This window comes from Telopea speciosissima, chromosome 7, assembly GCF_018873765.1.
Source record: "Telopea speciosissima isolate NSW1024214 ecotype Mountain lineage chromosome 7, Tspe_v1, whole genome shotgun sequence".
Taxonomy (NCBI): domain Eukaryota; kingdom Viridiplantae; phylum Streptophyta; class Magnoliopsida; order Proteales; family Proteaceae; genus Telopea; species Telopea speciosissima.
In genome coordinates this window covers 34023953-34168131 of record NC_057922.1, presented here as the reverse complement: position 1 = coordinate 34168131, position 144179 = coordinate 34023953, and the positions used below count along the sequence as shown (strand labels likewise).

Sequence of the window (144179 nt, the reverse complement as noted above, 5' to 3'; positions counted from 1 at the left end):
ACCTTCCTACAATATGCCTTTACTGATTTTGAATTTAATAAAATAGTCATGTGTGAAACGGCTAAAGAGATTTGGGATACACTTATTATGGTTTCATATGAAGGAACTTCACAAGTAAAGGAATCCAAAATTGATAAACTTGTGCATGAGTATGAATTATTTAAAATGTTAGAAAATGAGAGTATTTCAAGCATGTTTTTGCGTTTTACTAACATCACCAACAAGTTGAAAGACTTAGGCAAAACATACACCAAGTCCGAAAATATAAGGAAGATTCTCAGGTCATTTCCCCCTAAGTGGAGACCAAAAGTTACAGTAATAAAGGAAGCAAAGGATCTTGACAAAGTGAGCCTGGATGAATTGCTTGGATCTCTACTCACTCACGAAGTCGAGTTAAATGAGGACGAAAGATAGTCATAAATAAAATAACGAAGAAGAAGACAATAGCTCTCAAAACCACTAATGTATCTGATGAAGAGAGCAATGAAGAAGAGGACGTCACATTCTCAGAAAAAGAAATGTCACTCATCACAAAGAAATTTCAGAAATTCCTCAAAAAGAAAGGAGAAAAATATTTCAACAAGGGATAAGCAAGTAAAGGTAAGAATCATACTAAAGACAAACCTCTTCCTTCTAAGAAAGATATTGTTTGCTATGAGTGTAGAAATCCTGGCCACTTTAGAACTGAGTGTCCAAAAGGACAAGATAAGAAGAAAGCGTATATCGCTGAAATTTCATGGGACTCAAGTGAAGAAGAAGTAGTGGAAGATTCTGATGAAGAAGTCACAAATCTAGCTCTCATGGCAACAGAAGATGACATTGAGGTAAGTTCAGCCTATCTTACTTCTAAATCTAAATATAGTGCTTCAATTGAAAAATAGATACGGATGACATTGATGAAAACAATATTAAAAAGAGATTTGAAACTCTCTATGAGGCAAGCCGCAAACTTGAAGCTTCAAACTCCTTTTTAGAAAAAGAAGTGATAGAGCTAAATAATAAAATAGATGACCTACCCATTTACATTGCCCAACTTGAAAGAGAAAAAGAGGAATTGACGTCGGCCTTGCTTACCTTCACCAAGGGACAAAAATCATTGGATACTCTTCTTGGTACACCTCAAAAATCACCACAAGACAAGGAAGGATTAGGCTATAATGGGAGAATTCCATATCATGCCAAAGGTACATAGAAGAGGGAAGAACACATCAATGTCAAATATCAATTTCTCATGCTCCCTCTTCAAGAAATCAAGGGTACAAAAATCAAAAGTATAGAAATCAACGGTATCATGCATTTCAATACACTTCTCAAAGAAGGAATAGACCTTAAAGGGACTACATACCCCAAAGATCTCAAAGGCCCCAAAGGCCTCAAAGATCCCAAAGACAATTTCATAGACCTCAAGCTCCATACACAATGGAAAGAAGCTATAGACCTCAACCAAACCATAAGCCATATATGAAGTATAACTCATATAGACCTTATGACCATCAAAGATTCCAAAGAGGCAGAAGGACTCAAGACTCCTTTGATTGGTAAATATCATAAAGGCAAAAAAGGGCACCATCTCCATTCGATATTTGTGACCCTAGGTACCAACGACCCAAGAACTATGTTGTAGACACAAACTATGGTTTAAACAAGGACCATAAATATAAGAAAGTTTGGGTACCCAAGAAATCTCTTAATTTTAATAATGATGGACCCATGAGATTATGGGGACCAATGCATGTGTAAACTTTATTTTGTAGGTATGCTTGAAGAGCAAAGGCCAAGTAGAATGATATATCGACAGTGGATGCTCCAAGCATATGACGGCAAATACGAAGCTATTTACAAAGTTGAGAAAATATGATGGAGGATGGGTGACCTTTGGAGATAATGGCAAAGAAAAGATAATTGGCATTGGAAACATCAATATAGGAGGTACTACCATCTCAAACGTCTATCTGGTAAACAAACTTGCCTACAACCTACTAAGTGTAAGTCAACTATGTAGTGTTGGATATAAAGTAAGTTTTGATGTTTCACATTGTCTAATTATGGATACAAATAGCAAAGTAGTATTGAAAGGAACTAGAAATAACAACATATATACTTGGATCATTGATGAAGATAGTTCTAGCAATACTTGCTTAGTTTTCTATGAAGATTCAAGTGTTTGGCATAGAAAACTTGGGCATATAAATATCAAATTGATTCAATTAATAGCTTCCAAGGATCTTGTCTGAAACTTACCAAAACTAAAGTTTGACAAGAATCATTTTTGTGATGCATGCCAAAAGGGGTAAACAAGTTAAAGTTTCTCACAAATCTAAGAATATTGTTTCAACTACTAGACCACTTGAACTTCTCCATTTGGATCTTTTTGGTTCTATCCCTACTCTAAGCTTAAGTGAAAAAGTATACACTTTTGTCATTGTTGATGATTACTGTAGATATACTTGGAATTCTTTACTTAGACATAAAAATGAGGCTTTCAATGAATTTTCAAAATTTTGTAAGAAAATCCAAAACCAAAAGGGCTATTTGGTCACTACGATAAGAAGTGATCATGATGGTGAGTTTGACAACTCAAACCAATTTGAGAAATATTGTGATGATGAAGGCATCACCCATAATTTTTCTGCTCCTAGAACCCTCTAATCTAATGGGGTTGTTAAAAGGAAAAATAGATCTCTTCAAGAGACTGCCCGAACTATGCTAAATGAATATTTTCTACCTAAATATTTTTGGGCTGAAGCTATAAATACTGCATGTTATGTTTTAAATCGTGTTTTGATTAAAAAAATCTTATCTAAAACTCCTTAGGAATTATATTTTAATAAGAAACCTAAAATTGATTATTTTCAAATTTTTGGTTGTAAATGCTTCATTTTAAATATTAAAAACTCCAAAGGAAAATTTGATGAAAAGTTAGATGAAGATATTTTTTTTGGGTACTCTAACAATAACTGTGCCTATAGAGTATTCAACAAAAATACCTTAGTAGTAGAGGAATATATGAACATTAGATTTGACATTTCTCCTCCCAAAAAAAAATACAAACCCTTAGTTGATGATGATGAGGATGTCATTTCCGAAATCTCAAAAAGAGTTGAGACCAATTCTCTAAAAGAAGATGAAGATTCCCATGTAGAAGCATCTAAAGAAAAGTCATTGGAGCTTCCTAAAGAAGTTAGACCACTAAGAAATCACCCATTAGAACAAGTTATTGGTGACTTAGAATCAGGTGTTCAAACTAGGTCTAAATTTCAAAACACTTGTAATTATGCTGCATTTTTGTCCATAGTAGAACCTAAGAAGATAAAAGAAGCTTTATTGGATAATGATTGGATTTTGGCCATGCAAGAAGAACTCCATCAATTTGAAAGAAATGATGTTTGGGAGCTTGTGCCAAAACCCAAAAATAAATCCATAATTGGAACAAAATGGGTGTTCAGAAATAAATTAGATGAAAATGGTATTGTAGTAAGAAATAAGGCTAGACTAGTGGCTCAAGGATACAATCAGCAAGAGGGAATTGATTTTGATGAAACATATGCTCCTGTTGCTAGATTAGAAGCCATTAGAATGCTTCTTGCATTTGCCTGTCATAAAAAACTTTAAACTTTTTCAAATGGATATAAAAAGTGCTTTCTTGAATGGTTTCATTGAAGAAGTATATATCTCTCAACCTCCAGGCTTTGAAAGCTCTTCTCACCCTGGTCATGTTTTTAGATTAAAGAAAGCTTTATATGAACTTAAACAGGCACCAAGAGCATGGTATGACAGGTTAAAGACATCTTGATTGAAAATGCATATATCATTGGTAAGATGGACACTATACTATTTGTTAAGCGTAAAAGTTCAAAATTAATTATAGTACAAATATATGTAGATGATATTATATTTGGTGCTACTGATAAATCTTTATGCATTGAATTTAGTAATTGCATGAAAAGTGAGTTTGAAATGAGTTTAATGGGTGAACTCAACTTTTTTTTAGGTCTTCAAATCAAACAAACTGAAAATGGGATTTTTATCAATCAATCAATCAAAATATATCAAAAAGTTGCTAAAGAAATTTGATATTAACTCCCAAAAGGTCTCTAACACTCCCATGAGTACCTCAATAACTCTCTCAAAAGATGAGAATGAAACCCCAGTTGATCCTACTCGTTATCGAGGTATGATTGGAAGCTTGTTATACTTAACTACAAGCAGGCCAGATATCATGTTTAGTGTTTGTGCATGTGCTAGATTTCAAGCTAGTCCTATGCAATCACATTTAAGTGCAGTTAAAAGAATTTTTAAATATTTAAAAGGAACCATCAATATAGGGTTATGGTATCCAATGCACAATGATTTTGAATTACTTAGCTTTTCTGATGCTGACTTTGCTGGTTATCATATTGATCGCAAGAGCACAAGTAGTACTTGCCACTTTCTTGGATCGTGTCTCGTTTCTTGGTTCAACAAGAAGCAAAACTGTGTGGCACTCTCAACTACCGAAGAAGAATATATTGCAGTTGGCAGTTGTTGTGCCTAAATCCTTTGGATGCGTCAGACTCTTCAAGACTATGGACTCCAATTCAACCCTTCCAAAATTTTCTGTAACAGCACTAGTGCCATCAATCTGAGTAAAAATCATATTCTTCACACAAGAGCAAAACATATAGATGTTCACTATCATTTTCTTCGAGACACTATCCAAAAGGGTGAAGTTGTCTTCGAACATATGGAGACTGAAAAGCAAGTCGCTGACATCTTCACCAAACCACTTTTCGAAGAACGATTTTGCACTCTTCGACGGGAATTAGGTATGTGTAGTCCATTTGATTGAGTTACATTTCTTGAACTTGCCCAAATAGATCTTACTATCAAATTCTAGGGCTGACCGACCTAAAATCCAAGTTTTAGGTCATCCGATCAATCGGATGGTCGAAACCGGTCGATCGGATCGCAGACAGAATGGTTTTTAAACCAAGTCCGTGGGTCATTTGGTTCATTTCTTTTTGCACAAAACCCTTCTCTCTTCTATCCAAAAACCCTCTCTTGAGTTCCTAGGGCAAAATCTTACAAAACCCTTGAAGATTCTTGCTCGTTTGGTGATCCAATCTCATCTTCACCATTAAATCTCTTAGTTTTCTCTTCTTCTCTTCCCAAAATCTCTTCAAAATCCTATTTCTCCAAAACCCTTGTTCTCAATGGATTCCAAAGGAGAATCCTCAAAGAAGAGAAAGACGGTTACTTCAAAGAAGGATGCATATGATGAAACTTTGTTCATCTCAAAGGAGGCTTCCATTTGGTGGAAGCAATGTCAACTCAAGAAACTTATTAGGGAGAGATTTGTAAGTGTCACTGAACTCAATAACATTCTCCCTAGTAAAATCAATACCTTCTTTGAGATGTTGGGTTGGGATTCCATTCTTTATCCCCAAGAGAAAGCCTACACTAGGCTTGTGCAACTTTTCTATTGCAATCTACAGGTTGTTGGTGTTGAAGATGACTATGCCATCACCTCCCTGGTTAAGGGCAAACACATCTCCTTTGACACTGTGGAACTGACCCAAATAATTGGAGTAGATGACTCTGGAGAACGCAAATATCTCCGTACCAAAACCTCTCCATAAGGGTTTATGAATGTTGATGAGGTTTATGGTGCAATTTTCAAGAACTATATGGGGGAAACCAAGGGTCTTACAGCTATTCACCTTGGAGACATTCTTAGAGTAGTAAATCTGATTTTAACCTACAATATCCTCCCTCTTGGCAGGCATAGAGATGCTGTTACTCGCTTCCAAGCCTATCTTATTTGGTGCATTGCCAATACTCATAAAATGTGTCTTCCCTATGTGATTATGAAAACAATGGAGTTGGCTGCTGAGAGAAACTCCAAGGCTAGCCTCCCTTATAGTCGTCTCTTGACTATTATCTTCAAGCATTTTGAAGTGGATCTCACTGATGAGATTCCCTCCACAAATCCCACCGCCATTGATACTTCCACTTTGAAGAAAATGACCATTCCTACCAGTGCTTCTGATACTCCTCCTCCTCCTGGTGATGGTGAGGATGAAGAATATGTGACAAGGGCTGAATTTGCTACTTACCAAGAGAAGCTTGACTCTCGCCTCCAGGGTTTTGATGATCAGTTCACTGCACTTCGTGGAGACAACAAGGAAATCATGGCTCAGCTTCAGAGAATCACTTAGCATTTCCACATTTCTACCCCTCCTGTAAATGATTAGTGCTTTTTACTTATGTTTTCTTTTAAAAAACATTTGGGTTGTAATATTTGAACAACTGCTTTGCTTTTAGTATGGGTCTTAAACTCCTGCACATTTCTAGGGGGAGAGTGTTTTGGACTATTGCCTTGCTTTACTTTTATAACTATTAGATGCAATTATTTCTTTATTATATGACTCTATATTGCAGGGGGAGCCTTCTCTACTCCTTTTTGTTGTTGACAAAGGGGGAGAAGACATTATGATTTGGATATGATTATGATGCATGATTACATGACTGTTACTGCTATATATTACTACCAAATCATATGTTTGTCATCATCAAAAAGAGAGAGATTGTTGGAGAATTCTAACCCTACCTCCATAAGTGTTTTGATGATAACAAACATATTAGACATGGTCTTGTATGTGTCTTTATGTCAACAGGCCAATAAGTCATAAAAATAGAAGACACAAAGTAAGAAGGCACAAAAGCAGGACAATCAAGACAAACCATTGAAGTTTGAGACCTAGAAGACATGACAAAGCCTAACAAGTAAAGAAGATCTCAAAAGGATCTTTTGAAGGTTGAAGAATGTCACATGAAGAAAGAAAGACAAGATGCTCGTGTGCACATACTTAGACACTTACACTGCATGCTTGTAATAGCATTTGCATAAAATTAATGAAATAAGCATGTGTATCATTTAGGGACCTTAGGAGGAACCCCCTGTGACCTTAGAATATGTTGGAAAAAATCCTGGACCAATCCCCACAGACATACTTTCAAAATTAAGCTAAGACAGTGATCCGATCGATCGGACATCGACTGGATGCTCCTTCAGCCTTCAAACGACTAGTTTTTAACGGCTAGTTTTTTCAACGGCTATGATCCGATCGACTGGATCAATCTTCAGGTCGACCGGATTGGTGAAAAATAGATCCGTTAGAGCAAATTTTGCACACGTTCTAAAGGCCATTAATGAGCCTATAAATAGAGAACATGTCAGACCTTTTCACCTGTCTACTATAGTCCAAAATCCAACTTTTGAGAAAGGTGAAAAGTGAATTATTGCTCTCATTATTGAAGTCTACTTGTCCACATCTACATCAATCAAGGTTTGACTTCAAAGCTTAAAGGACCTTCACATGCTTACACTCTAAGGAATAAGTCTTAAAGAAGGTCTCCATTGTATAAGCATTCATTTGCATCATTTGGCACTTGTAAGGAGTACACATCACACTCCTTGCCTAGGTAATCTTTACCTTCAATCTTTTTTGTAATTAGTTTATGCTTTTAAGATTATAAAACATTTTTGCATTAGCCTAGACTGTACTTAGGTTTTGCAAGGATCCTCTTATCCTTAAAAGATTCGGATTCTCTTATCCTTAAAAGATTGGGATCCGTTTGTCCCGTAGAAGAAGATTGTAAATGTGTTCTTCCCACCTACTATACTGAAAGGAAGTAACTAATGAATTCTCTCAAGGTTGAGAGGAGTGGACATAGGCTAAGTTTAGCCGAACCACTATAAACTTTGTGTGTCCCTCATTTATGTAATTTCTCTCTTTCTATCTTGTTTAAATTCAAGAAAATTTAAAAAGGACAAAAATTCACTAGTGATAACCTATTCACCCCCCTCTAGGTTATCCAACAGTTATAAATTCCAGACTTGTTTGGAGTCTTTTAGAAAGAGTCCTAGTTAGTACAGGTTATTACCATTAAATTACAGCTTGCACATGGGAGTTTCCTTGTTTATTTTTACTTTCCTAAGTTGGTCATGATTAAGTTAGACTTTCCTAAACTGATCATGATTGGGTTCTTACACTTTTTATAAATAAGTTGCAAGGATATACAACCCCCACAATTTGATGAATGAATAAATAAGTTGCAAGGATATACAACCCTACTTGTGAAATGTGGAAATTTGATACTTATGCATGTTATGATAGTACATGTAAATTCATCTAGAGGGGGGTGAATAGGTGAAGCTAGTGGAAATAGTGCAAAAATAAAACAATTGATAAAACAAAATAAATAAATTACGAAAGTAACACAATCATTTTATAGTGGTTCGGCCAATTATGCCTACGTCCACTCCTCTCACCTTAGAGAGAATTTCACTAAAAAGAATCTTGAGAATGAGCAAGAGAACTCGTACAACTCTTGATTAGGAGCAAGAGGACTCACACCACCAACTACTCTTGATTTCGAGCAAGAGGACTCACAACATATAATAAAGAGAACTTTACTAAGTAGGATTACCTCAACCTTAGTGAATGTGTAGTTAACTTTCACTTTACAGCTTCAATGCTAAGTGAATATAATTAGCTAGAGAGGGAAGTGAACTTGAATGCTTTGATGAATGAATGCTTTAACACTTTGAATGTTCAAGTTCGAATGCCTTTGCGATGCTTTTGATTAGTCTTAATTGATTGTGATTAGTCCAAATGAGCTTACCTATTTATAGGCAAAGGTGCTCAAAGCATCTAAGGTTCATTGCCATTTTAGGATATAATTCTATCCTAATCCGGTATGCCGGATCATGGAATCTATCCATTGTCAAACGGCTAACAACAAACATATTGCAATTCGGTATGCTGGATCTGATTCGGTATGCCGGATTCTCAATTCGGTATGCCGGATCAGATGTAGCACATTTCGATTGCTCTTTGTGAGCAAACCCTGAGATTGCAAATAAACAGGTCAAGATGGATTCGGTATGCCGGATTAGGATTCAGTATGCCGGATCAGCTGATTTTGCTGAAAATGGCTAAGTCCATGTTTGGACAAGTGTGGGGCCATTAGCTTAGGTTAGGTCCATGTAAAAACACCTCCTAAGGTCACTCTACATGTATGCATGCGTGAGTGTATGCATTACAAATGGACTTAAACTTTAACTACATCTTAATACAAAAAACATTGAACACAAGCTTATAAAAACTCTTGTATTTGAGATGCTTGATCATGGTCTTTGAACATAGTCCTTCTCTCAGTATTTTTCTTCACACCATACTTTGATACTTTATCTAGGTTCAATAATGTTGTGAAAGCTCCCCCTTACTTGATGCTTATTTCTTGTAAGGTCTCCATACAGTAAAACACAAGTTAGTTCGACTAACTTATTTGTTATCATCAAAATCATATAAGGTGATGTGTAGATTTTACCCCAACAGTACATATGAACAAACTCCCCATCAAATGAATAGATGTTGAAGGAAATGTATTTGTCAGGTTTTGAACCTAAACCTGAACTGGTAGCTAGCATTATGTCCGTATGTGGCCAAACTGGAGATTTCAGATCTGGGAAAGAAATCCATGCTCGTCTTATCCTTAGTGGATGTATGGCATCATCTATTTTCCTATCCACATCTCTTGTAGACATGTATTCGAGGTGTTTCAACTTGGAAGCAACTTTTCATGTATTTAACCAGATGAAGGAAAGGAATGAGGTTTCTTGGACAACCATGATCAAAGGCTGCACCAAAATCCCCACTGAAACATTTGACCTTAAGAACTAGTGCCCAGAGTTTTTTTATTTTTTTTCCCCTCTGAATTTGAATGCTCCCACCAAAAATATTGAATTGATTCCAATTGCTTACAAACTTTTTTGGGGGAGAGAAAACTAGACATTGTGTGAGTTGGTATGGAACTAAGGACAAATTTGACAGACATGTGAACAATGGGTTGAAAGGAGTAAGAACTTATCCATGAAAGGAAAAGAGATATCCCTAGGTATTTAGCCAATGGATCAAATTCATTGATACTTAGGTGGTGGATGAAAGAAGATCTCAAATGTAAAAAACTATTTTTGCTAAAGAACATACCACTTAAAAATTCTGTAACATATTACTTTGTGTCTGCGGTTAAGTGATGCTCTCTGTTTCTGTGTTATTGAAGGCTAATCAGTCCGAATTTTTTTTTTTTTTTTGTAAATCGATTCTCTCTGGTTTTGCAAAGAATAGGTTTAGAGGGAAGAGTGATTTATAGGGGAGATGGGTTTGGGGTTGCAGGGGGTTTTTTTTTTCTTTTTTTAAATGATTCTATCTGAGTTTGCAGGAGAAGAGAGAGGGGAAGAGAGAGAGGAAGAGAGAGTTGAGGAAGAAGACGTGAGATGGGTTTGGGGTTGCATGGGTGGTATTTTTTTTGTAGGTTTTTTTTTTTAATGATTCTATTTGAGTTTGCAGAGAACAGGTTTATAGGGGAAGAGAGAGAGGAAGAGAGTGTTGAGGAAGAAGATGTGAGATGGGTTTGGGGTTGCAAGGGTGTTTTTTTTTTCTTTTTTTAAATGATTCTATCTGAGAGGGTGGAAGAGAGAGTTGAGGAAGAAGATGTGAGATGGGTTTGGGGTTGCAGGGGTGGTTTTTTTTTTTTTTTAATCATTCTATCTGAGTTATAGTACTTAGGTTTGCAGGGGAAGAGAGAGGGGAGGAAGAAGACGTGTGATGGGTTTGGGGTTGCAGAGGTGGTTTTTTTTTTTAAATGATTCTATCTGAGTTTGCAGAGAATAGGTTTGCAGGGGAAGAGAGGGGAAGAGAGAGAGCAAACATCCATAGGAAGGAAACATTAAAGAAGAATAGCAAGGTTCTGTTGGATGCTTTATACTCGGGTTATGGTGTGCGTGGCAGCGATCTCTTGATCCAGGGAACTAGGAAAGGTGTAGTTCTTCCTATTTTGTCATTGCTAGTATTGAGGTGAGAGTGTTGTTGTTATTGTAAATCCACCTTATTATTTGGTGAGCTATTTTGTAATCTAAGAGTAGGGTATTTGGTTATTTCTCCTGATGCTTTGGTAACCTCTAGTATTGTCTAGAGAGAAGAATTGTAACCCCATTATTATTTGCATAGTGAAAGTTCTACCTGGATGGGGTCCCGTGGTTTTTCCCTTTTGCCTTGGAAGGGTTTTCCACGTTAAAATCGGTGTGTGTTTTTGTGGTTTGGATTGATTTGTTTTGTTGTGTTATTACTCTACACATATTTGGTTATCGTTGTGGATCTCCATTAACTTGCACACAGGTGGTAAATGGGTTGTTTTACCCAACAGCTTTAGGAGTAGGACAAAGATGTCCTCATTCGAATTTTAATCTGATCATGTTCAATGAAGGCCATTGGCTGCAACTCTGGAATGGAGCACAATGGTGAATGTATGGGAATTGACTGGCCTTGCAAACTCCTAATGTCTCTAAATTAAAATGTTTCTAATTCCAATGAATCATACTCTGTGTAACTTTCAATTTCTAGAATCTCAATACTTTGAATCACTGTTTGATCAGCATTGCTGATTTATGCAATTTTAGCAAAAAAACCCATGTAGGTATTTTTGGTGGCAATTCATACTTAATAAATGCTTATGCTTCAAGTGTACTGGTTAAATAACCATTGACAGGTGTTTTAAAAGAATAATTCACTCATGTAGTCCTTTAGTTAACTTAAGAGAAAAATGGAAATTAAGAAATATAGAACTAAAACTAAGATAAATTGTTTTATAAATCTACCCCCACGAGAGGCCACATAATGAAATTAATCATCATAAATTTCAAAACAGGGGACAGGAAAACGCATCTAACTCCTTGAGTTGAGATTCTTTGAAATGGCAATGGAAGAAATAATCAGCCTAGCTCTTTTCCCATTATCTCTTCCTTGTATTCAGCCCTAGAAATTTTAGTCTACCCCAGGCAAGTTTTCAAGATTTAACCAACATATAGAAACAAATCTAGTATCCTATCAAGCAAATCCAATTAGGTAGAGAAAGCAAAGAATCTCCATTAGAGCATATGGAGAACATAGGTTTTTCTAGTGTCATTTAAAATATAATTTTACGAATCCCATTTTTCTCTTAAGTTATACACCATTTTTTAAGCAAACTTAGAGGGGAGGGGGATGATATTTTCCCTAATGTTAACAAAGGGGTTTCTTTTATTGCTATGATTCATTTCCATTTGAGGAAATATAGTCCCTGATATATTGAATACTTAGAGGGGGTGTCCGTGAAAATTTTCCTTTCTATTTTGGTAGGTGCTGTCATATCTTCTAGCTCATAAGGTGCAGTACTTGTTGAGGGCTAATATCTTGTATTCTATACTTTATACCCGCACCCGGATCATAATTAATTTTTATTTTTCCCGTGACGTGTGGTTATCAACGCCCGCGTCTTGGTGAGCTGTTCTCACCGGTGGTCAAACTCGATTACAAATTATTGACTATGATACGGGCTTACCATTGACACCCCATGGCAAAGGAAATAGTAAGTTCTAGCCCTTAATTTTATTTATTTACCCTTTTCCTCGATGCCCTCGAAGTGCGGGTCAAGATTTAGACCGCCGAGCTATTTTAGTTGAGTTGGGAATATTCTATTTGTGGGTCCCACTTATTTAAGGGAGCGTGTGATGGGCTTATAATCCCATGGTGGATGGACCCATCCCCAAGTGGGTTCTTTTCTATTTGAAACCCATGGGCAAACCCATTTAGTTAAGAGGCCTATTCAACTTGAGGGCCCATTTGACTCTATTTGACCCAAAGATAGGTTAACCCATTCCTTTACCCTAAATAAGACCATGGGTCAACCCATTAAGCCCTCTTGACCCATTTAACTTAAACTATCCATTTGGCCTAATGACCCATTTATCTTGGATCCACCCATTTAGCTATTTGACCCATTTAACTTAAAGGACCCAAGCCCATTTTCTATAAATAAGACAAAGGGGGGAGAAGCATTCATTTTCATTTCTTCTCCCATCTAACCTAAATCGTGGAGGAGAGAAAGAGGAGAGAAAGGAGAAAGAAGAAAGAAGAAAGAAGGAAAGAAGAAAGAAGGAAGGAGAAAAGGAGAAGGAGGAATGGAAAAGCTTGGTTGAAGGCTTGGAACCTCACCTTGTGGAGCCCTCACGTGGAGTTTTTCTACATTGGGGAAGGTAAGCCATTGAAACCCACATCTCTTCATCTATTTTGAGTTTTGAGGTTTGGGAAATGGGAGAGATTCGACCTAGGGTTCTCTTGGAACCTCTAAACCTAGACTATGGTGGAGTTATTTCACTCCATTACAAGCCCTAAGCCTAAGTAATCTCTTTCCATTTAAGAAATTTAAGGTTTCTACCCTATTATGTCCTAATTTAGGTTCTCTTTGTTTTTCCTCTTAAATCCATGGGATTACATGGACCTAATGAGGTCTTAGAACCCTAATGGACCTAGGAGGAAGCTTTCTTGAAGCCTCCCTACCTTTAAACCCCTTGGAAAATGAATTCATAGTGAGAAACCTTTCAATTTTCGATTCTAACGGTATGTGGTTTTACATGTGGTTTCAGACACGAGAAACCACACCCGCAACCACCCTTGCGAGACCTTCCTAAGCCCCCGGTTAGCTAGGATTTACATGTGGTTTCGCACTGCAAGAAACCACCCCGAAATTACCTTCCGAGAAGGCCCCTGTGAAGCTCGGATTTACACTCGGTTTAGTTTTCAAACCACATCCGCAACCGACCTTGACTAAAGCGTCCCGAACCCCTGGTTTCCTAGGATTTACACTCGGTTTCGTTTTGAAACCACATCTCAGCAACCGACCTTGACTAAAACTGTCACCGAACCCCTGGTTTCCTAGGATTTACATGTGGTTGCGAGAATTTGGGCATGAAACCACTCCTGCAACCACTTTGTTTCGAAACCTTATACTTAAGTGATTATGGGAGACCTTTTGGGGATCCTTTCCTTCGCTCGTTTAACCTTATTTCACTCTTTGTTTAGGTTAATATATTCATCTTGTGGCTTATTGCTTGATCGAGACGACAAATCGATAATCTTGGTGCTTGGCGTATACGTTGTGAGTGGGTTTGGTTGGTTGGGCTTGTTATTATTATTGCATTATATATTATGTAATCATTATAATTAATAAGCATGTTTGCGCATATTGCATACTTTTATATATAATTGTTATAATGTTGATTGGTAATGTTGTACCTTGATGGGTCTCGGTCTAACCCCGAACACTATATACATTTATGAAGAAATTATGTTGAATGTCATGTTGAAGTGGTCTTCGGGGGGGGGGGGGGGGGGGGTGGGGGGGGGGGGGGGGGGGGGGGGGGGGGGGGGGGGGGGGGGGGGGGGGGGGGGGGGGGGGGGGGGGGGGGGGGGGGGGGGGGGGGGGGGAGGTAGGTGGAAAATTTACTTAACATATGCATGCATCATTGGACTATGTGAATTGTGTGTTTGTGCATCCCCATCCCCTCAGCTCAGTGGAGAGCTAACCCCCTCGTGTACACAATTTTTAGATTATGATGCAGTACGGAGGAGGAGAATTCTGTTAGAGGAACATGGCAACGGGTGTCCTTGTGACGATTGCGCCCTTTGAGAATTCTAGGGACTTGTTCCCCTTTTGTTTATTTTAGGGCGTAGGCCCATGTATAAACATTCTTTGCTATACCCTTGTTGATCATTATTAGATGGTAATGAAAAATGGATTAACTACGTATTTATCATCTAGGCTTTGATCATCTTGTAACTATTGATTTTATACGCTTCCTCAAAACTATTGATCTTTTGGAATGTAATATTTTCCTTTCCGCACTCGATATTATATTGTTTTAATATTAGTTATGATCGTGTGCGTTGGGACACTGTGTCGGTGATCTGGCGGCTTAGTAGGATGACACGCGTCGTCCTAGTCACCCCTTATAATGTATTGTATCCCTTGTTGGGATGGGGGCGTGACATATACTTTGGGTTGTGGGTGTGAAAGGGGTATTATTGGTATTATTGTACATTAGTTGCGTATTTTATTTTTTCTCTTTTTCTCAAGGGCAGTGTGGTCCTTTTGGGTTGTTCTTTAATTCTTGCTTTCTTGCTTTTGAGTGGTCCAGTTGTCAAAACTTGTTGATTAAGATATGTATTGTGCTGCTCTACAACTTCTCTTCTTTCTTTTTCTATCTCTGCAACTTTTTCAAAACTTGTTGATTAAGATATGTAATGTGCTGCTCTGCAACTTCTCAACTTTTTCAAAACTTGTTGATCTTAAATATGTACTATACTGCTCTGCAACTTCTCTTCTTTCTCTTTATATCTCAGTAACTTTTTCTTCTTTCTCTTTTGATCAAACTCTAAAACTACAAAGCATTACAGAAGCAACAGAGGCTTAGGCTCTTTTATTTATTGCAAACAGTCAATTACAAAGCATCTACTGGTTTCTTCTTTTTCTACTTTTCATTCAAAACAACATCTCCTATTGTCATAAGCAGCTTGGGTTTTTAGCTTTTTTCTCTGAAATGTATGTTTAGCTTCTTTATTGCTGGCCTATTGTTGAAGTTACAGTACTACAGAAATAGATCCTGTGATGAAGATATAGTTTTTGCCTCTTGATAGCTGTCCTATTTCTACATTGCTCTTATTATTATTAAAATTATGGTTGCTCTAGATGACAAAAATCAGACCATTAGTATTCGGCTGAATGGAAACAACTACTCCTATTGGTCCTTTATAATGGAAAATTTCCTACTTGGTAGAGGCAGATTGGGCTATGGAACGGGTTCTACTGAAAAACCATCTGATTCTAAGAAGGACACCTATGATGCTGAAATAAGTAAATGGGAAATGAAAAATACAAAGATAATGTACTATAACACCAATAATACCCCTTTCACAGTGGGCTGCCTCCAAGGGGCTGAACCACGTAGATCCTTTCATTGTTTGTTTGATTGCTTTGTCCGTTTGTTTTATTTTGTTTTTTGCATTGTGTATATGTTTCCATTTCTACAGTAATCTTGTTTCTATTACTTATGCTAGTTGTTTATTATGTGTTAGTTGTGGATTATTTCTCCCACCATTTAAAGAATTTATTATTTTTTGTCTGTCATACTAACACCTATGAATTCTCCCTGCTTGAATCACAGGGAGTTCCTGTGTTTGCTTGCAATAGCAAGACTTAGGTTACACATTCTGAGGAAAAAACCTTGCCCCACTCGCTTTAGTCTAAGAAAGAAAAAAGCACCTAATCTTGTGCTTGTTACAGCCTTACGAAGATGGCGTATTGAAGAGCGCGAGAGAGCTGCCTCGTCTTGCTTTGGAAGGTCATAGAGCTCTACCTTCTCCACCTGCTACACCTGCTCCACCTGCAACAACAGCTCTACCTGCTCCACCTTCTCCACCTGCTCCACCAGATGTAGCATTTCCACCACCAGCACCACCAACCTATAGTGCTGGTACTTTTGATGATCCAATCCTGGTAGACAACATACCAGACACTTGCATTGTCTTGTCATTAGATGATGAAGAAGATGAGGAAGATAATGTTTTTGAAGAAGAGTGTGATGAAGAGGAAGGTCCAGAGGAAGATCTAAATGAAGAAGATCCAGAGGAAGATGTAGAAGAGGATCCTGAAGAAGAGTATGATCCAACAGATGATGAGGAAGAGGAAGAGACATATTGAAGAATGTTTCATAGTTTTTTGTGGGTTTTTTTTTATTTGGCAATGAATTAGTGTGGATTAGTTTTTTTTTTTTTTTGTTTCCACATTGATTTTTGGACAGTTTTTAGGTATTTTTTTTTATTTTGGGTAAAATGTTTGTATTTATGGTCATCCTAGATCATTATGATATGGACTTATGTATGATGTATCCGAGTCAATCGGATGTTCCTTGCTCTTTTGGTTGTAAATAGTTTCTGGCTTATGTGGACATGAGTTAATATCATTATGTATTGGAGGATGGAAAGTCTGAAAAAAGTGTAATTAAGACTGTTTATAAATATGGGGTTTATTGCTATGATTTTTTGTGTTTGAATGAATAGTAAAAAAATACTTTGGAGTTTATAGTGTTTGAACTTTGAAGGTTCAAGGCTTGAAGTCATCTCTCTCTCTTTCTTTCTTTCTTCTTTTGTGAGTTTAGAAAAGACAAAATTTACAAATAGTGGGTGTGTTACTACTTTCTACTTAACAAAATTTGCAAGCATGGGGTATGATCTAAGCCATCAATATTTAATAATAGTGGGGTTTGGTTCTCTATCCTTGGCCTTCCTTTTGTCTTAATGAGTAATGGCCAATAACCCAATAAACCCTATTAATCCAGTTAACCATCAAACCCAATAAACCCAATAAACCCAATAAACCATAAATCCAATAACCTAATAACCCAATAACCCAATAAACCCAACAACTCAATAAACCCAATAATCCAATAACCCAATCAACCATAGGGGTGTCAATTCTAGGCCCGGCCCGACGGAACCCGCTCGGTTAAAGCCCGGCCCAATTACTAAACGTGTTGGGCTTAAGCCCGACATGTTTAATAATCGGGCGGTCCCGGTGTGGGATCCTAGCCCGTCGGGCGTCCGACCGGACCGATCGATTCCAGGCCCGACCTAGACCACCCTATTGCAGCCCGACCCAGCCCGACCCTTTAACTTATAAACTTCCCCTCCCTTCCCTCCAAATTTTATTTTTTTTGTTTGTTTTTTTGTTGGTCTTTGACATTTATTGGTTAGATTTAGATACACTTAACGTAGGTGAGATGAGGCTTAGTTTTAGTTTTTAGATCTTACTTTGTTAGATGTGCTTCTATTTGGTGTTGTGTTGCTATTTTTTTATTACCCTCTACTTAGTTTGTTAGAAGTGTTTCTATTCGGTGTTGTGCTGCTATTATTTTTCCCTCTACTTACTTTGTTAGATGTGCTTCTATTCGGTGTTCTGCTGCTATTTTAGTTGGGATAAGTTTTATTTGATTTTGAGTTGAGGTGTACAGTGAGTGCCCAACGGTATGATGGTTTGAACTTAAAATTCTGGTTGCATGTCAATTAGTAAGCCCACACCGTTTAGAGACCGTTTAGAGTTAAATGGCTTATTAGCCCGTTTTAGACCCGGTTTAGGCCCGTTTAGCCAGAATAAGGCTGTCCCGATTAAAGACCGAAATGAAACCGTACCATGCCCGCCCAAGGCAAGCCCAAATGCCTAAACGGTCGGACACGGTGCAGCCTATAAAATTGGTGAGGCCCGACTAGGCCCGATCGAGACCAACCGAGCCCGACCGGTTGATACCCCTAATCAACCATATAAACCATAAAATTATAAAACCAATAACCCAATAACCCAATAAACCCAATAAACTCAATAAACCCAATAACCCAATAACCCAATAACCCAATAACCCAATAAACCAAATAAACTCAATAAACCCAATAACCTAATAACCAATCAACCATAGACCCTCAAACCCAATAACCCAATAAACCCAAAGTAAAAATATCTTTGTTAAGAGGACAAGGTAAAAATGTCTTTGTTAAGAGCTCTAGCCACGTCTGGAGGAGAGGCAGATCCATGTTCCTTTGCCGCAAGAAATCTTGAGGTTTACAAAGTACACGATAAGGCACGCTAAGCAAACGACATTCCATGTTGATTTTGTTGGGCATACATGATGATAGACACCAAACTTTGTTTGACATTAAAGTTGCAACCTTACATGAAATCTCATTCCTATGACACTATTTTGATGTCAAGTTTATGCTTTGAATGTCAAACTGAGTAAAAATCAACGTCGAATTTTGAGGTTTTTTCTACAAATATAAATTTTTTTATTTTCGGGATTTATCTCATTATCAAGGAAAAAGGATCACCCTTGGAGGCCTAGAACTCGTCTTGGTTCATTCCTTGACACTGAAACCCCCCCTTAACATGATAAACCATGTATTTAACTTCAATTAATTGGCCAAGGATTTTTAGCCCCTTCAGCTGGACACTCTTTTAATTATGTACCAAGTTTTATTATAATCATGCTTTGATATACTTCAAAAATTAAAGTTGAGAAATTAGGGCAATCGAAAAATAGAAAGACAAGAACCCAATAAGATGGAGTAGAAATTTAATTATGTACCAACCAAAAATTAAAGTGATATAGTAAATAAAGCCAACAAAGACATTTTTATAGTTCATACCCTAAAACTGTATTTCTGTCACACTGCTTATACAACCGTCCTGTGTCATGACAAGACAACAATCCACCAGAAAACCTAAATATGAATTTATCAACCAACCACTACACAGAAAACCTAAAGTATATCTTTGTAATAGGGGATTGGGGCTTCAAGATGACAAAAAACCAAAAAATCCATTACTCATCGTGGTATCATCAACTACCTCAAACCAGCTTTTCGAATCCACCTGCCCCAAAAATACCTGGTGGAGATAAATAGGCACAGTAATTAGTAAGGCACACAAAATTCAATTCCAAGAACAACTCTAAAAACTATCATTTGATCATTCCCATGGATATCAAAATCTAACTATCTTATGTCAGATAGAAACATGTGCATGCAAAATTGAAATTCATGCCTTCCTAGTATGACTGCATATTCCTTACATGTGGATAATGCAGCAATAAGATGTCTTGCAAGAAAACAAAAATCAAATTCCGAGAACAACATCAGCATGCACTCAAATGAGGAAGACAGCAGCAACAACATCCTTGGCCGTGGGTGTAGTTTAAGCCTGCAAATGGCAACTCCAGTACTTGTAGTATTCCAGTAATAGTAACAGCACAAGGGTATTACAACAAGGGATTGGGAACTACATCAGCTAGGGTTTTGTCCAATCCAATAGCATTTCACAGGTAAAACAGTATTAACAAACATATATAAATGAAGAATTTGTCACTATATAAAATTTAAAAAAATTAGGGAAAATTACTTGGACACCCCCTGTACTATGGCCAATTTGCTTACGATTACCAACGTTTGAAACGATACCCTAATGGTTTTTAAAACAGCAGCCATGGCTGCCGATTTTTTTTTTTTTTTTTGGTTGTAGGAGAAAGAAGAAGAAGAAGAAGAAGAAGAAGAAGAAGAAGAAGAGGAGGAAGAGGGGGTAAAATCTGTCACTTCAGTACCCTTTAAGGGTAGTTTACGCATTACAGAAAAATTAACCGATGACATCATCACTACACTAACGGACATGACCTACTTGAAAGAAATGATATACTGCAGGGGGTGTTCAAGTAATTGTTTCAAATGTTGGGGAGACTAAGCAAAATGACCATAGTACAAGGGGTGTCCAAGTAATTTTCCCTAAAAATTATAAGAAAAGCACAACTATAATAAACTGAAACCAAATATAAATTACAAAATTTGGAGTACGACTCACCCTTATCCTAACAAAAAATGGTTGAATGACAAAACTGTCACAAAAGAGTAGCAGGTTCTGCATGACAAACAAGGGTTTAGTGAATAAAGAGGTGTTGTGTTACCAAAATATTAAGAACAGGTCTTAATATAACCTAGATGTTTTACCATTCAAATCTATTTGCTCCGATCGATTTCTGCCTTTTGTATTATCCCGTGCTCTCTCTATTTGCAAGGATAGTTTACTACATTGTGTATTAACCCCCAATGTTTTTATTTGTGAAGAGAAGTTGCTGACTTTTGTATGATCGTCTGTAATCCCCAATGTGTTAACCTAACAATAAGATTTATAAGAAACTCATAAATATAAATACAACTTGTAATTGATATACCAAGACAAGGAAAAGAATTACCATAGGACAATTTTGAATGTTGTGGCCTGTACCGCCACAAGAAGAACAATGGTAACCCCTTCGTTAGTGACTGTTTCAATGCCAGCAACCATACGTTGTAAATTCGGTCTCCCCCTTGTTATCGATCTACATAAGGGTTGATTACTCTTTGTTGGACTACAGTTGAAGGTTCCGGATTACAACTCGAACTAGGCAATTTGATTGCAATCTCTGGAGTTGCAGTAACCCTTCATTCAATATTTTTAAAGCAACATCAAACCGCTCTTCAAAAAGAGATCCTTCTCTTACAAATTTATTGGCAAGATCTTGTAAAAGCCATATTGGTTGTTGTGGCTGTCCTTGAGATGATCTTGACAAAGTTACAGATGTGGTGTTACTAAATTGGGCCGCTTTGATCCATCTATGCATGATATACCTATCTGGAATGTGGGATTTATCTGTTATCACATATATCTTAAGTATATGTCTGCACAGTATACCTTGCTTATTGAACAAGTTGCATCCATAAATTGTGATATCAGTCTGATGATTATCCAATACATATTGGACATCATTCTCTCGAACCCCATCCAAATGAAAGACCTTATACATCTTCTCTATAATTTTATCATCACATTGATTCGCTTGAAGACCAAAACAAGTGAACCACTCTTTGGAGAAAAACTTGAACACCTTTTTAGTATAAACATTAACGGCTTGTTGCTCAATTCTGTGACCAGTAGCACAAGAAGGAGATGAGGTGATGCAGATAACATCTTTCTTGGTTTTTTTTTCTCTTCTTCTGTTCATAGCCTCTTCAAATTGAGTAACAAATTCATTAAGAGGTGTTGTTGATGTGAAGAAGCCCTTAAAATACATGTTCATCGACTCTCCCCTCTGTGTCGTACTCATTCCAGCAAAAAAGGTGTTACGAAAGTAACAAGGCACCCAATGTTGATGTATCCTGAACTGCTTCTTTAGCCATCGATGATCTTGTAAATTAAATCTGTTTACTATGCTCTCCCAACACTCTTCAAATTCAATTGGTGTATTAGAACCATAAACACAACTCCTATAAATTGCGTTTAAATCAGGATATTTCCTGTACAGTGCTCTCATATGTTGTATCCTATGTTTCTCCAGATGCCATCCACATAGCTAATGCACAGTCAATGAAAACACAAGCTTGATTGCTCTCATTATTCCTGTCTTGATCTGTAAATATTGCTTTAGGCTGCATATTTTTCATCGTTCAAAGCCATGTCCTAAATGGCCATATAAATGATTCCTTTGTCTCATCAGCTATTAGTCCATAACCAAAAAGCGTACACTGCATGTGGTGATTAACACCTGTAAAAGGAGCAAATGAGAACTTATATTTATTTTTTTTATATGTCGTATCAAAGATAATTACGTCACCAAAAGTCTTGTATTGTTCCCGTGCTCTACTATCAACCCAAAAGACTCCAATCAATTGGTGGTCTCCATTGACACGGACATCATAAAAAAACCTTGCATCTGATGCCATTTTACGCTCCAAATAGTTAATTGTTTGTTGACAGTCTACCCTTATGCAATTTCTTCGATTTGCCCTAAGTATAGTCATACAAAATTCATCATTAATACCAACAAACTTCTCACCACCAGCAAAATCTTTTACAACTCTCATTATATGTGCTTGTCTTATGCCACACTTATGCAGTCATTGTACAAGGTCAACTGTACTTTTATGCCTTTTCTGATGTGATCTAAGTCTGAAAGACTCATTCCTGTTCACCAATGTATGGTTGTGCTCCTTTTCAAATTTATCCACCACCCACACCCCATTAGTACTCTTGATCTTCAATAAAGCCCCACAGTGAGTTTTCTTTGTCACCCGTTGCTGATAATCCACCTTTCTCCGTTTGTCTTTTATTTTCTCACCCTGATTTGAACAGATATAGTATCTTGCAACTACGTGTTTATCTACCTTTGACCGATCCACCCTGTATTTTCAAACAGAAAACCCTATCTCCTTGACATAACTGTTATAATGTTGATATGCCTCATCATCAGTCGGAAATACCATGCCAATAGTAGGTTCCAAGTCATTAACATTGGTAATCATTACTAGGAGATTCTCTTCCCCATCTAAACTCAAATCCACAGCTTGTTCCTCATCACCATTTTCTCCTTCTGAATTATTCTAGTCATCATCAGCATCTCTACTAACATCATGACCCACTGCATTTACTGTATTTTCACTATCAATAAGATACTCATCATTTAACACATCACTTGACCCAGTTTCATTTTCCTAATCAATAAAAGCATTGTATGGATCCGCTAAATCATTGAATTCCATTATCACCCAATATTGTAGACCCCTGCAACAGTCTTACCATGTGTAGGAACACGAGGAGAACAAAACTAAATTAGGACAAAGTGTATTTAAATAATGAACATAGTATCACATAATTCAGCCAAATAGTCATTTGTAATATATGATATTACATAACTTCTGCTAATATAAAAAATGCTATCATGCATGTCCACATGTGATCCAAAAATAGTATTTCAGGATTCCACGTGTGATCCAAAAACAGTATTTCAGGATCCAAAACTTTGTGGGCCCAACGTTGTTGCCATTGACATTTCTAGAACTCCACAAAATTTTAACCACTCTATATCCCTTAATATTCTCTCCGTTTATCTCTTCTCCCTCCCATCTCCTTCAAGGAGAACCTCTGCTCCTCTCTCTCTCTCTCTCCATCCATAGATTTTGGTCCAACCCAAAACCTTAAAAGCATTAGAACATAAACTAGATTTGCAATCAGCCCTGCATTTTTTAAAATAAGTAGGCAACAAGAAAAACCAGCATGGAAATAACAACAACCAACAAAATCTGAGTGTACCAATTTCCTTGTTGGGAAGATACATTGTCCTGTGAGTTCAAAGACCAAACATACATATAAAGACGTAGATAGAACGGTAAAAGTAAACATCTCAACAAAACAATGTCATCAACACTGAAGGTTGTCCAATATATTTCCATAATCAGTATCTCTCTTCTATCAACTACTGTCACTCTCAAGTTCAAGTTACTCCAATATCAAGCTCATAGTTGTCTGTGGCAAATAACACATATCAATAGCAATTTGATTTGGTGTGCTTGAGGTTTATCTAATCTCATTAGGCTTTTTTTTTTAAAACTTTTCTTGGTTGTTCAAGCAGCTATCTTTATCTTATCTTGATTCCTCTGTTTCTGTTCCAATTATTTTCTATTTCACTTTGATCAAAATCATTATCCCATCAAAGATTCCATAACTGATTGAGAAAGCTAACCCTACTCTACGAATCATTTGAATCAGTCAGATCCAGCAGCTTTAATCCATGTCTCGGCCACTGGAGAAAAATCAAAACACCATGCTCTTAAGTACTAACCTATTTCTTCCTAAGAATTACCTCATGTCTAAAGAGAATTTTATTACCAATGCCCAACTAAGGTAGAAATCTATAGGGATTAGTTTTCAGTTTTCACCCTTTTCCAATCTGACCCAATCATGTATCTCCCAAGACCAAGAGAACCATTTGACATGGCTTAGCAAGAGAATAAAAAAAAGGTGGGAGGATCGGATGAGAGTGCAAAGGAGAAGCAAACAAGCAAACATAAAGGTCCAAAGCCAGTTTTCAAGTTTTACAAATAAGAGCACAAGAGGGAAACAAAAGATAACAAAAGGGCCCCTAACCACTATAAAGCTCTAATCCTGATGAATATATTAGGCATATTGGAAAGCCATAAAGTCAAGTTGCCAAGACAGTCAGTCCTCAGAAGATATTTAAGAACATATCCTATTTTGTAAGGTTTACACACTTGTGTCACCTTCAGAAGTCTGAATAATTGCAGGCATAGCATTTTCATGGTCTCCTCTGACTTAGTTCATCAGAAGTTTTACGACATTATTAACACCAATAAGCTGGAGAAAAGAAGGATATTAAGATCAATTAGATTCAAGAATTAAGGTCTAGATTTCTAAACTGTGTAAAATTTAATGCCCGAAGAAGAAAACAAAGAAAGAAGCCAATATTGCATTTTACAAACATATAAGCCCCACTAAGAGAAAAGAGAAAGGGAACAATTGTTTATAAAAATACAAAAATAACAATTCAGGCCCACTTTGGTCATTTACAAACTTGGGTTTCCAGGCATTTTGCACAATTGGAAACCCCCAGGTGGTTTTCCTCTTGTTTCCTAAGATTGAGTTGTTTATTAGGATAAAGTAAACGGGCAATGCAAAATGAGATCTGATTTCCTATCGTTTACCAAAGAAGTTGCAAGCCAAAGAAAAGAAAAGAAACAAATAAACTATGTATTGTCCTACTCAATAACATGAAATTTGAGGTTAGGGTAGGTTCCATGTCCTACAATTCAATGTACAATGTCCTACAATTCAATGTACAAAAGATTTCCTGGACATGAAACAATATTCAATGGTTGCTATTCGGGCTGCTTTAAACCTCCACCATGGTGGAGTCCGGGACTACTGTATATGTTCTCTCTCTTCAAGGTGTGGTTTTTGGAAAGCCCTATCTGCTGCCCCCCTCTTTAAATTTCTGAGTTAGGAAATGTAACTTTTGAGGACATTACAGCTCTGCATGGAGGTAAAATTTTTTTTTTTATCTCTTATCTTGAGAATCAGATAATACAAAAAAAGTCAATTAAAGCCAGTTCAGTTGAAGGAGGGTTTAATACATACAAAGGTCAATTAAAACCGGTTCGATTAAAGCTTTAATTTCCCTCTTTATATCTCCTATCTGCTGCCCCCCCCCCCCCCATCTTTAATGTTTGGCAGGACTATTGTTTACAAAGGTCAATTAAAGCCAGCTCAGTTGAAGGAGGGTTTCAATGGTTGCTATTCGGCCATAATTTCTATATGATTCAGAACTTAGATGGTAGAGGTAAAGAAAATTACCCGGAGTGGAGGATTGGGAAAAGAGAATAATGACAAATCTAGGCAAATCCCGCTGCTAAAAACGTAGGTCACCCTATCTTCTCTGTTCTATTAACCCAAGATGGCTAAAATTTGGCACCAAAAAACCTTAAAACAAAAATAATTAAATACTAAAACAACAAAAAAAAAAAAAAAAGAGGAAAAGAGAGTGTAATACATACAAAGAGAGAAAGAGAACGCCGATGAGACTCGAACCAAAGGGAAAAACAGAGGGAAAGAGAGTGTAATACATACAAATAGGCGATTCCTGCTATTGATAACCGGTGAGAATCGAACCAAAGGGAGAACGCCGGTGAGGACTTCTGTCTCGTTTTACGGTTTTTTGTTAGATTTTGGTACAAGGGTGTTTTTGGAACTCGAATTCAATAAAGGTACAAGGGTGTTTTTGGAAGCCGAATAAGTCATAACCGGTAACCTTAGGATATTGTAGATATTAACCGGCAGTAAGAGGTCGTAGCCAATTTCCCATAACCGGCACTAGGAGGTCATAACAGGTTTCCATTAAATTGTACAGTCAACCAACTTAACGGTTCAGATTTCCTTCAAAATAATTTGATGGCTCAGATTTACCCATCGCGTTTAGTGGTGCGTTTAACGAAAATGCCTATCGCACCGCTACGACCCACTCAAAAAAAATTTTAAAAAATTTGAATTTGAGGAGAGAGATAGACTAATATATCAATCATTATGTCATCATGACACAATGATTGATTAATGTGTTTATCTCTCTTTAAATTCAAGAAAAAAGTTGTTTTTAAAAAAAAATAAAAAATAAAAAAATTTCTTTCTATCCATTTCTTGCCAACCAAACATAGCCTAAAGTCAATGATCAGCCCGAACACGGATTTGGATCTTCTTCGAGATGGGGTTGAGCGGCCATCATGCTATGCCATGCTCACATGCCATCATGTGGATTTTATACCAATCCAATGATTGGTAAACAGCAATTTAGAATTGAACTCGTCTACCAATCATTGGATTAATATAAAATCCACGTGGCGGCCTGTGGGTTGAACACAACACGATGACCGCTCAACCCCAGTCCGATCCAAATCCCTTAGACACAGTACGTACACCAGTGTACATGGATCGAACTGGCCCAACCGGAACTGGTGACCTCCATGTTATCGTTTGTATACGGCGCCTAAGAAACTGCCACGTGTATTAGCGAATAAAGGGGGATTTGATTTGATTCTACTCCAACAGAGTCGGATCACTTTCCAGCTCTGTCAGCTTATTATATCTATTTACGTAGCGATCTTAATCCAAATATCCAATCCCTAGTTCCCTACTACGTCAATCCGGGGTAATTTCGTCAATTCGTCATGAAACGTAAATAATTGGTCTACAGGTCTGGTCTAAAGTCTAACTTCTTCTTCTTTAACTCTGTTCAACTCTTTCCTTTCGCATGTAATGAAGGGTGGTGGTGGTTGGAGAAGAAAGAAGCAAGCCAGCGGAAGTGTTTTGACGGGCCGTTTTCGCTTTATCTGGTAACGATTTATGATCGCCAGGGAATCAAGAAACATATAATCGCGGCGATCTCACTGGAGAGTCTGCGATTTCGATCTGTACGTGTATACTTCTTTTTTTCCCAGTATTTTTCTTCTGCAATCTCATCACTTCGACCCGTTTCCCCCTAAATTGATACAAGCAATTTGGTTGTGGCAGAAATTTTGACTAATATTTTAGTTAATTCATTGGTTTGACGTTATGGATTATCAATTTTGATCTCGAATGTTTCTCACCCCCCCTCCCCCTAATCTTTTTTTTTTTCTTTGGATTGGAGTTGGGGAGGTTTGATGTTCGGATTCTGAATCAAGTGAAATTAATGAAAAAAATTACGGAGAGTAAAGAGCAGGAGATGTTTTAAGACTTAATCTGTTTTATTTAATTTTATTTTCATTAAGGGGTTTTTCATTATGCAAAGGGTTGCAGGTCATGGGACATTTCCGGTGGTTAAAGGCGGCAGTTTTATTATCTCTACTTGCAGTTTCTGGTGGGAAAGGTAATGTCCAGTCTTTTTACTTCCGATTGACCTGATTTCCGTGGTGGGTTTTTATTTATTTATTTTTATGTATAACAAAATATAAGTAATATAAAAATAGATGGATAACATCCAGAATTTTAAAACCCTAGATTTCATCTTTTTGTTTTCTTGTTGAGCCAGTGATCCTGCTTAAGTTTCAACCGTACCGTGTAATGAATTCTAGCATCTTGATTTGCAAAGTTACGCGTTTTCATTAAATGCTTGGTCTAGTCCTTAATTTTGAATTTGGCTTTATCATTTAATGGCTTTTATGCTCTGTCTAACCTCCTATGCCTTCCAGTTTCAGCATGTTTCTGGCAATTATTCTGATCATTGCTTGGCACAATGGACAGCATGCTCACTTGCTAGTCAGTAAAAAAAAATTGTAACATCGCTTACTTTTTTTGCATTTAAACAGTCAGGATTATCCATAAGCATTTTTTAACCTGTCCATTTTTGTGTTACAAGGCTTAAATGGGATAAGACAAAAAAATCAAGTTGTTCAAGTGGCAGCCAAAATTTTTTTTTAGTTGGACCTGTAGCCTGTAACTAGTATTAAATTGTGTGTGTGAGGGGGGGGGGGGGGGGAGAGGGGAGGGGAGGTTTAGACCTCCTATTTCCAAGACATTGCAATATTTCATATTACTTTTGACATGTTCAAAACCTCTTACTGACAAGTTAAGGATTGAAAAGTTATATAGAACACAGGGCTTTCTTTCTTTTTTGTTTTTGAAGGTTTCCTGATTTTTTTTTTCCCATTATAGAGCTTACAGCCAATAACAAGGACCATTTACCTATCTACAATCGTACTCTCGCAAAGATATTAGTGGAGTATGCTTCTGCGGTAAGCTTTTGAGTTGCACTCAATCCTTAAGTTTATATTGGTTTCCACTGCTAGTTGTACTTGATTCTTCCTGTTTGATTAAAGTAAAAGTAGTTCACTGTCCTGTAAGATGCATTAGTTTATTGGTAAATTATCATGCTGTGTATGATTTTGTTAGCCCACTTAGTTGGTTCTAGCTATCACCCTCTCAAGGAATTCAGGACATTCTGTAACCCGTAGAAATTAATAGATATGTGCCTTATTTTGTAGGTGTACATGTCAGACTTGACTGAACTTTTCACTTGGACATGCTCAAGATGTAATGATATGACAAAGGTACTCAGCTATGTGCTCTTGGGAGCTTACTTTTGTTTTCTTGATTAGATTGTTGTGGGAGTTTGGAGGTATTGTCCTCACTGCTCAGGCAAAGGTTAAGTCTTCTTTTATGTTGAAGCAGGGATTTGAAATTATAGAGCTGATTGTAGATGTCCAACACTGCTTACAGGTGCGTTCACATATTTTATAGGGCAGTAAAATGTATCTCCGTGTTGCAATGCTATCTTTTAAGGATTTTCTTCTGCTCCCCCCCCTAAGCTCTGATATCAAGGTAAACCTTTTATGCAGGCATTTGTTGGGGTGGCACAGGATCTTAATGCCATTGTTATTGCATTTAGGGGCACACAGGAACACAGGTATTATTGTTGTCTGGCCAGCTTATTTTTTTGTTGTTCCTAGCACATACCAATTCAATGTAGTTGACGCCTATATAATTAGGTGGCACAGCTGACTATATAATAGATTGGCTATTTTTTGCTTGTCCCTTCTCTCATTTGAGAGGAGGGTAAGGATTTGGGAAGAAGGATTAGCATTACCTCTTGTTGCATTCTTTGTCTTGGTTGGAGTTGTTTGGACATGTCCATGGCAAATCACATGTAGGTTATCTGATTGTCTTGGTCTCCTGTCCAGGCTCTGTTAGGAAGACGTACGGCTCTGTATTGAGTTGAGCAACTTTTTTTTTTTTTTGTGGGGGGGGGGGGGGGGGAGGAGTTGAGAGAGAGAGATCTGTTTGTTTGTCCTTGTATGTATATTTATTTATGAAAAGTTCTATTGATGCCTAGGGTATGAGTGTAAGATTTGAGAAAGAATAACCAGTTTGCAAGGAAAAGGAATGGTAAACTAGGTATAGTTATAAAGACTTTCTTGTCGACCTTCCTATAGCCAATGATTACATGTTATCCTTTATCTCTTCTTATCTGATAATTTATTTTTTTCCTGTGACAGTTGTTCAACATGGAGAGTTTAAACCTTTAAATTTAATGAGTTATAACAATGAAACATTTACATAAGGTTATGTTTCTTGTGAAAGAGGTATTGCTGTAAAGAATCTTTTGTATGAGCTTGCCATAAGCAATTGTTTGATATTACCTTGATCTCTTCCCATAAGAGACTTCCCTGTCTGGCACTTTTTTTTTTTTTTTACGTTATAACCAATGAAATTTGTATTACAAGTAGTCCAAGGTGGAGAACCTTATAAAAATGGTCTACCAGTTTGGAATTTCAGAACTTTTGACCAATCATATTGGTCAGAACTTAACATTTATTGAAACCCATTTGTTATTTATTAGCTGTGGGAGAAGTGGTGGGAAAAGATTTGCATGAAATGGGGTTGGCAACAAGTGTGGGTTTCAATAGAGTTGAATGGCGAAACTGGATCCATGTAGTTGATTCCATTTAGTTGGGATAAGGCTTAGTTGAATTGTGGGGTACAATTTGCTGGGCAGCGATGGGATGTGTGTGTATGGGGGGGGATTCGTTGGTTTTCCTTAAAACTGGACAGGTTAGAAGTAATTCAGTTGAGTTTATTATGAAATTCAGCTTTTCTAATGCTGTTTTCTTTCTGTTCTTTTTTCCCAAACTGAAGAATTTATGGATTGACTTCATTTTTGCATCCTTCGTTTTTACAGCTTGCAGAATTGGGTTGAGGATCTTTTTTGGAAGCAGCTTGATCTAGACTACCCAGGCATGCCTGATGCAATGGTACATACTGTGAATTATGTTGTGGATTAGACAAACATTAAGGCATGGATACACGTATTTAAGATAAATCCTTTAAGTGTGAATTTCTTAATTTCATGCTATAATTGCTGGATTCAGGTGCACCATGGATTTTATTCTGCATATCATAACACAACTATGCGCCCAGGGGTTCTTGATGCTGTTAAAAAGGCCAAGCAGTTGTATGGTGACATTGACATCATGGTGACAGGGCATTCAATGGGAGGGGCTATGGCTTCCTTCTGTGCACTTGATCTTGCAGTAAGTATAATTTAACTTTTATTTAGTGCTCTAAAGAAATTCTTTTAGAAATGTACTTGCATATATTATGGCTTTCTTTCTGCCTAATGTGCCAACGCCCAACTTTTTTTCCGTCTATTTTAATCACAAAGGACACCTATATATTCCTAAAATGGATAAACCGTATAAGATACATATAAATGAAATTAAGAAATAGATATGACTTTGGAGGTCATAAACTGGAAGGGAGAGATAAATTGGCGGTCATAAACCAGAAAGGAGTGACAAACTTGCCACAATAGTAAAAGGATTTTAGAAAACAGTTTATAAGCGAGAGAAAAAGGAATTGCATACATGGAGTTATACCTAGGGACAGTGAAGGATGTTTTGAGAACTTCCACATGTATAGGATAGAAATAAGAGAAAATTAATATGGATTAGTAGAGAGGGTTCAGATAAATTTGGTTCTTTCAGTATAGTTTGACATGATTTAAGAAGAGAAGGTGTTGCAAATTGGAAGGTGGGAAAGAAGAGAATAAGTAGAGAAGAGAGAGAAGAAAGGAAAGATAGATTGTTGAAAGAGAAAGCAAGCACACAACTTGCTTTTCAAAAACAAAACAACTTTTATTCCATCATTCCAAAACATGGGTGAGGTTTAGTCTCTTACATGTATTTATAAAACAGAAAAAAAAACACATAAAATAGAAGTCTAACTAACCTAAGCATCCTACTTGACTCAAACAATTAAATAATAAAAGAATGGGAAAAGGAACACTAACCGTTGCTGTGTGTGGGCGTGTGTACCTGCGCCCAGACACAGCCCGGCGTGAAAAGACTGCCGCACTCCTGGACCTTTCCACCTTTCCAGGGGGGTGCAGCGGTCTTTTCGCACCGGTCTGTTTCTTGGCGCAGGTACACACCCACACACAGCACCGGTTAGCGTTCTTTCTCCCTAAAAGAAATAACATCTTAAATAGATAAAGAACCCCTTGCATACGTAAATCCTTTAAAAAGAGTTTTAAGCTAACTCAAAACTAACCTTATCTCCTCCATACTAAGTAATGTAGTTCTAGATAAGGTAAAGCCCTACTAGAAGCCAATTAAACCAGGACCAATAACAAGGAACTAAGGGGCTGTTGGTTCTGCAGTTTCAGTTGGACAGAATTGCAGTTTTAGGTCAAATCTAGGGTTTAGGTTAGGATAATGGAAGGGGGGCCTAGGGGGTATGGCTAGGCCGGTTTATAGGACTCTAATAATGTAGGTATTATAGAGTTTTAAGTGTTTTGAAAATTCTGTAAAACTGGGCAGTAATTCAGGATCGGCTATGGGTTTTGGGGAAATTAATGAAGGATGAGGGGATTAGGGTTTTGATGGACATATATGGCTGAGCAGCAAGATCTAGAGTTTAATGGAATTCAAGCAAAAATAAGGGGGAATCAATTGGGGAAGGGAGTAGAGGATTAGAAGAAGAAATTAATGAACAAGTTGCAGCAGAAATCCATTAGCTGCAGCTTGGACAGAAGTGAAGGATAGAACCACCTTCGAATTGGGATCCTCCTGGCCGTCACGGCGCAAGGAGTCGATCAGATTCCACCATTCCCTTTCCACTTTGATAGAACCATAAGGATGCACACTCACAAGGAGCACAGGAGCAGCAACAATGGTAGCCAACAAGCAAAAGCTTTTTTCATTAATCAAATTTGTATTCAAGGCTTTGCCCCCTTACAACCTTATATAAAAGACTCAAAAATAGATTTCTATTCTAAAAAGGAAAGGCCTAACCCAATCCTTAACCTATTAGGTAACTTAAACTAACTAGGAAACTAAAATACTAAAAGAAATAGACTCAAAACCTGGCTGGACTTATACAATCCTAATCCTGCCCAACTTACATCACATGACCACTTAAGTTGTCACATGACCACAGCTGGACTTATAGAATCCTAATCCAGCCCAACTTACATCACATGACCACTTAAGTTGTCACATGACCACTTAAACAGGTCACATGATCACTTAAGTGATCACATGACCAGTAATTACATAAAAATCAAAACTAAGGAATTAAAACAGCTAATCCCGTATGCAACCTAATTACCCATATTTTAGGCCCATAAAAGTGGCCTATTACATAGAAAACCCATGGGATCAAAGGCCCAACATACGTATAACCCAACCCTAGACTTATTTCTAAAGAAATAAGCCCATTTCGGCGATGAATCTGCATCACTAAGTCCCACAAATAGGATAACTTTATCTAACAAGATTACTTCTTAACTGATAGCTAAAGGGACCCACTACTAATACTTATTACCTGATTAAAATATTAATTTCGTGTACCTCCCTTTGGACTTAAAATTTGGGCCTTATAATTGAGAGCCAATTACAAATGAAAACACTTAAAGCAAAATCCCATAACCATATACTATCAAAACAGGCCCAAAATAAAAGATCAAACCACATCCAATGATGGTGATCATGCTCCTACATTGAAGGAAATCTTGGAGAGAAAAAGATTTATGAGGATAGAGTTAGATAGAGTGTGAGCTAGGTTTGAGGGGGGGGGGGGATGCGTGAGATTGATTGCTTACACATGAGGCTTGAAGTAAAAATGAATCCATTATATAACCTCTCAGGTCCACATATCTGCGGCCTATGCTAACCTAATATATCATCTAAAATTAAATGGAGAAAAAGGAAATCTAAATGAGAGATATTAAAAAAGTTTATTACAAATAGGGGATTGAAATATGGCTGGGCCCCATTAATATATCAGATGAAATTAAGAAGTCACGAGTTCAAGTCTCCTTGGGGCCTATCTATCCAAAAAAAAAACAAAAAAACATATACACATGGAGATGTTGATTACTTATTTTTGGATTTGGTTATAAGTTTATTGTTGAAATTGCTGAAAGCCCCCAAAAACATCCACGTCACATATGCGCTTTACAATTTTGTTGATAAACCCAATGAATTCTAAGAATAGCTGTCCCCTAATGATCACTTTGTCTCGAGTGTGTTTGACCGTTGAAAACTGTACAATACTGAATTGGATCTTTATGATGTTGCTTTTATTTGCATCATCTCTTTTGAGGCATGAAGATTTCCAACTCTTTTGAAAATCTTGCCATCCCAAATCTGCAGGACTCATTTTGTGGTTAAACAAAAAAAGAAAAAAAGAAATTCAGAAAGTGCATGAAATATTCCATGCTCATAGGTAAAATTATGGTTTGAACATTACATATATGGGGAGATTTGAATGCCCATGGCATCCTTAGTTGCCCCTGTCTAATTTGTGGATGCAATTTAATTCGCTACTAGTTGCATCTTGAGTTTCAAATTGGCCAACAGAAGTTCTCTTTAATTAGTTAAACCTTCCCTGATTTTTTTCTATCTTCCTTCTGCTGTTGAATGTTTTTATTCTTTGATGAACCTTTTGTTCCTCCTTTTTTTTTTTTTGTCTCTTTTTGATTTAGTTTCTTTGGTGTTAATCATGTAGCTCCCGTTTTTGTAGATCACACTGAAGGATTTTTTTTTTTCTCCTTCTATAACTGTGTGCCAGGTTAATCATGGAGCCCGCAGTGTCCAGCTTATGACATTTGGACAGCCCCGTGTTGGCAATTCAGTTTTTGTGTCTTACTTTAGCAAACAAGTACCAAATACGATTCGTATCACAAATGATCATGATATTGTGCCACATTTGCCTCCATACTATTCTCATTTCCCAAAGAAGACATACAGACACTTCCCAACAGAGGTACAGTCTACTAAGAATATTATGTCTATATCCTTGCAGGTCGCGATCAACTTCTGCTGATGAAACTATAATGAACCATGTAGATCCATCAGTAAACTATTTGCTCTGGGATTTATTTCTATAATCAAATCTTTGTTTTTTTATAGATATTTCTATTGTCAAATCTTGAACCTCTTGAAACTTGTTATGTCCATCCCCCCACCCCCTCTCTGGGTTTTTCTCATTGGATCTTAGTGACCAATGTTGACATGATGACAAGGTGGGATTACAAAGATCCTTCATGTAAAAGAGCTAGATGGGCCCCAAGCTGAATAGTGGGTTCTGAGTTCCTGTACCCACACGTTCATTCCCCCTCGCTTACACGCCACCTTTAAAAGAAAGAAAAACATAACCACATATGTTATTTGATTGACATCAAGCACAGTTTTCTAGAATTCCAGTTATAATGTAGTGCTTGCTTGAAAAATTGCCGCATTCTTGGAAGGCAAATGGAATTGTATTGGTGTCTGATATAACATAGAGAAGCATACAACTGTTGGAACCATCATAAAATTTATTCAATGTCCAATGTTTCCTTTCTCTAATTCTAGGTGTGGATCTACAATATTGGACTTAGCAGTCTGGTTTACACAGTTGAGAAGGTCTGTGATGGTTCTGGTGAAGATCCAAATTGTAGCAGGTATCATTTCTTTCTAATGTACCTAATTTTGTCGACAAACCTTGTGCCGTCTCTGAATTTTGTTGGTTATGTGCAGATCTGTGTCGGGCAACAGCATCTCAGACCACCTGGCTTACTTTGGGGTTGAATTACGGGCTGAAACTTGGGGTTCATGCAGAATGGTAATGGATTCCTATACGTTGAGCTATGGTAAAACAGATCTCAATGGAAACATAATCTTGTCGAGAAATCCTGCTTTGTCAGTGTTAAAAAACTAAATACACAAACAGATGTTTTGTAACTTCTTTGGGGATAAGAGGATGATTTGCCTTCAAGAATGGCTGTGAGATCTGTCAGGCTTGGATTTCATTACAGGGCAGAAGGGGAGTTCAGAGGAGATCCTTGCAATGAGGATTATGTACATCTTTACCATTTGATGTAATGCAGACTCGTGGAGTTCTATTGGGATGCTGTTGTAGATGTCTCAATGAAGCTTCAGTTTAATTTTCAAGATCACGAAATGTATGTTATTATTATTAGGGAAGCAGTTCTCTATGAGGGATTGCAGGAGCCACACGCACGCAGCAGCCAATGAGAGCGCACATGCTGGCATCTTGGGGGCGGGATTTCTGCTTTTTCATGGGGGAAGAACATTTTCCTTATTAAAACATACAATGTGTATAGTTTTTTTGTTTTTTGGATACAACAATGTGTATAGTTATGTCCTGTAAATAGGTGCTGGAGGCTGTAAGACTGTAGGGGATGATTGTAGAAGATATCTTGTACTTTTCTTCTTATTTGGATGATTGTCAGTTCTAGTATATTTCAAGGGTGACAAATGTTGTTGCAGAGACCCTTGCTAAGAGGAGGGCCCAATCCATTACGGATAGGATTGTTTGACCCAAATTCCAATGATTGTGGAAGTCGGTAGAAGTGTAGTCCATATTGCTCAATTGACTATCTTTCTATCAAAAAAAAATAGAATGACTGTAGGGGATGATTATGTCGGTATCATATCCGTATTGGTGTCGACAGGGACGTACAGATGTTGATACATACTGTTGGTATAATAATTGAAACCAAACCAATTTACAAACCACTAATAGTCCATTAAAAAGACCCGTTGAAACCCAAAACCAACCAAACCAAATCGCGCTTTAACGGTTCAGCTTCAGTTTAAACTGATATATGTATGAAAATTGATTCCAACCGAATCAACCGTTTGACAAGCCAATAGGGGAGCTTTACGATACCGGATCGTTCTAGTACAGGCGTATAAGTAAAGCAAAGGAGGTTGGTGGGACACATATTCTAGGTGTGCGTGCTTTGGGAAAATGGAGCCCACCACCCCTCACTTGGAAAAAAAGATGTTGTGAATTACTAGATGATGCTTCTTCCTTAAGAATCATGGATTAAATAATTGGAATCTGGATAGGTCGAATTGGTGGATTCGGATCGGAATTGGTAAACTGATTTCGATTCTGGCAGATCTGACTCAGTTAATCTCTTCTCAAAATCTAGGGTTGAGACATTTTGGCTGATTCCTCATCAATCCTCAAATCAAAATCGATTGGGATTAATTTAGATTCTTATTTTTTTTGAATGAGGTGATGCCGTGGTGGGGGAGGGATTCAAGACTAGATGAGGAACAGAATGTATCAAACTAGAAACCTTTGAGGGATAGAGTCTACTGCATTAGCCTCAAGCCAATTGCGTTAGTAGCTATCCCAATGGATTTGGATTCAATCATTGTTAAGAATAATAGTCAATAAGTGAACAATTGGAGTATGAGTTACTTGATGATCCTCATACTACTCTGGTAGTTTAGTTCATGTTTAGATGTGAGTCTAGGATTTAATCAAAATTGAATGGACAAGCATCTCACTTGGTGGAATCCACAGCCATGATTCTAGGGATCTAACAAGGGAATAAAGTAGATTTTTGGAATCAACCAAGGTTGATTAGCAAAAGGTGATCTATCTATGACTGCATGCCCAATTTTGGTGTCCAATTCTTGGACGAAATTACCTGTGGGTGAGGGAGTTTTGAATGCACATCTAGCTGCCATGTGATAGAGATTAGCTCTTAATCCATGGGATCTGACCTTGTGATTGGGTTAACAAAATACAATGTATTTTGGATCTTCTACAATAGATGAAAAGATTCTCTCTTTCACTCTAGGTCAAGGAAAACTTTCGCACAATACATGTTAGGAGCGAATTTCTCTAAACCTATGGTGAGGAAGGAATTTTCACATCCATTTTCCATTGATCCGATCGAATTACATTGGGAATGGTAATTTCAACTTTGTCAATTGGGGTGGGATTGTCGCGATGATCCAAGAATTGATCCAAAAATTCAATCATATGGTCATGTCACCTGTGGGATGAGATTTCTCTTCTCCACAGGTGAATGGAAACTTCTTATTAGTCCTATACATTATTATAAGAAATGAAATTTAAAAAGAATTATAGAACTTAATGGTGAAGTAGAACTTTTGTAACCAAGCTCATTTGGTCAGAATAGGGTTTGATTGAGTTGAGTTTCATTCATCTAAGATCACGGTTTTATTGCACGGTATCGGAACAGGTATCAGCGATCCTTAAAACTGATATGATATCGATACGGTATCGGTCTGGATCGACTGTATCGGATACAAATGCCCCTGAATTTTCTTACAAACTGAATTTTTTGACTATTTTACCCCTTGTCCGTAATGTACTATCGATACAGTATCGATATGATATCGTTAACGATGACTAGTAAAACTGATACATATCGCCCGACACAAATGATACGATACCGATACTTAGAACCATGTCTAATAAGTCTATTTGGTGGTAGCATCCCAAGTAATAGCCATAATAAATATTCTCATGGGGTTTCTTTATTTTGTCAGTCTAGTTGGATTTATTATTTTATTAAATTCTATGGATAGATGTTGTTAGGTTTCAACAGATCGACGTTTCTATATATAAAGGCAAAAGTTTTGTTGTTTTTTCTCGGTGTTTTGTCCTTTTCACAATGGATGGAAGAGAATCCAGCTCTGTCGGTAACAACGGTGGCTGATATTGTAAATTAAATTTCATAAATTTTTTTGGTAAACAAATTAATACATAATTGGTCTATCATTATTCCCACTATATTCTATTATGAGAAACGTCTGAAAGGTAGGCATGAGATGACAAATCGTTATTCCATTTAATTCGTTGTCCCTTCCAATTTTCCAATTCCTCATGTGAGGGTGAAAATGACCACTTTATCCCCTGTCTGAAAACACTGCTCAAGGTGGGATCCACTACCCCCTATTAGAGGAATTGAAGGAATTGGAGGTGCCCTCAAATTGGAGGTGATAATTATTCTGAGATGACTGCATATCCCCATGAAAGACAAAAATCCTGCTTTTGCTAATGTTTTCGTATAGGTTCACATTGGCCCCCGCACTAGCGCAGAACCACAATGCTTTTTAGGGAACCTTCTCCCATAAATAAATAAGGATTAAGTTTTCCTTCAGTTTGAAAACACAGAATTGAGATTTGGATTGATCTTGGCCTCTAGATCTTAATCGACTGAGATAAAGGAATTAGAATGAATAGTTGCCAATTCTACATTGGACCAACGATTCATCTAGTTTTTAAATCCTTGATACAGAAGGTTTTCTTTTTTTGGACAAAGTTTTCCTCCACCCATAGAGGACGATTCCCCCATCATCCTAGGATTCACAAACCCCTCCTAGGGTATGTTCCAAAATACTCTCCCAATACCCATTCCCGCCCTCTCCCGCTCCTCGGTGAATGGGATCCCATTCACTGTGGGTGGAGGGAAACTTGTTCCTTTCTTTTTGTAGGAAAAAAAAGGAAGAAGTTGTGAAGTGAAGAACTTGGGAAAGAGATAGAGTCGAGATGTCTCTAATGGGGACTCTACGATGCCTAAGTCAGAATTTCATGCAACAACAATAATTTGTGTTTGTAATTGAAAGAGCAGTTGGTCAAGAAAACATTAAAGATTAGGGATCCTTTATCTTGTGCGGATCTTTCCTATTTATAGGATGAAGGGTTTGAAGGGTGATATAACCCTAATCCCAATGGTGGTAAGAAACCATCTTTGTCCTCATTGGGAAATCTCTTTATGAAGAGTTCCAAGTTTGTAGTGTAACAAAGGATTCAAGTCCAAAACAAGGTTTTAGTAATCGGTATTGATTTGTATCAATCAAGTTTATCGTTTATCAGTATTTTCTTCAAAAAATTAGTTTTGGTCTGATCTGTTACCATGTGTCAATCAGCCATTGGTGACACATGTTGGTCATTCATTAGTATTTACCATGTGTTGATCAACCATTGGTGACACGTGTCGATCACCCCCATTGGTGGGTTGATTTTATGTATATCACACAACACCATGAATGTGTGAAAGAGAGAGAGAGAGAGAGAGGTAGAGAAACTCTGACATAATAGCGTGAAAGTGGGGGTTGCTTCACTGCTCATGGGGTCCTATAAGGAGACCATGGAAGTGGGACCCACTGTCATGTAAAATTGGATACATTGGAATTACCGATGAGGAGATCTGAAATCTGAATGGTTCCTGTGAGCTTAGTTTTCATTCATGGGCCGTCGATTTAGTATTGTTGCAGCCGCTCAAAGTCTCAGACTACGGCGCTGCTCCACTTTTGTTTTTTAAAGATTTCTCCGTCTCTCGGAGAGATCTTTGGATAACAGCAAACCCCAACTTGCCTGCTTTCAACCAATCACTCTGTTTCTCTCCCCCAAGTCCCATGCCCTGTTGTCTCTCTCAATCTCTCTCTCTCTTCGCCTGCAACTTTATTATTTTATCTAAAGGATAGAAGCATATAAATGCAGGTTGTCTGCTCATTATAGCGTCTTTATCTCTCTCTTTTGGTTTTCTGTTTCGGCCTTTCGGGCATTTCATCAAACATCTTTCCAAATCAGGAAACTTTGGCTTCCTTCATTTTTCTGTGCCCTAATTTTGCTGTTCAATGGAAGGTGCTGTCAATGACCGTCTCGAATTCGGGAAAATGGGATACGGGTTTCTCTCTCTCTCTCTCTCTCTCTCTCTCTCTCTCGATTCCCTCTTGCTGTTTTGTTGATCTAATCTATTGGGTGTTCGTTCGTTTCAGATGCAAGCATTACCAGAGGAGATGCAAAATTCGAGCTCCCTGCTGCAACGAGATCTTCGCTTGCCGTCACTGCCACAACGAGGCTATGGTATGAGACTTTCTTTAATTACTTCCGTTATCCTATGAAATTTCTTCATCTTCTTCAAATTCATTATCTATGTGCTTTTTTTGGTTGCACCAGAGCACCCTCAGCAACCCCCTTGATCGGCATGATCTTGTTAGGCAGAATGTTCAGCAAGTAATTTCAACCGCTTATTCCGTATCTATTCAAATCTTCCCCCCTTCCTAATTCCTTGGTTTTCTTGGCGTTTTTTTTTATTTTAAAAAATCATATTGAATTCTAGCTAGAGCTGATGAAGAATAGTGTTTAAATTGACGTTTCAGGTCGTTTGTGCGGTTTGTGATACTGAGCAGAAGGTGAGGTGCTGGTGCATTTGGGCTTATATTTTATTTCTATGTTTCTAATTCTCTATTTCTCTGACATCACAAGTTGGTTTTTTGGATATGCTTACATCTCAGATTTCTCGGGTCTGTTCGAACTGTGGTGTCAATATGGGTGAATACTTCTGTGAAGTCTGCAAGTTCTACGATGATGATGTGAGATATTTAATGCTGGCTAGCTTTCTATTGTTTCTTTTGTTTCAATGCCTTAGCTTGATATCACTAGTCCAGAACTCCTGGTAGTTATATGTTCTGATAATTGATGTTTCCTCTTGTTGCAGACTAGCAAAGGGCAGTTTCATTGTGTTGACTGTGGGATTTGCAGGTGGGCAACTAGTCCATAACCAATTATCTTAGGTTTCTAATTTTTCATTACTGTTACCCTGTGGTGGAGTTATATAATGATCTTTGTATTTTGATGTCTTGATCAGAATTGGTGGCCGTGAGAATTTCTTTCACTGCAAGAAGTGTGGTATGCATTATTTGCTCCCCTACTTTTATGTTTTTCTAGCTTTGTTGGTTACTGTTAATGGAGTGTTAGCATCTGGAAGGATTTCATTGTTTTTCCTAAAACCCTCGTCACATTTTACTGAGAAAGTAAAGCATTCTTTAGCAACACCACAAATTAACCCTTTCTCCTATCAATACCACAATGGTGCAGTACTTGTTTAACATAGCATGTTTGTTTATGTTTTTTTGCTTTTGAGCATTTGCCAAAGTGAGATGTTTCATGGTTCCTCTAGCACACCTATTTATTCTCTCGTGAATACTAAAATAAATCTGCTCGACCTAGCCGTAGTTGAAGCCTATCATTTCTTATGTCCTTGCTATGTTTTCTTACTTTGCATGCCATTTACTAGTTGATGTACATAAGCTTCTCTGAAATTTGACATCATTATAACTAGGCAATAGTAATACTCATTGCCAAGGTTCTAGATTTTGGGTTTCGACTAGTTTGACTGAAACCTGGGATTTTTCTAGGACAAAATCTAAACCTAGATTTTGAGGCTCAGAAAATGGTTTTTTGACCCCCACTTTTTTTTTATGCTGTCTATTTTTACCATTTTACAATTATTCCATGAATTAGTTTCACAAAAAAATCACCTAAAATGGTACTTGTGGTTTGGATCCAAGTTTGCTAGTGTACACTGAATGGTGTTGTACACTAGCCTTATTATAAATACTGACTACATATAATTTAGGTAATGGAAATGTAAATATGCAATTAAAACAATCAATACATACATTAGGTTGGGGAAATACAAGTATACAACACTCACCACTCAATACCACATGGAGTTTTTTGGTGGGTCTAATCCACGAGTTGTGCATGACTGTAGGTTTCATTGACGCTCCTCCAAATGCAGTACATACGTATCTCATGCTATATTATGTGCCCAGTTGTAAGAATAGTAGGGTTGAATGAGTAGAAGAATGCAAAAAAAGTGGGAAGAAATCAACCCAAAAAAACTCAAGTTTTTTTTTGGCAAAATCCCAAGTTTCGATTGAAATCTGTGAATTATATATGGTTTGACCTGTTGAAACTTGGACCAAACCAGTGTCAACCCTTGGTTTTGTTTTGGTTAGTGTCAAAACCGATGTCTCTGTCGAAACTTAAAACCATGCTCATCGCATTGTACAGTACACATGTACTGCTTATGGGCATGTGAATGCAGAGCGATTCCTTTGGTGCAGTTTCAGTTTTATTCTCATTAAAAAGAAAAGAAAATAAAAAGATGTTTGTGGCTATGCCTGCCATCAATCAAACTACGTACTGCTTTAAGTCAAATGCAACTTTTAGGTTCCCTCTGTTAATACTTTGTAAGGGTACAGGTTCTTGCTATTCGGTTGGTCTACGCGATAATCACTTGTGTGTGGAGAACTCCATGCGACACCACTGTCCTATCTGCTATGAGGTTTGAATTCTAACTGTTCATTTTTTTTTTTTAAAAATTTTCGAATGATTTTTAATTTCAACGTTGGTGCATTACATGGCAGTATCTTTTTGACTCTCTGAAAGAGACAATAGTTATGAAGTGTGGCCATACGATGCACATGGAATGTTATAGGGAGATGATGAAACATGATCAGTAAGTTCTATTAATACCATGACTTGGTTTCATTTTTGGCCTGTTTAATGGCAGTTAGACCGTAAGTATTTTTGTGATTTGTCGACCAGATTTTGTTGTCCCATATGCTCAAAATCAGTCGTTGACATGTCTAAAGCCTGGAGGAAAATAGACGAGGAGGTATGGTTTTTCTTTTTTGTCTTTTGTAAAATATTTGAAGGGTAAACATTTTCTTGTGTATCAGTTGATACTTTGCAGAGATAACTGACATACATTTCCAAGCTGACTGTAGAACTTGTAGTCAGTTGATACATAGAACTTGCTTATTTTTTCCTAGATGGTTTCAGCTGCTTGTGTATTAATTTATGAATCAACAGTGATATAATACCATATAAAACATTCATGCTGTCCTCAGGAAGCAGCTGGGCTGCTTTAATTCACTTTTGGTTAAAAATCTATTCGTGTTTGTTGTCTCTGCACGAATAAACTAATGGTTTCTCTTATTTAGTACATTTGATATTGGATTCTTTTATCCAATTTTAATGTTTGTATTATCTCCATAAAAATTGCCACTTTTCAGATTGAGGCGACCGTCATGCCTGAAGATTACCGGTACAAAAAGGTGCTTACTTCATGCTTTACTTTTCTCTCTTAATTTGCATGCCAGTTTAGAAAGCCTGCATATCATGTTCTATTGTGGACATTTAATTCTTCAGTTCAGGGATTCACTATCAGCAATATAAAGATATGATATTGTTGCATCTATGGTGATGCTATAGTAAAATATAGTGTTGCGACTTGTGAGATTGATAATACCGGTGGTCTTTTGTGCACAAATCAGATGATTGGTGGATGGTTAACTGAAGCCCAGCTATCTTTGTTGTGTTTTTTTCCCAAATGTTCTTGTTGGTCATCACACTAAGGTTGTTGAGTGAAAATGCATTGAGAAGTGATTTTCTGTTGCAGGTGTGGATCCTCTGTAATGATTGCAATGACACTACCGAAGTCTTCTTTCACATAATTGGGCATAAATGCAGTCACTGCCGTTCCTACAATACCCGCACCATTTCCCCGCCAGTTCTCCCTTGGTGACCAGATCATTTGAAGTGGAAGATCCATTCATTTCTGCTTGGAGTTATACATTCTTTGCTAGCCATATCTGTTGGCATCAGCTAAATATATGTCAAAATGGGGTCTTGTGGGTGTTTGTTTGCCTAGTTTCCGTCATTAATTTTGTATGTCAAATTTCTGTCATTGATTTGTGTACTACTACCATACCACTGTTTGGGAACTATCCAGTGATACCTGTAACTAGTGATACGTCCATGGGTAATTATTTTAAGGTTTAAGGACTCTTCAAATATTGTGTTGTTCAAGGTTTGCCAAGAATTTTATTTGTGTTTGTTGATATCAGGTATCGAATACCACAAGTGAGACTTTACCACCTGTCCTAGCTAGGACCTTCAAGAGAAATTATGACTCTTAGCTCGGTATTTGGTTGGTAAGTATAGCGAAATATTGTCTTCTCACTTCACTTCTAACAAGAATTGAAGGGGGACAATATGCAATGTTTGGAAGCCTAGGATCTATGAATTGGGATTGAACAAGGATTTGTTGCCATGCACACTTTTTTCTTTTTTGGGTAGTAAGTTGCCATGTACATGAGACATGGAAGATGTGTGTGTCCTAGGTGTAGGGATGTCAACGAATAATCGAAAATCTGAATTCAATTTGCATTCATATCCGTTTAAAGATATCCGTATTTGAAAAATAACTATCCAGTAGTTATTCATATTCGTCCGTAAACCAATTGGGTATGAATTTGGTTATCTCAATATTCGATCAAATATTATTATCAGATTCATTTAGTTTTGCCAGGACCCATTGATTACAAAGACTAACAGATCAAACTCGATAATTTATGTTTGGGAAAATGAATTGTTTGGGAGCGTGCCCCAGCCAATAAGTGCATAAGGGCATTGACAAAGAGGGACACAATGGTCATTTTGCACATTCATGCCTGGGTACAAGGGTGCACTCCGACTAATGGATCAAACTCAATAATTTATGTTTTGAAATCAGTGCATCTGCGGTGCGGCCTTGCGAGCTCAACACGTGGATGATGCAGATGCGAACTTGATTGCATTTTTTTTTTCTTCCAAATTCTTGAGGTTGGCACCGTTGATGTTGCATCATCCATGTGTCTAGCTTGCAAGGCCGGCACCGCAGTGCACCATCAGATTCGGTGCACTGCAGAGGATTTTTTTTCCTCAAGTACAAGTAGACCAGGAGGCCCAGAGATTAATCACATCAGAAATGAGGTGCAGAACAGGGAGCTTTCCTAATCAACTGGACCAGGTGATTCCTTTAAGATGTATTTCGTTATCAATTTGAATGTGGTAAAGATCATTTTAAAGATCCAATGGGGCCATGATTATCCTTCCCTCATCTATATTTTTTCAGATTTTTGTTTTTTTTGGGGGGGGGGGGGGGGGGCATAAGGTCCTTTTCTTGCAGTTTAGTTCACAAACTTGGAACACAAATGAACTCTTACCCAAAGATCCAAACTGCTTTGGACTTTTGCGGCTACTTCTGGACAAGGGTAATTGTCACGTATATCTTCAAAGGAAACCCATCCATTCCAACAACACAAGCAATGCCCCCCACACAAAGATGAGAGAGAAACCCCTAGCCAGAGTTAAAAACCAAGGTCACAGGAAAATTAAAATGGTTAACATTCTCAGGCCTGATTTATATGCACGATTCCCATGCGATGAATAATCCTTTTGCAAGAGCAATGCGACACACTGAGTATATGAACAACCGATGAAAAACAAAGATAGCAGTCATCTCAGGGCAACATCAAAATTATCAGACAATTCACTTGTAACAGTAAAAATGTGGGTGACAATCATTCACAATGCATGCTTCTAAAAGCCAATTAGGCCCCCCCCCCCCCCCAGCTCAACTCACCAAACATCATCATCCCGGCCAACCAGTTGGTGTCCGCTACACAAATCCTATATATGTTCCCTTGAATGCAAGCAACCACTTCTGATTCTATCATTTTCCTAGTTTTGGAACACTAATTATTTTAAGAACCAGAACCATGATTATATCATCCACCACATCTGATTACCATCCTTATCAGTAGTCTCTCCAATCTTATTTACTAGTGTGAACCAACAAAAATCACACCCAAGTTAACAGCTTCAATTGTGAATCTTACTACTACCATAAATTGAACTGATTTTCTAACACCCAGCTGGTTTCTTGTCTTGATTTGCTAGCGATCGATCACTCTCTTCAAAAGTTAAAACTATCACAACGCGCACATAATTTGAACCCATACAAATAGGTGAAACTTTGAATACCTACCTACCTACCTTGCTTATTGCCATCTGGTCTTATTAATTATAGCCTTTTCCCTCTCTTTTCATCCTCCGATCCTCAAAGCTTCACCTTCAGAAAACAGTTTCAATTAAACACCATAAGACCACACTGCTTTCTCAGCTTATGTTTTTACAGTACACTTTTTACTACTTTCTAAATATCCCCTTGCTCCTTCCTAGCTAGCATTTTGCCAAAGATCTTTTGACTATCTAGTCCTTTGGATAAATAATCACTGCTTTCCTTTCTTCAATGCCCTAATGAATACATCTAAAACAATTAACTAGTATATATAATTAGCACTCCAAAGATCGACGTTAAAATACTCAAATTTTGACCTTTCGATCTACTGTCCTCTAGAGTTAAAATTCAACTTAATTCCCATTTTTTATTCACTTTTTACATGTCATCAAATGCCCCCCCCCCCCCAATCTTCGAAATTATTTGGTTGCTATTACAATTACGTAAGCCATTGCAAAGTCTAAAATTGAACCTCCACTCACATTCTTTCCCCCAAATCACAAACCATATTAATGATTTCTTACTTACCCTCTATTATCTTTCCCTGCGTCTCCATTTTAGTACAAATAAAATTATCAATAAATAACCTCACTCATACAGATGTCACCCTGTCTACACCTGTTGACCGCAAAGATCAGGGATCAAATCCTGCCTCATGTGACACGGTTGAGTTGGAGGATTATGGGGTGGGTTATTGTGATTGTATACCTCCCCTTCCCCCACACAAAAAAAAACCCTCCCTCCCTCAGAAGAATTGTTTGGATTAATTCCTCCATATTTTCCAAAAGTTATTCTAAATTGATACAGGTTCATTTCCTATAATCGTACTCCCCATTTTCCAAGCACTCACCCCTCCATTCCTAATTTATATACAATAATCTACTCCATTCCTATTATTGTGGATTTTAAAAGATTTGGAGATAGGATATTATTCATCAAGCCTGTGTTGGAGAAAGAGGTTGTCCATATAATTAGTGCTTACATACCCCAAGTAGGATTGGATGAAAGTAGTAAGATACAATTTTGGGAGCACATAGATGGATTAGTGCAAGGCTTTAGTCAAGGAGAAAAGATTACTATAGGGGGTGATCTAAATGGACATGTTGGGAGAGACCGTAGAGGCTGTGGAGGTGTACATGGAGGATATGGTCTTGGAGAGACGAATGAGTGGGGGATGATCTCAGTTTTAGATTTTATATTGACTAATGATTTATCCATTGTAAACACTTTGAAAAGGAGAAGCATTTAATTACCTACAAAAGTGGGCATCAATGCATCATAGTAGCCAAATAGATTTCTTCCGAACTAGAAAAGCTGATAGACTGTTATGTAAGGACTTATATCAGGGCAAAGCCTAACCACTCAACATAAATTGGTGGTCATGGATATGTGCCTCATTTCGCAGAATCGTAAGAAAGGGGAGCTATTTGCCCTAAGATAAGGTAGTGGAGCTTAAAAGAGATACCATGAATTCATTTACTGAAAAAAGTAGTCAAAAAAGGAAAGTGGGACTTTAAGGGAGACACTAATACGATGTGGAATGAGACAAGAATTGGTATTAAGAAGGTTCCTAAATATATGTCTTACGAGAATCGAAAGAACAACGTCATTCCACTAGGGAGACTTGGTGCTGGGATGATGAGGTTCAAACAGCCATTAAAGACTAAGAAAGCTAGCTTTAAGACATACCAAAGAACTAAGGATGTGGAGGATCTAAAAAGATATAAATATGCTAGAAATGAAGCTAGGAAGATTATGAGGAAAGCAAGGGAGAAGAAATATAAAGATCTTTATCATAATCTAAATACGAAGGAAGGGGGAAAAGCTATCTATAAGATAACTAAAATGAGGGAAAGGAAGTAATGTAGTCCTAGATAGACAAAGGTCTACTAGGATCCAAGTGAACTAGGACCTCCCTAAATAGCTGGCCGATTGGGCAGAATTGGGGAATTAGGTCAATTTTAGGGTTAGGGTTAGGGTTAGGGTAATGGCTAAGTGTGATAGATGGTAAAGCTAGGCATGTCTAGGGGAAGCTAATGATATAGGTTTGTCTCTACTAGGAGCCAAGTGAACCAGGACCTCCCTAAACAGTTGACCGATTGGGCAGAATTGGGGAATTAGGTCAATTCTAGGGTTAGGGTTAGGGTTTCGGGTTTTGGGAAAGATGGAAGTGATGGGTTTTAGGGTTTAGGATGGGAATTTGAACTAGGGCTTCTGGCCGAGTGTTAGGACCAATGGGATGAAGGTTCAGCTGTAGCAGGGTGTGACTCTGATGGTTAGATTAGTCTAGACAGGAATTTAGGGTTTTAATAGAGATGGGGGATTTTAGGGTTTTGAGGTAGAAATGGGGGCAGAACCTAGGATCGAGTGGGGGGTGCTAAGGAGGAGCTATGGTCCAAATATGGGGGATTCTAATGGAGGAATGAAGCGGGACAGCTTTAAGATGAGTTAGGGTTTAATGGGGATCAAGTAGGATTGATGGGGGGGGGGGATGGTATTGAGGATTGGCTGGATAAGGTTAGAAGAATAGGAGAGAATGGGATGCTGAAACGGTAAATTACTTACATGTAATTGAAAATCTCCAATTAAAGCCCGGCCTGCCAGGTCCGACTGAGCCCGCCCGATTAAAGCCCGACCCGATTACTAAATGTGTCGGGCTTAAGTCTGACATATTTAGTAATCAGGAGGTTCCGGTGTGGGGTCCTAGTCCATTGGGCGCCCAATCGGACCGACCGATTCCAGGCCCGACCTAGACCGCCCGACCATTTAACTTATAAACTCCCCCTCCCCTTCCCTCCAAATTTCCTTTTTTATGTTTGTTTCTTTGTTGGTCTTTGACATTTATTGGTGAGATGAGGCTTAGTTTTAGTTTTTGGATCTTACGTTGTTAGATGTGCTTCTATTCGGTGTTGTGCTGCTATTTTTTTATTCCCTTCTACTTACTTTGTTAGATGTGTTTCTATTCGGAGTTGAGCTACTATTATTTTTCCCTCTACTTAATTTGTTAGATGTGCTTCTATTCGGTGTTGTGCTGTTATTTTAGTTGGGATAAGCTTTATTTGACTTTGAGTTGAGGTATACCGTGACTACCCAACGATGTGATGGTTTGAACTTAAAATTCTGGTTGCATCTCAATTAGTAAGCCCACACCGTTTAGAGACCGTTTACAGTTAAGCGGCTCATTAGCCCGTTTTGGACCCGATTTAGGCCCGTTTAGCTCAAATAAAGCTGCCCAAATTAAAGACCGACACCGATCCACCGAAATGAAACCGTACCATGCCCACTAAAGATAAACCTGAATGCCTAAACGGTTGGACACGGTGCAGCTTGTAAAATTGATGAGGCCCGACCTTGACACCCCTATACATATCAATGGATGCTGGTTAGGATAACTAACCTGGTTACTACAACCCTAACCAACAGAGGGTTACGTGTTGGTTGGCCATTTGTGGTAGGTCAGATGATGATTTCCTAAATGCCACATCCGATGTACGATGTGATTATTGCCCAGAGGTGGTTCAGAGCCGGGTGACCGAGGTTATTTTCAGAACCAACGGGGTTTATTCGGGGTATGCTGGGTGACCCAAGGTCGCATTTCGGGACCAATGATACAATCTAATGTGTTGCTGTAGAACCTAAACCATGACTTAGTTGTATTGTGTAGGATAATTAAAGGAATTGAATTCATGAACCACATCATTATGTTTATGTATGCTTGTATGTCCTCATCCCTCATTGAGCTTAGTGAAACTCAACCCTCATGTGCACACTCTTTTAGCTGTGAATGCAGGTTTGTGGTGGTAACAAGTACAGACTTTATTCTATGCTGATGCTAGCGAACTGAAGCAATATAACCCAAAGCTTGTGGTACATGATTCGGGTAGTACTAGTGATTATTATACCTGTGGAGGATAAGGATATGAAAACATGTTGTTGCTGTCCTTTAGGACTTCAGGGATACAAAGTTGTATATAAATGATGTAATTTAAACAACTATATATATTTTTATGAGTTTTGGATACCGTACTTACCAGAGAATTATTCACAATTACATATTTAATTATTACATTAGTCACCCTTATTAAGATATCTATTTATTTTTACTTCCGCCCCTGTGATTCGAGATAATTGTGGTATACCGTGACGGTGAAAGTACTGCATCTGAGATCCTGGTAGGAGTGGGATGGCAGTTGGCATCCTCGTCATAGCATGTGGCTCTTTTGGGAGCGAGGTGTGACATAGAGAGGATTATGACTCTTTTAGAATGGTGAAATAACTACTAAAATTTTAATTTGAATTCTTAAAAAATAACATAATTGCAAAAGATCATTTTTAAAGTGAATTATTTGACCAAGTTTCTCCCACTTTTAGGTTTGAGGTTTTCTTTAGTGTTACAAAGCTTAAAGTTTCCAGACCTTCACTTGCTTCATCAAATGGCTAGAGCTATTAGAAAGATTATGAATAACATCCAGTTGGATGTCAGGATTCCTAATATATAATTCACAAGGTGAGAAATACAACAACAACAACAAACTCAGCCTTATCCCAGCTTAATGGGATTAGCTACATGGATCCAAAACAAAACAAAATAGAGAAACCATAGTTATACTAAAAAATAAAAGGTGAAGAAAAGATAGGAGAAGAGCGATAGGGAAAGAGATGATAAATGACAAAGGAAAAGGACAAATGGGAGATGGGAGATGGGAAATAAACGAAAGATGGAGGTAACAAGAGGAAAAAGGCACAACCCAACACGTAGCCTAATCTCAACTAGATGGGGTCTACGACATGGATCCTTGCCCTCCAATAGATTCTATTTGAGGTCATACTTATGACCAAATCTAGACTATGCATGTCCTTCCTCACTACTTCTCCTATGGTCATTTTAGGTCTGTCCCTTGCTCTTTTAGCTCCTTCAATTGGGATCATATCACTCCTGACTGGGGTGTCCCAAGGTCTCCGTTGAATATGACCATACCCCTCAGATGACTCTCTCGGAGCTTGTCATGGATAGGAGCAACTCCTAAGTCCCTTTTTAAATGTTCCTTCCATACTTTATCCTTCCTTGTTTTTCCACACATCCATATCAACAAAATTAGCTCAGTAATAGCATACATCACTGAAGCAAAAGTGTGCAAAGTCAGCTCAGTTTGTGGATCTAGAACAATCCATACAACAAATATAACAACCATAAATTCATCCTTGTTATCATCTCTACAAACTCGCACCCTTGGAAACATGCTAAAGAGAATTGACATACCTTTGGCTGTCCAAGAGTGATAGATACATCCTCCCTTTCTCTAGGATTGGAAGGTGCTGGAATTTGTTTTGCTGTCATACTACCGGAATAGCATATCCAACCCAGTTACAATCACTTGTTCAACAATTTCTGCAAACACCAAAAGGAACAGGAACAACCACTCAGCATTGTAAAAACCAAACAATTCCAATTTGAATTCTCCGTAGGTAATTCCCTGTTTCGTATCAAAACCTATGTTTGATTGCAAGCTTGCTTTAAAGGAAAATTCCCAGCAATTACTAGGAATCAGTAAATGGATGTATTTTGTTAACTACACATACACATGTAACCAAACTGTTGAACTAATACAGATAAATACTATGTAATCGAAAACATAAGCCTAATTAAATGGTAATAGATACAGAAATACTAGAAACGATTTAAAACCTTGAAAGCTTAAAGAAGAGGAAATAGAAAATTCATTCATATCATTTATAACAATCGAGAATTTCACAGATTGAACAACCAGAGCTAAGATATTTCAATTCAACCAAGAAAAAAATTATAGAGGAGCTTAGTTTAAGGGACCATCACGATAGGGAAAATTTAGAAGAAGAAGATTCGGGGTCCATTTAAGACATCTGGAGAACAGTTCAATCATGATTCACGAGTGACATCTGGTCTGTATTTTCATATGTTTTGCGCGGGCAATTCCTCTTCTGCGCTCACAATTTCACCATTGGATCTAAGAAGATCATAAAGTGAACCACGACGACAATAACGCTTTTAAAATATTAAAACCCTAAATCCCGCCACACACCTTCTGTGTTGCAATAACAACTACACAACGACCAACAATACTGTTAAGGCATTCTTCACAATATTCGCCGGCAACTTCAAGGAGACCTTGAGCATCGCTGGAGACAAGTCGGAAACGAGAGAGATAGATTGGGTAGCTGATTTTGAGAAGAAGAGTTGTGCTCCATTACAATTTAACCCTTTAATGTGAAATGTCATTTAATTTCTTTTTTTTTTTTCAATTTTTGACAACAAATGTGATTTCACTATTTATTATCCTTGTAAACGACCCTTGTTACATTAATAATTCCCCTTTTTTGATAAACAAAATTTCATAATTGAAATTAAGGGAAAAGTTCTCTGTGGGAGTGTGCGCACATGGCCAATGGAAGCACATACGAAAACATCAACAAGGTGGGGATTTCTACCTTTCATGGGGGTGGGATGGTCATTTTGCCCCTCTACTGGGCACGAAACCCTTTACTTTTGAATTCATAACATAGAGAGCCATAACATGCCAATAATTTGTAGGTAATTTACAAATTTTGATTATTCTACCTTTTAGTACTTTCAAAGAATTGCTTGCATTTCTATTATCGGGAAAAAAAAATTGCTTGAATTTGATTAAAAAAAAAAAAAAAAGGGAAAAAGTTCTGCTGCGGAGTGTGGCCTCGCCGGCACTCCCATGAGTCTATCTCTCTCTCTCCTCCCCATGTGAAAAGACATCTATGCCCCCTTGTTTTAAGGAGGAGAGATGGACACATGGGAGTGCGGCATAGGCCACACTCCGAGCTAGATTCCCATCTGTGATAATCATCTGGAAGGGAGCATGTGAATATGTGAACATCGTGGATTCAAGAAGGAGATGTGAATATGTGAATAGGTAATAGGAAGTTCATGTGAAAATTTTTGTAACTCTTTCATGCTTCTTGTGGTCTATAGAGCTAATGTAAATGCAATTTGTAGTTTTGTAGGTAGATGTCTTTTAGTGTGAATGGCAAAATTCAAGGTACACGTTGGAGAAAGCTATGTCAGAGGAAAAGAGGCTGGAGATTTCAAATTATAGACAACCGAATAGACTCTATTATACGTGGCAAAAACAATGGTGGATGCAATTTCTTCCAATGGTGTATTGTCATGGGTGAAACAGATGAGCCTTTAACCAATGATGCCCAAATCGTGGGTGAAATTATTCCAAGACCAACAGAGGAGGGAGCAACAGAGAGTGAGGAGTTTTGTAGTTTGATGAAGGTTGTGGAGAAGTCATTTGATGCAATGAAGATAATGTGCCAACTTATTGTGGCTTCATATGTCTTGAACTTAATTGTAAGTTTTATGAAGATGTAATGCATATATGGGAAGGGGGAGGAAGTGGACCTTGTTTGACATCTTTTTTTGGTGTATTGAATTATGCAACTCTATGGTTTTAATGAATTGATGTAATGGAGGCTTTCACATTTCACATTTAAAGTTCCATTCTTTTTAAATGAATGAATTTATGCAATGGCAATGACAATGGTATAAGTTTTATAGATACTCAAAACTCAATAAAACCCAATTTATTCAGGAGCTAATCTGACCGATCTAGAACCAATCAGCCTAACAGCAGAGAGAGAGAGAGAGAGGTTATTAAACAGTTCCTCTGTTTTGCTTACATCTCTAAATTAGATGAGAGCAGCTGCAATGGCATGATCTATAGCCAATCAAGCTAACAGCAGAGGGAGAGAGAAACAGAGATTATGAAACAGTTCCTCTGTTTTGCTTAAGCTGCAACGGCATGTGTCCAAACTGATGAGAAGGCATATTCTCATGGCATTTCAGAAGGGAGAATATCATATTTTCTACTGGCCTCAGTATCCTGCAACAGTACCACACCCAAATATGGCTTTGCTTTATGGAACAGAGCACACAAGTATTCACAACTCATCATCAATCTTTGCCTTTCCTTCTTAAACCAAAAACTCATTAAAACTTAACTAAAATAGGCAGAGTACTAAGGGCAAAATACGAATATAAGGCAGAGTACCATGGATAGCAAATCAGATTACCATGAACACAGAGTACCTATATTCCCACCATATAGGTCCTACAATATACATGTTTTCAAACATCACACAGAGTACCATGGACAACAAATCAGATCCACATCATGTTAGGTCATTACAAATAAAACCAAGATCCCTAAATATCCTTACAGCCAGATTACAAATTAAATCTATAAAATTGTTTTCAAACAACAACTAATAAAATCAGATTCAAGGACAGCAACTGAAGCACTTTATCAACTCTTATCCACCATCTTCATCAGCTCCTATCCACCAACTTCAACAACTCCTAGTTACCAACTTCATCAGCTCTAGTCCACTAATCAGCTCCGTAGTTGTAGTTCAACTCTTAAAATTCAGCAACTCCTAACCAGTGGCACCTGAAAATTAGCAACTCAGCTCAATTAAGAATTGAACAACAATTATAATAAATCTTCTCATAATTAAGCAGCCATTCTCATACCTTACTTATTAACCTGCTTGTTATTTGGTTTTTTTACTAGCTCTCCTTGCCTTCTCCTTTGCAGCCTTGGATGCCATTTTTTCTCGAAGCTTATCTTGTTCATTTGTTTGTGAAGTTGTACAAGATGCTTGAGAGGACCTTGTTACTCTCCGGGAGAAAGTGGTACTCATGTCTTGCTTCTTCCTCTAAGCCAAATGAAAAAAAGGGAAATAAACACACATTGTTCTAATGTTAAAATCTTTAAAATATGAGTAGAGTATTACCTTGGTCCCACAGTTCTGAGAAGAAGCTGGGTCCTTTCCTTTGACTGGACCTCCTTTGCATGTCCTTCTGTTATGATCAAATGCATGACATCTCCCACATCTAATACTATTGGACTTCTTCCTAACATCTCCCTTAGGTGCCTCATTTTTTCCCTCCTCCTATTTTTATTTGGTCTGCCAACTGATCTCCTCATTGGTGGAGGAAGCAATTTACTGTCATCTAGTATGCTGGGATCAGGTAATGGATGAATTATTCCCTTATTAGCTAAAAGATATCTCTCTGTTGTGTAATATGCATGACAAAAATCATAGACATTGGCCCTGTTATATTGAATGCAACACCCTACATGTCTACATGGTAGTCCAGTTGCTACCCAGATCTCACAGTCACAAGTTTGATTTCTTAGGTTTACCATATACCTAGTACTTCCATCTTGCACCTCAAACTCATCTTCCCCTGAATATGTTGGCATACAGTACCTAACATTTTTCTGCAACTTATTAAGCTTCTCTTCTATTCTTGGATTCAAAATATCTTGATAATTACAACTCTTCTCATACCTTTTTTGTAGCCTACCCATCAACTTCAGTCTAACTTGGTCTATCAAGGTAAGGATTGGCTTGCTCCTGAGGACTCCTATCCACTGGTTGAATGACTCAGTCATATTATTGGTGATGTGATTACTCTTCATGCAGTGATCAAATGCATGTCTTGCCCACATCTTCACTGGATTCTTCATCAACCAATCATATGTTTCCTGATTGACTATTTTCATTTCATTCATAGCCATATTAAACTTATGCAGACTATATGCTTTGCTAGCAGCCCAGAAGAGTGTCCTCAATCCACTCTCACCTCCAAACTGTGATTTCAAATTGTTATATAAATGTCTACTACAATGCCTATGGTTTACTTCTGGGAAAATGATTGAAATTGCTTCAATGAGACCCTATACAATAGAATTAAACACAAATATTAAAAGGGAAAACCAAACATCATTTGTTAGAGTAAACTATGTTAACACTTATATGTTTAAAACTAAAGAAGGCAAAACAGGCAGATGTACCTTCTGTTTATCAGTCATGAATGTGAATGGTCTACTAGTGGTTGTGTCTATTGTGATTTGGATGGACTCACGTAAGTGATGAAGGAAGAATAGCCAACTGTCCTTGCCTTTAGATTCAACCACACTATATGCAATTGGAAATATACCATTATTTTCATCAACTGACATAGCTGAAACTAACACTCCACCATATATCCCTTTCAGATGGCATCCATCAAGGCCAATGAAAGGTCTACATCCCTTTAAAAATCCTTGTTTACATGCATCAAAGCATACAAACATACGCTTGAACTGTGGAATTACTGTCACCACTCCATTCACTTCTACTCTATATATCTCTGCATTCTGGTATTCGATCACAAATGCAGTTCCAGGGTTTCTTTGCTTTAACACTGTCCCATAGGCCTCCAATTTAGCATAAGACTTTGAATGACTTCCTTCATTTTCTTGTTTTGCAATCCATCTTGCCCTATACAGTTGCATTGTCTGAACCTCTACATTATACTTCTCCTTCAAATGTGATTTCATGACATTGATGCTCATATCTGTGTCATACTTCAGATTGGGATCAAGTTTTCTTGCTATCCAAGTTGCATTCACCTTCTTATTGGTGCCAAATCTAGTACAACTATGATGGGGGTTAAGTGACTTTATCATAAATGTGATCCCATCCTCAATAGGTGAGGCATGGATCCTCCATGAGCAACCCTTCTCATCACAAATTGCAGTTACTCTAGCTTTCTCATTCCTTTGCTTCAAAGTATGAAAACCCTCCTGAACTTCATAATCTTGTAAAACTTCTCTAAAATGTTTAACATTCTTAAACACTTTACCAACTCTCAATGAGACCTGTTGGTCTACACCTCCTTCAACATCAGAAACATTCTCTCCTTCACTAGACTCCACCAACCCTGAATTGTCATCATTACTGTTCCCATCCATCCCTTCCACCTTTTCCACTTCATAATCACTTGCCTCATCTTCACTGCTACTTGAACTCTCAGATATTTCATCTGATTCACGAGCCTACCAATCTTCATCTGATGAGTCACTACCCTGTTCATCTTCATTCAGTTCCTGGTCTGCTGCCAACATGCTAGTTGAGGCAACATTCTCATCAATACTTGTATTGTTTGTGGTAGATGCCCTAACAAACCCACCATCCTTCCCTACACATCTGGTAGCCATCCTAACTTCTTCAAATGACCTACCAGTATCACTCAGCACTGCACTACTCTTGTTGTAAAATGTGATACCATCTTTTCAGACAGATCTTCGAGTTCTTTCACCAAGAACAACAGTTTGACTACAATTATTCCTGACTGTAGTTCCATGTCTTCCACCACCCCTTCTCACAGTTGCTTTTGGTGGTCTACTAGTAGTGGCAGGTATTTCCTCTTCACCAACACATCCTTCAATTGGATAAACTAATGGCTCTTCACTTCCTGGTCTATTATTGGATGTATCACCACCAATCACTGTGGCTGTGTGTCCATTGATGGTATTGCATTCCATTGGATCACTTACTTGCACATTGCAAACATAAAGGTGTGCCTCATACATATCCTTCAAGATGTCAAACATCTTCAGTACATCTGCATCACTCTCCACATACATATCTGCTTGCTCCTCAGGTGTTATGTATTTCACAGAAAAGTTCACTAATCTTCCTTTGGGTATATAACTCAACAGTGAGTTATATATGTCCCTCGCTAAGTCTAGATATCCATATCTTTCCACACCAACCATTTTTCTACATTTAGCATTCATATAATGGTAGACTACCCTGCATATAGTTCTTTCCATTGAGGACATGTTGGGCTGTCATTGCAAACATTATTCAAATGTTAAGAACTAACACATATTATAACAAATAGGAAGGTCATTTAGCTCATACATATAAATTTCCTCCTACTGCACTTACACAGTCGATCGGGCCAAATAGATTTAGATCACAAATTGTCAAATTTACTAGCAATTTCATAAATCCAAAACCCAATCAACATAAAATTCCTAATTTCATTTTCAAATAGTTAAAATACCTAATTTGACTTTCTTATAACAATCACAGCAAAATCCTATCATACTTTCATCACAAATTGTTTACAGAAATCAAATAAAACCTTAATATCACAATCCATTACCACACACCCTCAAAATCATATCAATTAGCTCATAAATCCTACTCTACTGAACTCAGATCAATCCTAAATTAGCAAACACATCATACATTTCATTTTTTCATAAAAATATGTTAGGGGTTTTCACTTACAAACTATAAGGTTTCAAGTGAGGCGTTGAGCTGTTGGGATCAAATCGTCACTTTTACTTGATCCAAGTTACAATGGAGTGTCAACTAGTGCACAACCTTACTGGGACGAGCCGCGGCGACCCACGATGGAGGTGGTGGCCAGATTCAGCGCTGCGGCAGGGACAATGGTGGAGCTATTAGGGCTTCCGCTGGAGGCCTGAGAGGTGTGGAGGTGGAGCTGTTAGGGCTTCGACTCTCTATCAAGGATTGCAGACAATGGTTGAGCTATTAGGGCTTTCGCTAGAGGTGGTGGCCTGAGAGGTGTGGAGGTGGAGCTGTTAGGGCTTCGGCTCCCTATCAATGGTTGCCGGTGAAGCGATATGTTCGTGCCTGGAGGGGGATGCATGCGTTAAAGGGAAATTTAGGTATACCCTATTAAGGGTATTTTGGTCATAAAAACTCTATCAAACACAATCCGTTTGTGGTTAACGGGAAGAATTAACGGTTTGGATTAATTTAACAATTATTATGAAAAGCAGGGGGGTACACGTAAAGGGTGTTTATAAATGGATGCATCGGTAAAAAGTCAATACCACAGGGGGGTATTCGTAAATTTCCCAAAAAAACAAAAACAAGAAAAGAATGAAGAGGGTGTTTCTGTCCAAGCACATGAGTCTGAAATCGAATATTTCCCCTTCTTTCCCCTCTCCTCGCTACTTTTTTTGGTTTACAGGAAAATGCATGGATTTTCGATTGTGGATGGTTTCATGAACGGTATTTCTCATCCACAGCCAGATAATTTTAGTTTGATACGTTTTTTGAAAAAAAAAAAAACAGAAAAAGGTGTTTGATTTCGTTACCTATCTCATGCGTCTAGAGTATTTAAGACTCGATTTTCCTGGCGGGAAATGAGGGCAACGGTTTCAGGATTTGATATTTGCCAAACCTTATAAATTTCATTAATTCCCTGTTCTACTTTGACAGATTTTTTTTTGTTTCTTGCATATTACGTTTTATTCTGTTTGGATTTCCTCCCTTCCCCCTTAGTGTTGTATTCTCTGCTTCTACCTGGAAGGAAGTTCAACACCTTGTAATACATTTTCAATTGAATGAAAATATGAGTTTGTTCTTTGATAGAAAAAGTTTCATTAAGTTCCCTTATATTTACTTACGCCATGCAATTTCACCTTTATACTTTGAAAAGTAGTGAACGAAAGCTTAGCAGAGATGATAAAGTATGTGGCGAATGAACCCTCGGTGGGGCTTTTCTATGTGCAACAGCACACTCAGAATGCGGTTCCCAGCCTTCTCAATGTCAAGGTCTCTTCCTCCCCGTTCATCTGAATCCCCCTGCTATTGGTATATTGATGTTTTAAGTATTTTAATTACCTAATGATTTATCCTTGAGTTGGGTGCCAATCATTGGTAGGCCTTGTAGTTGTATACTCTTTCTCTTTGCTAATAAATTCATTCTTTCATTGTCAAGTAGGTTAAAAAAAAGAAAGAAAAGTAATTACTGAATGAATTAAAACTTGAACATGAAATATTTACAGTCTATTTGGTGAGAACTGAGAAGTTTGGTGAGTGACATAGCCAAACATAGAGTAAAATCAACGAATTTATATCCAAAATAGTTTTCTTCAGGGCTGGATGTAATGCGCTTTTTTGTGTACACCATGTGTTTTTTCTTGCCTGAAATGTTGTTTTACGGTTTTTCGTCAAAATACTTCTGAAAATATCAATTTTTAATCTTAAAAGTGCTTTTCATTTTATCAAGATGACTGTTTTAACTCTACTTCCAACCGTTCATACCATCGGAAATTCACTTTGAGCTTCATTTCACTTCACTTTACTAATGTTAAACATTGCGTTTCTAACCAAATAGAGCCTTAATGTGATATGCAATACAATGCAATACTGAGCTGGGTGCTACAACTCATTCTGATGCAAACCCGAGAGGGTAAGCAAGCCAAGATCGAATCTGGAAGAGGGTTATGATCTGAATCTGGTTTGAGTTTGGTTGCTGTTTTTGTCATATTGTTATAATGGGGGATTCAAAAACTTCGGTGGACAATGTGAATGTCCAAATCAACTTTTCTGGGCACAAGCTGTTAAAGTGTAAATTATTGCCAAGGGAAAATTAGACTATCTGACTTCTGCTCCACCTTCCTCTAGTGATGCTAAACATAAGAACTGGATGTGTGAGAACGTGATGCTTCTAATTTGCTTGTGGCACAGTATGGAACCGCCAGTAGCTGCTAATGTGATGTACCACACCACTGGTAAAGGTGTCTGGGATGACCTGAGACTGAGTTACTCCCAGGATAAAAATTTATCTTAAGTGAATACTTCAGCGCTCTTAAATACATGTGGGAAAAATTAAATATTTATATACCTATATTGGTTGATTCTGAAATGCTCCAAGTCCCAGCTTGCAGAGTTCCAAGTTCCTAAATTCCTCTTTGGTTTAGGTCCGGATTTTCAATCGGTGAAAAGTCAGCTCCTCATTGCAGAATGGGTGCCATCTGTGAATGTAGTCTTTTGTCAAATTCAGCGTATTATCTCTCCTTCCCTTGCCAAGTCTGATTCTTCCTCTTCGACCTAGGATAGTTCTGCATTTGTTTCTAACAGTGGCGGTCGAGGCCAAGGCTTAGGCTCTCCTAGTCGAGGTCGTGGTTCAGGAGGAGGGAGAGGACGTGTTGTTGGTGATTGAGGAGGATAGGTAGTCGACTCATCCTATCATCAGTGCTCTCATTGTGGTAAGCCCAATCATTCTGTTGACAAGTGTTGGGCGAAATATGGTAAACCTGAGTGGACCCAGCAGTTGCCAATTCCACTGTGGCTGACAAGCCTTCTGATGTGGTCATCTAATGACACCAGTACTGCCTCTACTGATGAAATAGGTCCATCAAGATTTGTGTCTCGAGATGATTATTACCAACGCCTTAAACGTCTTCAGCAACTTGAGGCCTCCACCTCTTCATCTTCTACCATACTTGTCTCTCACCACACAGGTGATTGACTCTGGTGCATCCAATCACATGACCAGATCTTTAGACCAGGAGGGCGATTGGTGGACGGCATGAGAAAGGTGGTCTATATTATCTTGCTGGCATTCTTTTCTATTGCTACATTCATTTTGTCTGGTTTTGTTTCTTTTTTTGATTGACATTGTCGGTTGGGTCATTTATCACTCTTCAAGTTCCAATAGATTGTTCATGAGTGCAAGTCTACATCCAAAATAGTGTGTGAAGCTTGTGAGTTTGGCAAACATCACCGTTTTTATTTTCCTACATGGGATGTGTATACGATCCGTCTCTGCTTTTGTTAGTTCATTTAGATGTGTGGGGTTGTTGTCATGTTTAGAGTCGGTCTGGGTATATGTATTTTGTTACCTTTGTGGACAATGATTCTCGCCTAACTTGGTTATATTTGTTAAAAGATCTGAGTTTTTATCTTCATTTAAAGCCTTTTATAACAAAATAAGAACTCAATTTGATGCGTCTATTTAAAATTTTTTTTTCAGACAATGTATTGGAATACACTCAGACTGCCATATCTTCTTTTTGCTCTGAGCATGGATTTTACATCAAGCTAGTTGTTCTTATAACCCTCAGTAGAATGGTATAACTGAAAGGAAAAATATCCACTGAATAGAAATTGCTTGTTCATTGTTGTTTCATGTGAAAGTTCCAAATTTTTTTTGAGGGATGTTGTGTTAATCGCATGTTATTCGATTAATCATATGCCCTCTTCTGTTACTCAGAATAAGTCTCACATGAGCATTGTTTTTCCTCAATCAAAATTATTCTCCTTACCACCTCATGTTTTTTGTTGTACTTGTTTTGCTCATGTTTTACGATCACGTTTTAACAAATTTATCTCCCCATGCAATTAAATGTGTTTTTCTTGGGTATTCATGTACTTAGAATGGTTATCGCAATTATGATCCCATTACTCGGCAACAGTTTCTAAGTGCTAATGTTACATTTTTTGAGCATACATATTTTTCTGCTGAGGGTCGAGAGCTAGCAATTGACATTTGTCAGTCTCCCCCATTACCTTCTATGGTTCCTTATTCGGATATTTCATCACTACCTCAGCCAACACCACTGCAAGTCTACCAACGACACCCTAAGCCGTCTGCTCATGTTCTTGCTTCTACTTCTCTGCTGCCCTCTTCTTGACTAGCTCCTGTGGATGAAGTTCTTGGTCCCTCGTGCCTCATCTTCACCTAGTGACCTGCGCATTGCGTTGCACAAAGGTAACGTTCTTGTACACAATATCCCGTAGTTGCGTATCCTATTGATAACTTGGTTTCTGTGTCTCATCTTCCATCCTCTTTTCATAGTTTTGCTTTATCCTTATTTGCTCATTACATTCCCAAAACTCATCTTGAGGCCCTTTCTCATACTGGGTGGAAATCAGCTATGGATGTGGAGATGGAGGCTTTGCTTTCTCGTAGGACATGGATCTTGATTGTGCTCCCTCCAAGTAATGAGGTTGTGTGGTGTCGTTGGGTGTATTCTGATTTCTGTCAAGTATAATCCTGATGGCTCTGTTGGAGTGGCTTAAGGCTCTGTTGGTCGCAAAAGGGTACACTCAGACGTATGGTGTTGACTATTTTGAGACATTTTCCCCTGTTACTTGGTTAAACTCTATTAAGATACTTATGTCTATTGCTATTAATCTTGATTGGCCGTTGTATCAGCTTGATAATAAAAATGCTCTTCTTTATGGTGATTTGCTCGAGGTGTATATGGAGCAACCTCCTGGGTATGTTGTTCAGTGTGAGATTACTGGTAAGGGGTGCAAATTGCATGAAACAATTTATGGCTTGAAACAATCTCCTCGAATCTTGTTTGATAAATTTAGTATGGGGTTATTACTCAGCTTGGATTTACTCAGTGTTACTCCTGTTTTTATGCATAGCCGTGATTCCATGATCGTCGTGTTGATGGCATCATCTTTGGTAGTAATTTTATGTCATTAAGGGAATAAAGTCTTATCTGTAGAAGAATTTTCAAATGAAAGATTTAGGTGTTGTCAGGTATGTTCTAGGGATTGAAGTTGTTAGGAGTAGCAAAGGCATTAGTCTTTCTCAGAGGAAGTATGTTCTGGATGTTCTGTCCGAGAATGAGATGTTAGTTTCTAAACTTGCTGATACACCAATGGATCCATATTAAAAATTTGGGGCTGATGATGGTGAGGAATTTGCAGATGAACATTAGTACAAGTGGCTTGTGAGGAAATTTATTTATGTTACTGTTACTAGACTAGATATTTCTTTTGCAGCTGGAGTTATCAGTTAGTTTATGGAAATGCTCAAACGGGCTCATTTAGGACTTGGGAGGCAACTTGTCGGATTTTATGTTTTTTCAAATGTGCTCCAGGAAAGGGTCTTATATACATACCTAATTAAAATGTTCATCTTATTGTGTATTCTGACACTGTCTGGGTTGGTGCTCAGGGTAATAGGAGGTCTACTATTGGGTAGTGTACCTTTGTTGGGGTAAACCTTGTTATTGTGGGTTTTTGGTGAATAAATATATTACCAACCCTGGGGGGTGGGGGGCAGGGAGAAAAAGGGGGGGGGGGGGGGGAACAAGAACAAGCAACCCAACCTACGCAGAGGTGGTAAATTGTAAAAGAGACAAATCAAGACCCCAGGAGACAACAATATGCATGTTCCTTGGGGTATCCAAAAGGTGTCTGAGAAGAGTAATATTGAGCTTAGAAGAGACGTTAAAGGAGATGGCTTTCCAAATCAGATCAAAGGATCGAGAGTTGGAAGTCCATCTCCTAAGGTTTTGCTCCATCCAAATATGATAAATAGCAGTGCCAAAAACTAGCTTTCCAATAGTGTCACAGATAGATGCCCCGGAAAAGTCATGTCCAACCAGAGCCATTCTCGATCAAAGGCTAGGGGTCTCCTACAGCGGGGCTAGATTGTGGAGAGTGTTTTTTTCCAGATGGTGGAGGAAAATGGGCAAGCAAAGAAAAGGTGGGGTATGTCTTCATGGCCATTCCAACAAAGGGCGCAAGATGGGGAGACCGGGATATTGTGATGGAGAAGGAAAGCTTGGGTAGAAAGGCAAAGTCTAAGACTTCTCCAGGCTGCGAAGCTGTGGTGAGGGATATAGCCTTTAAACCAGATTAATTTGTGCCAGGGGACGTTGGGGTAAGGGTCTCGAACAAAATTCCAAGCAAAGATGGAGCTAAAAAGGCCATTGGGGGAAGGGAGCCAGAGAACCTTATTCGCATGAGGAGGGGGGGGAGGGACGGCCATATGTGGGAGAGAATAGAGGGATTAAGGTATAGGTGGGGGGTCCAAGAGCCAAGCGAAATGAGGGAGGAGAGGGGTATCTTTGGGAAGGCCAAAAGAATAAATCATCCTGGGCCCAAAGACATTGAAAAGAACCCCAAGCGGATGCCAAGGATAAGGAAGTGGAGGAGCCATCAACAATGAAGGATGAGGTAGCATGGAGGGCGAGGGGACGGAGAAGGAGGATCTTACACCAAATCTAGGAGGAGTCTGAGGGAACAGGGGCAGTCCAAAGGGTATCCTTCTTGAGAAGATGGGAGTAAATCCAATTGACCCAAATGGAATCCTAACGGGAGGAGATTTTCCAAATGAACTTAAGGATGCCAGTGATATTGGAATCACGAATACGACGAATACTAAGACCTCCTTCAGATTTGGGGAGACAGATGGACTTCCAGCTAGTAGGGTGGAGGAATTTGGATGAATCATTCCCTTTCCAGAGGAAAGCATAAAAAAAGCGCTCCATAGCCTTGATGGTGGCTTTAGGAATACAAAAAATGCCACTCCAATAGATGTAGGAAGCTTGGAGGACCGATCAGATGCACACAACTACACAAGTCGGCCAGTATAGGATAGGAGTTTGCCTTCCCAAAGCTAGAGGTGCTTGCGGATGTTGTCCAGCATGGGAGCACAGTGGTGACTAGAGAGCCTGGCAGGGATAAGGGGAAGACCGAGGTGTTTGACAGGGAGAGAGCTAATGGAAAACCCAGTCAGACGGAGGAGGGTCTCTTTGTCTGACTCAGGGATGCCAGAAAGGAAGATTTTGGATTTAAGGAGATTGATGCGGAGATCGGAGAGAGATTTAAAGATGTGGAGGGAATCCATGATGGCTGAAATAGAGGAGGGGGAAGCTTTAGAGAAGATCATTAAATCGTCTGCAAAGGCGAAATGGGTGAGGTTAATATGCTTGCATTTGGGGATAGGAGAGATGAGATGGGATCCGTTTTGGTTTGGAGGCTCCTAGAGAGGACTTCCAGAGCCAGGGAGAACAGGAAAGGGGATAGGGGGCAACCTTGGCGAATGCCGACTTTGGAATGAAAGAAGCCAGCATGGGAACCATTAACAAGAACAGAGGTGGGGGAGGAGATACAGGTATAAATCCAACGGACAAAAGTAGGGGGAAAGCCCATTTGGGAGAGGACGTCGCATATGGCGTCCCAATGGAGGGAGTCAAATGCTTTGTGGAGGTCAATTTTCATCAGGGCTGCCGGGGAGTGAGATTTGCGGTTAACCCTCGCACAATTTCAAAGCAAAGGATAATATTGTGCGCAATACTTCTGCCAGAAAAGACGGATTGATTAGGGCTGACGAGGGAGGGGATAACAGCCTTAATTCTATTGGCAAGGATCTTGGCAATGAACTTGTAAAGAAGATTACAAAGGGAGATAGGTCTAAAATCAGACAGGGAGGTAGCTCCATCTTTTTTAGGGATAAGTCGGATGAAAGTCTGATTGACCTAAGCAAGCTGGATGGGCTTATAGAAGAAGTTGTGAATGGCTTTGAAGAGATCGCCTTCAATTGTATCCCAGCAACTAAGTAAAAAAACCCATGCTGAAACCGTCAGGGCCAGGGGCTTTATTGGATTTGTGGGAGAGAATAGCCTTGGAGATTTCCTCATCAGAGGGGGTAGCAAGAAGAGAAGTAGATAAGACAGGGGGAACAAACTTGTCAATAAGGCCAGGAGGAAGGGGGGAGGGGGTAAAGGGGGGGGATTGAACAGGGTAGAGATGAAGGAAATGGTTGCCGACTTGATATCATGGACCGAGGAGAGGGGAGTCCCATCGGGAGAATGCAGTAAGGTGATGGAATTGGAGTTTAGCCTAGCTTTTAGAGACTGATGGAAGTAGACAGTATTGGAGTCTCCAAGGTCCAACAACTTAATGCGGGTTTTTTGGTGCAAGAAGCTTTCTTCAAAGGTAGAGAGGGAGGATAAATCCTCAGGGAGCTGCTTCTCCTCAAGGGCAAGCTCGGGTTGAGTGGATTTGACTGGAGTCTGGATTGGACAGGGGAAAGGTTAGGCTGACAGGAGGAGAGCTGGGAAGGGATGTTTCCAAAGGTGAATAAGTTCCAACTTTTGAAGGCGGACTTGGTGTGACGAAGCTTTCTAGCAAGGACAATGAGAGAGAGGGAGGGGGAGGAAACCGAGATGGGCCAGGCTTTTAGGATGGTAAGGAGGTAGAGATGGTGGGAGGTCAACATATCATAGAATTTGAAAGGCTTGGGACCAAAGGAAGAGTAGGGCTGAATAAGAATGTGTTACCATTTCGGAGAATGATGGTTTCAGCTTTGTACAACCTGTTAAGTTTGAGTGGATCCCCCCTTACTGCAATCATTGTAAAACCTTCGAACACTACTCTAAGGATTGTGCTGCCTCTGCTTCTTTGTCCTTTGCTGCAATTGGAGCTTCTCTGGCTTCTCCAATTGGCCTCGCACAGCCCTCGATTGCAGTATCTCCTTCAACGACTATGGCTCCTCTTACGCTGGTTCAAGATCCCCCCTCTCTCGTTCCTCCTAGAACGAGGTCTGTTACCAAAAAAGAATCCTGCACCAGGTCCTCATCGGTTCTTTCTGGTCCATCTACTTCCCCTCGACGAGGAAGATCCACTGCTCGCCACCATCACAATCGTCTCCACCATCACAGTCGCCGCCAGCCCTCCTCCGTGCACGGTTGAGACCTCGAACTCTGTTCCCGTGGACAACGTAGCCCTTGCTGCTCTGGCTTCCTCTTCGTCAGTTCCCCTGACATCTGAGCAACTCCTTTTAAGCCTCGAAGACCCTATTGGCCGAAGCAATCATCTGCTGGAAGATCCTTTTGATGATAGTACAGATTTGCCTTAAGCCTCTGAACAGGCTCAGCTAATGCCCTTACAGACGACCAACGTCGTTTGCTCTGTGCTTGGAAGACCTGATTCGCTTTCCCCATCCCCTGTTGTGTCGATTTGCAGGTTGCTAGCTTACTAGCTCCTCCAGTCGTAATCACTGTCGACGCCCAGGCAGTCTGGCTAGCAGTTGCCATTCCCGTGCTAAGACCTTGCTTCCTGTGAGAAGGTTTGCTTCCCCTTTTCCTATTTCAGATTTTTCTCCCCCCAATCCCTTTTATCCTCTCCCCTTCCCATTTTACCCCCTCCTACCATGTGGACTCATTCACGCTTCAAACCCCTTCATACTCACCCACCCTTGGGGCCCTCTCACTTAGCCCACCAAGCCTCTTCTCCTCATTCCCTTTCTGTTAACCCCTCTCCCTTTGCCGGGCCCTCTCTTCAGCCCCACCCACGTCCAAACCTGGCCCATTCCCCTTGCCCAAACCCAATCCTTCTTCACTTACAACCTACCCCTCTTTCAACCCCCAGCCCATCTTTACCAAAAACACTACCCCAACCCTCCTATAGCCACTACCACTCCCACACCTACAGCCACTACCACTCCCACTCCCACTCTGACCTGATCCACTTCTGTCCCTCTTCTACCTTCCCTCTTGCCTACCTCCTTGTTCTCCCCTTTGATTCCCCTATGTCCCCATCCCCCCTCCCCCTCCCCTCTTAGCTGTCCTATCTTATTTGCTGAATTCCACCCATTTCTTCATGGTGCGGTTCTGACCCTTCCCCCTCGTCGGCCATTTGTTTGCAGCTCGGCCATTCCCTACTCCCGTAGACGGTACAGGAGTACCCCCCCCTTGGTAATCCCTGCCCCTCTCCCTCTAGTTTTCAAGAGTTATGTACCGGTCAAACTTAATTCGATGTGCGCGAATGCTATCAAAATCGCTCTGAATGAAAATAATTTTTTGGACATCAAAACAAATGAATATTTTACCACACTTTTGGTTTTTAGCAATGTTTTACCATAATAAGATTTATGGAATTTTTAGATTTAAGAAAAAACCCAGCATTAGAAAGTTGAAAATTGCACCTACCGCCGAAAATACAGTTTTTGTTCTTGAACTGGGGGGCTAACTTTTTTTCCTTCTGGAATTTTATTTTTTAACTATTTTTATTGGATTCAAATAGGGGGGGATTTGCTTATTTATGAATAATATCTTAAGTTAAATGATATTAGGCATAAATAAGTGTCTGTCTTGTCTGTCTTGGTTCTTGGCATAGCTAGGTGTCTGTATACCAAGAATTTACAGCAAGATCTCGAGATCTGGCACTCATATAAAGGACCTAGATGGGCATTTTCCTATGTCAAACCGAGATCTCGGAGAGATCTTTCTCGAGATCTGGCACTCATATAAAGGACCTAGATGGGCATTTTCCTATGTCAAACCGAGATCTCGGCGAGATATTGACATTTTGAGACTCGTAGGCAGTCTCGTCTCGGGATTTTGAAAAACCGAGAAACTCGGCGAGATCTCGAACTATGCCTCCAAGCTCAATTGCATTCGTCATAGGCATTTTTTGGATTCCCCAAGGAACAGGCTTATTGTTGTATCCTGGGTTCTTGATTCGTCTCTTTTGCAGTCTCCCTCCTCTGCGTAGGTCGGGTTGATTGTCCTTCCCCGCACCCCTCTCTCTCCTTTCCCCCTTTCTTTTGTTTCCCCTTGTATATCCCCCCTCTCCTTTTCTCCCTGCCCCCTCCTGGGGTTCGGTAATATACTTATTCACCAAAAAAAAAAATTAACTATGGCTGTAAGCCTGTAACTTAAAATTTTACCAACATTTTAAACCTTGAGCCTGATTATAATTGACTGCTGCGCTGAAGGGGAAGGTTATCTATCACAGAAAGTAGCTGTACACTGGTTGCAAAAGGTGGATATGTGATGATTATTTGGTTATATGTTTGTAGGATAAAGTTGGGGAGAAGTGTCATGAAACAACCCTTCACACTGATGATTTGGAGGACTCTCTCACCATGTTGAAGTCGATGAAAGAATGCGGTCTGCCTCTCACTGATGAGATGATTAAAGACATTAAAAAATCTGTACTTATTATGTCATCAGTACAACCACAAAGAGGGTATTTCCAACTTGTGAACTTTATGTGAGATCTGCTCATCATGATTTGTGTAATTGCATTGCTCTCTTGAGAAGTTGCTTATCCATCTTTAGTTATGCATTACAGTGGCCTCTCTTTTAACTGATAAGCATAGTGGGAAGCTTTTTTATACTGTTATGAGACAGTATTTATTTGTAAGTGATAGTTGTAACTTTTTTTTTTAAAAAAAAAAAAACTCTTTCATTAAAAAGTTACATGTAGTGGGACAATGTTCAATGAAAAAAATGAGGAAGTCTATGGAGTAAAGATATCTAATTAAGAAAATAATTATAGTATAATGCATTCTTGAAAATTTCCTCTGACATCATTTTACGCAAATGATGCTTCTTTTTTCTTAATAAATAACATAAATTTTATTAATATAGGTGATGCACTTGCATTAGACATTAACCCCGTATGGAGGCCCACAAGGGGCTGGTAGCAGTCTAATGGGCTGAAATTGACCTTTGGATCACTATATTATAGGTTGAGCCTTTCAATTTTTTGGTTTTCATTGTAATGGGCTTAAGTTATACGTGTTTGAGATAGATTAGGATACTTGATAACTTTTAATAGTTATGTTTTGAGGTTATTTACTTAATTGAGTGTCTGAGAATGATTCGGAGTCTTTTAAGAATTTCAGATGGTCTTTATTTCTGTTGTACACCCTCCATCAATTAAGGATGTTTTAAGTAAAGAAATTTGAGTTTTTTTTTTCCCGAGTTTTGGTGCTGTCGAGCAATGCCTACAGAATTAGCATACCAGTACTGATTTCCTTTCTTCTTCTAGTCTGCTTTTAACTGGTGCGATCTTTCATTTCTCTTCTTCTTTTCTGTTCTTATGCTTTCTGCTCTGGATCTGTCCATAGATTCTGTAGCTTTCTAGGTTTCCCATCTCCATTAGGTTTGTTTCATTATTCTAAATCTGTTAATCTTTTGCAGACATTTTATGCCGTCTGATTAGAGCAATCAACCACAATTTTATGCATATCAGATTTGTTTTGGTTGAGTTACTCAACTTTCTCTTGTGGTTCTTAGTCCTTATCTTTGATGCTGTTGTAAAATCGTAAGATAATCTTCGATCAGAATTATCTGGTTTGGGATTAGCACTGCATTAGAAAGATAATGTACAACCACAACCCGGAGACCTTAGGCCTCTGGACATAGACAACATACATTGAGCACAAAATAGAAAGACTGACATGAACTGAACTATACTGCCACAGTTAAAGTATATCTTGACTCTTGATCACCATTGATTTATCCCAGCCCCTTTCTTAGCAAACCGATCAGCTGTCTTTTGGAGACCTTGGCTTCCACTAGAATGAGCAGTTCATCTGTGAAGAAAGGTGTCTTGTGCGCTTAATGAATAAAAACCCCAAAGTATGGCATCAATCAATTGGTCAGATTGGACAGGGTTACTGTAGAGGCAACTTCAGAAAAGGTAACACAAAAAAATCCAGAATTTAAACAATCAAGAACATTCACAGATTTGATTAGGGTCAAATTCTGGTCAAGGATTGTGACCAAGGGTTCGAGTCTCTGGAAACAGCCTCTCCGCTATGCGGGGGTAAGGCTGCGTACATTATGACCCTCCCCAAACCCCGCAGTGGTGGGAGCCTCGTGCACTGGGTACAAAAAGATAGGTCCAGCTACTGGATTATAACTCCAAAATCTTACCTGTAATCAATGGCTGGATGGCGAGATAATTAACATTAATAGGTGCAGAAAAAGTACCCAAAAACAGGGTACCACAGCCTCCACAAGCAGTAAATGGAACTGTTTGAAGTTACTTCAATCGATCAGCATCATGTAAAACCCTATTCCTTCATGAAGCTTCACTAGGGTTTAAGAAGAAAGGTGCAGCATAGGTTGCTGCCCACCAGGGAAAGAAAAAAAAAACTGAAGAACCCTTCAAACAGGGACTGCGGTTGCAAAGTAATGATCAACCTTGCTCTGATACCATGGGACAGTATTAATCAAGGTTAGATCAGTACCATTGCATGAGAAGGAGGAGGAATAAGAAGGAGAAAACATAACTACCGTGAGAAAGAATGAATAGAACACCTCACAGTAGTAGTATGGCCTTTAATTAGTAAGAGTTTAAGAGTCATAAAAAAATTACAATACTACTCCCACAACTAGTATTACTATACACCATAGACAAAACTAACCTTACAAAGAAAACAAATTCCATAGATACCCCTATTGCTAACAATTAACTTTCACATCACTTCAACCCATCATCTTTGGCCTTGTCCTCTTTACCGGTGCATTGGAGCTGGTCTTCAGTGCATCTCATCTATGCCAAAATGCTAGAAATTTTTAAATGTCGGCTACCAATACTGATGTATCCACTCACGTCCTTTTGTTTTCCAAGTAAAATTTCTTAAAAGTGACTTTCTGAATGCCATGAAGTTGCCAGTCTGAAACTATGGTTTGTGAATCAGGTTAATCCATAACCAAAAATCAGGTTTTGAGATTGGTAAAAGTAGCTCTTGGGGCGCAGTTTCTTATGATCGTAATGTATTAGGTGTTCAGCAGGATGAAGGGAGTCGTGGCAATTATCTCTCTGCAGTATTGAAGTTGGCAAAGCAGAGAGCTATGGGTCTTAGATGGCCCGAACTTAATTCCAAACAGCAAAGAGGACCTGAGGGTGAGAAACTTGTATTCTTTCTTGATTCTTTTGCTTTGTTTGTAGCTAACCAGGCTATTTCGATCTTGCTAGGTCAAGAAACTGACGAGCTTCCACTATCTAGTCGGATTGTAGATGAGCAGCTTGATGAAGCTGCAATGGTTGCTGGAAGCTTGGCAGGTCAGGATTTATCATCAGTTATGGAAAAGTATGATCATTTCAGAGCTATAAGAGAAGTCAAACTAAAGGAATGGTTGGAGGGACCAGATAATCTGAACGTTACTCAAGCCGACATTCTCCCTTCCAATTCGTCCACACCTGCTCGCGCAGGTGCTTCCCTCTAAGGCGGAACACTCCCCTTGAGAGCATCAAAGCTGCCAATGCAAAACAAACTTTATCTTGAAAACGCATGAATATAAAAAATAAAGCCTGTATATTTTATTGTATAATTCTCTTCTGGTTTGGGCAGTGGGAAGCTGTGGTCACTAATGCTAAGAAACTATCACCATGTAGATGGGTTATTTTCTAATGGCCATTTGGGCTTTGCCTTGTTACTTTATTGCCTATTTTCGACACAAATAATAATTGAAAAATAGGATCATATTATGAACTGTCAGATACTAATTCACTTTACCATTGCCTGACCACAAATTGCCTTGATTCTTTTTGTGCAAATTCGATTTAGGCTGATAGATTCATTACATGTTTTTTTCTTCCTCTAATGCTAAAAGAAGAGCTTACCTTGACATGACTGTCAGTGCAGTGCACTGAAGTACAGAACAACTTACACTTGATTGAGACAAAATATAGCTGGGACTGACTCAGAAAATAGTAGGCATGACTCTTTCCTATTTGGATAGTTGGACTGCTCTATGTTCACTCCCTCTGTAGATGGTCCTGCCTCCAGCTTCCACAAATAGCTTTTGTCTTGCAAAATCCATCCACAAGCCACCTGATCTGTGAAGGAATCAAAGTGCCATCACATGCAAGGATTAATTATTCTTTGCTCGAGCTGACTGTTCAGTAGGTAAATAACCATTGAAAGGATTGTCAAGCTTTTGATTCAAATTATTCTCCTAGAAGATCATCGTTGCACAACATATGCTCTCCCTGTTACTGAATCGTCACAATATGCAGCTGGATGCTTTATTGTGACTTGCTAATTCTTTCCCTGCCATGTCATAAGAGTTACATTTGGTTAATGCTCAATTATTCGTCTCCAAGGAATCTCATGGCATTGGAAACATGGATAATGTTATGGAATTCCGGTCTATACACTCAACTCTGAAGATTGTGGACTTCTCCCCAACTGGAGTCAGGGCTGCAGAGAGATGGGATGATTAACAACCAACCCTTCTTAGCAACTTCTAACTAGGACAAACTTAGGGCCATGCCAGGAGGACAAAGCATCTGAAGCATCATCGCCCCTATGTAACTATGTCAAGACCCATATATAGTTTCTAACATGAGTACATCACCGGGATTTGATTAATTTGCGTCATATATATGAAAGTTCTAGTGAAGATTCTGCATGCAGGCAGTATCCCAAGCTCTGAATGTCCATTGCGCCTGCCTCTATGCATATGCCATAGAGGCAGCTAGAGAGCTTGTCATTGAGCATCAACATCGATCTGGAGGAGTTAAGCAAGCTAGAAACATGTTCTCGCGTGAGCATCTGCCTCTCCCCGGCCGGTTTTTTTTCTCACCTATTTGGGACCTCATGTATAGCAGCTACACTTTGAGAATTTAAGCATGGAGAGGGATCCAACTAAAGGCTGTCATGTAACTTACTTACTTTGTGATCACTGCAGACTTAACTGCTGGTGAGTGAGTAGGGAACTAACTTGATGGGAGCATGAACATGCATGCAACAAAACAAATTCGGTCCTGAAGTCCTATATATGGGGTATCATGGGATATCACAAAACAATGGACCTTGCAAAGATAGGGCTGCTGGTTGTGTAAGTGATGATGATGTTATGAATATTATATGCACCCATGACATCATAACATCTCATATCCACTCCACCTTCTCTCTCTCTCTCTTCTTACGGCTTCCTCAAGCTCTCTATTCTAACTGTTCTTTTCCAACGGCTTTATTCTAACAGTCCTTTCTCCCTCCCCTTATATATTTGTGTTTTTGACTTGTACAAGAGTCCGTGAATGATTTTGTATTTTGTAATTTGTACTCTTCGGTGTGCAATTGTGAACTCTATTGTGAGTTTGAGGTCCTCCAATGGTGATAGAGCCTCATATTTGGGTGAGTGAATCCCCAAGAGACCCAAGAGTTACGTGATCTTCGAGTGATGGTAGAGCTCCACACTTGTTTCCTCATTTTGCAATAGAACTCTCCTCCATTTTCTATCTTATTGTGCATTTTCGTTCTCAGCGGCATCAATTAGTATTAGAACAAGTTTCTCGATTCTTCAGTACTATGCCTAGAGGCAAAGTAAAACAACCCGAAATAACAACGCCAATCTTCAAAGAACCATGGAAAAAATCTTAAAAATGCTACATTCATCTATCGATCAGCCACCACCACTGCCTCGTGCCACATTTAACATTCTTAATTCTAACAAGAAACTTGATGACACATCAAGCTTGTCGTCTACCGATCCGGCCCAGTCACTGTCGGTCTATCCATCGACATGGGTGAAGAACAGAACGAAGCTACAAAGCTCTACATGCAACAACTAGGTCAAATGCATCATTGCATGTCATTGTTGTGTCCTACTTCATCGTCTCATGTACAATATCCATTTGGGCTATGAAGCATCGATCTGACATGTGCACTTGAAAATGCTGACAAGTGTATTCATGTACATGTTCCCAACTTTGATGGTAAACTCAATCCGTGTTGATTGGATTGCTTCATTTCAAACATTCTTAAATGGAGAGAAATGACAAATGGAAGAAATTTGATTTTGTTGCTCCCAAACTTAAAAGGTCATGCATTACTTTGATGACAACAATATAATGTACACGTGAATGGAGAAGAAACCATCCCATTAGATTATGGGTGGAAGTGAAAAAATGTTTTTCATGAGAAAATAAATTCTACACAGAAGAAAGAGCAGAAAGCACATCCAGAGGTTCTTCGTGAAATGACCTCTCATTGTCCTAGTTCTTGCCTTAATAGCTAATTGATGAACTTCTACTTCATTGCAATTATCAGAAGGACCTCCTAATTTTTTTTGCCAGATTCTGCAATTTTATTACGGATCACTGTCGCGTGGTAACCTGAACTAGAGGATTACAAGAGGTGATGAAAGAGAGAGGGGGGGGGGAGCCACCAGAACCAGGACAGAAAGAAATGGGAGGCACTGTAGCTAAAAGGTGGGCCTCTTGTACAACAGAATGAGAAACTAAAGCAAAAGAAAAATAGGTAAAAGAATGAGATAAAACTAAAACATCATCCATGGCCATGGTGGCCCAGTCTAAAGAAAACGAAAATCACATAAGGGCCAACACCATAGGACGACAATTTGAGAGAAGCATCAGGTGGGTAATCTGCAAGCTACACCTGAGAAGCATGACGTCACGGATAGCCTTAGCTTCAAACAAAGAAGTCGATCAACCCAAACTAGCTTTACGTCTGGCGCCAAGGAAGCGACCATCAGAGTCACAAATCAAAGAACCACGATCACCCCTGTATAAGGAGGGAAGCTAAGAGCTATTAGTAAAAGCAAAGTTGCAAGATGCGGGAGGGCGGTCAGATGGGATGATTGAAGGGCCACATGGAATGCAATTAGAGATGACTGTAGTCTCCTAGTTACTTTCTTCCACAAAAAGATGAAAATTAGTCATAGTGGACAGTAAATTAGGGGGTGAATTTAAAAACAACTTTGTTTCTTGACTTCCAAATCACCCAAATTAAGGATGTTCATAAAATACTAAAATTCTCTTGGTTTGGGTAATCACAAAAGAGGTTGCCTGGGATAGATATCCAATCTCTAAAATGATTTCCTTGAAACTAGCTTGTTGAGATGCGCAAGGGAGATGCCCGCTAACACTCAATAGCAAAAGGGCATGGGAGATGGTTTCATCTTGGTCTTTGCAAATGAGGCAAAGAGGGGAAGTCGTTAGATTCCTAGCTACCAAAATTTGCTTAAGGACTCAGAGCTACATCTCCAAAGAAAAAGCTTAATTATGGGTAGTATAGGAAGGTTCCAAAGCCAAGTCCAAAACAGGTCCGCGGTAGATGTGGTGGGCTGGTTTGAGGATTGTACCAACATGTGATAGGCAGACTTTACGAAGAAGCGTCCATTCTTGGAAGGAGTCCAAATCCAACTATCAGGGGTATTCATAATTGGAATTTGAATTTGGGCAATGGCAAAGGCCTCGGAGACTGAGAAGAGATTATTTGAAATGCTAAAGTTCCATTCCCTAGATGGATTGTAGATTAGGTCAGATACCAAAGAATAGGAAGGGTGGGGGGGGGACAACTAGGGATGCGCACTCAAGGGAGGGACAAAAGCCAAGCATCACTAAAGGTGCGTGTTGAAACCCCATTGCCAATCCTTTGTTTAAGTCCCTAGTTTAGAACATCTCGCCCGCATAGTAAACTGCACCATCCCCAAGATCAGCAATGCCTAAGTTGGGCAAGAAAGGAAGTATGTGATAAGTAATTACCTTTTAATACTCTAACCCAAAGAGCATCAAGGTTGTGAAGGATTCTCTAATCTTGCTAGGCAAGGAGAGAAAGGTTGAAATTACCTAACTCTTTAAAACCAAGGCCTCCATTTCGTTTACTAGTGCAAACACGAATGACTTACAACAAAATTGGTGCAAGAATGACTTACAACAAAATTTTGAAAACCCATATGACAAATACTTTTGGGAGATGAGTAGACATCTATGTGGCCAACGTAATTCCACATGGCATAGGTTTAAATTTTTTTTGGGGGAAAAGAACTATGTTTGGCAGCATGGCCACTATGCCTAGACACAACCCAGGCAAAATGATCGCCCGCCCTTGTGAATTTGAAAATCCCATCCATATTGATGCTCTCACATGTTCTATGATTGGCCCCATGCTGAGGGAGGGACCATGCTGCCAGGCAGTGAACCTCTTCCCATGCTGAGGGGCACTGCGGCACAAAGAACAGCAACCCTAACTAATAACACCTAATTCAAATACTCTTATTTAAATTTTAAACCGGTCACGAGAGAAATACCCTTTCACGTGTACCGCACATGTCTTCCCATTATATATATATATATATATATATATATTATATATTATTATTATTATTATTATTTTAGTCAAAAGGTCGCAGCGCTCGAGCACTACCACTCTAAAATAGTGCTAGCAACTCAACATTTAATACCATCCATTGATCTACTTCAAGGCTTATATGAGCTGTTGATCTGGTAATAGTTAATCAGAGTCGTCCATTGGTTGCAATCGACTACTTGATGTTTCGGTAATACCCTCCCATCGTCTGTTTGGATGAACCTTAGCTGTGACCTCCTACTCTTGTCTTTCTTCGTCGGAGGACAAATCGTAGCTCTAACATCGCACTTGCCGTTCTTTCCCTTTCCTCGTTAGGAATCTGGCTAGATACCCACCACTTGCAGCAGCCGCTGCAACCTACCACTAGCCTGCACTCACTGTCTTTATTGTCTCAGTCACCGCCTCAGCCATAGCCCGTCACTATTAAAGTAGAATTGCAGAGATCAGTCTGTCGCCCTTGAAAGGGAATCTGAACCGGGCCTTATCATCGTTACTTCTCATCATCATGGCAATGTTACTCTTTTCTTATTCGTCTCCTTCTCCTCCTCTTCTGCCGGTTGCAGCAGAACCAACGCGCAACACCTTTGCAGCCCCACATACGGTGATACCTAAACCAAATGGCTCTCTAGTGCCTAATTCTTCCTTAAAAAATTAACCAAAATCAAATCTAATTTTATTATTTTTTCCCTTTTTAATTAGTTTAAGAATCATTCCAGTATGGTGATGCTGTAATGTTCCTTCCCTGGTTTATTTTGAGATTGTTGTCGATCTTACAATTAGATGGGTAGGGTTTCTTTCTCTCTTTTAGTGATGCCTTAAAGATCAAGAAGTTAGGGTTTCAAATCGACTGCTGTAATTTGAATTTCGAACCTCTATCTCAGGTTTATCAATCCTAAGATTGAACACTTCTGCAGAGGTTTAAGAAATTGATACTCACCAATGACTTTGGTCAAGTGACTCAGACCAAGTTTAAGGATTAGACAGGTCGAACAACATCAACTGAACCACCAGGCGGGGAAGGGTTCAGGGGGTGCGACGGGTAATGCGAGATGGCTTGCGGTTGGTGAGCCGTTGGGGTGGGTTTGCAAGTGAGGGAAGAAAGGGGGAGGATGGTGGGATGGGGTTGCGGGATAAGGCACCACAGGTAGGGTGTAGGGTAGAGTGGAACAGGGGGTCGTCGCGGGGACAGGGGAGGGTGGAGCTGGGCAGAGGTGGTGGTGGGGTTGCAGAGGTGTTGTGCGATGGGGGATTATGAGGCTGGGAATCATGGGGTAAATAACTGGCTGTGTCTGTACAGCATATAATAGTTTAATGGAAAGGTAAATTTATTGACGATTCAGATTACATACTATTAGATCAATGGCTCATATTGACTACAGCTATGCCATCACTATTTAAGCGTTGCTACCACTCGCCCTATTTTTTTTTGCTAATGACCTTCCCACTTTTTTTTTTGGTAGGAATGACCTTCCCACTAGTAACAAGGAAATAGAGAAGTTCGATGTTTTGGAGCTTGTGGTGTACTCCACAGCCGGTAATGCCACTAGTGCTTAAGAGCATTGCTCATTTTAGTCCAGAACGTTATCCCAATCCCAATCCCAATCCCAATCAAGGAGGAAGAAACAGTGTGAAAGGAGGAAGAAACAGTGTGGATCTGTGTCAGTACTGATGTTCAAGGGCAACAACCTCACCTCCAGGATTTTCGAGCGCCAAATTCGCACGCCCCCTCCCGGCACCAGTGTATGGGTCTTCTTTTTCGTTGTCCCCTCTCCTTTTTTTAGACTTATACGTAGGTGATGCATCGTCTCAGTTGTTTTTTGCATGGATACACTAGAACTATTGATTTTTTTTTTTACTGCCGGACTCCTCAAATATAAAGAGGTGCAGGTTTTATTTGCTTTTAACTGTTCAGAGGTTTTCTTATTGATGCTCATCTTCAGTATATATAAAGAGTATTAAAGTAGTTATTGCTAGTCTCTGATATGCCTTCATCAGGGTCTCTTGAAAAGTGTAAACTATACCTGTTTGTTAGATGTCTTCTCCTGGATTAGTGTCATTTGAATAATGTTTTGAATATAAAGATCGACCATGTTATGCTGAAATTTTGGCTAGAACACGCATACTATTCCTGACATTTATGATAATTCGCGGTACTCTACCCTTAAATCCTAACAATTCACTGACCTCTTCTGGTTTTCTAGTATTTTATGCATACTCTCCGTTCCATTAGTTATCCGTTGGCCAGAGCCACTAAAAGTGTTGAATATGATGCTTATAACTTTAAATTAAGCATGTTTTTCTGCCTAGTTATTTGGTATCAGAAGGGTGTTGAGAAGCTAACTGAGGCTGTTCCTTACTGCATAAATTGGTTTGGAGGAAGATGTTACCAATTGAGTTGAAGACTGTAAGAAGAGATTTTCTCATTGATTTACTGTATTGAAGAGGTGTTACATATATAGCTTTACATAGAACCTCAACAGCCTAACCAACTCATGTGAACAGAAAAATGTTAGTTGTACAAGTGAATTGGTGTTTAAGTGGGTAAGGTTAGTGTGCTGAGGTGTAGCATTATCCTTAAGTGAACGGAAATGTATTTGAGAGAACCCACAGTGAACTTGCCCTTAAGTGAACAGAAACGTATTTGAGAGAAACCCTTGGTTAGTACATCAACTAATTAATCCATAGTGGAGATATATCGAACCACCAATTGTTTGTTGGCAGCCATATCACGGACAAAGTGGAAGTTGATTTCGATATGCTTTGTCCGTGAATGAAATACGGGATTGGCTGTGAGATATTTTGCTCCGATATTATCACACCTAATAACCGAAGCGATGGAAGGAAAACATAGTTCTTGAATCAAATATCGTAACTGTTTGAGAACCGTGCGATCAGTATTTTATCTCTTTATATCAGGGTTTTGTATTATTTCCATAGTTTTATATTATTTCCCTTTTTGCCCTCTTAGGGTTGTACTCTCATTATAAATAAGAGGATCTTTGTCATTAATAACAAGTAAATTCATTCTCTCATCTCTGATTCCGAACTTGGTATCAGAGCTCGAAATCCTAGAAATTTTTTTTGGTTTTCAGCATTGCTCTCTCCACCTCCATTGCCGCTGCTGCTGCCACTGCCTTGGAAGTTTCACCTCCCCATCTAGCATGGTAGACATTCCCAGCACCGTGCGCCATTAAAATTTTCTCTTTTGCCGCACCTCCTCACCGCGCGTTACTTTCCACTGCCGCTGCTTCTTGGTTCCCGGTCTTCCCCCTCACCGCCAGACCTTGCAACTCCCTCTCTGCCGCCCTGCTCTCTCTCTCTCTCTCTCTCTCTCTCTCTCTCGCCGATGCTACCTACCGCCGTGACCCGTAGGTCCCTGCGCCATTCCCGCGGCCCCTTTCTTGGCTGCGCTGTCACCGCGACCTTTAGTCGCCGCACCATTTTCCTCTGGCCTTGTCCTGCCGGTGCTGCACACGCCGCTCCACCTACCTCTAGCCTCCATTTGCTAGCATTGCCATCACCGTGACCCGCAGGTCACCGGGCCTCTACCGTGGCCCCTCGTCTTAGCCGTGCTGCTGCCACAACTTCGTCATCGTGCCGATCTCCATCGCGACCTTCCGTCGCTGCGCCTCTTCTTGCCGGTCTTCTCTCGATGCTGTTGTCGCGACTCCCTCGTTGTGCCAATCTCCACCGCGACCGTCTGTCGCTGTGCCTCCTTTCGTCGGCCTTCTCTCGGTGCTGCCACGGGCACTTCTATCTTAGGTCGCTGCCCACTTTTTCCTGTGTTTGTAATTTCCCGTGCTTGTTCCCATGGGCGACGATAATACCAGTGTTACTTCGACGGGTACTCTCCCTTTGCCTCCTCTTGGATGTTCAACCTCCACGGGGCATTCTACTACCCTTTAACCTGGCACTATCAAATTAATGGCTAGAGTTATCTAACGTGGTCTCGCGCCTGTCTTCTCACTCTGCGCTGAAATAATTATGCGGGACTTGTAACTGGAGAATCTCCCAAGCCTACAGATCCGACTTCTACTGCTACATGGTCATCTAATGATACTCTAGTGATGTCTTTTCTCATTAATTCCATGGAAGCCTCTATGAGTCCAAACTTTGTTCTCTTTAATTAGGCTGAGGAATTATAGGATGTTGTACACCAGACCTATTCCCAGGCAGGGAATTATGCTCATATCTATGAGATCTGCCGTCAAGCATGGACCACTACTCAGAAGCAGCTCTCTCTTATTGCATACTACACTACCCTCACTTATATGTGGCAACATCTAGACTTCTATCACCCAGTTCCCATGGTTCACCCTAATGATGCTGGTACTTTCCAGAAAGAGAGGGAGATGGAACGGGTCTATGATTTCTTGACAGGACTTAATCCTGAGTATGATCAGGTTCTTGTGCAGATCTTAGGGCGTGATACATTCCCCACATTTCTTCAAGCATACAATATGGTTCAATCTGGAGAGAAGGGTGTCGGGGCAGCAGTAGCAGGGACAGCATCAGAAGCATTAGAAAGATTGACCTGGGAATGGGCAGTGCCAGGCTTAGCATTGCGGCCATTTTTCCAAGCCCGGCCTGCCAGTCCCTGCTACTGCTGCACAGACTTTCACCTTTCGAGAGCTTGCTGCTGCCACAAAGAACTTTAGGCAAGATTGTCTTTTGGGTGAAGGAGGATTTGGGAGAGTATATAAGGGTCGATTGGAAAGCACTGGACAGGTCAGTTGGAACTAATCTTATTTATTGGTAAATGGTAAAACATGTTAATCATAGGCAACCTGAACTTTGTCTCTTGACTCCCTGGTATATCATGTGCATTGTACAGAGCCTTGAATAAAAAATGCTTATATTAGTTTACTTATCCATCAGTCATGCCCTGTGCTCTCTGATTTATTTGAAATGGCAGTTCTTGCAGGTAGTTGCTGTGAAACAGCTAGACAGGAATGGCCTTCAGGGGAACAGAGAATTTCTGGTGGAGGTTCTCATGCTTAGCCTCTTGCATCATCCTAACCTTGTGAACTTGATTGGTTATTGTGCTGATGGAGACCAATGCCTCCTTGTTTACGAATTTTTGCCGTTAGGATCATTGGAGGATCATTTACATGGTTAGACTGCTTCTCATACTTAACCCTTCAAAATTATATAATATGATAAATAGCTGACCTAAGGCATGTACAGTTCAGGATTCCACTTTAAGGTTTTGAAAAAATATTGGAACTAACCTTATCCCTTCTGATAATTGCACAAGAATCTGGAATTTGGTCAAGCTGATGCATCTTTGCTCTTGCCCACTAATCTACTATACTCTAGCATCGCTTTAGGACAGCAATGCATTGTCCACATCAATAAAAGTAGCACCCAATGTGTATTGAACTAAATAAAAATAAATCTACTTCACTCCAATTCTTATTCCCAACAGCTTTGGGTCATCTACACGAAATTTTTCCATGCTATTTCACTCTACTTGATACTATATCTGCTCTTAACAATTGATGTCATTCCTCTGCACTTACATCTTTAGCTTTTTCTTTCTCCTCTTAACACCTCCGCTGTACATATACATAAACCTCTGCATTATTTGATGATTGTTGTACATGGCTGAACCATCTCAATTAATTTCCCCTCATCTTTTTAGTTACTGTTGCAACTCTAAAGTTCTGTTAAATGCAGTCCTCTGTCTAATCCTTCCTAGTGTTGCATGTTCTCAATTTCCTCTTATCAGTTGTACTCATTATATATATTTCGTCTTTTTCGTTTCTTTATTGTTTCGCATTCAGCTCCATATATCATTGCCAATGTTTTAGCGGTCTTAAAATTTTTATTTTAGTTCCAAGGGAATGAGTAAAAATACAACATTCAAAATCTCCTCTCCTCAGCATCCAGCTTGCTTTAATTTTATAAGTGGCATCTTCTGTTTTCATGTCCTTGGTTATCAGTTTATTATCAAACCAAGGTAAGGAAAATGTTACTCTGGGTAATTTCTTGATCATCAATCTTACCTAGTCCCTTTCCATTGTTAATTTTACTGCAATTGCAGTCCATATATTCCATTATAGTCTGGCATTCACCTCTTGTCAGTCACAGACAGCACAAACCATGGCTACTACTTGCTCAGAACTTCTTAGTATCACATTCAACATTGACTGCTACTTGGTGGGAAGCATTGTTTCTTCTTGGCGTGTGTTATGTTGGATTTAGTTTTCACTGTCATCATCTGTGCCTTTTTAGGTCCTCTCAAGAAGGGTTAGCTGATTACTTTTGAGATTTTGTGTACAGTCATCTCTTAAGATGGTTCTCTCTTAAGATTTTGATAGGCATTGAATGGTAACTAACTGCTCACAAAGAGAAACAAGATGATTGAGAGCCATTGCTTATTAATTAGATACTGTATAAAGATTGGTTTATGATTGGCGTCTAAAGTGATTGATTGCTTCATGTTGTTTCTGCTTAGTTCTCTGTTTTTATCTCAATGTGTGGGATTTTGTCAGTTCGTTGAGGGAATAATTTTGTCCCATATCCTTTCATGTAAGGAGAGGGGGGATCCTCTTTCTTTTAGGTGAATGTCAATATAAGAAACAAATAACATCAATCAAGTTTCTTTCTCTCATCAGGTTTCCATTTTGTGCTTTATCGAGGAAGTTTGCACCTCATCACCTTCATTAACCATGAGTATTTGGGAAACTTCGTCAACTTCCTATTTTAGACCATGTCATAGCATAATTTCTTAACCCGGCAATCTATATCTCAATTAGTTGGAATACATTCCCACAGCCATGAGTTTGTGAGGACAATAGCAGCACCAAAAAGAAAAAAAAGGTTTGCAGAGGTGGTTAGAATCCTGCTTTTCTCTTATAGTTTTAGTCTTTACATATTATCTCATTGAAAATACCTTAAATTTTTTAAAGGGTTCTAGGGGAGGGGGAGCAGTATCACTAAATCCTTAACGTAATAAACCTGGAACGAAAAAATGTCATGGTTTCCCATTCTTTCGGGAATGAACCCCCTCTTTGATCTTTTTCTCCTAGCTCTGAGACGTATATAGCTTTAGTTTATTTCTGAACAATCCAACATGTTCAGATATTGGGCATCTTGAGGAGCATAGTGATGGTAGATGTAGATCCCTTACCCGTTGTCTTGTGGAGAATTTGAAGGTTTTCAAATTCAGAAGTTTTCCACTGTATGCTGTTGCATCAAAATAAGATGGAAAGCTTATAGTTGTTTTCATGAGGTCCTTGGGTAAGCTGCACGAGCTTTAAAGTCGAACTATCAAATAGTTGTTTTAACATTTTTCTAGCCAACATTGGACAGTGTCTATGAGTTTTACTCTCATCAGACTAGTTTAACTCATTGTCTATGCTGCATTAAGTTATAGGCTTATAGCACTTTTGTTGGTGCCTGCTTGAATTTGGAGTGAATTGGAGCAGCAGAACTACCTTGGTGCAGTTCCTAGGACAGTTTGAAATGCATAGGGTTATAATTAAATTGGATTTTATTTATAAAATCTAATTATTTTCTTATATAAGCTTTATGCTTTTATATGATTAGCATAACCCATTATAATGGATCTGGCATTGCCCATTGTGCACTGTTAATCAGGATGTCGTATTAGCAATTTAGGAATAAAGTGTCTAGTTTGGACATTCATCACGTCATAGAACAATGTTCTTTAAAATAGAAGTAAGTGACGACAAGTATCACTTTGAGAACTAGGTCACGTTTTAGTTTTCCTGTAGAAGAGATGAGATAGAATAAAAATACGGTCAAATTTTACTTCAGATAATTACGATTTGATAACGTCATATCCTTGTCATTGGTAAAATGCTCAGTTGCATCCACTATAAGTTGTCAAGAGCCTCTAGGAAGGACTATTTATGTGTTTACCACAGTTTGGAGGTAGGCCTGATCCCTCCTCCTCCTTTAACATCCATTCAGAAGGTAATTTTAAGAGAATCAATGCATGAAGATGGACAGAAATTGTAGAGGTTCAAAGAAAAGAGGAAAAGTTCTATGGATAGCATAAGTCTGAGACAATCTCTTTCAGAAGGTAATTTTAAGAGAATCAATGTGTGAAGATGGACTGAATTTGCAAAGGTTCAAAGAAAATAGTTCAAAGTTCTATGGATAGCATAAGAGGTTCAAATAAAAGAGTAAAAGCTCTCTCTCGATTAGGTTTCTTACACAGTAAGCATAGGCAAGGATACCGATCTTTACAAAGAAAGCAACGACACGTATCACAAACCCCTTGCGCTTACCGGGGATGAAACACCCAACCTCCTGGGTCTGATACCATGTTACAACCACTAATCCCAAAAGCTCGAGCTGTTAAGGGTCACAACAATGTATATCAACACACAACAAGGTATTGCACCAAAAAAAAACACACAAGGTAGTATTGAGAGAAGAAATGCTTCAAAGGTGAAGACAACTTATTTTACATCTCTTACTGAACCATTGAGAAGGCAGATGTCTTAGCAAAGGGAATTATTTCAATGGCTTAAATTTTCTTGCATCATCCTCTGTCTCATATTATGCTTACTTTTTTGTTAATTATGAATGCAGTAACAAGGGAAATTCTCGATGTTAAGACAAAAAATCTGACATTTTTATCATATAAGTTATATAATTTTGACACAGTGGGAATTCAACAACACTAAAAATTAGATGGTGCAGAGAATTTCTAAGATGGAAAGCAGACAGCTGTCATGTCAAGGACCTCCACAAGTCTGTAACTAGGGGTGTCAATAAAGCCCGGCTGGCCCGAACCCGCCCTGAGCCCGACCCGGACCCGACCCTGATTTTTCAGCCCGAAGGGCGGGTCAGGGCTGAGTTTTAGTCTAACCCTGGCAGGGTCGGGTCGGGTTCAGGATAACACCTCGGGCTTGGCCCGGCCCGGCCCGGCCCGACCCTTTATTAGTTATAAATATATAATACTGTGTATATGTATATATGTAATTATAGATATCAGTATAACTGAGAAAAATTAAAAAGGAAAAGACAAAAAAGCCCTAAAGATAACTAAACCCTAAATCTGTTTTCAATGTTCAGTTTTCACTTTTCAAGTTTTTATTCAGATTGACGCTGCTCGCTGCCTTGCTCTTTCTCCTTCCCTGCTTCAAACCTTCGATTCCCTTGACGATCAATCCCTCCAGGAGTCCAGGTACTAAAACTCCGGCTGAGATCAGAGGAGTGGAGGTCCGACATTGGGGTTTCCGTTTCTTCCCACTCAAAGCCCTGAAGGAAGTCAAAGTTGCAGAAAATCGAGGGGAGGAGACGACAGCAGCAGCGGAGGAAGTAGCGGGCAGCGAGCAAGAGAAAGAGAGACAGAGACCAAACACCTCTCCTCTCCCCGAGCTTGCTAGGATACTTCTTATATTGACTTTTCTTTGGAAGACAAAAGTTGTGGGATTGATCACAGAAGTCTGATGCCACCGATGCATCCTCCAACTCCCAGTCGACATCTTCGCCTAATTTTCTCCCCAGTAACCTCCCTCTCCTCTCTGCGTTCCTCACGTTCTTCTCTTGCTCAATTTCTCAAGCTCTTCACCACTTGGTTAGTACTTTCTCCCACAACTTTTAACCCTATGTTTATTGTCTTCTTCCTCTTTTCTACAAATGAAATTATTTATTTAGATTTCATTTGTGTTTTGTCTCATTTGACTGTTTTCCTCAATGTGCCTGTGATAGGAGAATTCCTCTGTTTTACTTGATGCATCTCATATTGTTAAATGAATTTTCCTTGATGATTTTTTTTTTTTTTCATATAGACATGTATTAATTTGATGGGATTGAAAACAAAAATTAGGGTCAGGGTCAGGGTCAATCAGGGCCAACCCGACCCTGCCCGACCCTATCAGGGTCGGGTCGGGCCGGGTCGGGCCGGGCCGGGTTAGGGAAAACTTTGGCAGGGTCGGGTTAGGGTTGAGGGTTTCTTGGCCCTGCCAGGGTTGGGTCAGGGTCAGGGTTTAGGTTAAGACCTCTAAGGTCAGGGTCAGGGTTTAGGCAGGCCCGGCCCAACCCGACCCATTGACACCCCTATCTGTAACTTTATCCTGCACAGAGAGATGGGCCATGGTTGAAGCTTTGCTTGGTATTTATATAGAGAAAAAGGAATGGTGGGAAATCTGTAGGAAACAATAGCCTATTAAAAAAAGACAAATTAGCAAACTAATACCAGAAATGAAGACAAGAAACATGTAAAACACTAAACCTTGTTTTATTTAATTTTCTTTTTCAAATATGTGTAGTGATACTGTTAGAGTTGAATAAACTGGCTTTTTGACATTGAGTTTCTTACATTGACTATTTTGTGCTTTGAACAAATTTTGAGTGTTCTTGGTTAACCCCAACTGATGCCTAATATTAGTGTGTCAAAGGCAAGCAAGACTTAGTTAACCAACTTAGATGCTCTTTTGAGAGACTGATTAATTCTTGGTCTGTGGTTTGCTTGGTATGTTACTTTTGCTGTCTTTCACAAATATGTCTGCAAGATCATAACACACACTAATATTTGGAGTTGTATCCGGCTTGAGATAAGACTTGAATGGTACTCTTTATCAAATTGTTAATTTAAATGAGATGTAGTACAAAAAGAAAATTAAATAAGAAAGAGTCCATCTCTTGAAATCCTAAAATGATGTGCTTAGATGAATTGCTTTCAGTTGTTAACACAAACACATAATGTGTGGTTCCCAAGATGCAACCTTTGTTAATTTCTTGAGATGTCTTTGGGAGACCTATACAAAATCTGGATCAATTTTTTTATGCAGCTTTTAGTTGTAATATCATACATGAGTGTTATTTGGGATCTATGTTGTGTTTCAGTTTTCTTTCTGATAAAATTTTCTGTCATCAATCAAACAACGAAGGAAAAAAAAAAAAACTGCCGGTTGACCCCTCTCTCTCTCTTTATATATATATATATGAATCGATGGTATAATAAGCCAATCTAGCATAACTTATTGGGTGATGTAGAATATAAAGATATGTTATTACAATTAAAAGAATGAAGCTTTTGCTCATCAACTACAATACTTATCTAGTTACCTACTACACCTATTTTCAGATCTTCCACCAGACAAGGAGCCTTTAGACTGGAATACAAGGATGAGGATTGCGGCTGGTGCAGCCAAGGGTTTGGAGTATCTACATGATAAAGCAAACCCCCCCTGTCATTTACAGGGACTTCAAGTCATCTAACATCCTTCTTGATGAGGGTTTTCACCCGAAGTTGTCAGATTTTGGGCTTGCAAAGCTGGGTCCTGTTGGAGACAAGACTCATGTTTCCACACGAGTTATGGGAACTTATGGCTATTGTGCTCCTGAGTATGCTATGAGAGGTCAACTCACTTTGAAATCTGATGTTTACAGTTTTGGTGTAGTCTTCCTTGAATTGATCACAGGGCGCAAGGCAATAGACAACACTAGAGCTCCTGGAGAACACAATCTTGTTGCATGGGTAAAAGTGTTTCTTTTTTCAGTTTTTCGTCATTCCTTTGACTGATTTAGTTTCCTCAAAATTTGTTCTTTCACATAAATGTGAATACTTTTTTAATTAATGAATAAAAAAATGATTTACTAAGCCATTTCTTGCGATTGCAGGCACGACCGCTTTTCAAGGACCGTAGGAAGTTTCCCAAAATGGCTGACCCTTTATTGCAAGGCCGTTATCCAATGAGGGGACTTTACCAAGCTCTTGCTGTTGCAGCCATGTGTTTGCAGGAGCAAGCTGCTACACGGCCTCTAATAGGAGATGTCGTGACTGCTTTGACATATTTTGCTTCCCAAACATATGATCCGAATGCGGCTTCTGCAAGTAGCAGAGTTGGTCGATCTACTCCCAGGCACAGGGATGACCGAATGAGCATGGGCGGCGGGTCTGACAGCCAAGATGAAGCTGGACGTTTTGGTTGACATTCTCACTCACCCCATCAGAATTCTCCTGACAGGAGACACAGAGACCCTGTTCGGGGAGTAAACTTAGGGGCAGAGACTGGAACGGGTGAACCCAGTGGTGGGTCTGGAAGGAAGTGGGGCTTAGATGAATTGGAAAGGCAGGAAGTTCAGAGGGATAGCCCTGTTCATGCAAGGGAAACACCAAGGAATTTCAACCGAGATTTTGATAGAGAACGTGCAGTTGCAGAGGCAAAAGTATGGGGTGAGAATTGGAGAGAGAGAAAGCGAGCAAATGCCATGGGTAGCTTTAATGGTACAAATGAAACCATGAGGTAATCTCAAGCCTACAGATTGCTTTGGTGAATCATTCTGAAGAAAGAACAGGGAAAAGAAGTGCTTACAAGCCACCATATCTTCTATCAGGGCTTCCATCTTTCCCATGGAATAAGGGTATGCTTGTCCAACTTGATTGTTGCAGCTCTCCCTATGTAACCATTAGATTTCAAAGTGAGTTGGCCTGTGATTAAAAGACAATCTGGAAGAGGGAAAGTAAATTTTTGTGGGCATGTGCAGCATAGGATTTTGAGATGTGCAACTTTGTTGGACTTTGCAAATGTATGGACTTCTCAAGGCTCAGGGTACAAAAGGAAGCTTGAAAGAGTATGTATTAAATTTGCGCAGTTATTCTGTAGAGGGTGGAGGGGGTTATGGGTTTTGTTTAGGGTTTCTCATTTTTCTGGACTTCAGTCATATTATAGGTTTGTACAAAAGGTTTCATTAGCATGTCATATTGAAATATCATGTACCTACAATGGCACAGCATGAGCTAGTGGTTACTTCTTGTAAGGGAAAAAGAACTCTTGTGGGGGGAGTCTCTGCCTGCAACCAGACATAGACATAGAGGGAGGTTAAATGACCGCCTCCATCCCCCATGAAAGGTGGAAATATCGATCCTATGATTCTTCCGTGCAGTCTCTCACAAGAAACACTTTCCCTTGTAAGTAATAAGTAATTGCAGTTTCCCTCAGGCAGGTTTATTTGGGGAACTAAAAGGGGGAGGGTTCCCCATGCTGCTGTTCTAGGAAAAGAATCTTCCACTGTGGACCAATGGCAGTGTGTGGGATGGTATTGTCAGTAGAAAAGGGACACAATGTTCAGTAGGATAGAGAGGGCATATGTTAGAATGGGGTTTTTTTCGGACCACTCAATTGTAGCTTTGTTCATCACTGGGTAAATCTAGTCAAGTTCTGTGTGGAATCTTCAATTTGTTGTTCTCTTAAAACGGGGTCTCCGTCTTTTTTTACTCTCCATATGGTATTCGTCAAGGATATCCCCTCTCCTCTTATCTTTTTATACTCCGAAGTTCTATCATCTCATATCTCCCTTACTGCACTTCATAACTACTCCATCAAAGGGCTTAAGATATCAAGGAATACTTAGCCTATCGTGCATATGGTCTTTGTAGATGATCTGATTCTCTTCGGTCAAATTACTAGTCGGGAATCTTCTGCCTTTGTAGATATAATATCAAAATTCTGCTTCCTTTCTGGCCAAGTTCTCCATGTGACCAAATCTAGAGCACATTTTAGTTCCAATGTGTCATTCAAGAACCAAGCACCTTATGTTTTATATATTCGACATCTATTTGGGTATTCCTTTCATTCATGGTAGAATTTCTAAACCCCGTTGTTTCACTTCATTCATGCTGACACTAGTTATCCATATTCGTCCGTAAACCAATTGGGTATGAATTTGGTTTTCTCAATATTCGATCAAATATTATTATCGGATTCATTTAGTTTCTCAATATTGATTACAAGACTAACAGATCAAACTCGATAATTTATGTTTGGGAAAATGAATTGTCTGGGAGCGTGCCCCAGCCAATAAGTGCATAAGGGCATCGACAAAGAGGGACACAATGGTCATTTTGCACATTCATGCCTGGGTACAAGGGTGCACTCCGACTAACGGATCAAACTCAATAGTTTATACTTTGAAATCGGTGCATCTGCGGTGCGGCCTTGCGAGCTCAACATGTGGATGATGCAACGTCCAACGGTGCGAACTTGATTGCATTTTTTTTTTTAACAAATTCTTGAGGTTGGCACCGTTGATGTTGCATCATCCATGTGTCTAGCTTGCAAAGCTGCACCGCAGTGCACCGTCAGATTCGGTGCACTGCAGAGGATTTTTTTTCCTCAAGTACAAGTAGACCAGGCGGCCCAGAGATTAATCACAAAAGAAATGAGCTGCAGAACAGGGAGCTATCCTAATCAACTGGACCAGGTGATTCCTTTAAGTTGTTTTTCGTTATCAATTTGAATGTGGTAAAGATCATTTTAAAGATCCAATGGGGCCATGATTATCCTTTCCTCATCTATATTTTTTCAGATTTTTTTTGGGGGTGGTCCGGACTATTTTTCTTGCCAACGCATAAGGTCCTTTTCTTGCAGTTTAGTTCACAAACTTGGAACACAAATGAACTCTTACCCAAAGATCCAAACTGCTTTGGACTTTTGCGGCTACTTCTGGATAAGGGTAATTGTCACGTATATCTTCAAGGAAACCCATCCATTCCAACAACACAAGCAATGCCCCCCACACAAAGATGAGAGAGAAACCCCTAGCCAGAGTTAAAAACCAAGGTCACAGGAAAATTAAAATGGTTAACATTCTCAGGCCTGATTTACATGCACGATTCCCATGCAATGAATAATCCTTTTCATGTCGATCCCACTCCAAGACATTTTTCAGGAGCAATGCGACACACTGAGTATATGAACAACCGATGAAAAACAAAGATAACAGTCATCTCAGGGCAACATCAAAAAGATGATTGAACACAAAATTTGCGCCGATGACATTATTGTATTTTCGCTAACCTAACCAGAAGGTCCGGTAAATTGGTTTTCAACATGAGGTATGAAATAATAATAAATATACATAATAAGGCCAGCCATTCACCCCACCCCCCAAAAAAAAATAAAAATTAGAGAACACAGAAAAATGGGAAAAAGGCCAAAAAAAAAAAAAAAAAAAGCTTTTCCCTCCCCCCAACCCCCGTACACTTTCTTAACAAGGTTTGATGGCTGGTTTAATAAGTGTTGGAATGTATAAGCATCCTTGGCAAAGATACCAGCACCAAATGAATCAAATCGCAAGCACATAGACGTTCAGACATCTTTATGCAATGCCTTCCTACCCTTTGATGCGAGCACCACCTTTATCTTTCTGTGATTTTGAAGGATGAATTGGTGCACGGGCATCATTAGCATTCTGCTTTTTACGCCTAGGAGCACTAACAGCAGCAGGATCCACCAACGGACCAGACCAAGTCTGTATTGGCCCTTTGGAATAGGATAGTGCTGTGGAACTGAATGGAACATCAGGGGGATCGAAGGACGAATCAATATTGTGATGTGAAGAACCCAAGGGAAAACCAAGGGCTCCATCCTGGTGGGGTGGAGGAAACTTCTCACTCTTGCTCTTAGCATTTGCATGCGAAATGAGACGCCGCCTCTGTTTAGGAATTAAACAGAGTCAGTAATCAAATTTAAATACTAAACCATCTGCATTTGCTCTGATGACGAGACCATAGAAAATTAAATCACAGAAAACAAACCACAACCAGCTAACTATACTGAAAATATAGAGCTCCATAAGCATTCAAAAGAAGCTTGACATACACCCAAAAATATTGCATGAAGGGCATAATGCAAAGACTTGTTTGTCAGGGACAGCAAAATTATCAGACTGAACTGGTACCAGTAAAATGTGGTTGACATTCACAATGCACACTTCTAAAAGCCTCACAAATTCTGGCAGCCAATTAGGCTAGCTCAACTCACCAAACATCATCCCAACCAGTTGGTGTCCGCTACACAAATCCTATGTTCCCTTGAATGCAACCACTTCTGATTCTATCATATTCCTAGTTTTGCAACACTAATTATTTTAAAAACCATGATCATCCACCAGATCTGATAACCATCCTTATCAGTCTCTCCAATCTTATTTACTCGTGAACCAACAAAAATCACCCAAGTTAACAGCTTCAATTGTGAATCTTACTAGCATAAATTGAACTGATTTTCTAACACCCTGGTTTCTTGTCTTGATTTGCTAGCGATCACTCTCTTCCAAAGTTAACTATCACAGCACATAATTTGAACCCATGCTAATAGGTGAAACTTTGACAAGCTACCTTGCTTGCCATCTGGTCCGATAGCCTTTTCCCTCTCTTTTCATCCTCCTCAAAGCTTCAACTTCAGAAAACTATTTCAATAAAACACCATAAGACCACACTGCTTTCTCAGCTTATGTTTTTACAGTTTAGTACTTTCTAAATATCCCATGCTCCTAGCATTTTGCCATGTTTTAAAACAAGATCTTTTGACTGTCCTTTTTTTCTTTATTCTTTAATGGCCTTTTGAGTTTAATGATTTCCTACTATCTAGTCCTTTGGATAAAAATAATCACTGCTTTCCTTTCTTCAATGCCTTAATGAATACATCTAAAACAATTAACTAGTATAATTAGCACTCCAAAGATGATGTTAAAATACTCAAATTTTGACCTTTCTACTGTCCTCTTGAGTTAAAATTCAACTTCCCATTTTTTATTCACTTTTTACATGTCATCAAATGGCCCCATCTTTAAAATTATTTGGTTGCTATTACAATTATGTAAGCCATTGCAAAGTCTAAAATTGAATCTCCAGTCACATTCTTTCCCCCAAATCACAAACCATAATGATTTCTTACTTACCCTCTATTATCTTTCCCTGCGTGTCCATTTCAGTACAAATCCAAAAAATAAAAAAAAATCAGATTATCAATATGATCGGTGTTTTCAGTGGCAAAAACAGTATCGTGTCCGAAAGTGGTGCGGGAACCGGTTTGAGGGTGGAAATCCTCATCGGTTTCAAGATGGTCTTGGTCATCCATCTTACGCTTAGAGGATTCGCCAACAGTCGGGGTACTGGACCTCACCCATATTGCCTTTAAAGATTATGATAAAGCAATAAATGAATGGGCTCAAACATTTGCCCTTCTTATTGCCAACAATAAGACTACATGGGAAGCAGACAAATTCCTGGAATACCTTAGTGGTTCCCTTCAGGGCGATGTTCTGCAATTTATCAAAAAATTTGACCAAATTGAAGACGGTAAGGTAGCTAAAACAACGCTTCTCACCTATCAGAAAAATTTTGAAAAAAATTTTGGTTGAATTTTCGAAGATCATAAAATCTGAATTTTGTGGTTTTCATCATCCTGACAAGCTTGCAGAAGATGTCAGTTTTAATTTAACTAAGATTAAGCTTAATAATTTAAATCAATTCGAAGCTTTTTCTAAAAAATATATGAGTCTCTACCAACTGTTAGACAGTTCAAAATCTGACTATTGGAAAGACCAGTTTTTCCCAAAGTTACCCCTACCTTGGGACGAATTATGCCATTCAACATATCCACAGTTCATCAACGAATCCAAAAGCGTTGATACCCTTGGCAATCGAATTAATTTCGTTTTTCGCCATATTTTGGATCACTGCCTCAAAGCCCGAGCAGCTAAAACTCTGAAACATAAGATCTCACCCGGTCTATGTAAAGATATGCTCAACAATGAATTTGAGTTTGGTACCACGCCAACTCACTTCTCTCCTGAGGCTAAAACCCATAAAACCAGGCGTTTTCGCTGGAAACGGTTCAAGCCTAAAGACTTTCCTTCCAAACCGAAAAGATCGTGTCAAACAAAACGATTTATTCGTAAAAAACCTCCTTACACACCGAAACGGGACAAAGCAAATTGTACCTGTTACTTGTGTCATGAAAAGGGCCATTTTGCCAATGAATGTCCCAACAAATCTAAAAATTCCCGTAAAATGATTCGTTACTTAGACGAATGTAATTACGAAGTTCTCATGTTCTATGAAGTTACGGACCCCACCGAACTTCTTTTTGAACTCCTTTCTGAGTCCGACGATTCCCAATCTGACGACGAATCTGATTTTTATTTTATGGAAAATGAAACTCAGAATCCTCCTCCTCAGACTCCCCCGATTGAGATCCAACCAATCCCCTCTCCTGAACTCGACTCGGTCTCTCTTACTCATCTCCTTCGAGAAGACGTTTCCTTTGACCTTAATCTTTTACAAAAATTAAGGAGATTAATCATAATGACGTTTATAAGCTCTCTAAGCTTAGTAATCTCTGGAACCAGCGTTATTTTGACCAGGCTAGTGGAAATACTACAGCCCAGTCTACGGATGACGCAAGCCTCGAAATTTCCTTGTTCAATCCAACACAGATCCAGCGCTTAACCCATAAGCACCCTCAATTGAGATACATACACATTGGTCTCATCCAAATTGAACTCACTGCTCTTTTTCGTCAAGGCATCGACACTCCTGTAGTTGTTGCCGTTTTCGACAAAAGATTCCTTTCTGAACCAATAAATGCCCTCATTGGTGGTATTGAATCGAACCTCATCAATGGTTCTGTTTGGTTCAAACTCAAACCCAATTTCTTTATCTCTGTCCAGGATCCCAATCTTTGTGATTCCGTGGTTCTTAAAATTAAGACCCAATGGACCGGCATGAAAGCTAACAGTCACAACCTTGCTGTTAGTTGGAAATGTTTACATGAGCTCACAAATGTGACCTCTACTAAACTTCTGCCTCTCCCGGATAAACGGTTTGTTGAACTTTTCGAACCTAGACCTTATGAGCACGAGATACAACCTCGAATGCTGAACTGGCACGATATCCAACTCCCTAGCGAATGGCTGCTTTCCGATATTCTTGATACCCCTCAAAATATCCCCGACATGCAACCCGCTACTTTCGAAATCCAATCTTCAGATAATAATCTTTACTTCAAAAGACGAACACCTGCTCCCAGCCAATTGACTAGACAACCCAGTGTCTCTTCTCCAGGCGCCTCTTCTTCTCAATCCTTTGGTTCTGCCCGATACGTTCCTCGGAACATTCCAGGACAAACCAAACCAATGCCTTATTGGTTAAACCCCAGATTTTTCAAAGGACCAACCTCCTCTGATTATACTCCCTCTGAAAGAGATACTGACTCCACCGCAGTCATTAATTTCTTTCATAGATATGTCACTGATGACACAGATATTATCTTTCAGTCCAACAAAAACCCGAAAAGATATACCTATGTCAAGGGACATTTCTCTTTCCCTGGTTTTAAACCTTACTCCCTCGATATCCTCATGGATACCGGAGCTACCGGCTGTATTTGCAAACGTAATGCAATTCCCGGTTATTTTTGGGAAAAAATGGATATGCCTACTTATGTTAGTGGCGTTTCCGGTCCCACAACGACCTTAGAGTACAAAGCTCTAAATATCCCAATTTTTCTTGGAAACAAAGAGTTTATGATTCCTAAACTCACATGTTTTCCTTCTATGCATGGTGATTTCATCCTAGGCACTAATTTTCTCCATCAATATCTGCCTTTCACCTTGCTTGCTCAAACTATTCAGATCACCCATCCAACTAGCACTATTGATCTTCCCCTTCTTACTTCACATCAATCCGTATGTGATAAGGAGTTTACCCCCGAGCGCTTGACTCCAGGAGTCATCAAAACTCTCAGTCTTAAGCTCGTCATCACTCACTGGTTGTTTGACCTCCTTGAACCCAACTTCAGTGATGAACCACTCTTATGGTGGGATAAAAGCCCTCGCTTTTATCCTCCAGCGGCAATTGCTCCATCTTCTTTTGGTCAGTCCGTGACAAACACGACTGATTTCTTTCATCATGATGGCTTACCTACCAAATGGTACCATCAGATTAACACTTTGTGGAAGACAAAGGTTTCCGGACAGAAAAAAACATTCCGGGCACTCTCCTTGCCGATGTTGCCGAAGCGGTCGAAACAATGAACGCTCAAGAAGCAGCAGAACAAGCCACCGCTGAACACCTTTCTCCAGCTATGGCCGGTCATGGCTCCGACATCAGCCTCAGTGACGACTGACATCATCCATGACGTCATGTACAGTACCCGCCGCCCTACGTGTACGTACGTCAGCATGGACCCATGAACAGTGTTGAACAATGGCAGCCGCCCTACGTCAGCAGTTACTGTTCGAATTTTAAAACAAAATTTGGAATCCGTCCTTGACATTTCTCTATATAAGAGAACCTCTTCTCTTCTTAGAGAATAAGCTCCGCTCCCCAAGGCTCTCTCGTCTCTTCTTCTTCTCCTCACTCATTGAGATGTCACCCTGTCTACACCTGTTGACCGCAAAGATCAGGGATTAAATCCGGCCTCATGTGGGACGGTTGAGTTAGAGGATTATGGGATGAATTATTGTGATTGTATACCTCCCCCCCCCCCCCCAAAACAAAAAAACCCCTCTGAAGAATTGTTCGGATTAATTCCTCCATATTTTCCAAAAGTTATTCTAAATTGATACAGATTCATTTCCTATAATCGTACTCCCCATTCTCCAAGCACTTACACCTCCATTCCTAATTTATACACAATTATCTACTCCATTCCTATTATTGTGGATTTTAAAAGATTTGGAGATAGGATATTATTCATCAAGCTTGTGTGTTGGAGAAAGAGGTTGTCCATATAATTAGTGCTTAAATACCCCAAGTAGGATTGGATGAAAGTAGTAAGTTACAATTTTGGGAGCACATAGATGGATTAGTGCACGGCTTTAGCCAAGGAGAAAAGATTATTATAGGGGGTGATCTAAATGGACATGTTGGGAGAGACCGTAGAGGCTATGGAGGTGTACATGGAGGATATGGTCTTGGAGAGACGAATGAGGGGGGGGGGGGATCTCAGTTTTAGATTTTACAGTGACTAGTGACTTATCCATTGTAAACACTTTGAAAAGGAGAAGCATTACCTACAAAAGTGGGCATCAATGCATCATAGTAGCCAAATAGATTTCTTCCGAACTAGAAAGGCTGATAGATTGTTATGTAAGGAGTTATACCAGGGCAAAGCCTAATCACTCAACATAAATTAGTGGTCATGGATATGTGCCTCATTTCGCAAAATCGTAAGAAGGGGAAGCTTATTTGCCCTAAGATTAGGTGGTGGAGCTTAAAGGAGATACCATGAATTCATTTACTGAAAAAAGTGGTCGAACAAGGAAAGTGGAACTTTAAGAGAGACACTAATACGATGTGGAACAAGACAACAATTGGTATTAAGAAGGTTCCTAAATATGTCCTACAGGAATTGAAAGGACAACGTAATTCCACTAGGGAGACTTGGTGGTGGGATGATGAGGTTCAAGCAGCCATTAAGACTAAGAAAGCTAGCTTTAAGACATGCCAAAGAACATAGGATGTGGAGGATCTAAAAAGATATAAATATGCCAGAAATGAAGCTAGGAAGATTGTGAGGAAAGCAAGGGAGAAGAAATATAAAGATCTTTATCATAATCTAAATATGAAGGAAGGGGAAAAAACTATCTATAAGATAACTAAAATGAGGGAAAGGAAGTAATGTAGTCCTAGATACTAGATAGACAAAGGTCTACTAGGAGCCAAGTGAACCAGGACCTCCCTAAACAGCTGGCCGATTGGGCAGATTGGGGAATTAGGTCAATTTTAGGGTTAGGGTTAGGGTAATGGCTAAGTGTGATAGATGGTAAAGCTAGGCAGGTCTAGGGGAAGCTAATGATATAGGTTTGTCTCTACTAGGAGCCAAGTGAACCAAGACCTCCCTAAACAGCTGGCCGATTGGACAGAATTGGGGAATTAGGTCAATTCTAGGGTTAGGGTAATGGCTAAGTGTGATAGATGGTACAGCTAGGCAGGTCTAGGGGAAGTTAATCATATAAGTTTGATGTTGTTTGAGTAAGAAAATAAAAAATCAGAGAATTAGGGTTTCGGGTTTTGGGAAAGATGGAAGTGATGGGTTTTAGGGTTTAGGATGGGAATTTGAACTAGGGCTTCTGGCCGAATGTTAGGACCAATGGGATGAAGGTTCAGCTATAGCAGGGTGTGACTCTGATGGTTAGATTAGTCTAGACAGGAATTTAGGGTTTTAATAGAGATGAGGGGATTTTAGGGTTTTGAGGTAGGAATGGGGGCAGAACCTAGGATCGAGTGGAGGCAGTGCTAAGTAGGAGCTATGGTCCAAATATGGGGGATTTTAATGGAGGAATGAAGCTGGACAGATTTAAGATGAGTTAGGGTTTAATAGACCTAGGGTTTAATGGGGATCAAGTAGGATTGATGGAGGGGATGGTACTGATGATCAGCTGGCTTAGGTTAGAGGAATAGGAGAGAATGGGATGCTGAAACAGTAAATTACTTGCTAGTAATTGAAAATCTCCAATGGCAGCAGCTTGGAGAAGAACTAAAGCAGAACCTCCCGATCTACAGGATGCAAGGAGTTGATCAGAGTCCACCAATCCCTTCAACTTGATATTACTCACAAGGTAGCCTTGATATTACTCACAAGGTTCACTCTCAAAGGAGCATGGCAGCAGCAGCAAACAAGCAGCAAGCAGAAACGATTTTTTAAGTCTGAATAATGTGGGGGAGCCTTCCACGATTTTATTAGTATAATAGGCCAATGGCCCAAGTCCTAGATCGATTACAACTCTCCCCTCTTCAGAAATCGTGGAGGGGTATGATTAAACAACTTAAAACAGTTTCAAAACACTTAAAACAGCTGAAATTAAAGAGATTCCAAGTAACCAATAGGAAATAAGAACCTATTAGCCAAAAGGATCATTTCACTTAAATTGAACCAAGTATGAACCGGTTCAATTTAAGTTCACAATTAAACTAAAAAAAAACTAAGTATAAAATGCAGAAAATAAACTAAGGCTAAAATAACTACGGCTCCTAGCTATGGCCCTATGATTAGGGTGGCTTCTTCACCTCGTGGATGCTTGGATCTGCATCAGGAAGAGTTGAGATTTCTACCATGTTAGATGTATTAAAAGTGAAAATAGTAAGGTGCTAATAAGGGATAACTACATTAAGGAGAGATGGAAAGAGTTTCTATAGCCTACTAAATGAAGACATTTTGAGTCATAGAGGTCCTAAAGACGGCATTACTCATCAAGACACCACATGGTGTAGATATATACAAAAAATTAGGGTGTCTGAAGTTAAAGAAGCGTTAAGAAAGATGAAAGTAGGCAAGGCACAAGGCACAAATGGGGTTCCCATAGAAGTGTGGAAGAGCTTAGGATTAAGTGTTTTATCTTGGTTAATTAAACTGTTTAACAAGATTATGAGCACAAGGAAAATGCTAGATGAATGGAGGAGCAGCATTGTGGTTCCAATATACAAAAATAAGGTGATATTCAAAGTTGCAATAACTATAGAGGCATAAAACTAATAAGTCACACTATGAAATTATGAGAGCGAGTTATTCAAACCCACCTGAGACGAGAAACCACTATTTCGGAGAACCACTTTGGTTTTATGCCAGGTAGATCCACAACAAAAGCTATCTACTTACAACTCATGAAAAGATTTAGAGTTTGCAAGAAGGACCTTCATATGGTCTTTATTGACCTAGAAAAAAGCGTATGACTGAGTCCCTAGAGAGCTCATCTGACATGTACCAGAGAAGAAGTGTTTCAAGTAAATATATGGACGTAATTAAAGATATGTTTGATGGCGTGGTGAAGAGTATGAGAACTATGGGGTCAATGTAGTGAATTCTCAATTACAGTTGGACTATATCAAGGATCAACTTTAAGCCCTTATTTGTCTGCACTTATCATGGATAATTTTAACCAGGGACATTCAAGATGAGATTCCTTTGTGTACACATTTTTCTGATGATATTTTTTTTTGGTGAATAAAATCTATTACCAAACCCTAGGAGGGGGTGGGGGAGAAAAAGGGGGGGGTGTACAAAGGAGGAGAGGGGGAGAGAAGGGGGGGGAGCAAAAACCACAACCTCAAGACAACCTACGAGGAGGTGGGAGGCTGCAAGATAGAAGTATCAAAACCCCAGGATACAACAATATGCCTGTTCCTTGGGGTATCAAAAATGGACTTATGAGGGATAAAGCTGAGCTTGGAGGAGACATCGAAAGAGATGGCTTTCCAAATAAAACCAAAAGATCTAGAGTTGGAGGTCCATCTCCTAAGATTCTTTTCCATCCATATGTGGTACACAGAGGAGCCAAATAAAAGCTTTCCAACAATGTCACAGATAGTGCATCCAGTGTATGTCATGTCCAACAAGAGCCATTCTCTATCAAAGGCTACGGGTCTCCTGCAACGGGGCCAAATGGTTGTAAAGGCTTTTTTCTAGATGGTGGAGGTAAATGGGCAAGCAAAGAAGAGATAGGGTATGTCCTCGGAGCCATTCCAGCAAAAGACGCAAGAAAGGGAGACAGGGATTTTACGGTGGAGAAGGAAGGCTTGGGTTAGGAGGCAAAGGCTAAGGATTCTCCAGACTGTGAAGCTATGGCGAGGGATGTGGCCTTTAAACCAGATTAACTTGTGCCAAGGAACAGAGGGGCAAGGGTTCCAAGCAAAATTCCAAGCCGAATTAGAGCTAAAGAGGCTGTTGGAGGAAGGAAGCCAAATAACCTTATCCACATGAGGGGGGGGAGGGACGGCCAGATCTGGGAAAGAATAGAGGGATGGAAGGAGGGGGGGACAAAAGCAGGGATTAACGCAAGGATTAATGCTAAGTTGGAGTTATAGATATCAACCTTGGAATCAAAAGGGTAAGATAACTAGAATGAAGACAAAGTATATGGCGTGTAACAAAAGTTACACAAGGACGAATACTGAGATGGTGAAAATTGATGAGAGGGAGATTCTACAAAGCGATTATTTTAGGTATCTAGGCTCAATCATAAATAAAGAAGATGACATAGAGGATGATGTTTCACAAAGAACTAAAATAGGATGGATGAAGTGGAGAGGTGCGTTTGGAGTGTTGCACGATCGACGTATTCCTTCAAAGCTTAAAAGGAAAATTCTATAGGATAGTCATACGACTAGCTATGACATAAAGTAAGGAATGACCATATTAGAGCGGATTTGTAGTAGCTCCAATACATGATAAGCCATGAGAAAGTCACTTGAGATGGCATAGCCATGTTCAATGGAGGCCAGGGATGCTCCGGAATGGAGGAGTGATTTGATTCAGATTGAAGGAATTAAAAGAGCCAGGGGCAGGCCTAAAATAATCATAAGAGAAGTAGTGAGGAAATACATGCATAGCTTGGGCCTTGTATCAAGTATGACTTCAAATAGAGCTGAGTGGAGGGCAAGCATCCATGTAGCCAACCCCAATTAGTTGGGATAAGGCTGAGTCTGTTGTTGTCATATCTACATCACTAGATTAGGTGATGAAGCAATGAAATTGTCCATCGAAATGGAGTATATAATCATTAGGTTTGAAAATTACACATCATCTTTGATTATGTCTATGGGAGGGCATTCTTTTGTGAGATATAGTTTTCATCTTTCTTTCTCATTTTGCTTTATTGTTGGTGAGCTCTAGCTCATGGCTTGGTACTTCTTCTCTCTTATACTCTCCCTATATATCCATTATTTATCAACAAAAAATAGGGTTACAATAGTTTCTGAATAATGAATAGATCAGGCATGCAACCTGTGTGGAGCCAGCCTGAACCCAACCATGATTTTTAGCCAGACTGAGCCAGGGGGTTACCAGCCTGCAGGTGAGCTAAGTCCGCCTCAGGGTCGAGGCCTCAGGCTTAGCTCTGGCTCAAACTGACTACTGTTCTCGTTTTTCGGTATAAACCAAATACCATTCGTTGGATATATATATAACAACTTAATAAAATAGAATATTACACAGAATAAACAAGACTGAAGGTTATATGCTGAAATTCAATCTTAGCTTGACCCAACAGCACCTGATTTTCAAACAACAGTTTTCTCAGGAGGAGTAGATTGGAACCCCATTCAGATGGGCTGGGATAGGATTGAGGAGATGTAGTCTTTGGCTGGGGCTAGGGTTGACACCAAGTCACCAATCCAGTCCAGCCTGCCCCGAGTAGCACCTCTAGAATAGGTTTAAGTGGATGGAAACATGATTTAGTTGAAGTTGAAGGTGTAGGTATCATAATTAATTATACGTAGCTTAATGACCCATGGGTTTGGTTGTCGGATTCCTGCCCACTTGTTCACCAGTTGCTTTTAGCAAGTTCTTTCAATTTTGTGTCCTAGCAACTATATAAAGGGCTGTACCCCAAGCACAAATTTGAATAACATAAATTATTTGTTTCTGCTCCAAGTAGATTGCTGCTGCAATGTAGATTGATTGTTCCTCTGAAGGTAACCTATCTCCTTTTTCTCCTCTATTCTTTCCTACTATTACTTTTTAGTTTCTGCCTTACATTCCCAGGAAACCTATTCTAAACCCAAGAGCAACTGTTTCCTTCCTTTTTTCCAATACAAACCACCACCACCACCACCACAGCGGTACAGCTACCTCCTAAGCTTAGCCATTGAAGCTTAATCAGCCCCAGCCATGGCCACCTAAACCCAATCCCATAGGACATTTACCACATAATTCCTATTTTCCCTTACCTTGTAACAGAACCCACCGGAGTCTAATAAACACCACTTAACCAGATGATAATTTAGAATTGTCAAGTGTGTCTTTTCAGTCTTCCTACTGAATTTTTGTGGAACCTTAGCCAAACCAAGTCGTCTATTTGACACTCAATTGAATAACCTCTCTAGGTAGCCTAAGGAGTGTAAGTTGGGCCGAATGTGGTTAAGAGCAGGACTTGGATGGAAGAAAACAAAAGTGAGAAGATTCTGGTTGGTTTGTGAGAAAACAAAAATTTTATGGATGTTTGTGTCCAAAATAGAAGAAACTTGTCTTGGTCTTTGTAATTGTTTTGTGACTCAAAATTTTCTCTTTCCACTCTTTGGAATTTCTCACTAAAACCATGAGATTTGAGTGAACTTTTCTTGGAAGAAAATTGCCTTTTAAGACTTTTCTGTGCCCAACCAAACACATACTAGAAAAAATAACTTTTTACTTCTCTTATTTTTTTTTTTTCCCCTTTTTTTCCTATGATACCTTTTTCTCTTTTTTTTTTATTTTTTATTTTCTGGCCAAACAAACATGGCTACAAATGAAATAAGACATAGCATGAAGCCAATGATAGAATCAAAAGTTGAATATATATAGAGAGAGAGAGAAGAAGAAAGACAATAGATGAATAAAATAGGAACCCACAGGGAAAGGAATTTATAAGTTGTCATGCCCTTGTTAGAAGAGATTTCACCCACATCAACCATGGTGACAAACAGAAAGTTCACAAAATAAAACAAATGGGAGATGAGAAATAAAAGAATGAAGTGAAGTCTACTCAAAGAAGACTACAAACAATATAAGACAGAGACAAATGACCAATTTGGATCATCTACTGCTGAGCTGCTCGGCAGGACCGTGCTGCCGAGACACAGCAAGGCGGGGAATGAGTCGAATGACCGCCTTACCCCTGCCCGAGCAGGGGTAAGACGGTCATTCCCCGCCTTGCTGTGTCTTGGCAGCACGGTCCTGCCGGGCAGCTCGGCAGTAGAGGATCTGGATCCACAAATGACAGCCAGATTAGAAGCAACTCCATAGAGGAACTATCCGCAACTAAACAAAGAACTAAATGAAAGAGCTCAGAACTACCAGATATAATCTCATCTTTAAATACTAAAAAACAGGCAAATAAGCATTTACTTTTCGAAGAACTGCAACTGGACCTGTTATAGCCTTATAGGCAAAACTGGAAAGCCACAACAGGAAAGAGACAACAATAATGTAGAATTGGTCAATTAACGGATAACACAGAGCAGCAGCAGGACGAAATAATGACTAAAAAAGAATACTACAATACTACATTCTATTATATACAAATCAGCAAATAACCAATCATGTATGTATCTAACACAGAACCACATCTGACGCAGTGGCTCTATAGTGGTTGGACTGATACAACCAGCTTTGGAAACCCAAACCCAAACGGAACCAAGCCAACTTGCAATTTTGGTCTAATAAGGGCTGGTAGTCACATTTAATTGTTTTGGGGTTAATCTTGTAATTTTCATTTGTTTGAGTTCAAGTTAGTTTCAGTGTTACAATCAAGTTAGAAGTCTTTTTCTTCCCTTTATATGTTGGGATGTACTCTCGATTACACAGATTTGAATTGAGAAGACTATTGAGTTAGCTTCTACGGGTGTGGCATGACTGCTGGTTGCGAGATTTTCTCCCTCTCCCCTCTTTCGACCAACTCCGTATCATTTTCAGTGAGTTTTCTTCCCTTCTTCCATTATCTTCTCTGGTTTCCCCTCCTCTCCCTCTTCTATTACTTTCTCTTATTCTTCTTTTATTCTTTTCTCCCATCGTATTACAGCTCTGTTTGCTCCTGTTCAGTACCAGTTGCGAAGATTTGCTTCTAACTCTCTAGTGGGTAAGCGCGGTTTGAACTGAAAAGGATAGCATGACAGTTGAGTAGTATGTGGCCAGATTTTATTTAGCCACTCAATCTGATTTTGAGTGGAATGAGGAGGTATTGGTGGCACACTTTTGCAATGATTTGCATCCTCAGATCAGTGCTACACTAGCATCTAATAGACTGCCTACGATGGAGGCCACAGCACATGTGGCATATGGCGCATATCAAGTAGAAGAGAGTCTGAAGAGGCCCTATACTCAAAAGACTTTTTCAGACACTTTTCGTAGGGTTGATAGCTCCAGTCAGCAGCAGTCTTTTCCCTAGGTAAAGTCATTCAACAAACCACAGGCGAGCGGCTCATCTATGGCATCTGCACAACCAAACCGGCCAGTCTCCACCTCAACGTGGTTCTGACAAACCTCCTGTGATGCCACATGTTGCAATTCAGTGTTTCACATGCAAAGGATACGAGCATGTTTTTGCTCAATGTCTCAACCATTTGGTAGACCTAATATTGATAAGGATTTTCTTATACCTCTTGTCCCAGAAGAGCAACCAAATCTCGAGACAGTTTCTTTGGAGCAGAGCATGAGCCTGGTGAAGTAAACGACCATGATAGTGATTGGGAGCGACAACCTTATTATGTTCTTCGTCCTATTTTAACCACTAACAAGGTCTCTGAGGATAGATTGGCACCGCAGCAGTATCTTGCAGACCCGAGTGAAATGCAATAACCAATTTTATAGCATGGTGATTAATTGGGGTAATTGCACTAATATCATCTCTGAAGACGTTGTTCGTAAGCTTGGGTTGCAGGCAGAGCCACATCCAAATCCCTACAAAGTTGCATGGGTGAACAACACCAATCTCAAGATTATTGATAGATGTTTGCTCACATACTCTATTTGTGGGTTCGTGGATACAGTACAATGTGACGTCCTCTTTCTGAAGGTGCATCACATTCTTCTTGGACAACCATGATTGTTTGATAAAATGGCGCAAGATTGTGGGTATGTGAATACCTACTTTTTCAAGCACGTCTGCAAAGAGATGAAGCTTCATCACGCCAAGGAAGTCCTCAAAATCAAGCACAAGAAGGTAGTGGGATCATTCCTCCTTCGATGAGTTGACTCATATGTTATCTTTGGTCCTCATCCAAACTTGACAAAATCGAGTTCTTTCAAAGGAGCGTTGATGAAACGGCTCTAGAGTGATTGGACCGATATGACCAGCATTGGAAACCCAAACGGAATGAGCCAACTTAGGATTATGGTCTAACAAGGCTGGAAGTGACTTATTTAATCTTGAAAATTTCATTTCGTTTTATTTTCATTTGTTTGGGATTAAATCACATAGGACATAGGAGATAGAGTTTGAGTTCAAGTTAGTTTCAGTATTACAATCAAGTTAGGAGTCTTTTTTTTTTCCTTTATATGTTGGGATGTACTCATCGATTACACAGATTTGAATTGAGAAGACTATTGAGTTTGCTTCTGTGGGTGTGGTATGACTGTTGGTTGCAAGATTTTCTCCCTCTCCCCTCTTTCAAGTTTCAACCAACTCCTTATCTTTTTCAGTGAGTTTTCTTCCCTTCTTCCATTATTCTCCTCTGGTTTCCCCCTCCTCTTCCTTCTTCTATTACTTTCTCTTATTCTTATTTTATTCTTTTCTCCCATCATATTACTGCTCTGTTTGCTCCTGTTCCTGCAACTGCCCATAATACCAATTGTGAAGAGTTGCTTCAAACTCTCTAGTGGGTAATCGGTTTGACCTGAAAATTTTGGGATTGAATTATTTCCTTAGGGCGACCCATCTTGCTGAACCAGAGATCCAAACCTTGCTGAGCTTCATGCCTTCCGACAGATCTGGTTCCTTCGCTTACCGCAGGTTTATTTTCAGTCCTCAACCACCTCTCTTTTGTTCGCTATTTGGATTGTTGTGCATTCTAGAGATGTCTTCATTCTTCAATATCAACTTAACCTTAAAATCTTGGAGCCAACAGAGAACCCACGAAGGAGTTCAGGATTTGTCTCTTTATTTTATTCCCTCTCTTCCTTTAATACCCTCCCTTTATCCCTAATTACCTTATGTCCATTAATTACTTTTGATTCCAAGTTTATTCCTCTTCAATAAATGCTATTTCTCTTGGTGATCTTGGCCCTCCTAGTGACCCCTTGAAGAATCTGGTTAATTTTGAGACTGCCACTCCCCTTTATAAGCCTGAGAATATTTACTATTTTGCCACTATACTCTTAAATTGAGTTTCCTATTATTCTATTGGGCCCACAGCAAACCAAAACAGGGTTTACAAACCCCAGGATCGCACCAATGACCAAATATCTGGCTGTGGTAATTTAAATCTCACCCAGATGCCCATAACCTCAGTAATCATTATCAGTTGAAAGTTGAAACTATCTTCCATGTGATCTTTTTCCAGAAAAAGAAAATCATTAAGCCTACAGAATATTGTTCTTCAACAAATCCACAGAGATATTTACCAAACCATAACATAGAGATAAAAAGAACTGACAGTTGGAAAAAACAGTATAGCTGACATACATCAAGATTGGCTTGAAGCTCGGCATTGGCTTCCGGAGCAGGATATGCTCTGACTGCTCTATCACGTGAACGGGTTTTCTTCACACCATCACCATTGCCTTTGGCAGCAGCTCTTAACCTAAACAACAAAGATCCTAGAATCAGGTCACTATTCATTAAAAACATGCGTTAGTGCATTTATCAATTCATGCAATCCTGCGAAATCCTGGAGAAATGCAACCCCAGAGAAGCCCTCATTATTCATTATAGACCCCTACTTCACCTCCACAGATACATGTCATGATGCTCTTGAATCCTTATATGTAATATTAGACCCTGTAACTGTCCCCTATTTGCCTATATGACCTGAAATTTTATCTAGAAGAAATGGAATGAACTGGTTAATCCCACGAGAAAAAAAAACATTTTTATGAGATACAACTAGCAATTTCCATTTATTCATTGATTATTCAAAATACAAAATCTCATCTTTCAGATATAGAATGGAATTAATCAAATGACAAAGAGTATCTGCATCTATTCCCACCCATGAGAAACAATTCAACTAGGAGCACATATTATATAAACAAAAAGGTTTTTCCCTCATTCTGTTTCAAGGTACCATTAAGAGGGGAAGGGAATGCTAGAAGGTAATGGGCAACCTAGAAAGAATGCAGAATAAGGTAATCAATAAGGATTTGAAGACTTGGAGTGTAACAAAGAGATATGACCATACATAGAGTAGATGCACGGGTAAGGAAGAGTGACCAGATTCAGTTTGACGGAGCTAAAAGAGGCAGGGGCAGGCCTAAAATGACTATTGGAGAAGTGGTAAGAAAAGATATGCATGTGGTAGGGCTCGATCCTAGTATGACCACAGATAGAGTTGTTTGGAAGACAAGGACCCGTGTAGCCAACCCCTTGTAGGGGAATGTTCCTGGGATGCTGCTTTGACTACTGCTTTGACTTTTTCCTTTACTTATTTTCTATTCTTCTTCCTTTTACTTCCTTTTACTTCTCTTATTTCTTTTACTGTCATAGCCTCTATCGGATCCATGTAGCCAACCCCATTTAGTTGGGATAAGGTTATGGTTGTTGTTGTTGTTGTTGTATAACATATTGGGGATTTGATGATGTGCATTGATAGGTACTGACTATCAAGATCAGGAAACCAACCACTTGGCCAAGTAAAGTAAATGGCATAGCATCAGTATGGGAAAAGCTAACCGCAATCAAATCTCATAATTTCGTAATTATATCACACAAACAGATATCACAAATGAATTAGAAAGCAACTAGTCAGTTCCAAGGGAAATTTTCATCCGAAAAACTATCATTATATATCAAGAAAAAAAAGTAATTATACATTGAGGGGGGGGGGGGGGGAGGTAACTTTAGAGCCACATACTATAAGTTTTAGCCTATATATTGCATTGAAAATATTTAGGACACTTTCTTTTGGGTTTTTTCCTTTTTCTTTCCTCTTTTGGATTTTGTACACCACTTACCTTCTAGCTTCTTCATCCCGCAGTTTAGCATCCATCTCCTTGCTTGGAGGATATTTTGGAAGGCTTGAAGGCTCACATGCATAAGGTTTGGTTGTGAAGAACTACAAAACAAAAAACAAATAGGTCACTCAAGGGACAATATTTACAGAAAACAGAGTAGATTGGGATTTGATATTCAGATTATCAGTTTGATAGGGATTTAAAGAACAAATGTCTGTCAACATAGAACTGGAACTCAATTTCCTCATGTGAACCGCAAAGATATAACTTGAAGTCAAGTCATATACTAGCTGAAGCAGAATCCAGTCATACAACCAGATTTATTTTCATTATTTTGTGCTATTTCTGACTAACAGCACAATTTTTAGTTAAATCAAAACATTACAGTTTTTAACACCCAGAGACGCAATAAATATGCTGAAAATCCCTTCCAAGATTGTTTCTGTAAGATCCACACCAGATTCTATCAGCCCATAAAATGAATAACATAACATCTTAAAACATTCAGTATAGTCACTCAATTTCTCTTTTATTATTCATGGACAGTAGTATACTACTATTGTTTATACTTATCCGGTTTATAGTGAAGGCTGACCTAAAATTGGCTTCAAAACAGAGTATCGCAGGGTAGCAAATCAGATATTATAGCACTGATTTAACTCACCTGAGGAAATAGGATGAAAGAGCAGTCGACTAACAAGCACCAACCAGAAACAGAAGCTATCGATCTGAAAACAAATCAGTGTGTAAGTGGCCATAAAACAGGGGAAAGGGACGAACTCGAAGAAGACAACCTATCTCAGGTTTGGGTCTCTCACCACTGTATTTCACAGCTCATTGAGGCCAACGCAACTCAGAAAATTCATTAATCAAATCATATGGAGGCTTTGAACCTTACATTGTTTATATAACTGAAAAAAAAACCTCCAATTCAAACTAGGAAAACTGAACTCTTAAGCTGATTAGAAGTACTAATTAGCTAGTACAATGTTGCTGAAATAAAGGACAACTAATAAAAAACTTCTCCTACTTCTACTAGGGATATAAATAGAGCTAATAACACCTCCTAGCCCATGGGAGCTAGCCAATCAGCCCAGCCCAGCCGGCTAGTTATTAGCTCGGATCAGGTTCAGCCCATCTTCTGAGGCTGTATTTCAGCCCAATGTGTTTATCTACATCATGAAGCTTAAAAGGAGATATCTTGAAATCATATACTAATCAATTGGTCAAACAAGGAAAGTGGGACTTTGAGGGAGACAATAATACGATGTGGAATGAAATGACTACTTATATTAAAAAGGTAGCTAAAGATGAGGTTCAAAGGAAAACATCATTCCTCTAGGGAGACTTGGTGGTAGGATGATGAGGTTCAAGCAGCCATTAAGACTAAAAAAGCTAGTTTTAAGACATGGAAAAAGACCAAGGATGTAGAGAATCTAAACAGGTGTAAAGCTAAGAAGAATATGGGAAAAGCAAGAGCGAAAAAATATGAAGATCTTTATAACAATCTGCGCACAAAGGAAGGAGGAAAAAGCTATCTATAAGATAGCCAAAATGAAGGAAAACAAGAGTAGAGATCTTGACCATGTTAAATGTATTAAAGTGAAGATGGTAAAGTACTAATTAGGGATGAGAACATTAAGGAGAGATGGAAAGATTATTTTTACAACCTACTAAATGAAGCCATCTCGAGAAATAGTGTCCCGGAAGGCTGCATTACCCATCAAGACACCACATGTCATAAATATGTACAAAATTAGGGTGCCTAAAATAAAAGAAGCTTTAAAGAGGATGAAAATAGGTAAAGCACTAGGTCCATATGGGGTCCCAATAAAAGTGTGGAAGAGCTTATGAATCTATGGTTTATCTTGGCTAACCAAGCTGTTTAATACGATTATGAACGAGACTTTTGGAACCCATTCCACTTCCACTATCTTTGTAAGAAAGCTTTTTAAGGGCAGCTGCTAATACCGGAAAGTCGGTGGTGGTTGATGGTTTCATAATCAACTAAATGGAATATGAAGCTGTAAGAAAGTGAAAGACAAGGAGGAGAGAGAATGGATGCGCATGATCCAGGAGGGAAAGGAGGTCCGGCGGTGGTGGATTTGGGGGGTTTTTTGGGCTTTCCGGCGTTGCAGGCGGAGGATCAAATTGTGGCAAAGCAGTTGTCTTATGCTGCAGTGGTGAAGCCTCGCCTTCCAGAGATTGACTGCTTGCCATCGCCTATTAGGGATGGGAATCTGACGAGGATTAGAATACCTCAAGCGGCATATGTGGCACAACTGGACAAACTGCAAAACTTTCTTCTCGGGAGGGTAAACTTCTGGTTCACCACGATGAATAGGCTTCGAGAAGCATCGCAACAATGGCCTCTACGAGAAGGGGTTTCACTGAGGTCCATTGGTAAGGGATTTGTGATTTTTCGGTTCTCCAATGCAGAGGATATGACTACTATATGGAGAAGAAGTCCGCTCCGAGTGGATAATCAGCTGTTGCGCTTCCAACGGTTGCGAAAGGAATTCAGGGTTCATGATTAAGCCATGACTCATAGGCTGGCCTGGATCCGTTTCCCTAACTTACCCCAAGAATACTGGCATGAGGACATTTTGCTTTCAATGGCTAAAGCAGTAGGACGGCCAATTGCAATTGATAAACACACCAGGGACTCTTACTACGGGCATTATGCGAGAGTATGCGTGGATATTGATGAATCTCTCCCCCGGGTGGAAGAGGTGTATGTCGAACGAGAACAAGAGGATTCTTCTGAGATGTTTGTGTTCAAGCAAGAGGTGGTTTTCGAGGAACCGCCTACAAGATGCCCAAGCTGCCATGGTTATGGTCACAGACCCGATGCATGCACTAATGGTGTTCGTCATGATTTGGAGATGAATGGTCACACTACAGGCGCGGACTTGGAAGGTGTTCCAGGGAGAACTGTCAGGCAAAGGAAGGAATGGCGGAGAAAAGAAATTCCGATGACGGAGGAAGTGTAGGTTGGTGGAGCCGTGGGTACGTCAAACTCGGAGCAACTAGTGGAAGCAGATCCAATCTCTCCAAGGTTGGATGAGAATCAAGGTTTGAATGGCCCCGTGGCAATTGTAGAATCCCCTTTGGAGTCGATTTCTCACGTCAGTGACTCTCTCTCCTATCTCCCTGTGGGATTGAATGCACAAAACGTGTCCAATGTGGACTCTTATAACAATCTTGAGGTGGCAAAGGAGTCTTTGCCTAAGGATCTCCATGCACTACACGACTCTGTAGAGGGTGAGCAACGGTTTATTGAGCAGCAACACGTGGGCGGTTTTGAGGAGCAACGTTCTCATGGGCAGCAACGGTTGGAGAGGTCCTCACCTATTTCCGTTACATGTCGTAACAATGGGCATTTGGCAGTAGTGCTCTATGATGACTCAATTCCAAATCAAGAAGATAATAATGGTAGTGCTGCCCCTTTTCTCAAGGTGGGAAAACGTAAGAGTGGGAGAGAAAAGCATATTTTGCAATCAAACATCTAACCTGGTTCAAGGCGTCATGGAACTTTGGAAATTAATTTAGTAGATCAGACGCTACAAGGGGATCCGAGAGAGGACGCGAATGATGTGTGTCATACCAATGCTCTAACAAGTAATACATGAAGTGCCTATTCTGGAATATCCGAGGGGTGGGAAATCAGCGTTCACGCGCGCATCTACAGGGAATTATGAAGGAAACCTCTCCATATTTTCTTTGCTTAGTGGAACCTAAGGTTGGAGCTGAGAAGTGTCCATTGGGTTTTCTTAATGCTATAGGCATGGATGCTGAGATTATTTCCAATAATCGAGAAGAGGGTCTCCCTAACATTTGGTTTCTGCGGAGGTTGGGGCTACCTCGACCTAGCATTATAATGGATTCTGATCAGCACATCACCCTTCAAGTGGAAACTCAAGGAAGCAAAAGCATCATTACAGTGGTTCATGCGAGCTGCTTCCGAGCTTTACGACGACAACTATGGTGTGACCTTGTTTCCCTTGCAGGAATTTCAAGTTCGTGGTTAGTGCTCGGAGACTTTAACGCTTATCTGTATGCAGCAGACAAGAGAGGGCCTGGACGTTTTAACATGGGGTCTGCAGAGGAATTTGCAGCAATGATTGACTCGGCGTCGCTATCTCTGATCCCCTCCTCAGGCAAAAGGTTCACCTGGTCAAACAACCGTAGAGTGGGGAATGTCCGTGCTGTCTTGGACCGTAGTCTATGCAACGACGCGTGGTGGCAGCGATATGCTTGCAGTGCTCAGCAGGTTTTAGCGAGAGGATCCTCGAACCATTCTCCAATTCTAGTTCTATGTGAGGATTCACCTCGGCCAGCTAATGTGCCATTTAGATTTCAGCGATTCTGGACTGAAAACGAGCATTTCAAATCTTTTGTGCATACCTTGTGGGCTGAGCCGATTAGAGGATCTCCTTTGTTTGTCTCAAAAATTTAAAAGACTAAAGGGTCCCATGAAAGCATGGGCAAGGGAGATGTTTCCACATGTTGATCATGAAGTCCAAAGAACTCAATCTTGCCTGGAATCAGTTCTTGATCGAATGGAGGTAGAAGGCTTTTCGGAGGAGCTGTTTGATAGGGAGACCCATGCAAGAAAAGAGTACGATAAGGCTGTGTTGCTTCAGGAGCATTTGTGGAGAGAAAAGTCAAGAGAGAAATGGTTTAAGTTTGGGGATAGATGCACTAAGTATTTTCATCTATCCACCAAGCTTAGAAGAGCCAGGAACACCATTAGGAAAATTTTTAAGGAGGATGGCACTCCTCTTACAGATGCAGTTTCTATTGGGGCCCACATTGTCTCTCGCTTTGAATTTTTTTTCAAGAAAGGGGAGTCGATCAGGAAGAATGAGTTGCTTGAGATTATTCCGTCTTTGGTTTCAGCCGATCATAATGAAATGCTGACAAAAATACTTTCATCATATGAGGTTAAAGCTGCAGTTTTTAACCTGGATCCCTTCAGCTCGCCAGGCCCAGACGGTTTTCCAGGTACCTTTTTTAGAGTATGTTGGGATATAGTAGGCATGGATGTTTGTAGGGGGGTCCAAAATTTTTTCAGGGAAGGGTTGGTCACGAAGGGGCTTAACTATAATTTTTTAAGCCTGGTTCCTGAGGTGGAAAATGCTGATAGAGTTGGTCAGTACCGCCCAATCTGCATGGGTAATTTCTTCTTCAAATTGATACCAAAAATTATGGCAACTCGATTATCATCCATCTTACATGTCTTAATCTCGCCGGAGCAAGGAGCTTTTCAGTAGGGCAAGGTCATCTTTGACAACATTGGAGTAGCCTCAGAGTTAACCAATTTAATGCATAAGAGGTGTAGAGGAGGTGGTCTGGGTTTGAAACTGGACATTCAAAAGGCGTTCGACACGCTGGAATGGGGCTTTTTATTTGATGTTCTCAAAAGATTTGGCTTCTCTGATTTATGGATTTCTTGGATTCATCAGATCATGTTATCGGCTAGGATCTCAGTGCTGATCAATGGAGGTCCAATGGGGTTCTTTGGCATGGAAAGAGGGTTGAAACAAGGAGATCCTCTATCTCCATTACTTTTCATTCTTGCAGAGGAAGCTTTATGCCGTGGCATATCTGCTCTTCGTGCCTCCAGTGGCATTAAAACGCTGCCTAGACCTCGACAGGTATTCACCCCATCCCATCTATGTTATGCTGATGATCTTTTCATTTTCATGAAGGCAGAGATGCGGGGAGTTCGAAGGGTGATGAAATTTTAAAAGGACTATGAGGACTATTCAGGCCAAAAGGTTAATCTGACTAAAAGCAAGGCTTTTAAAGAGAAAATCTCTGCACCACGCAAACTGGCAACAGTGCTGCAAATTCCTATATGCTCCTTTCCCACACAATACCTGGGGATAAGACTAGTAAAAGGAAGAGTTAAAAAGGAGTCGGTTTTGCCGTTAATAGATCTTTTTAAGAAAAGATTAGCTGCCTGGAAGGGCCGCCTTCTCTCCATGGCAGGTCGGGTGGAGCTAGTAAGATCAGTCATGTGCAATATTCCCATACATAATTTTTCCATTTACTTATGGCCTGCATCAACCATAGATCTTATGGAGCGCTGGATTCGCAATTTTATTTGGTCGGGGGAGCCAGATAAGTCCAAAGCCATAACAGTGAAATGGGATAGTCTCTGCAAACCTAAAAAAGAAGGAGGACTTGGTATTCGTCGAATGAGGGATGTTAACCTGGCTTTGATTGCAAAGTTTGCATGGTCCATTAAAACTTCAAAGTCAAAGCTCACTGCATTCTTGAAAGGAAGGTTTGTCAACAAAGATGGCACTTTAAGGAAGTCTATGGGTCCATCTTCGGTTCTTCCTAGTGTAAGAAAGGTGTGGGACTTTATTCTTTCATCGGAGAGATGGGTGGTGGGAGATGGAGCCACGATTTGTTTCTGGTACGATAAGTGGATGGGGAATCAATCCATTGAGGATCTCCTGCAGCCTAGTCAAATTCCAAGAAATCTTTCAGCCACGATCTCAGGTTTTTTAGAAGGGAGCAGGTGGAATTTTCCTCAGGTAGGATCTCTTGCGTTCCAAGAGGTGATAAATGAGATCTTGAATTTGGGTATTACAGCCACAAATAGAAGGGATGTTTGCATGTGGGCGCACACTAAGACTGGGCTGTTCACGGTCAAATCGGCATGGAACGAGATCAGGAAAAAGGCAACGACTCCAGCGAGGACTTGGGCAGTATGGCAGCATGGTTTGCACCCACGCAGTTCCCTATTCGGTTGGCGGTTGGTGCACAAGGCTCTCCCCACGGATGACAAAGTACGCCGGCGTGGAGTTCCTTTGGTCTCTAGATGTGAGTTACGCCATTCAGAAAATGAAACGGGGCTGCATATTTTCTTAAACTGCAACTTTTCTTGCCTAGTATGGAAGGAAATTCTCTCATTCTTTGAGGAGAATTGGAGTGGGTTCCCATCAATGGAGCTTTTATTCTCATGGTGGAGGAGAAAATCCAATGTAGTATCCCTGCCAAGCATCTGGAGGGCGCTTCTTGTTATCACCTGTCAACAAATTTGGTTGGAGTGAAATAAACGAAAATATGATAACCGAGTAAGTACTCCAAGGCAAGTCGTTATGAGATGCCTTAGAGAAATTACAGATTGTACACGTGTTTTGAAAGTGCATGTTAACTCGGCTAAAGAGCTGGTTTTCGCAAGATTTCTTCGAGCAACAATCTCAAGGTCTCTGAGTAAAAGAGTAGTGGAGGTGACTTGGCGGCAACCACCAGTGGGCTGGTGGAAACTAAATATTGATGGATCATCATTTGGGAACCCAGGATCCTCAGGTGCTGGAGGGATTTTTCGCAACCATTGGAGGTGTGGTTAGATGTTTTGCATTGTTTCAAGGGGTTGGAACAAACTACAAGGCAGAATTTGCGGCTTTTTTTATTGGCATCAAGGAAGCCAAGAACCTACGGGTGAGAAAGCTATGGGTAGAGTGCGATTCAGCATCGGTGGTTACATCAGTTCTATCAAATAAGCTTCCATGGTACCACTTACAGGAATGGTGGACAGCTTCTAATTTCCTGGACACCATCCAATGGCGACTCACCCATTGCTTCAGAGAAGGAAACACGCCGACGGATGCACTCGCCAATCATGCGGCTAGAACAAAATCAACTCAAACATGGAATGCTTCGCCAAACTTTATAATTAACATGGTAAACTGGGAGGCGATGGGTCGGCCACATAACAGGTTCTCTTAGGTCCTCACGGACAGGAGAGGTTTTCCTTTCTTTTGGGATGCAGATATAGGCTGTGCATAGGACTCCAGTTTCAACCTCTGTGATACTGTTTATTTTCCTTTTCATCATCAATACATACATTGCTGATCATTAGCAAAAAAAAAATACGATTATGAACACAAGGAAATTGCCAGATGAATGGAGGAGAAGCATTGTGGTTCTGATTTATAAAAATAAGTGATATTTAGAGCTGCAATAACTATGGAGGCACAAAACTATTGATCATACTATGAAATTATGGGCGAGAGTTATTGAAGCTCGCCTAAGACAAGAAACACTATTATGGAGAACCAATTTGGTTTTATGCCAGGAAGATCCATGACAGAAGCTATTTACTTACTTAGGAAACTCGTGGAAAGATTTAGAGATTGCAAGAAGGATCTCTCCATATGGTCTTTATTGACCTAAAACAAGTTTATGTTGGTCCCAGAGAGTTAATCTGGCAATTATTAGAGAAGATAAGTGTTTCAAGTAAATATGTGGACATAAGTAAAGATATGTATGATGGTGTGGTGACTAGGATAAGAACTGTGGGGGATCAAGGTAGTAAATTCTCCATTACAATAGGAGACATCAAGGATCCGTTTTAGGCTTTTATTTGTTTGCGCGTATCATTAATGATTTAATTAGGTACATTCAAGATGAGGTTCCTTGGTGTATGCTTTTTGCTAATGATATTGTTTTGGTTGATGAGACAAAAGCAAGGATTAACGCCAAGTTGGAGTTATGGAGATCGATCTTGGAATCAAAAGGTTATAAGATAAGTAGAACGAAGACAGAGAGTATATGGTGTGTAACTTTAATTACACTAGGACAAATAATGAGGTGGTGAAAATTGATGAGACGGAGATTCTGCAAAGTGATTATTTTAGGTATCTAGGCTCAATCATAAATAAAGAAGATGATATAGAGGATGATATTTCACAAAGAATTAAAATAGGATGGATGAAGTGGATTAGTACGTCTGGAGTTCCTTTATGTTCACTACCGTTTCATCGAAAAGCTCGCATTGTTAGGGAAGGGCAACGGCAATGTATACATCAACACTCCCTCGCACATGCAAGCCAAGATCCCGTGGTCCTATAGCACATGGAGCTCACGCAACATTTCCTTCGCGTGGCACCTAAGGAGAAGAAATGTCAGGAAAACTCTTCTAATGCACTTCCCAGGAGTCGAATACTTGACTTCCCTGCTCTGATACCATGTTCACTACCGTTTCACCTAAAAGCTCGAATAGTTAGGGAAGGACAGCGTCAATGTATATATCAACACTTTAAAACTTAAAAGGAAAATTTTATAGGACACTATACGACCGGCTATGATGCATGGTGCAGAATGTTAGGCAGTTAAGAAGCATCATGTAGATAAACTCAATGTAACGGAAATGAGGATATTGAGATGGATGTGTGGCAAAACTAAAAAGAATAAAGGAATGATCATATTAGAGCTGATTTGGGAGTACTTCTAATACATGATAAGCTATAAGAAAGTCGTCTGAGGTGGAATGGCCATGTTCAACAGAGGCCTTGGGATGCTCCAATACGGAGGAGTTATTTGATTCAGAATGAAGGAACTAAAAGGGCCAGGAGCAGACCTAAATGACCCTAGGAGAAGTGGTGAGGAAAGATATGCATAGCTTAGGCATTGTATCAAGTATGACCTCAAATAGAGATGATTGGAGGGCAAGGATCCATGTAGCCACCCCATTTAGTTGGGATAAGGCTGAGTTGTTGTTGTTTGTTCATCAGATTCGTCATTTGATAACCCCCCCCCATTTCGGTCTCATTTCACTAGGGGCTAAGATCATCTAAGCCGATATTCTTACTAGGTAACATGTTGTTAGGCCAAGAATTGCTGTGGAGGGTGAATGCTCCTATATATGTTTGTGTTAGTTCAGCTCTCTTAGTCTCTTTTTATGGTTTCTGGCTAAGGAGATTCTGGTCCCTTCCTCATTATTTCTATACACTATTCTATTTCCATCAATAAATTGAATACTTACCCAAGAAGGGAAAAATGAGGGGAGAGAAAACTTCCTACAAGATCCTTCAAAGAATCTGTTTGCAACAGAGTACTGGTCTCCATCCATCAACATACACATCAGAGCGGGTGATCCAAGGCCTATAATTGCAGGATTAAGTTAAAGTACCTGGGACCTCAAATCCATCACTGAGGAGAATCTAGTGCAAAAGCACCAAATCTGGCCTTTAAGAGATATGAATTTGTTGGCTTCCACAACCTTCATTAGTGGCTCGCCTTCCCCTGGCCCAAGAATTCAAAAATTGTTCACCAAAATTCTGTCGTAGTTTCTTGGATATTTTGAATTGAACGATAGACAGCATGAGACAGCCCTAAGAGGGGGTGGGAGGGGAAGAAGAAGAAATCACCATGTACTGCTTGAAAAGGACATAAATTCATGTAGATTCCATGTTCCTTACCTTCACAAGTCCCAAAGGGGGAAAAGGGGAAAAAAATAAAAAAGATTTCCCAGAGTTGCACAGGGTACATTTCCAATGATAATACTTCCCTCAGGCCTCACCCACCCGGTTCTCTCGTTTTGGGAGCATCCACTACGATAAAAGAAGAGAATCCTAGCTATGAAGGCTTATCCACAGCATAGTTGTCACGGCGACCAGACAACACAAGGCATTGGAGGGGTGCCTAGGCGCCCTAAGCATGCAGTATATGACTATATATAATATAGCAATGATAATTTTATATAATTATGCTAGAAATGGCCAGATATATATAAGAAAAAAAAATGTAGAATAAGCAAAGGAGAATATAATATACGCATATTGATCAATAAACATAAATCAACGTAAACTTTTACCCCCAAAAAAAATCAACGTAAACTCGTGAAGTGTCAACAAGGAGTGTTGTCACCTTGGACCCAAGAAAGAGCCCGGATGCCTAGGCGACGCCTTGATAACTATGATCCACAGCATACAGATTTATAAGCACATAGATGTATGCACTAAGCACTTCAATAACAGAACAAATGCCTCCAGACCATACATTTGTGTCATAATCAAACAAGTCTCTTGCATGTACTACCCCCCCCCCCAAAAAAAAAAAAATAAATAAATAAAAAGCCTCTTGCATTCCCATCACAGAGAACAGGACAAACACAAATGCAGTACAGAGATTTGGAAAATACAAACTTTCTAATTGATTTCCAACAAAAAGATTAATCAAGGAAAACATGCATTACACCAAAAGACATGTGATTGACAACCTAGCTTACAGAAAGGAAGATACCACAAAACCATCCATGCTAGATGCTGTTTTGCAGCATCACCATAATAGAAAAGCAAAACTAAGTAAAAGAAAAAATGAAACAAAATAAAAAATTACCTCACTCTCCAATGCATCCGTAGCAGTTAAACGTTCAGCCGGGTCAATTGCAAGAAGAGTTTCAATTAGTGGGAGAGATGATGGTGGAAAGTCCTTAAAAGTCTCTGCTATACATCTTTTGTATGGTTGTTGGGGCTTAAATATGGTTGCATGGGGCAACTTTGACTTTTTCCAATACTCCTCAGAAGGTGAGCCACATAGCTTGAAAATTTTGTGCAGTTGCTCGACCTAAATATCAGAAGAGAAGAAGGTCAATGACAATTAAGAAATTAATAGTATCCTATACTTACAGGCTAAGACCAAGGAAAGAATCACTTTCATTACAAACAAGACACAAAACCCAGTGCAGGATGTCAATAGCATTGAGCTCCAACAATTCATGACATTAGATCTTATTACATAACATATTTGAAACAAGAAAACATAACTCTGCATTGACTGATTAACTTGTTTTTTTACTCAAAGATCAAAATCCAGCTAAAGAGTTCCCAATAATTTGCTTCCTCCAAGTTAAGAGGAAAATTATATGGAATTCTTTCCGATATCTTCTCCATCGAGCATGATTCTGCCAAGTTTAGTATGTAATATGCACTACTAGGCAATGGGATTATGGGAGGATATTTTTTTTCTTTGGGGGGGGGGAGGGAGTGTCCTACAATATCAAAAACATCGACCAATACAACTTCAATTCTTCCAAAATGGAATTACCAACATCTAATACCTCCCAATGTGATTTGAAAGGAACATTTTGGAAAATATAGGATATAGAATTATAAAAACACACTACTGTATAAGGTAGTGCAGGCACCAAAATTACCTCTGTACGCCCTGGCATTATCGGCTTTCCAGCCAAAAGCTCAGCTAGAATACAGCCTGCACTCCAGAGATCCACACCTACACCATAATCAGTAGCCCCTAGAAGAAGTTCAGGTGGTCGATACCACAGTGTGACGACCCGACTAGTCATGGGGTGCTTGTGGTTGGGATCAAAGAAAGATGCCAACCCAAAATCAGCAATTTTAAGCATTCCACCATCGTCAATCAGGAGATTAGATCCCTTAATGTCACGGTGTAATACACCACGATTGTGACAGTGCTCAAGTCCTGACAATAGCTGGTGCATATAGCATTTCACCTGCCATTCCAGATGACACAAAGTAAGCAAACAGAGAGTACGGCAGCAACAAAACCATCATAACTAAGGATCAAAGTGAATGCAGGATGTACTGTAATATCTACTTCAAGAGTTAGAGACAGCAAACCTGCGGTTCTGTGAACTTGATTCCTTGGCTTGCAGCGAGACCAGCCAAATCATGGTCCATGTATTCAAATACAAGGTACAAACTACACGACATCCTTGATGTCACCAAACCCTCTAACTTCACAACATTAGGATGATCAAGACGCCGAAGGATTAGAATTTCTCTAGCCATAAACTTCACACTTTCAGGCTCAAGATTGTCGAACCGGACCTTCTTCAGTGCAACAATTTTCCCCGTCAAAGTATCTCTAGCTTTGTATACGTTGCTATAAGTTCCTTGTCCAATCTAAGAAATCGGAGAATCAGGGAATAACAATTAGAAACAAGACCAGATGATTTTAGTTTTATTTTTCTTTTAGGGGAAAGGTGGGGAGAGCAACTAACTAACCTTATCCAACTTTTCGAAGGTGTCAGCTCGACGAGGAGTCCAACCCTTAATCGCCTCACCAGCAACGGCAGAGAGCCAAGATGGCCACCCAGCAGCGACCTGCTCCCCATGCACATGTTTTGGTGGGTTACCAAGTCTCGGATTCGGCTTCGACCTTCTCCTTTCTCCACGCGGTCGTTGACTGCCTTCCTGCTTCTCCTCTTTCTGGTTCTCCCCATTCTGAACTTCAGTGGTCTCGATCTTTGATACCGTACCCTGCGATTTCCTTCCCGATGGAACAGACAAAGTCTTTTCCTTCTCCTTCTCAACCTCCCTCTCCTTCACCCTCAACTCCGAACCAACCCCAGACGAAACCTCTTTTCCAAACACACACCCCATTTCTTCTATACCGAAGCCTCATGTTTCAACATATTCCACTCTCGTCCCGATCATCCCAGAATTCAACTCAGAACCCTATAGATCTGCTCCGATCATCCAAATCATACTGAAGCTAAAAAGAAGAAGAAAAAAAAGGCGCGAAGCATAAACCCTAATCCAGTAACCTCAAACTTTTCTCCGACAAAGCAAAACTTGTAATCATTTGAAGTTGCCAAGATTAATGGCAGTCAACAACCAGCTAAACCCAAAAAAAAAAAAAAAAAAAAAAAAAGAAAAGAAAAGGAAAGGAAAAACTAACTTTTTTGTGATTGACGATTCGCCATTAAAGTTGCAGACTATAAGTGTGTGAGAGAGAGAGCAGCTTCGTTCGATCTCAGTCTCACTAGATCTTCTCTCACCAAAAGATATTCGTCGCTAAGGTCGTTAGGATAGAAATCCAAGCCAAGCTGTCTTCCTATCCCTTTCTCCGTGGTCTCCGCTTTTTTGACTCTCCCACAAACGGAGAGAGACGAAATATATTTATGTTTGTCTCCCCAAAATCCGATCCTCTTCTCAGCTCTTCATCTGCAGTCAAATCAAACACATTCCTGTATATTTAGCTCAAGTCCGACGTGTACCCAACCACTTGGCCATGCCATGTCATCCAAAACTTGGTCAAGAATTACGAAAGTGCCATTCCATGCATGGCCCAAGTGGCATAAAATCATAGGTGGAAAGGAATGGTTTACCTCAGATCCCTCTTCCTAAGGAGAGATGAACGCAGTGGAGCCCACCATCATGAAACAGGACAAACAGAACGTGGTGATGTGGAAAGATAAATGCTGTCATATCAATTTCTTTTATTAGGGATATGTTTATATTTATATTATTCTTAATTAAGGTAGAGGGTTCTCTAAGCAAGGAAGGTACTCTACGTACTCACACATTAATAATTTTTAATTAATATTATTTTTAAATAATCAATACTATACTTCTTTTCTATTAAGCAATTAATGTAATAATTCATGTTAGAAGGCTGTACGTCTTGGGCTCAGATTAAATATAAAAAAACACATCATGAGAAAATTTATAAAAAAAAAAAACAGTTTAGGGGGCAGGTGGGGTGAGATTGTTGGGAAGATAGGGCTCACACATTGGTGGAGTTTTGTTGGGTGGAAATGTTGAGGGCACTTCTATTGCCGAGCTGCCAGTACTGTTGTGTGCGCCCCAGACACAGCAAGGCAACGAAAAGACCACCTTACCCCCTCTACCTGAGCGCCTTACTTGAGCTGGGGTAAGGCAGTCGTTGTGTGTGGGGCGCACGGAAGTAGGGGCAGCTCGAAAGTAGAGGATCCAGATCCAAATGTTGAAGTAAAGTTACGATAAAGTTATTTTTCCCATAAATAGTAATCAAAGTCTCACTGATTTTGTGGGATTTTGAAGTGCTACATCAACAGACAAAGCAACTAATGATGTTCACTGAGCTTTTGTATGTTCACCGCCCCAAATTAACCTAACAAGATTGGGGTGGGATTTTGAAGTACCACATCAATTTTCCCACCCCAATTCTCCTACCCTACCTAAGTTCCCGTTTGTTTACAAACGGGGCCTAAGTATCTCTAGTGTCCAACATTTTAAAAATCAAAATCAGATCCATCGAATCGACAGATATGGTTTGAAATCAACCATGAACTTGTGATTGATCTCAATTAATCGTTTTGAAAAAGATCGATATTACTTTTTCTAAGGCTACATCATTGAATTTCATATTTAAAAGTCGATTCTATGAATTTTACGACTAATTTCGTTAGATTTTAATCTAATTCATAACAATATTGACAACTACTAATTCGATTATCGATTCTGAATTTAAAATCCTTGATCCTAATGTCTCAGTGACCTTTTCCCGACAATTAACTGTAAGTGAGAGTTCTCACCACTATTTGAAAAAATCGGAAGGGATCAAATGAATCAATTGATTTGAGTCAAAGAAATCGACCTAACTCGAACCTGATTCCTATCATTTCAGAGCGGCCAATTGGCATTGGGTTTCTATGGTTCAGGCAAAATTCAACCGATGCTGACCAATTCTCCACAGATCCTAGCCAGCCCAAAACATACTAAATTGGACTAATTCAGACATTGATTGGTTGTTTTAAAACCTCATACCCTACACCACCAGTATGGGAAGAATTTCCCACGCCACACCAATTATAGAATGAGAAATGATTTGTCAAGAAGGAAACCACATGATCAAGAAAACGAGAGAGTGTGTGTATGTGTGTCTATGTCAAAGTTAATCTCGCATGATTAAGATGTAAGAAACAGAACTTAGCTCGTCTTCAGGGAGCCCAGCACGCCCAAGGTGCTGCTAGCCGTTGGGCTACACATCCCTAGGCGTGCGTCAAGATGTATGCGGCATAGCTCAAACACTGGATGCCACCTGACAGCACTCTGGGCGTTAGGCTCCCTGGAGACGATCCTGATATGGGAAAAGATCTCCATTCTGTCTTCCCTGTCGGAAAAATTATTAAGGGCAAGTTTGGATGCTGATGTGCCACCTATTCCGTTTAAATAACATTGTCAATTTATGCGTAATTGTGTGGATAAATAATATTTGAAAGTACACACGAGTGCACCCTATAAAATGGAAACATTTCAATGTGAGACTGGAGTAATAGATCGAAAAAGGCAAAAGTTTTTTCCAATTAAAAAGAGGGAAAAATTAATGAAGAAACTAGATTTGGTTCTCATGTAGTATGGTTGAACGGTTGGACCACCAAGTAGTATATGTGTTTGGTAGAAAAAAAGATCCAAGACTCAAGACTCAAGACAAAATCTTATATGGTCCCAACCTCATACATTTCTTAGGTCAAAGGTCAACCTGATTGTGTGATCACATACAAAATATATGGATTTATTAGGAAACAAAAAAGGTAATATATTTTTATTTCATATTAAATTAAACATATATTTTATCATTATTATGTCCAAACACATGATATGAAAAAAAAAATCATCATACTTATATTCAATAATAGCCAAGAAAAATATGTTTTTGCCCAAATGTTTGGCTTAACCTTTCTAGACCATGGTTTGAAGACCTGGAATCAGAATCCGGATCGGTTTTAATTGATTTTGATCGAGGTTGGAATCAGAACCGTTCAAGATCAATAAGAATCGACCCAAAAATGTACTAATCCTAGTTTTTGGAACGATATCAACATTCGACAAATTATGATTTGATGTCAGTTTTTTGAAACCATGTTGTGGACTCCCATCTTACTTCCTCTTCATTAGCAACGTAAAATTTTATTCACTGGATGTTTTGAAGTTGCCCAGTAATTGAATTGGTTCATCAAATATGGAATGGTGATTTAAGTTGTGTTTGGTATGCATTCTATGTCGATTTCGCATTCTCGGACAATAAAAACAACTATTTTATCATCCGAGAATGTGAATCGATCTATAATGCATTCAAAAAATGCATACCAAACACAACACAAGCTTATGCTTCTAATAATATTATTATTTTAATTAAGATTTGCAATTATTGTTGCAACCAAGGACAAATGTTTGTAGGCGACTTTTTTTGTCACACTCCGAACCCACCCCCTAGGAGGATTCGATGGTTGACCCGAATACCCGAAATATGACCTCCAGGATCCAAATGCAGTATTTACACGTCACAAGCACAACACAATACCGAAATAACAAGTGTTACATTGATCAGAGTGTACGAAAAATAAAGTACTATAAGTTTTATACACATATTATTTACATTAAAGTTCCCAGACAGCCGATATCCCAAGGTTCATAACCATCGGCCCAAGATACATCTACTCCAATATATTTACAGTGGAAATTCCTCCACAAAAAAGAATAGTGTTTTAGTAAAAGAAAACAAAAAGATAACACCACGTTATCAGTTCCTATTCTCCAAGGATGTCCTAGTCACTTGCGTGATAGGGATCACACTACTCTGGGTCCACACCAACATGTTCACAGTAGTCATCAGCCTCCGCCTCGAAGTAATCCTCCCTACTACCATCACATCCACCTGCAAGATAATCTAAAAGAAAATATTTCACAAGGGTGAGCTCCACCGAATCCAGCAAATAAAAGATAGACCACACACAAGTACATGCACACACAATGCAAATATCCTAGATGCATGGATTCAATTTTAATCTTAATTTCACCTATCAAAAATGTCTAAGTCACTAAATCTGTGCTACGCCAACAACTCGGAAAACATCCTTGGGTCCATCTCCCTGACTCCAAGTTGTAACCTCAATTGTTGTATGAGGCCTACACTGGTCGTAATCCCCCGAATCCTCTTGTGGGAGACCCCGATAATCATAGCCTGAACCCCATCCCGACGTACCACTACACTCCTATGTGACTCGGAGTTATGATCACCCAACACTTGAACCCCTGCTGGTAAAAAGGCTTGGAATCAGAATCCGGATCGATTCCGATTGATTTTGATCGAGGTTGGAATCAAAACCGTTCAAGATCGATAAAAATCGACAAAAAAATATACTAATTAATCCTAGAGATCGACAGATTATGATTTGATCCCAATTTTTTAAAACCACGTTGTGGACTCCCATCTTACTTCCTCTTTATTAGCAACGTAAATTTTGATTCACTAGATGTTTTGCAAGTTGCTCATTAAAGATGTTTTGCAAGTTGCTCATTAATCGAATTGGTTCATCAAATATGGAATGGTGATTAGTTAAGTTGTGTTTGGTATGCAGTCTAGGTCGATTTCGCATTCTCGAATAATAAAAACAACTATTTTTATCATCCGAGAATGCGAAATCAACCTATAATGCATTCAAAAAATGCATACCAAACACAACATAAGCTTATGCTTCTAATAATAACATTATTTTAATAAAAATTTGCAATTATCATTGTAACCAAGGACAAATGTTTGTAGGCGACTTTTTTATTGTTTGAGAATGCGAAATCAATCTAGAATGCATTCAAAAAATGCATACCAAACACAACATAAGTTTATGCTTCTAATAATAATATTATTTTAATTAAGATTTGCAATTATCGTTGCAACTAATGACAAATGTTTGTAGGCGACATCCAATGTCAAGATCGGACTGACTATTCTTTACTGGTGTCCTCCTCCATCGAATTTTTTAAAATTAATTGAGACACCAGTCACACCACCATGCTTCTGATTTTGTGAAGGACGATATTGGATACATTTATCCTGATCATCTTGGCTGCCCAAAGTTTGCAATATCCAAGCCATTTTCTTTTACCAACCCATCTTGAAAAGCCCTCTCCATCCGATCAACATTTTTTGAGACAATTTATGAAGGCTTGAAGCAAGTTTTAGTGGAATCAAATAATAAGGATATTATTACTTATTTACAAAATCATTTGAGCGTTTCACCATTACATGTCAAGCCTATTATGGATGATATTTCCCATTTCAACTCCTACTTTGAAATTTATAATTTCATGTGTTCTAAAGAAAATTAACAGTTTAGATGGCCCTGTCTTTGATGTGTACGATAGTCTGGCACAATTTCGATCGAATAGTAGTGTCCCTCATCCATGAGTTATTCACATCTGTCTAAATAAATTCTCTTTTACCCAAAAAAATAAAAATAAACAGTAACTTATTAATATATTTAAAATTTGGGTTATTATTAGCGTAACGAGGGTGGGTTACTTTTCCAAATGTAACAAAAAGGTGAAAAGACTGGTAAGTAATAAAGAATAAAACATTTAAGTATCAATTAGATAGGACAAATTGGACATTTCATTTTTTTTATTAAAAGCTAATACTTATATTGTAAAATGACATATTAAATGGTATTTCTGTCATTTCATAACATACACTAGATGATTGACACGTGTCGTACCTCCATCCAACGGTCATTTTTTAAGTGAAAAGTTTTCTCACTTTTCCCTAACATTCACCCTCCTCTCCCCTCTTTCCCGCACTTCTCTGTCTCTCTCTACTCCTCCCACTCTCAGAGAAGCGCAAGGATCTTTGCCGGAGTAGCCGCCCATCGGATAGGAAGGGTTCCCATCTGCTCCGCTGTGACCATCAAACGACGACGGTGCCCTCTGCAACGCGACCCACTCCTCTCTCTTTTTTCACGCAAGCCGATTTACGTCACGAAATCTCAAAATCTGTCGCTGCCGGAGCCCCTGCTGCGAACCAGAGCCTCACACTTCAGTCCCTGCTGCGGACCTCTCTCGATCTGCCGGAGTACCCTCAGAGACGGCAACGGATTCGGCTCCTCTGACTCACGCTCGGTCTCTCTCGCAAACCTCTGCTCTCACTTGCTTTGTTTCGTGGACAAGGAGAAAAACTCAGTAAGTTTTTTTTTTAAACTTTATCCTTTTTTATTAGTTTTCCTATTCTTAGCCTGCATTTCATTATCTCTTTCGATATTCTTGTTAGAGATCTCCTGATTTATTTATTACGTTCGTTCTCTCTTGATCTCGTCTCCACTTTTCGTTCACATCTATATGATTGTACTGCCTTCCCTTCGAGATTTGGTGAAGTAAATCTGTAGTTATTGTTTGATTTACTTGTAGATTTCGATGATTTCCGCTGTCTCTCTCTCTGTAATGCACACCAAATCAGATCCAGGGAATGTCCACCCCTGCTTGATTGTTCTATTTAAAGTTTTCGAAGTGAATTTCCAAATACCATTTAGAGACCACCTTCACCACCAGTTTTCTTGGAGGTTCTGGGAGATTTATCTTGTTACTGCATTAGGTTTTCCGCAGAGAGAGGTATGTACAAAGACACGTTTTTATGATTCATATATTTGCGTTATGGAATGGGATTTCATTATCCCTTAGAGCTAAATAGATACTAATTTTTGCCATTTCATGGATATGAAGCTTTGTTACACAAAATGGGGAAAAAATGATTTTTCATATTTTATTGAGAGCCTATGAGGTGATCAATATAATTTGTCATTTGCTGGAGTTGGTTCAGTTTCAACAACTATAGTTGTGTTAGTGGAGTTAATATGACCTTAAATACCAATCCAGTGATAATGGATGAAGCCATTGCAGCCTTAGAGGGTCATAATTTCCAGGAAATAGGGTTTTTTAGGTCTTGAATAATTTATTTACATTATGCTGTAACTATGGTAGCAACAGCTTGCACTTTTTCTAAAATCAAACCATATAGGTTATTCTTCATTGTTGCTTGATAAGTGTTCTAAACGCTTATTAATTGTTAAAGTAATTGATTTTTAGCTTGACTGAGCAATTACGCTGTCTGTTATTAGTATTATTGTTATTATCATTACATAACTTAGAAGAGGATGTTTTTGAGTTGTTGCAATCCCCCCCATATCTTTCGGATAATAATTAAAGGACCATGCCAAGATTTATTGAGTTCTAGGAGCATCATGATGCATATTTTATCATGTTCAAGCATTCTTCAGTGAGTAATTTTTTATTGTTTTTTATGGAGCTAGGTGAGTCTTTAGCTCAAAATGGAAGAGCAACTGGGGTTACACCTAGTAGATGGTGGTTCGAACCCACCAGGATTCCTATTGAGTGTAAACTTTTAGCTCAAAACGGAAGAGAAACTGGGGTTACACCCAGCAAGAAAAACATAAACCACCTGCTCATGTACCTTGAGATTTTCAAGAAATGTTCAATGAAGAAGGAAAGATAATTAAAGAATATGAGCTTTAGAGTGCTGAATGTTGGGAGTAATTTTACATTTGGTTTTGAACAACATTAGAAATTCTTTTTAGATTATAAACTTTTGGTGATTGTAATGAAACTTGGACTATTGGTTTATCCTTGATTGACAAGCAAGAAATTGAAAAAGAGAAGAGAAGAAAGAACAGAGTGAAGAAATTAGTTGTAGGAACCCTTGGAGGTGGATCATGTAAAACTAATGTGCCAATAAACTCTTTAGTTGGATGTGGTGTGGTTGATGGAAGTTAAGTGTTTTAACAGATTTTATGTCTTTTAAAAGGTGGAGAAAAGACCATCCTCAAGTTCTTTTAAGTTGCCATGGATACCATTTACTGACTCTCTAACTGCAGAAAAAGAGAATAAATTCCTCCTCCTTTGAGTGAATGAGCCCTTTGCCATTGTGAGTGAATGAATAAAATGAGAAAGTGATTGATTCATTAGCCTGATAGGTTGGAGAAATGCTGCAGAGGCTTGTCTCTCAGAGGTTAGTGTTCTTGTGACTTCCAACAAATCATTTATTTTGCTTTTCATTCATAGTTTTTAACTCAATTCAGGGCTAACTTATTTATATTTTGATTTTGTATCGGTTAATGAATGTTGTGTTGTTCTGACCATATGGGTAGCAGGAGGTAAATTTATGATATGTACACAACCTTGGCATAGGATCAAAATGTTAATGGCCACTCTCATTTTTCTTGAATTGGCCTCTTTCTCTTGAGCTATATCAAAATTTGGTTCTGGGATTAATGAACTTACAATTCCTCTACTACTCCATCCTCTTCCTTTCTTATTTTTTCACTCCCTGGAGCAAGTGCATATGCTGGGATTGAACTTACAATTCTGCCACAGTTCTTGGTACCTCCACTACTCCATCAGGACTCTAATTAATGCTTTATTTCAAGTTTAGTTTCAGCTTTGACCCTTAATTGAAACCTTTTGGAACTTGCCATTGATTTGCTTGATTACTTGCTATAATTCTTCTCTATTTTTTCATTCAGTTTTCTCCCTCTATTTCAGAAATCATAGTTGAATTCAACTTCTTAAAACTTTGAATTCTGAACTTCAATCATTCTTCTTTGATTCAGGTTTCTGTTTGTGAGCTAATCTTCAAGTTAGACCATTGTCATTGGAGTTGTCATCCTCTTTTGGGTCAGAAAAAAGAACTGGTTCGTGCTTTATTTTTTCAAAATCAAGACTGAATTTTCATTTGCATGTGCTTCCAAGGCCTGCAAACTTGCTTGGTGGCTTTGTTCTCAAGGTACTTTAATGTTCTCCTATTCCTTTCAGTAGCTTTTGAGATTGGAGATAAAAACAGAGTGGATGCAACACCCACCCTCAAATTGATGCAGACTAAATGTTGATGGTTGTTGTTCATAAAGTAACCAGGCAAAGTCAGTCTCCCAACGCAACAACGAAACCCCTGAATGATTGCTGCTTCTTGGTACAAGGAGGAAGTCGGTAAGACTCCTTGGTGACAGGGTTGAATATGTAATAGGTTCTATAGTAATGAAGACCGCATAGAAAAAGTCCATTGGAAGAACAGATGATATCGCCAAGCAAGTTTAGAAAATTTTGAGCTAATTCAAAATTGATGACGATATCTAGTCCACCTTCTTCTAATGTCACTGCCGAACAAGTTACTTTTGGGTGGTGGTAATGTTGCCAAGAATTTCAATGGACTAGAGAGGATTTCTATTGATCGGGTTTGGAAGAAGCCAAGAGGCAGAATTGACGATGGGGATGGGATAAGTAAAGTTGCCAAGAATTTCAATCCAAAACATCTACGATCCATTTCAGGAGGATACTTGGATTACGGAATAGAGTGAGAAGAGGTGGAACCTTAGTACAGTAGTAGCAAGAGAGAGATGAAGTGAGAATGAAGATTGATAGAATCCAGGTTCGCCAGCCAGAGGATGAAGAAGGTTTGGGCTACGCACAAAGAAGACTGAGGTGCTAGGGTTTCAGATTTGAAATGAGGACGATGGAGGAAGGAGGGAAGGTTTGGGATGCGCAGGTTCGCTAGGAATTTCAAATCGAGGTTGCTGCTCACGAAGAATGCCCTGCTGGTCTTGTGTGGGGTAGGAAAACAAGCGAGAGAGAGAGAGAGGGAGGTGTTACTCAAATTCGCTCTAGCAGAGTAGACGATTAGGGCATCACAAAGGGCGATTAGATTTCAGATTATTAGACAAGAAATACAGGAAGACACTCGAGGAATGGGTCTTAGTTGCTGCTCATGAAGAAGGCCCTGCTGGTCTTGTGTGGGGTAGGAAAACAAGCGAGAGAGAGACGAAAGAAGAGAGGGAGGTGAGGTTGGAGACGAGAGAGACGATGGATAGATTTTGGGGAAGATGGGCTGTGCGCAATTACATTTTAACCCTTAATTATAAAATCTAGTTAAAGTTATTGGTTTTCTATGATTTTCTTTTAATTTTCAGCCATGAATGTGATTTTACTCAATTACCCACAAAAATTTATTTTCAATTACACCTCTAATGTAGTTCCAAAAGGGTAATTGGTGTCTTGTTATGTTTGGATAAATAACAGACCCTTGTTATGTTAATAATTTCCCTTAAAATTTACATATACATCCCAAAAAATTACTAAAGATAGTTGGGTATTTATATGTGATGACATTTTGTTATGGACTGATGGAAAAGACTTGCCATTGAATACCACTACTATAATAGTAAACTCATAAAAGGAAAATTACTTAGAGGTCGTTGGATTGGGGACTATTATATGTGAATGAATGAATGACAATAGCACCATCTATATATGTTGGGAAGAGATGTGGAAAACTCATTTGACTCGTGTGAGTAAAAATCGTAGTAGCTCACAAAATTGTGCTCTCACAAAAACATATGTTGTTCACGAAATCGTATGTAACATAACACAAATAAAATCGAAAACAGAAATGGAACATGCAAACATAAAATCAAATGAATGCCCTTCAAAATGAAGGAAAAAAATTATGGGGCAACTTCGAAAGCAATTAACTAAAATTAAACAAGGATTACAATGTTTTATTTCTCAAGTTTATGCCTAAAATATGAGATTCATAAAAAGACTGAGAAAAAATGACAAACACTTGGAAACAAAGTTACCTCACATGTCAACAAGATGCTACTCATCTCCTTCTTAATAGCACCAAGAAAATGTATCTCCTAAGCTTGAAAAAACCAATCGAATGCACTAATTGTAGCTTTGATCAATTGACTGAACAAGAGAATAGGAATAACACACAAATGACCCCAAAAATGACCAACTGTGAGAGTAAACATTTTGTAGAAATTTTGCATTTCTTCTTATCCAATAATACAAAAACTATTTTCTTTTTAGTTTTTCTACCAAGCTAAGCTATTCCTCCTTACTAATCTTGTCACTTTCTCTCTCATTAGAGAAGACCCACTACACACTACTCAAAGTGATTCTTCGTAGAACGACTACAAAGACCTCTAAACGAAAATAGTATTTACCGACTCATTTGACACTTGCCTTCACATGGATTGGACCCAACAAGACTCAATACTTATCAAACTCCACATGGGGTTGGACCCAACAAGGTCCAACACCTAACAATATAATGGATTGTGGCAATAACATGCAAATAACACCAAGTAATCTAATTAGTAATTAGATTATATGTCATATTCAATGCCCTAACATTCAACTTGTGTATCTTGAAAAATTAAATTGGATTGTTCTTATTAAGGCTATTTTTTATTCAATTTCTATTTCAATTCCATGGAGTTATTACAAATTGATGATAAGGAGATACCACAAAGTGAATTTTTTAGGTACATGGGTTAAATAGTAAATAAAGAAGAAGAAATAGAGGACGTTATCGTACAAAGAATTAAAATATGAAGGATTGAGAGGAGCATCCAAAGTGTTGTGTGATCGTTGAATTCCTTTAAAACTTAAAAAAAATAAATTATATAACAGTCATACGACCGGGAATAATGTATGGAGCTGAAAGTTGGGTAATAAAGAAACAACATATAGATAAATTTAGCAGAGTGGAGATGCAAATGTTGAGATGGATGATGGTAAAATTATAAATGATAAAACAAGGAATGAACAAATTGAAGTTAATTTAGGAATAGCTCCAATACAAGACTAAATTAAGGAAAAAGCTGTTTGATGTAACATGGACATGTATAATGGAGCTAAATGTTGGATACTAAAGAAACAACATATAAATAAACTTAGGCACCGTTTGACAACGTTAGTAGCGTTTCTGTTTTGTTTTTTACTAAAAACGTATTGTAGTGTTACTGTTACTAGAATAACGTTACTGGCTTCCTGAAAGGTGTTTGATAAACCTGTTCCAGAAACGTATCTAGAACACTATTAATACTGAAAAGAGTTTGATAAAAATTGTTTCTGTAACAGTTTTGTATTGATTAATGTAAATTACAAAATTACCATTTTTACTAAAATACATATAAAATCATAGATGGTAGGACATTAAAAATTATTTTTAATTAAAAAAAAAACTAAAAAAAAAATATTGAAAAGCCATATAAAGAAAATTATGTGTAACCATTAATATTGTAATCCATATAAAGTAAATAATATTAGTACATTAGCTATTACAAACCCACATAAAGTATATATTGAAATAAAAGGTACACAATCATTTGAACAATCATCATTTTTTGTTTATGCTCGTATTCTTAAGGTCTTCAAGGATATCATTGTATATTTTTTACTTTTCCTCTGAAACTTGAATTGCTTCTATTAAAATCCTTTTTTTTTCTTCCTCTTCTTGCATAGCTTTCTGCAAATGTTCCATAACCCGTACAGATGTAGGAGTTAAGGAAGAGATGACTGAAGTTGAAGTGTCCACACAATCACTTGACATTGGGTTAGGCTGTTTATAACCGCACATGATTTCTTCATCTATCCATTTGAAAAACCTACAACCCGGGTTTTGAATCTGTATAAAAAATAAAAACATTCTTATTAACATTACATAATTTTAAAAGAATATAATCAATATTATAAACTTTTGTGAATATTAGGCATACCCCTGTTGATTTTGGGCAACACCAGAATCTTTGGTCGGGGTTTACTGCGATTTTTTATGTTCGTACTTTATATTGTCCTTCTTTACATTGACATAATCTTAAATCTTCCACCCACATGAAAATTTCTTTATATTGTAGACATTTGAAAAAATGTCTACTTGTATTGGGACCTTTCTTTGTTATATCTGTACTACAAATAGAGTTGCACACTTCACATCTAGCATGTGTAAGCGTATACTGACTAGAAGCCATCTGGTCAAATAAAAAGATGGTTTAATAATGGGTATGATATGAAAAATATTTAAACATGCCACAAAGATATAAACGATGTTAAGTACATGACCATTAATCCATCAACACCATCAATATCTATAAGTTTAAAAGTTAACTAAATAAAGTACATAAAAATGAATCGATCACCAATCTCCATAAGTATCAAAATAACATTGTTAAGTATACAACCATGTAGTCCAACCATTAGAAAGTCTTCCTAAGTAGAAATCTGAGGCAACCTCATATCGATGGCCAATTCATTTGCAATTTGGAGGTGTGCTACTGTCATTTGTCTTGCACTTTTCCTCTAAGTTGTAGTTGCATTAAATTGTTTAAAAGATTGAGGGGCGGGATTAAATTCATCTACTATGTGTTTTTCCCGACCATACTCCTCAAATAATTCATCCCTTCTTTATTCATCTTTGATATAGTTATGCAACCTACAACAAGCCAACACAATTGACACTTGGTCATTAATGCCATACGCCTTCATTGACCTCAAGATTTGGAACCTATTCTTTAGGACTCCAAATGTTCTTTCAATAACAATCCTTAGAGAGAAATGCCTTTGGTTGAACAATTCTTTAGCCGTTCTTGCTCTCCTGTGCACTCCTTGAAAGTCCGGTAAGTGATACATTTCTCATCTAAACGGTGTTAAGTACCCAAGTTGATTTACATAACCTGAGTCCACAATATAATATTTATCTAGAAGCATTATGAATTATATATATATATATTAATATTAATTATAATAATCAAAATCTGAAGAATTGAGGGGTTTCAAAATCTATAATTTACCTGGAGATGGATGAGAAAAACTTAAAGATGGATATGCTCTTGCAGCTTCAAAGACTCTAGCATCATGTGCACTACCTTCCCAACCCGTGTATACAAACGTGAAATGCATATTGAATGAACAAGCACATATGACATTCAGTGTGGTTATTCCCTTTCGGTTTCGATATCGGGCTTGTTCTCCTGCTGTGACTATTGCACTGATATGGGAGCCATCAATAGCACAGATGCAATCCTAAAAAGAATAGTTGATACATGTTATATTTTAAGGAAAAAGAATTTCAGTAATAAATTAACATACTAAAAATAAAAGTCGAGATTACCTTAAAATAAGGGTTGTATTTTATCTCGTTTGGTACTACCTCATAAGAAGGTGGTTGAATGAGTTCCTCTGCTAAATTGAGCATAGCTTGCAACACAAGCTGAAAGACAATGCTAATTGTCTGTGTTGACCGCCAAAATTTAGTTGCTACCTTTCTAGTACCTAGAGCATGTCCAACTTTCATCATGAAGATCCCTAGTTGTTCATCAAATCGAATAAAACGAGTGTCTTGCAATCAATTTCTCTGAACCATGAGGTCACATAGGTTAAGGAATACGTGTTTTTCAACTCTAAACAACCTATAGCAAAAATCGGAATGGCCCGTCAATATGTCATGCATTAGAAGAGATGAAGAGTACAGCTCATCCATGCATGGTTCTCTAACTCTGATCGAATCAAGAACAACGTCAACCATAGCTAAAATGACAATATCATCATCAGCTGATTAATCATCTTGGTTGTAATTATTGACTGACATATCTGTAAAGAATATGACAACAATTAATGCAATATTACATCGTACTACATAATGACATATAGTTGGGCATTCAACCAAATACCATAATCAAATAAAGTATTTTAATAGATGCCATAAAAATATCTAGATGTATTATCAACCATTAATCAAAGATAACATTGTTTAGGAATACGTGTCTACCATTCAAGTTTACCAAATAGCAGAATAAAAAAAAGTAGTGTTAAAGTCTCACATCAACCAAATACAACCAAATATTAATATAAAAAGTATCAAATTTTAAAAGCCAACATTGTTTAGGAATACGTGTCTAAATGTATTATCAACCATTAATCAAAGATAACTATTCAAAGACAGACAGGATCCACATCTTTCTGTCTGGTCTTGCCTCCATAAATGAGATTTTCCAACCAGGGTCGTCAACCATCTTCTTAGTGGCAGCCGCATACACCTTTTGGCTAATGTCTTCTATGTTGTCCAACATAATCTGACAAGCGTTGATGCTATAAGGTCCATCATGGTGTGTCGGATCAGGAGGAGGCACAGTGAGATGTTGCACAGTAGTGGTAGAAACAACAGGAGGTGCTGCGGAGAATGTGGGAGTGACACTATCAGTCCGTTCCATTTTTCAGTTAATAAAGCAAGTAAAATCACTCTTAATACTAGCAACAGCTTTTGATGCACTCTTCTTCCTACGATCATTTGGTGTTTTATCAAGATCCTGCTTCTGCTTTGTGGTAGGAAGAGTTGTACAATCCTCAACATAAGTTAGGTCTATCTCATCCAAACCCAATGAGGAATCCTGTGGGCCTATCTCATCCTCTAATTGTTCACCAATGAAGATTGGGGGTGGAGCTGTAGGACTTTGTGGGGGTAACTCCTCTTTCCCCATTTGCACTTGTGTTCGAAAAGATCTCACACAACTCAGGCCACCATGGAAGGCCATTCCTTCGAAATATTCTCCATGTTGGGTTTGCCTGTATATTTAAAACAAACTCTGTTTTAATGGAATAACACATAGGTAATGGACACTAATAGATAAAGAATTCAGTTGATGGGAATAAAAGGCATGTTGTACCTTAATAGCAGAATCTTCTGCAGTAGCTGTCCTTGAATTATGGTCCCAACCAAACCCTGTAGTCTCTAACAGCTTTTTGAAGCTATGGTATTCCTTCTGTAATTTGTACATCTTCTGACGTAGTTGGTCCTTTGAAAAAGGACGTTGAAACATCCGTTCCATTTCAGTTTGGATGTTACTCTAACCTACTTTTGAGAATGTTGTGTTGGTCTTTTGACCATTCCTCACATTCTTATTCATTACATAAACAAACTTATCGACCTCATTTACATTCCATGCTACATGAGTTGCTTGAGTTGAGCTAGTTGCCATAATATCTAACCTAACCACAAATAACATAGTTATATAATAGAAACGATATATTACACAAGAATTTACCTCTTTTACTGGCAATACCTTAAAATAGACAAGTAAAGAGTTTAATCATTGCATTGCACTTATGACAATACCTTAAAACACCCATTGGTATTAATTAATTTTAGGGGGGGGAGAGAGACTTGTGAGAATCTCTTAGTCAAATGAAAACCCGAGTCTTACTTCTTTTTTTATGCGTGGGCAAATCTACATGACTTTATTGGTCTAGCCGGGCCAAACCAAGACTTTTCTTAGTTAGAATTTTCTTAAAACTAAAACTAGATGCAACAAGGATTGGTGACAGTCTCCTAAGTCCCAACAACCATATCAATGGTCAAAGTTAGTTTCCATAACACTTTAATGGTTTTCACTATTATCACTGTGATCAATTGATCATGAACTGTTACAAATCACAATTTGAACACAGAAAATCATTACAAAAAGTGGTGACAAGCAAATATTGTGACCCCCAAAAAGAAAAGGATTAAAAAAATAGTACTATCCATGAAAAGATACAATGAAGAATCACTACCAGCGACATTACAAGAATAATAACTAACTACAGAAACTCAGAAGGGGGAAAAGATACAAAATGTTTATGGGCTCTACTAAGCTGAATACTGAAAAAGACCATCCAGCTTAGTTCATGGAAAAAGACCATTCAGCTTAGTTCATGGCTCCCTGATGCAATGCTTCCATCTCACAAGGAAGTTACTGTTGGGATTAAAGTTGACAGCTTCTCTTTAGCTGCCAAGGCATGACCTTATTTCCTTCCGAAAGAATCCAGCTGCTATTGATAGCATCAGACCATTTACAAGCTAGACTAATATCTATTGCCATACAGACAAACAGGTTATCTAACGGTTTACTTGCACACAACATCGAGACAAGCTATTTACCCAAAAAAAATTGAGACAAGCTTATCCACACCTTTGTTATTTCTAAGCCATAAACACACAGCTGGTCATCATTCTCTAACCGTTAGATAGATACAATATTCCCATGTCAAATAAATAGAGGTACGATTATGGTATAGGACAAGTTAGAGTTACAAGGTCAACTAAAATTTTTCACCCTCTGTAGCCTAAGTGTTTCATTGCAAAAATTTTCTATAATTGAAACAAATAGTAAAATTTTTTATTTTACATGAAAATTTTCCTTTTTCACCCTTTTACAAGGAAAGAAACAAAGCTATTATGCCAAATCTAGTCAGAGTTTTTGTGATTCAACTAATAAAATGCCTGAATGACAAGAAGAACAGGAAGAAAAAAAAATTACTCATAGGTTGTATGGTTACATTCAGATGGGATCCGCCCTAAAAATTAACAGATCCAATCATTTCCTGGAGAACAACTTTGTAAGCTTCTTGAACAAAAGCTAATAAAAATACAGTTCAAGCAGAGATCTTATAGCCCTATCCAGAGATCATTTGGGATTTGCTGTGTGCTTGAGAGGCTGGGTATGTGAGTTCAAAACCAGAGTGACTTCACAGAGTTTCAAACCTTGTATTCTCTTCTTGTACAAATGGAAAAAAAATCTAAATACAAATGGCAACAAAATCTGCTAAGCAAGGATCCAACTTTTGTAAAGATAAGAAATTAGTGGCAAGCTGTGCTACAGGTATAAGAAATTAGTGGCAAACCATACGTGTATAATGACTTATGGTTTCCTACAGGTGGGAGACATGGAGAAGCTTGGGATATCAAAGGCATTTAAAGTGAAACAAGCTGTGCTGCTCTCTGCAACTGAAGCTACTGAGATGATAGTCAAAGTTGATGAAATTATTACTTGAGAGCAGAAGCAGAAGTAATGTTAGACTTTTTCAAAGTAAAAAAAAGAAAAGAGAGTGACACAGAGAGAGCAGAAGCAACATTCACAAAAGAAGAGAACAGGGAGGACTGAAATATTCTCGAAATGAAATTCCACAAAGCCCTTAACAATTTCATAAAAAACCCTATGAAATCCTTACCTTTCGGTTGTTGAACTTCGTCGATCTACCAGCAGAGGGCTTACAGAAGGTCACTCCACCAATTTCTGAGACAAAATGGGAGAAAAAATCAGCCTTATAGTTCACAAACAGAGAGTAACACAGGTTTAGCAGAGGTGGGAGGGACAAAATGGAGAGGATGTCCAACAGCTTTAGCAGAGGTGCTGCCGGAGAAAAAGGAGGAATAAGGTTTTTCAACAGAGGTAGATTGGTCGACAACAAGGGTGGATGGGTCAACGTGGGAAGTAGATGGACAGGGAGAGGGAGGGTCTGGCTAAGAAACAGAGGTGCAGGTAGCTGTTGGGACTGCCGGAGAAGGGGGGGAGCATTTCACAATGTTTTCATCTCCGAGCCAGAGAGAGATGAGCGAGAGAGATAGAGTTGCAGATTGGTGCATTCCCTCCAGAGAGTGAGCGAGAGAGAGCGAGATGAGAGAGAGAGTGAGAGATAGCAAAGATAGAGATGACCGTACCTTTAGAGTTGCAGCTCTCCCTTCAGATCGTCTCCCTTCTCCCTTCGTCTGCAAAGTAGGGTTTTCCTTTACCCTTTACCTTTGTTTTGTTTGAGCGAGAGTGATTTGTCGCGTAACAGTTTTTGACACTGGCTCGTAAAATGGTAATAACAACAAATAGTTGTTATGTCAAAAATGTTATTTTAGGCATAAATTGTTATAAATTTTGATTTTTGTTATCAAAAACAAGTGAAACAAAACGGATTTATCAAACGATTTTTCTGTTACATTTGTGTTCTGGTAACGTTACTGGCAAAGAAACAGGAGAAACAAAATGTTGTCAAACGGTCCCTTAGCAAAGTTGAGATGCAAATGTTGAGATGGATGATGGTAAAACTAAAAATGATAAAACAAGGAATGAACAAATTAAAGTTAACTTAGGAGTAGCTCCAATACAAGATTAAATTGTGGAACAAGCTGTTTGATGTAACATGGACATGTATAATGGAGGCATTTAGATGCTCCAATACATAGGAGTGGTTTGATTCAGATTGAAGCAATTGATTAAAAGAGCCGAGGGTAGGCCTAAAATGATCTTACGAGAAGTGGTGAGGAAAGACATGGATAGCTTAAGCCTTGTAACAAGTATGGTTTTAAATAGAGGTGATTGGAGGAAAATGTTTCATGTATCCGACCATAAGGCTGAGTAGAACTGAGTTTGTATTCCAAAATTTTAGGTTGTTTGGTATGACTTTTGCACCCATTTTCAAAAAAAAACAAAATAAATTATTAAATAGTTGTGGAAGTTATTTCATGATTTCTACTTGAGATGATTTCAACCTATTTCAAGCTTCCTTCCCACAACCCCTCTCCCTCGCACCTCTGCCCCACCCACCTTTATGCAACCCCGTCCCACCCCTCTACACAACCCTGCGGTACATACCCCCTTTGTGCAACACCTCATTGTTCATGATGCTTTGCCCCCTGTTCGCGAGCTCCGTTGTTGTGCACCCTAGTTGCACATATCACCATCTCCAGTGCTTTTGTTGCATATATCCACCCTCACCATAGCCATAACTCTTTTGGTTATATTTGGCTGCCTAGAATTGTAGAGTTTTACATTTTTTTAAAATAGATCTCCTTAGGATACAAACCCTTATATTAAATTTTATTCATAATTTTGTAGTCTATTAATGAGGAATTTTTGGTGAGCCATGGTTTTACAGGAAATATGATGGTACCAAAGGCCAAAAGCATCTTACAAGACTTGCAACAGGCATTGGACAAGGGATTCAGGCGAGTAGAGGCTTGGATGGGTGATGAACATTTGTAGAGATACTTAACTCAAGGAAGTCAATAAAGATGGCCATGTGATTTATTTAGTCATCTTTTAGACATTTCATCTTTAATGGTGTTGGATGTATAATTTATTTGAAATACAAATGTTGTTTGTCTGTAGTTTATTAGCTTGCTCGTAAAGTCTAAAGTCGAAACTATGATGTGCAGAACGAGGACAGAATATATGATGTGTAATTTTAGTCATCTATGATGGACACTGATATGGTGCGAATTGAGGAAAGAGAGATACGCAAAGTGACTATTTTAGATATCTGGAGTCGATCATAAATAAAAAGCGTGGCATAGAGGATGATGTTTTACAAATGATTAAAGTGGGATGGATGAAGTGGAGAGGTGCGTCTCGCCTGCTGTGTGACCGACATATTCCTTTAAAGCTTAAAGGAAAATTCTATAGGACTGTTGTACGAGTTATGATTTATGGGGCAAAATGTTGGGCAATGAAGAATTATTATATTGAGAAGCTTTGTGTAACTGAGATGATGATGTTAAGATGAATGTGCGAAAAAACTAGGAATGATAAAGTAAGGAATGATCGTATTGTAGTTTACTTGGGAGTTGCTTTGATCAATGACAAGCTCTGAGACAGTCGTTTGAGATGGTATGATCATGTTCAATGGAGGTCTAGGGACACCTCAATAAGGAGGAGTGATATGATCCCGATTAAAGGAATAAGAGAGCTAGCGACAAGCCTAAATTGACTATAGGAGAAGTTGTGAGGAAAGACATGTATAGTCTAGGTCTTGTACCAAGTATGACATCGAATAGAGCCTATTGGAGTGCAAGGATCCACATAGCAGACTCCATTTAGCTGAGATTCTCCTTATTTGCTGGGTTGTGCCTCTTTCCTCTTACTTTTATCTTTTGTTTTTCATCTTTCACTTTTCCCTTTATTTTATACCTCTCGTTTGTCAATTTTCCATTTTTTATTTCACATCTCATTTCCCATCTCCTCATTTTTTTTTTTTGTATTAGACCTCAGTTTTTCCTCTACTTTGTTTTGTTTGGATCCCAATTAAGTTGGGTTAAGTTTGAGTTTATTTTTGTTGTAAAGCCCAAACTAATTGTTTTTCATGTACTAGGCAGATTAGAAAAAGTTGTCACTCAGCAAGGGTTTGCTTTTAGGAAATTTGGAAAGGCTCTCATAAACAAATTCAAAGCCAACTATAAACCCACCTGCTCTTGACTCTGCCTCTTCTTTATGCATCCACCGTTCCCAATTGTTCCAACCTCTGTTGGCACTTGGCAA

The 144179-nt window shown here is 39.1% G+C and overlaps 7 protein-coding genes and 1 pseudogene across 14 annotated transcripts; 5 read left to right on the top strand and 3 right to left on the bottom strand.

Moving 5' to 3' along the window:
* Positions 1-15596: 15596 nt before the first annotated feature.
* Positions 15597-16620, top strand: LOC122668483 (proline-, glutamic acid- and leucine-rich protein 1-like). The gene is made up of 2 exons (XM_043865042.1): positions 15597-15836; positions 16204-16620. Exons 1-2 carry the CDS (start codon positions 15597-15599, stop codon positions 16618-16620), a joined length of 657 nt encoding a protein of 218 aa, XP_043720977.1.
* Positions 16621-20866: 4246 nt separating this feature from the next.
* LOC122668482 (protein FAR1-RELATED SEQUENCE 12-like) lies at positions 20867-21601 on the bottom strand. Its single transcript, XM_043865041.1, has one exon. The coding sequence runs from the start codon at positions 21599-21601 to the stop codon at positions 20867-20869; it is 735 nt and encodes a 244-aa protein (XP_043720976.1).
* Positions 21602-27085: 5484 nt separating this feature from the next.
* On the top strand, positions 27086-35633 carry LOC122669898 (lipase-like). Of its 5 annotated transcripts, none has more exons than XM_043866791.1 (11): positions 27086-27227; positions 27608-27685; positions 28480-28550; positions 28800-28865; positions 28987-29034; positions 29154-29221; positions 30494-30566; positions 30684-30845; positions 34387-34581; positions 35172-35260; positions 35337-35633. In XM_043866791.1, the coding sequence occupies exons 2-11, from the start codon at positions 27619-27621 to the stop codon at positions 35515-35517; spliced, it is 1020 nt and encodes a 339-aa protein (XP_043722726.1). In that variant the 5' UTR covers positions 27086-27227; positions 27608-27618; the 3' UTR covers positions 35518-35633. The 5 variants fall into 5 exon arrangements, with proteins under 5 accessions (XP_043722726.1, XP_043722724.1, XP_043722725.1 ...); XM_043866789.1 differs by having other exon boundaries at positions 28471-28550; XM_043866790.1 differs by having other exon boundaries at positions 27115-27227; positions 27616-27685.
* Positions 35634-40201: 4568 nt separating this feature from the next.
* Positions 40202-44038, top strand: LOC122666592 (E3 ubiquitin-protein ligase MIEL1-like). Its single transcript, XM_043862607.1, has 12 exons — positions 40202-40282; positions 40374-40461; positions 40555-40611; positions 40758-40790; positions 40893-40970; positions 41096-41139; positions 41246-41286; positions 42648-42730; positions 42813-42904; positions 42994-43063; positions 43464-43505; positions 43850-44038. Exons 1-12 carry the CDS (start codon positions 40233-40235, stop codon positions 43973-43975), a joined length of 804 nt encoding a protein of 267 aa, XP_043718542.1. The 5' UTR covers positions 40202-40232; the 3' UTR covers positions 43976-44038.
* Positions 44039-51633: 7595 nt separating this feature from the next.
* On the bottom strand, positions 51634-57357 carry LOC122668481. Its single transcript, XM_043865040.1, has 5 exons — positions 57225-57357; positions 56170-57182; positions 55523-56052; positions 52354-52489; positions 51634-51864 (listed from the first exon to the last, which is right to left on the bottom strand). Exons 1-5 carry the CDS (start codon positions 57355-57357, stop codon positions 51634-51636), a joined length of 2043 nt encoding a protein of 680 aa, XP_043720975.1.
* Positions 57358-59109: 1752 nt separating this feature from the next.
* On the top strand, positions 59110-72872 carry LOC122666840 (BLOC-1-related complex subunit 8 homolog). 3 transcript variants are annotated; one of them, XM_043862928.1, is made up of 5 exons: positions 59110-59194; positions 59628-59740; positions 69528-69721; positions 72165-72370; positions 72443-72800. In XM_043862928.1, exons 1-5 carry the CDS (start codon positions 59158-59160, stop codon positions 72691-72693), a joined length of 801 nt encoding a protein of 266 aa, XP_043718863.1. In that variant the 5' UTR covers positions 59110-59157; the 3' UTR covers positions 72694-72800. The 3 variants fall into 3 exon arrangements, with proteins under 3 accessions (XP_043718863.1, XP_043718865.1, XP_043718864.1); XM_043862930.1 differs by having other exon boundaries at positions 59124-59194; positions 72485-72872; XM_043862929.1 differs by having other exon boundaries at positions 59124-59194; positions 69528-69697; positions 72443-72799.
* Positions 72873-82181: 9309 nt separating this feature from the next.
* LOC122669691 lies at positions 82182-90282 on the top strand (annotated as a pseudogene).
* Positions 90283-92553: 2271 nt separating this feature from the next.
* Positions 92554-123679, bottom strand: LOC122668007 (probable serine/threonine-protein kinase At1g54610). 2 transcript variants are annotated; one of them, XM_043864522.1, is made up of 8 exons: positions 123413-123679; positions 122737-123305; positions 122350-122634; positions 121905-122222; positions 121088-121315; positions 109946-110046; positions 108459-108576; positions 92554-93008 (listed from the first exon to the last, which is right to left on the bottom strand). In XM_043864522.1, exons 2-8 carry the CDS (start codon positions 123112-123114, stop codon positions 92688-92690), a joined length of 1749 nt encoding a protein of 582 aa, XP_043720457.1. In that variant the 5' UTR covers positions 123115-123305; positions 123413-123679; the 3' UTR covers positions 92554-92687. The 2 variants fall into 2 exon arrangements, with proteins under 2 accessions (XP_043720457.1, XP_043720458.1); XM_043864523.1 differs by lacking the exon at positions 123413-123679 and having other exon boundaries at positions 122737-123385.
* Positions 123680-144179: the final 20500 nt, after the last annotated feature.

Coding starts and splice junctions, on each gene's coding strand:
- LOC122668483 (XM_043865042.1), top strand. CDS start 15,597: ATGGTTGCTCTAGATGACAAAAATCAGACCATTAGTATTCGGCTGAAT. Junction 15,837..16,203: donor CCAATAATACCCCTTTCACA/GTGGGCTGCCTC, acceptor TGCTTGTTACAG/CCTTACGAAGATGGCGTATT.
- LOC122668482 (XM_043865041.1), bottom strand. CDS start 21,601: ATGAGTACGACACAGAGGGGAGAGTCGATGAACATGTATTTTAAGGGC.
- LOC122669898 (XM_043866789.1), top strand. CDS start 27,619: ATGGGACATTTCCGGTGGTTAAAGGCGGCAGTTTTATTATCTCTACTT. Junction 27,686..28,470: donor TGCAGTTTCTGGTGGGAAAG/GTAATGTCCAGT, acceptor TTCCCATTATAG/AGCTTACAGCCAATAACAAG. Junction 34,582..35,171: donor ACAGACACTTCCCAACAGAG/GTACAGTCTACT, acceptor CTCTAATTCTAG/GTGTGGATCTACAATATTGG.
- LOC122666592 (XM_043862607.1), top strand. CDS start 40,233: ATGGAAGGTGCTGTCAATGACCGTCTCGAATTCGGGAAAATGGGATAC. Junction 40,971..41,095: donor GCAAGTTCTACGATGATGAT/GTGAGATATTTA, acceptor CTCTTGTTGCAG/ACTAGCAAAGGGCAGTTTCA. Junction 41,287..42,647: donor CTTTCACTGCAAGAAGTGTG/GTATGCATTATT, acceptor GTAAGGGTACAG/GTTCTTGCTATTCGGTTGGT.
- LOC122668481 (XM_043865040.1), bottom strand. CDS start 57,357: ATGGCTACCAGATGTGTAGGGAAGGATGGTGGGTTTGTTAGGGCATCT. Junction 56,053..56,169: donor TCATGACTGATAAACAGAAG/GTACATCTGCCT, acceptor TCTATTGTATAG/GGTCTCATTGAAGCAATTTC. Junction 52,490..55,522: donor GTGCAAGATGGAAGTACTAG/GTATATGGTAAA, acceptor TCTCAAAATCAG/CTACCCAATCTATCTCTCTC.
- LOC122666840 (XM_043862928.1), top strand. CDS start 59,158: ATGCATGGATTTTCGATTGTGGATGGTTTCATGAACG. Junction 69,722..72,164: donor TTCCAACTTGTGAACTTTAT/GTGAGATCTGCT, acceptor TTTGTGAATCAG/GTTAATCCATAACCAAAAAT. Junction 72,371..72,442: donor ACAGCAAAGAGGACCTGAGG/GTGAGAAACTTG, acceptor CGATCTTGCTAG/GTCAAGAAACTGACGAGCTT.
- LOC122668007 (XM_043864522.1), bottom strand. CDS start 123,114: ATGGGGTGTGTGTTTGGAAAAGAGGTTTCGTCTGGGGTTGGTTCGGAG. Junction 122,635..122,736: donor CCTTCGAAAAGTTGGATAAG/GTTAGTTAGTTG, acceptor CCGATTTCTTAG/ATTGGACAAGGAACTTATAG. Junction 93,009..108,458: donor AGCTTCAAGCCAATCTTGAT/GTATGTCAGCTA, acceptor ATTCCTAAACAG/AGGCGGCGTCTCATTTCGCA.